Here is a 127,844-nt window from a genome sequence, read left to right as displayed (position 1 = left end):
TTGGATTAATGCTAGCCTTGCTGGAGTGAGATGGAATCTCATTGTAGTTTTGATTTGCATTTCTCTAATGGCTAATGATTGTGAGCGTTTCCTCACGTATCTGTTAGCTACCTGAATGTCATCGTTAGTGAATTCCCTGTTCATATCCTTTGCCCATTTTTTAATTGGGTTATTTATCTTTTTGTTCTTGAGTTTTTGCAGTAACATGTAGATTTTAGAGATCAGAAGCTGATCGGAAATGTTATAGCTAAAAACTTTTTTCCCAGTCTGTAGGTAATCTTTTTACTTTTTTGGTGAAGTCTTTGGATGAGCATAGGTGTTTGATTTTTAGGAGCTCACAGTTATCTAGCTTCTCTTCTGGTGTTTTTGTGTTGTTAGTAATGTTTTGTACACTGTTTATGCCATGTATTGGGGTTCCTAACATTGTCCCTATTTTTTCTTCCATGATCTTTATCGTTTTAGATTTTATATTTAGGCCTTTGATCCATTTTGTATTGGGTTTTGTGCAGATGGATATCCAGTTATGCCAGCACCATTTGTTAAAGAGACTGTCTTTTCCCCATTTAACTGACTTTGGACCTTTGTCAAATACCAGCTGCTCGTATGTGGATGCGTTTATGCCTGGATTCTCAATTCCGTTCCATTGGTCTATGTATCTGTTATTGTACCAGTATCAGGCTGTTTTGACTACTGTGGCAGTATAATAGTTTCTAAAATTGGGTAGTGTGAGGCCTCCCACTTTGTTCTTCTTTTTCAGCTGGGGCCTTTCCCTTCCATATGAAGTAGGTGATTATTTTCTCCATCTCATTAAAAAATGTTCTTGGATTTTGCATCGGAATGGCATTGTATCTATAGATCATTTTTGGCAGAATAGACATTTTTACAATGTTGAGTCTTCCTATCCATGAGCAAGGTATGTTTTCCACTTACGTAGGTCTCTTTTAGTTTCTTGCAGTAGTGTCTTGTAGCTTTCCTTATATAGGTTTTTTATGTCTCTGGTAAGATTTATTCCTAAGTATTTTATCTTCTTGGAAAAAAAAAAGTATTTTATCTTCTTGTGGGCTACTGTAAATGGTATTGATTTGGTGATTTCCTCTTCGATGTTCTTTTTGTCAGTGTAGAGGAACCTAACTGATTTTTGTATGTTTATCTTGTATCCTGATACTCTGCTGAACTCTTCTATTAGTTTCAGTAGTTTTCTGGAGGATTCCTTAGGGTTTTCTGTGTATAAGATCATGCCATCTGTAAATAGAGATACTCTGACTTCTTCCTTACCAGTCTGGATGCCCTTTATTTCTTCATCTAGCCTAATTGCTCTGGCTAGGACTTCCAGCACAATGTTGAATAAGAGTGGTGAGAAAGGGCATCCTTGTCTTGTTCCTGATCTCAGTGGGAATGCTTTCGGGCTCTCTCCATTTAGGGTGATGTTGGCTGTTGGCTTTATATAAATGCCCTTTATTATATTGAGAAATTTTCCTTCTATTCCTATTTTGCTGAGAGTTTTTATCATGAATGAGTGTTGAACTTTGTCAAATGCCTTTTCTTCATCAATTGATAAAATCATGTGATTCTTGTCTTTTGTTTTATTCATGTGGTGGATTACATTAATTGTTTTTCTAATGTTGAACCATCCGAGCGTACGTGGTATGAATCTTACTTGGTCATGGTGAATTATTTTTTTTGATAGGTTGTTGAATTCTATTGGCTAGAAGTTTGTTGAGGATTTTTGCATCTATGTTCATGAGGGATATAGGTCTGTAATTTTCTTTTTTTGTGGTGTCTTTACCTGGTTTTGGTATCAGGGATATGCTGGCTTCATAGAATGAGTTTGGGAGTATTCCATCCTTTTCTATGCTCTGAAATACCTTTAGTAGTAGTGGTGTTCTCTCTTCTCTGAAAGTTTGGTAGAACTCTCCAGTGAAGCCATCAGGGCCAAGGCTTTTTTTTTGTTGTTGTTGTTATTGGGAGTTTTTTGATTACCTTTTCAATGTGTTCTTTTGTTATGGGTTTGTTTAGTTGTTCTACCACTGTTTGTGTTAGTTTAGGTAGGTAGTGTGTTTCTAGAAATTCACCTATTTGTTCTAGGTTTTCAAATTTATTAACAGTACAGTTTTTCGTAGTAATCTGATATGATTCTTTTAATTTCAGCTGGGTCTGTTTTGATATCACCCATCTCATTTCTTTTTCGGATTATTTGCTTCCTCTCCTGTTTTCCTTTTGTCAGTTTGGCCAATGCTTTAACAATTTTGTTAATTTTTTCAAAGAACCAGCTTTTCGTCTTGTTACGTCTTTCAATTGTTTTTCTGTAGTCTATTTCATTTAATTCTGCTCTGATTTTTATTGCTTTCTTCTCATGCCTGAAGGTTTCTTTTGTTGCTCTCTTTCTATTTGTTCAAGTTGTAGGGATAATTCTTTGATTTTGGCCCTTTCTTCTTTTTGGATGTGTGCATTTATTGATATAAATTGACCCCTGAGCACTGCTTTTGCTGTGTCCCAAAGGTTCTGATAGGAAGTGTTTTCATTCTCATTGGATTCTATGAATTTCTTTATTCCATCCTTAATGTCTTCTATAACCCAGTCTTTTTTGAGCAGGTTTATTGTTCAGTTTCCAAGTGTTTGATTTCTTTTCCCTGCTTTTTCTGTTATTGATTTCTGCTTTTATGGCCTTATGGTCAGAGAAGATGCTTTGTAATATTTCAATGTTTTGGATTCTGCTAAGGCTTGCTTTATGACCTAATATGTGGTCTATTCTAGAGAATGTTCCATACATACTAGAAAAGAAAGTATACTTGGCTGCTGTTGTGTGGAGTGTTCTGTATATGTCTATGAGGTCAAGCTAGTTGATTGTGGCATTTAGATCTTCCGTGTCTTTATTGAGCTTCTTTCTGGATGTCCTGTCCTTCACCAGAAGTGGTGTGTTGAAGTTTCCTGTTATTGTGGAGCTATCTATCTCAGTTTTCAGTGCTCTTAGAGTTTGTTTTATGTATCTTGCAGCCCTGTCATTGGGTGCATAAATATTAAATATGGTTATATCCTCCTGGTATATTGTCCCTTCAATCATTACATAGTGTTGTTCCTTTTCCTTTTGTGGTAGATTTAACTTTAAAGTCTATTTTGTCAGAAATTAATATTGCCACTCCTGCTCTTTTTTGATTGTTGTTTGCTTGATATATTTTTTTCCATCCTTTGAGTTTTAGTTTGTTTGTGTCTCTAAGTCTAAGGTGTGTCTCTTGTAGGCAGCATATAGATGGATCTTTTTTTTTTTTTTTTTAATCTATTCTGCCACTCTCTGTCTCTTTGTTGGTGCATTTAATCCATTTACATTCAGCGTGGTTATGGATAGGTATGAGTTTAGTGCTGTCATTTAAATAAAATTTTTTTTATTGTGCTTTAAGTGGAGGTTTACAAATCAGGTCAGCCTCTCATACAAAAATTTATATACACCTTGCTATGTACTCAAAAAAAAAAAAAAATTTTTTTTTTTTATGTACTCCTAGTCACTCTCCCCCTAATGAGAAAGCACACTTCTTCTCTGCACTCTCTATTTTCATGTCCATTCAGCCAGTTTCTGACCCCTTCTCCCCTCTCATCTCCCCTCCTGACAGGAGCTGCCCACATAGTCTCATGTGTCCACTTGACCCAAGAAGCTCACTCCTCACCAGCATCATTTTCTATCCCATAGTGCAGTCCAATACCGCTGTCATTTTGGTACCTTTTTTGTGTGTGCTGTTGACAGTTTCTTTTTCCACCTAATTTTTTGTGCTGAGTAGTTTATGTTTATATATTGTCTTTTCCTCTTACTCATTGTTGATTTTGTTTCTGCTGAGTCTTTATTTTTTTCTTGTATTTTATTTTGATGACTAGGATTGTTAGTCTCCTTTGTGGTTACCTTAATATTTACTCCTATTTTTCTAAGCTTAAACCTAACTTTTATTTCTTTATATCACCTTGACTTCCTGTCTTTATGAAAGATCTATGAGTACATTTCTTAGTCCCTCTTTATTGTTTTAACCTTGTCTTTTTTTACATAATGACATTGCTGTTTCCGTGTTTTGAGCATTTTTTTTTTATCTTGATTTATTTTTGTGATTTCCCTTTCTGGGTTGACATCTGGTTCCTCTGTCCTGTGTTCTAGTCTTGTGTTGCTGTCTGATATTACTGATTTTGTAACCAGAGAACTTCCTTTAGTATTTCTTATAGCTTTGGTTTGGTTTTTACAAATTCCCTAAACTTCTGTTTTTCTGGAAATGTCCTAATTGTGCCTTCATATTTGAGAGAGAGTTTTGCTAGCTATATGATTCTTGGCTGGTAATTTTTTCATTCAATGCTTTGTATAAGTCCTCCCATTGCCTTCTTGCCCACATGGTTTCTGCCGAGCAGTCTGAGCTTATTCTTATTGACTCTCCTTTGTAGGTAATGTTTCATTTATACCTAGGTGCTCTTAAAATTCTCTCTTTATCTTTGGTTTTGGCAAGTTTGATTATAATACATCTTGGTGACTCTCTTTTGAGATCTACCTTATGTGGAGTTCAATGAGTGCCTTGGATAGACATCTTCTCATCTTTCACGATATCAGGGAAGTTTTCTGCCAACAAATCTTCAACAATTCTCTCTGTATTTTCTGTTATCCTTCCCTGTTCTGGCACTCCAATCACTTGTAAGTTATTTCTCTTGAGTCCTACATGATTCTTAGGGTTTCTTCATTTTTTTAAATTCTTTTATCTGATTTTTCTTTGAATATCTTGGTGCCAGGTGTTTTATCCTCAGTCTCACTAATTCTCACTTCCACTTCCGCAATTCTGCTTCTCTGACTCTCTGATGAGTTGTCTAATTCTGTAGTTTTATTGTTAATCTTCTGAATTTCTGATTGCTGTCTCTCTATGGGTTCTTGCAGCTTATTAAATTTTTCATTATGTTCTTGAGTAACCTTTTTAATTTCTTCAACTGCTTTATCTATGTGTTCCATGGCTTGTTCTATGTTTTGCCTGATCTCCTTCCTAATTTCATTCCTGATGTCTGGAAGAGTTCTGTATATTAATTTTTGTATTCTGCATCTGATAATCCCAGAAAGGCACCTTCATCCAGAAGATACTTTGATTCTTTGTTCTAAGAGCTTGTTGAAGCGATCATGGTCTGCTTCTTTATGTGACTTGATATTGACTGTTGTCTCCACACCATCTATAAGTTATTGTATTAGTTTATTTTGTGTTTGTTTATTTTTTTTTATCTTAGCTTCTTGCTTTGTTTTTTTTTGATATGCACAAATAGGCTGCTTGAGTGAGCTAGCTTGATTATTTTGACCTGTCCTCCGAGGGTAAAGTCCTTGGAGGAGGTCGAGCTTCGTATCCTGGAACCAGCTTAATTATTGGTCATTCAGTCAATCAGCAAACATTTACTAGGCCAACCAGTCACAAGGCAATGAGAACACAATGAATGAAACAGAGCGTCTGCCCCGGGGGCTTAGACTAGCTAGAGTTGGGAATAAGATTATTTGAGATAGTGACAAATGCAATGAAGAAATAAAGCAGAGGACTGATGGGGTGCGGGTAGATAAAGCTTCTTTCTCAGGCAAGGCCTCTCTGAGCAGCTGGCATTGGGCAGACACCTGGATGATTAATTTAAAGACCCTGTAACTGATTCCCAGACCATGGTGGTACCAGCTTTCTTTCCTCCTCCACTTCAGGGCCACCAATTGTTCTTAGGGCAAACGAACACACTTGTTGAGGACTGAAGGCTTGTACCTGGCGGGCAAGGACACTGTCTTCTCTCCAAGGACCAGAAGCAGCCATGCAGAGGTCAGTTAAAGGTGGAAGAGCTCTAGCCTCAGGAAGATTCTTGTGCCCCCAGGTTGAAAATAAAATGTTGGAGCCACTGAACTTTGAATGCTCACATTGGCTTGGGCAGTGGGGCTGTCAGGATAGCTGATGGCTTGTATACTTGATGGGCATCAGAAGTGTTTTATTCTGCCCAAGATTCCTTCGAAGTGCCCTGGATATGTGTGATCCTGAGAAACCCCGAAAGGCTGATTTTTCTACCAGCTTGCACTCCGACTACGTGTGCCATGAAGAGTGTAGTGGGACATATCTTGCTCCTCCAAGAGAGGTGAAGAAATGGATATTCATGGCCCTTCCCACACCAGGATCCTTGAACCTTAAGATGAGAAACCCCCGCCCCTGAGCTGGGTTCCTTGTGGTGACCATGCCCTGCTGCCGCCATCCCTGCTCGATGCTGACTTCCAGCCTCCCTGGCCAGCGCTGCAAGAAGAGATTAATGAGACAAGGGCAACAGCGGATCCCCAAACCCAGGCCTTAGCCCACCCAGGGTCCATCACAGCTGGGCCGGGAGTAACACGGCCTTACAGGTGAGATGCTCTGGGGCAGATTCAGCTTGAGATAGTGGGATGGAAACCCCAGAGTCAACCTCTGGAGGGATGGCAGATTGTCTTGGTCTTTACTTTCAAGTTGGCTCTTCAAATAACCCTCCAAAGTTCTGGTCTTCCCAATCCCAGGCCTTTGGGAGGGGGCTCTGGAGAAAGTCCTGGGCAAGTGCTCATAGTGTCTAGGGGACACAGCCCAGGGAGACACAGCTCAGGGACACACAGCCCAGGGGATCACACAGCCCAGGGTGACACAGAGCCCAGGAAGACACCCAGGTCAGAGGCCCACAACCTAGGGACACACACCCAGGGACACACAGCCCAGGGGGACATACAGCCCAGGGACACACAGCCCAGGCTACACAGCCCAGGGGGACACACAGCCTAGGGAGACACAGCTCAGGGACCCACAGTCTAGGGACACACAGCCCAGGGGGACACAGAACCCAGGGAGACACACAGCCCAGGAATGCACAGGCCATGGACACACAGGCCAGGGGCACACAGCCCAGGCTACACAGCCCAAGGACACACAGCCCAGGGGGACACAGTCCCAGCAGGCCAATGGGATCTTTACCATCTAGTGGAGATCTTTCTGGTGAAGAGACCTGGTGGCCTGGCCATGGAACACAGTCTGGAGCTGCAGTCTGAGGCCCAGAGGACACATTTACTGATTCTATGTGAATATGAGGAAAAGTGCAGCCTTCAGATAGAAAATGATACTGGTGGGGAGTGAGCTTCTTGGATCAAGTAGACACATGAGATTATATGGGCAGCTCCTGTCTGGAGGGGAGACGAGAGGGCAGAGGGGGTCAGAAGCTGGCTGAATGGACGTGAAAATAGAGAGTGGAGGGAAGGAAAGTGCGGTCTCATTAGGGGGAAAGCAACTAGGAGTATATAGCAAGGTGTATATAAATTTTTGGATGAGACTGACTTGATTTGTAAACTTTCACTTAAAGCACACACACACACACAAAAAGTGCAGCCCTCAGGAGGAACAAGCACAGGCGTCGCAGCAGCATGGCCTGAATGTGTGGCCTGGCACAGGCTATCTCTCTCCAAAAGGCTGAAGGAAGCCAGGGACACTAATGCCAACAAGTGCTCACGAGGCCATATGCACACAGGCACAGACAGACAGAGACACAGACACACACAGGCATACACAGAGACACACAGACACACACAGATAGAGACACACGGGCACACATAGATAGAGAGACATAGACCAGACATAGACATTCAGGCACACACAGACAGACACACAGGCACAGACGGAAACACACAGACACATATAGACAGACACAGATAGAGACACAAGGGCACAGACAGAGACACACAGGCACACACAGACAGAGAGGGACACACAGGCATACACGGACAGAGACATACAGACATACACCGATAGATAGAAACACACAGACACACACAGAGACACACAGACAGACAGACACACAAAGATACACAGGCACACACCGACAGACAGACAGAAACACACAGAGAGAGACACAGGTACACACAGAAGACACACAGAGACACACAGACACACAGAGAGTCACATAAGACACAGGGACACACAAACATGAGACACCCAGAGACAAGACACATATACATACCCAGAACACACACAGAAAAACACCTGCACCCGCACCTGCACCCAGAGACCGTTGCACACAGCCTTTAAGAGGCCCTGAAACATCAGCACTCAGGTGAGTGGCTCAGCCCAGGTGGAGTTCATATGGTGGTCAGCTCGGGTGCAGTCCCAGGGCTGATGGTGAAGGGCGCTGGGCCACCACCGTGGTTTCCACCATGGCCTCCAGGTCCTTCCCACAAGACAAGCCTAGGGTGGGTTCCTGGCTGTCCCCTGTGGGGAACCAGGGGACTACAGGTCCTCCTGGCTTACCCCTCCCAGAGTCCTGGTGGGAGCTGGGCCCCTGAGGGCAGGTGGGCATATGGGTGGTTGGGGAGGCAGTTCTGCAGCCATGAGCATGGCTGGTGTGCTCTGCTCCTCTCTCTCTGTACTAGGATGGCCACTGGTGGGCCCCTTGGCCCCCAAGGGGCCGCTGTGCCCTCTGGGCAAGTACTCATGTTCCACCCCAGTCCCCTGCCCAGGGATCCAATCTCAATGCCTTTTCCCTCCCTGGGGCCCTCTTCTCTGGGGTTTCCCAGCTTGGCCTTTTACTGTATTTTATTGTTGCTATTATTATTTTTGGCAAAATGCTGTTTGATGGGCCATTTCCGGACTTAAAATAAGCTGACACCGACATTACCAGGAACTGGGGCGCCCTGAACATTTCTTTGAGTCCTGGGTGTCTGCACGTTACATCTCAGACATTCTGAATATCAAGGTGGGTTTTTTTTGCTTTTTGTTTATTCTAACTCCCCATCCCCCTCCTCCCAGCACCTGACAACCACTAAACTGCTTTGTGTCCTATGATTTGTCTATATTGTGTTTCCTGTAAGTGAGATCGTACAATATCTGTCCTTTTGTGACTTATTTCAGTCAGCATCACGTTTTCAAGGTTTGTCAATGTTGTGGCACACGTGTGAACTTCATTTCTCTTTGTGGCTAAGTAATGTTCCACTGTATGAATGGACCACGCTGTGTTTGTCCATCATCTGATGATGGACACTTGAGCTGTCTCCACCTTTTTGCTGTTGTGAACAGCTTGTCCTTGCTGAACCTTAAACACTGAAGGTCTGGTTAAGCCCCACTTGCACCGACCATGGTGCTCCCACACTTGTCTTCCAGCCATGTCCAAGGGTAACATCTCCCAGACCACAGTCTCCTCTAAGGGGGCTTCTCGCCCACATAGACCCTGCGCATCATGAGGGCTCTCTTTCCCTTGCTTAGAGAGGCATGGGCTGCAGCTTCACTCAGCAGAACATGCACAGGCATTCACAGGGCAGGTCAGGGCTGTACGTGCCTCTCCTGCTCCTGGTGCCGCCTGGCCCCAAGGATGACAAAGCAGAGTCCCCTCTCCCACCCTCTGCTCCCAGAGCCTTGGACCTCATATCCTGGGAGGAGAGTCCAAGGCCCCCCCTCCTCCCAGGGCTCAGGCCCCAAGTGTGCCAGTGGGGAAGGCAGGGGAGAGGCATTGCCTCCTGATGTCTGCAGCGTGGCCCTCTCTGTCCACCTGGAGCCACCACACTCTGGGACTCCAGAGGCTGTGGGGAAGCTGCGTCTGCCAGGAGCCACATGTCACTAAATACCTTCAGGTCAGGGGTCCCTAGGGACTGGCCTTCCCCAGACTGAGTCCTTGGCCTCAGACAGAGAGGGAGGGAGAAATGAAAGAAAGGAGAAAGGGAAGAAAATAGGAAGGGAGGGAGGGAGAGAGAGAGGGAAAGATGGAGGGAAGAAGAAAAGTTTTGGGGAAGGAGAAAAGAAGGGGGAGAAAGGAAGGAGGGTGAGATAAAAGGCGAAGGAAGGAAGGAGGGAGGAAAAGAGGGAGGGAAGGTAGAAGGGAGGGAGAAAAGGAGGGAGGAGGGAAGACAGCAGGGCAGAAAGAGGAGGGACTGGGTGGAGGAAGCCTGGGACACAGGATGAACTGGCTAAGCTCCCAGAAACACCATCACAGGGGATGAGAGCCAGCAAGCCTCCCCACCCCAGATATGGTCACCTAGCCTAAAGACCCAGCACCCAGGGACCCACCAGGCAAGTCCACGCCCAGTCCTGAGGCTGCTTTTCCACAGTTTAATGGACACTAGGGGCAGAAGGCATGGGCTCCAAGCCACCGGTCCTCACACACCCCACCTCCAAGACCTGCCCGCAAAGCCCCTTCCTGCCTCTCCGCAAAGGAGCAGAGGAAATGGCCAGGCTGGAGCTTTGGAGGGTGAGGTGAAGGATGAAGAGGCACGTGGTCTCTCCAGGTCTCTGGGCCCCACTTTAGCCCCTTCTAGAGCCGGTGGGAGTGGGGGACATACTGGTGGATCCACGACACGTAGCTCATCACCCGGGCATAGACCCCTGGGAGGAAGCGGTGGCCACAGCTGTCGCCCCAGCTCACCAGCCCTACCTGGAGCCAGGTGTCATTCCAAATGCAGGCCAGGGGGCTCCCAGAGTCACCCTGGGGAGAGAGGTGGCACTTGGCAAGCTTGTCCCGGTGCCACCAAGCAGTGGGTGCTTCCTTCCCCTCCCGTGGGATGTGGCACCGAGGGACAGAGAGGTACAGGATACCTGGCAAGAGTCACGGCCCTCGCTCCCTGCACACAGCATGTCATCCTGGATGGCCTTGGCGGTTTTGTTTGAGGAGATGCCTTTCAGGTAACGGCGGTTACAGTCCTCATTCCCCACTATGGGGATCTCCACCTCCTGCAGGATGTAGGGCTTGGGCAGGGGTGCTGTGGGGAGAACCTGGGTGAGCTGGGAGCAGGTCCCAAGGGCAGTCCCCGGCAGTTTTCCCCTAGTGTCTGGATTTGCTCATCTTCAGAGGAGCAACAATGCCCACCTGGGTGGTGGGGGACCCAGAGAAGGACCTGTAGGAGCAGTGAGGAGGAGACATCCACTGCCTGGGTCTGTCTGTAAGCCTGTTCACAGAGGCCCTGATGTGGCTCCACAAAAGGGCCCCCAAGCAGTACAGAGAAGAAAGCCTCCTCAGGACCTTCTCCCTGCCTCCTTCCATGCCCACCAGGTGTCCCTGACCCTGACCTCACAGGCACCCCTGACCCTGACCTCCCAGCTTGACAGCGCCCCAGCCGGTCACCCAGCACGTCTTCCCCGAGGGCACCGTCAGGGAGGCGGGCGGGAGGGTGACTGGCTGCACGTAGTCCGACAGCATCACCAAGGTCTCCAGCTGCAGCAGGGCGATGTCTGCGCCCCCCTTGGCAGACAGGCTGAGGTTGAACTTGGGGTGGCGGATGATCTTGGTCACGTTCATCAGCTGGTCATGGTCATAGAGTTTCAGCTGCCCAACCTGGACCCGATAGGCACTCGGCCCCAACTCTATCCTGTTCAGAGGCAGCAGGCAGGGGCCCGGGCTCAGCATGGCTGCAGGAGTCAGTTCAGGGGCTCAGAGCCAAGGGATCCCCTCAACATGGGGTGTGTTGCTCCTATGGCCGTCCATGCAGAGCCCTGGACCACTGTCCCCCAGCCCCAAATGCCCCACACCCTTCACATTAACCCCTCTATGTGCTCCCCCAGGCCACAGGAGCGGAGGACGGTCACTCACGGGACAGGACAGTGGGCCGCAGTCAGCACCCACTGGGGGTGGATGAGGGAGCCCCCACACACATGCTGCCACAGCACCAGCTCCTTGTTGTACATGCGGAGGCTGACCTGCCAGGGCCACCTCCCGGGGGGGGCATCATGGCCCCCGACGATGCCCACAAACTCAGTCCCTGGACTGGGAGCTGGGGAGGCAGAGTGGGGAGCCATCATGGACCCAGGCGTCCCTGCCCTGGGCTCAGCTCAGATCTTCCCACTCATCCATCTCTCCCCCTCCCTGGATATCAGAAGCATCCAAATAATCACCCTGACTCTGGGGTGGTCCCTGGAAGGCTAGTGGAGGCCTGGGGGGCAGGGCTAGGGGCCAGGGACAGAGTGGGCTTTGGAAGGAGTCAGGTCTCACCTGGGGTCATGGGCACGGAGCCCTCCAGGCAGGGGAGGGTCAGCAATAGTAGCCACAGCATCTGCAGAGGAGAAGGGCCTGGACCCTGGGGCCTGGGGTCTGGGATGGAGAGGGTAGGGTGCGAGCAGGCACCACCTCACCTTAATGGGACACTCATCTCTCTCCTCTGTAGCCTCTCTGAGTGGCCCAAGGTCAGGGAGTCCATCAGCAGGCACTGGGGTGCTCTTGCTACACCCCAACCTCACCCTGCTCACTGCTAGCCCCTCACTAGACAACCCCCACGCCTCCTGCACACCATCTCAGCTGCAGCCACATGGCCAGCCTCTGAGGGTGCAAGTGGGAGAAAACAGGCTGGCAGGATGCTCCAGGAATCCCCAGGGCACTGGACCTAGGTTGGCAGGATGAGGGATCAGTGGCCACCAGGTGCTTCGCAACTCAAGCATAGAGTTGCCACAAGGATGAATCCACCACTGCTGAACCTTCATGGAGACAGCATGGAGCATTTCACCTTCTGACTAGATGAGGCACGCTGCCTCCATCTGACTGGACAGGACATACCGAGACCATGTGACTGGACAGGATACACAGCTTCCATCTGACTGGACAGAGGACGCTGCCACTATCTGACTGAATGGGGCATGCTGCCACCACCTAACTGGGTAGGTCATGCTGCCACCCTCACTGCTACCACTATCACTGCAACCGTCTGACTGGACAGAGGATGCTGCCACTATCTGACTGGACAGGGCATGGTGTTGCCATCTGACTGGACAGGGCATGCTGCCACCCTCACCACTGTCACTGCTACCATCTGACTGGACAGAGCACACTGCCACCATCTAGATGGATGGGGCATACTGCCACCATCTGACTGGACAAGGCATGCTGCTGCCATCTGACCAGACGGGAATGCTGCCACTTTTCTGCCTGCTGTCTCTTTTCTGGTTGGATTCTCCAGAGGCAGACGCTAAGGTGGAGATTGGCATAAAGCTATTAACCAGGGATCAACATCTGTGGAAGGCAGGTGGAGGAAGCAGAACTGGGCAGAGTGATAAGCTGGGCTGCGCTGCAGGGCTGACAACATCTTGACCAACCCACAGGGAGATCTAGAGTGCATATGGCCCTCAATGGGACAATGCATCCGGCCGTCCAGGAAGGGGTGTGGCTGGGTGCTGCGGCCAGAAGCTCTCAACTGACAACACTCCCTGCAGCTGGCACAAGTCCTTCCCTAAAGGGGGATCTGGGTGACCCACCTCTGCCCAACGCTGTGCACCCCTTGGGCTTCTTCATACAGCTTGGGGACCAACTGCTGCAGGGTTCCGGGGCCCCTCTTTCTGGGGGAATCTTACAACAGGAAGGTTCAGGGCCCCAGCTGAAACTCATCAGGCCCCTCCTCCACTGTCCATTCTAGACTCTCACCCTCTAGTCTCTGCGACTTACTTGGTGGCGTAATCCAGGCCTTCATCCCTGAGGGGTCTGAGCCCTGGTCACCGTAGACTTCTCAGGCTGGGGCGGCTGTACCTGTCCACTTACGACCACAATTGATAAGGGGTATCAACAGGCTTGCAGTGGCTCTTCTGGGTGCCACACATTCTCCCCTACCCCCCATTGTGACATAGCAACCTTCCCTACTCCTGATGGTCAGTGTCAGTTGTTCAGACCAAGATTGTAGCACTACTTATTACCTACTGCTCTCTAGACACAAGGAACTCAAACTGTGAGACATCAGTTATAACTTATATTTAAATAGTTCTCTCATTGTCTCCTAGCAAAAGTATGCCCCTTTGAGAAACCAGGGCCTCTAACCCTGCAGAGCTCAGAGTTGGGGACCACAAGTTCTTCCACTGGGTCTTCGGGAGTGATGGCAATGGGGCCGCTCTTGCTTCCTTCCCCTTGGTTCCCAAACCCATTGATTCTTCCTATTGGAGACACAGCACCATACAAAGGCTTTTGATTCAATGTCTATGCTGTGTCCTAGAGGATTCCTCCCTGTCCTCATAGGGTATCACTTCTCAGTCAGCTCTTTAGCAGGCCATCCAAATGCTCTATTATGAGCCAGCAACTTCTGTGATATGACCAGCGGATCTCATGGCCCTGCACTTCCTTAACCATAAAGTGGACTCCCCAGTCTGATGCAAAGTTCTGTGGCGTCCTATGCTGGTACATCCAACATTCCATAGCCCTTGGATCATGGTGTTGGCTGAGTTCCTGCAAACTCATACGTGGAATATATGTCCATTCCTGTCAGAACAAATCTCTGGCCCTTCTAGAATGGCAGGGACCAAAGGAGTCAACTTGACATTCAGGGGCCGATTACTGTCATTGAGGTATAGTACCATATTGTGGGCTCACCATTGGTCTCTGCTGCTGGCAAGTTGGACATTTGGTGGCAGTGAAAGCTAAATCAGTTTTGGTATTGGTTGGGCCCCGTCTTTCTATGGAGACTACTTCTCTAATGGGCCCATGTTGCCAGCACTGGGAAGCCAATGACCAACTGGGGTCATCTGGCCGGTAGCTCTATCTACTTGTTGTCTAGTGCCTCTTCCACGGCAGATGCTTTTCTGATTCTGTTGTTCACATACCTTTACACTTCATGCCCACTCCTGTATGTCCATAAACATACTTTTCCCCAGACCTCCATCTACCCAATCTTCTACTTCCAGCCAGCCAGGTCAGCCACACCTCCCATGACTCTGGCCACTTCTCCTTCTGCACAAAGTGCATGAGCAGGTGCACTGCCCAAAGCTCCACCTTTAAGGAAAATGTTCCCTTGCCACAGTCTTCTACGACTACTCCCATTACAGCCTCCATATCTCCCACAGTGGTAATTCAGGTATTTGGCTATCCAGGTCAACATGGGCCCTGTATCCAAAAGTCTGGTATTCCCCCTTCTCGGGTATGCAGTTATCTGAGTATGGCCATAGGCTGCTTTTGGGGGGAGTTAGGGAAGCCATGATGGGGCATCTCGATTAGACTTTGTGCGGTCCCCCCTCCTGAAGATAAATCCCTTCTTCAGTTACTGAGGTCCAGATCTGAAATACAGCTTGGGCACAGACACTAGGCATGGAATTGTGCCTTTTTATTGGGGCAAATTTCCTCCGCCTCCCAGCCACTTTCCTTCATTTCCTCTGTTGGTACAAGCTGAGCAGAAGCATCCTTAGCTGCTCATCTGTTCTGCCTTAGGGACTTCATGTCTCTCTGTCACCATCTCCCTGACTCTTTCCAGGAAAGACCACGCTGACTGGTCCTCTGACCCAGCCACTCATTTTGATCTAGCCCCCTTGCTTCTGGGGCTTAAGTGCCAACACATGATGTCTCTTGTTTCAGGTTCCCGTTTCCCTGTGGCCATCACTGGGCCTAGATCTGCGAGGACCTCTTCTGCCTCTGTCGGTTTGCAGGCAATGCGCCCCCTCCCACCAGCACATTCATGGCCTTCATAGTGGAGAGCCCTTTGGGTTCTCCCAAGGAACTTAAATCCTGAGGTGGGTCTTCCACCCTAAATAGGCCATCCACCCCAGTGGGCCACCTCCCAGGCCTTTCACCTGCTCCTCCTTCGTGGCAATTCTGGTACTTTGGTCTCACTCAGTGTGGCCTCCACTTTTCCAGGCCTCTAGGATCATCCTTATGGGTACCAGCACCATTTCTGGGGTCCCTGCCAGGCCACTGGGCCCTGATCTGGGAGAGGCCTCTGCAGTTGATACACCTCCTCCAGCACAGCCCTGGCCCAGTTCAGCTGTGATGAGGCTCTGGTTATAGGTCCAGGGGCCACACCCTGAGATAGAATGTGGTGTGCAGGGCATTGATCAGGGTTTGATAGCCGTGGAAGGAGGGTGAGGGAGCAGATGGCAGAGCGAGCTGTTGATGGGAAGGCCTGGACCCTCAGGTCACCATGGTTGCTGGAGCCCCTACACCCACCTGCGTCACTTTTGGTTGTGGTCGTGAAGCTGCCACTGAGGCTTCCCTGGTTCCGTAGCAGTTTCCACCTCCCTTGCAGCCAGCCAGGCTGAGGTTTCTAACTTCGGCTTGGCCTGACCGTGCCGTGGCACTAACTGCGGTTTGAATTTGGAGCTGGAATCCTGCACATGCGCAAACCAGGATCTTGGCTCATGCGCAGGATCTGAAGAGCCTTGAACTTGACCTGGGACTTGATGTTCTCCAGCACACAGCTGCATCTGAGCCCATTTGCAGAGCAAAATGTCCCTTCCTTTACAACATGACTCAGCACCTGGATCTCCAAATATGAATATGGGGGGGATTGGGGTGTTGGATTTTGGGTGCCAATCCCTGCCCCTTGGGCCTGGAAGGCATAAAAACTCCAAGCTCCTCTGGGGCAGGGAGCTAGTCATCTTTCGGCTGCTCCCTGTTTGCGCAAACCATGAATTTCCAATTTCTGTTTCCCTTGCAACTGGTGGTGTGGTGCCCGTCTTATTTCGATCGGCTAATAGGACAGGACAAGAATCTGCGTCCAGTTACAGTTGCAGCTCCTGCAGCTGAAGGGACAACGAGGGGCTGACAAGGAAGGCTTGTGCTGACTCCCCCCACCCCACACTCATCCACAGAGAGACCATCTATCTCATCACTCGGGGAGGGGGCTCTGGGGGATTTTAGGGAACAGACACCTGTGCGTGTGTAGGACCAGCATGCTGCCCTGGAGGTGGGGGAGCTGAACAGAGAGGAAGGCAGGTTTGCCCCTCGAGAGAGGGGTGTGGCCTCAGAACCTGGTCTCTATGTCATGGAGGATGAAAGAGTTTCTTGTTGAGCTGGGGGAAGGGGAATTAGCTGATCCTGGCCTTGAATGATCCCTTTTGGGAACAAAATTCTACTGCCTCACCTCACCCAGGGCTTCACTCTGCTGAGCCTGGGGCTCAATGTTGCAAAAGGAGATGGGGAAGAGACAACAGGGCCCTGCCTGCTGTCCAATCTCTATGTCTAAACCCAGGCATCCCAGTCAAGCCCAGGTTGCATCACAGCTGAGCCAGGAGCTGCATGGCTCTGGGGGGATTCCAGACAGGATAAGGGGCATGAACCCAGAGCCCAGCCCAGGAAGGATGGGGAACATGAGCCCAGGCCCCTCCTTCCCAGATGCTTTTGTGAATACAGCCCAAGAACACAGGGTAAGTGAGGAAGGAGGTGAGTTTGGGGAGAAGAAGAGGGTGAGGATGGGAATGTTGAGTCAATCCATCCACCCTGCATGATCCATCTTCACCCTCCAAGACTCTCCAACCTCCCCCACACCACACCCACTTTTTGGCCCCAGGTGTTTACCTAGGTCCCACCTACACCTTCCATCACCTAGGCTCCCAACCAGGAAAACCCCACCCACTGTTCCCCGTTGGCCATGCCCACAGGTGAGGACTCCTCACAGAGCTTGCTGTTCCTCACTTTACTGAGATACAGAGGGAGGAGGAGGCCATGGTCTGGGGAGGTTTCCCCACTCCTGCCCCACCTCCAGGAGGTCATCAGAGTGTGCAGGGCACCGTCCCAGCTGTCCCTTTCAGCTGTCAGGGAAAGGACAGGACTCTGAGGGAGTGGCAGGGGCAGGAGAGCCTAAAGGAGGGAATGGAGGAGGAGGTCAGGTTCAGTGAGGAGCTGGCATTGGGGAGGGGGCTATGAGGGTCTCCAAAGATCCCAGAGTGTCTTCTCGTGTGGGCAGCATCCTTGTCCCTGCTTGAGCCTCAAGGTGACAAAGGGACATAGTGGCAGATCCAGTTATATAGTAAGATGTCACCTCTGTGTAGGCTCTAGGATGTCCCACATGACACATTGTCTGCTCCAACTTACCACCCCTACCTGGAGCCAGGTGCACCCCCTTTTATAGACCTGGGGGCCCCCAGAGTCACCCTGTGGAAGGAAGAGACAGGCGGTGAGCCTTAAGATCCTTGAGGGCTTGGAGCAAAGGCTGTGGGAAAGGGACATGGATGCAGTTGGGACGTGGGGGTGTCACTTTGCAGAAGCCCTTGCCCACACTCCCAGCATGTTGTCCCTGATGACCTTGGTGCCATATTGTGGCCTGCTCTCCTCTGCCCCCACGATGGAGACCTCCACCTCCTGCAAGATGTAGGACCAGGGCAGCCGCACTGTGGGGAGAAGCTGAGTGAGCCCAGGAGGTGGTTTGGGGTGGGCTCCTGCCCCTCCCCTGCACCTGGTTGAGTCAGTGACCCCTGGCAGTGTCTCGCCTGACGTCCAAGTGCAGAGGCTGAGCCTGCAACTGGGTACCCCTGGTGCCAGGCTCCAGTGCCACAGGGTAAGCTTCAGTTTCCCCACACATACCTGGGGGTTATATGGTACCCACTCCTCATGTCTCCCTGTGCTGACAGGCTGATAACCTCCAGGCTAACACTGAGGGCACCAGGCTCAGGAGGGAAACTGAGGGGGAGCATTTCTAATTCCAAAGGAGTTGTTACTGGGAAAATCAGCAAGTACTTTCCCCTAGAAATACAGAGTCAGGGCTTTGGCATCAGCTTGGTCCCTTTACAGCAGAGACCATGAGTGCGTCACGTAGTCCATCTTGGCTCATCCTTACCCTCAAGACATCAGAGAGAACAGTGGATCCAGAAGGGCTGCACCGGGCCTGGCGCAGAGTAAGGGAGGGTCAGCAACAGCAGCCACAGCATCTGCAGGGGGAGGGGAGAGCTGGGTAAGGAGACAGACTGGACCCAGGGGTCTGGGAAGGAGAAGGCAGGGTGTGAGCAGACCCCAGGGTCTGGGGTGGAGAGGGTGGGTGTGAGTGGGCAGCATCCTCACCTCCACTGGGCTCTGAGCTCTCTGCTCTGGGCCCTTCTCTGAGCCCCTTTATCTTCCAGCCCAGGAAGTGGGCAGGGGACAGCTTCCTCCTAGCTGAGGCATGGGAGGAGGCGGGACTTCTCCTTCACTGGGACATTGGTGATAGATGGGAGATTTGTCCAACAAGAGTATGGAGAGTTTTCTCTGAGCTGAGCACAGGGCTGGATGCTGGCGGACCAGCAGGGAGATGGACAGCGCACACGTGGACAAATAAAAATAAGATGTGAAGACAACAAAACAAAGCGGGTATTAGGGCCAAGATCTGGGTTATGTGGGGGTGAGGCCGTGAGACCTCCTTCCCAGTCCCCCCTGGAGGCTCACCCCATCCTGGGAAAAGACAGAGTGCTGGGATGGGAGCCCAGGGCCTGGAGGAGCCAACCCTGTGCTCTCCTCAGAGACTGGAAATTCTCTACCTCTCCCCTCCAACACCAGATATTCCTGAGGCTGGAAAGAGGGGACCCAGTAGATAAGGTGGGCATCTTAGAAACCACAGTGGCTCCCCATCCCCACACAGGAGCAGCCCCCCACCAATGCTAGGAGTCGGCCCCCAGGGGCTGTGCTCAGACACTGGGCAGGGGCCTCCAGGCCCAGGGAGGGTGGGCAAGGTAGGCTTCCTCCCTCCCCTATCCCTGCTTCTCTGGATGAAGCCCCTGTCTTCCCTCTCAGACCATTCCCAGGCAGAGGCTGCTGCTGGGTAGACTGCCCACCCCAACAGAGTCAGTCGGTGTGGGTTTGGGTCAGGATTCCAGGGTCTGACTGATAGGAAACGAATCACAGGAGGATCAGCGAGGACCACAGCACCAACTTTGAGCCTGATCAAAATCAGTATGAACTGTATGCAAATCTGATCATTTTAATGAACATTTAACATGACTCCCCATTTCTCTGGAATAAAAGACAGTATGAATATTGAAAGAAACCAGAACAAAAGCAGAACAGAAAGTCAGGGCAAGTTATGCGCAGGGAGTAAAAAGGTATAAGTCATGTTACTGAATTATACACTTAGAAATGGTTATAATTCCTAAATTTTTGTTCTATATATTTTACCTTAGCTTAAAAAAGCTGTAAAAATGAAAGCTGGGTGGCTTTCTGATAAAGCATGGTGGATTGAACTACCTCTGTGCTTGTCTTCCTAAACCCTGTCCACAATGACAGTAAAGCTGTAAGTGAATAAAAGGCACAAACAAAAAAGGCAAAGAGGAGACATGACCACAATGGCCGAAGAAGGAACAAAACATGGAATGGCTACAACCTGAAGGGGCCCAAGTCGTTCCCACCCTGCAGGCAGGATACATATTTCCTTTCTTTATGAAGATTTTTGTCTGGTGTTGACATTGATGTTATCACGACCTCTTAGGATAGGAGGTATATCATTCCCTTTTTCCCCGTTTTCTGAAAGATTTTGTGTAAAACTGAGGTAAGCTGTTGCTTGAAATTTAGTAGAACTCATATTTAAATAAGCTGTACTTGGTGAATTTTTTTGTCACAAGTGTTTAAAAATTTTCTTTTAATTTTTTTCCTGTTTTCCATGATTATTTTCTGAAATTGTTGTTTCCATGACTTTTGTGTAGGGTCAAGTTTATTGAAGAATAATTTACACCTGGTAAAACTAACCTGTTTTAGTGCAGGGATCTATGAGTTTTGAAAAACGCATGTAGTCAGGGAACCACCCCCACAATCAAGATTTAGAACAATTATTTCACTCCAAATAATTCCCTCCTGTCCTTTTGTAGCCAACTCCTCCCCCACCCCAGTCCCTGGCACCAATGACAGAAATGTCCCTTAATTTGACTTCTTCCAGATGCCACTTACACGGAATCATCTACTATGTGGTATGGGGTCTGGGTTCTTCACTGAGCAAAACCCATTGTAGATGCATTCATGGTGTTGCCTGTCTCTACTGTTCATTTCTTTCCATTGGATGGATGCACTACTGCTTGCTTACTTGCTTTTTTTTTTCCTGTTTTACCTGAATTTTCTTGCTGAAGGAGCATCTGTGTAGACTTTTTTTTATATTCAGCCTCAATATTGTCTTTAAATTGGTGATTTTTTTTCCCTTTGCAATTATTGATGTACTTAGACTGGTTTCTAACATCTTATTATTTTATATACTTCAACTATTTATGTTTATTTTTTATATTTATTTTTATTCCTTTCTTGCATTCTAGAATTGATATTCATATTTAACTTTAATAGATAAAAACTCTATCAGCCTCTCAGATCTCCTGGCTCCTCCTTCACGCTGATATCATTGAGGCTGTTAATTCTAGGTTATTGTGGACATTTCTTCTCACTTTCTGGGGGATTATCTATTTTTAAAAATAGTGGCAACCTTGACTAAGATAACTGATCTCCTTTAATGAATCTCTCTCTCAAAACATCAAGAGGGCTCTGAACTGTACAAGAATGGACCGTTCCTGAAAAGAACTCTGGGAGAGAACCAGTGCACCTTGCTAAGCAGTGATCTGGCCCAGCAAAAAACACCAAACACCTGACTTCATGGTAATGTCAATTGGCACCCTTCACCTAGTACAAAAACAACCCCATACATCACACATAGATTATTGTTGTTGTGCGCCATTGAGTCAATTCTGACTCATAGTGACCCTATGTGACAGAGTAGAATTGCCTTATAGGGTTTCCTAGGCTGTAATATTTACAGGAACAGATCATCAAGTCTTTTCTCCTGTGGAGCTGCTTGTGTGTTTGAACCCTGACCTTTTGGTTTGCAGCTGAGTGCTTAACCATTGCACCACCAGAGTTCCCTCATCACAGATTAAAAACCCAGTGCCATCGAGTCAATTCCGACTCATAGCGACCCTGTAGGACAGAGTAGAACTGCCCCATAGAATTTCCAAGGAGTGCCTGGTGGATTCGAACTGCCAACCCTTTGTGCAGCTGTGGCACTTAACCACTACGCCACCAGGGTTTCCGTCACAGATTAGACGTGCTTTTTTCTGGATCCCCTGCATGTATTCTTGCATGTAAGCACCAGGTACATGAACATCCTGGTTGGCCCCAGGCTTCAACAGGGGGACCGGTGGCAACTCTGCTGGATGCTTTCATGCTGCCGAGGGAGTAGGGGAGAGCCCCAAACTCCTGCAGGGCTGGCAGAAGGTATAGAAAGATCACAGCTGACCAGCCTGAACAAGGATGGCTGCCACACTGCAGACAGTGTGGGGTGGCCATTACTCTGCGCGGTGCTCTTAGCGATGGAGGCCTGTTAGAAGCAGAAGCTAAGATTAGAAAACTTGAGGAAGAGCTAAGGCCAGAAAGGGCTATGAGAACAACCGCTTTCATGCTGGTTACTGACTTAGCTGGAAAAACAGAACAAAAGGAAAGAAAATGGGAACAGGGTAGCCTTCAGCTCCTCCCCTAGAAGAAGAGGGTGTCAGAGGAATCTGGCCAAGGTTCCCCTTATTGTAGGGCCATTCAGGGGGACCTGGCTTTAGTTGACACTGTAGCTGCATGTGCTTTGATTCATGATGATCCATATAAATTTGCAGGTTCTATGGCCTATATAGACAGATATGAAGGAGCACTGATTCCAGCAAATGGGAAAAAATTATAATGCAAATTGGGAAGGCTCTTCTTTCCACCTTTTTGCGTTTATATGTCTTCTGTTCCAGAAAGCATACTGGGCACTGACACCTTGCAGGAACCTCCCTAAAAAAACAGTGGGGAGCTCTGCTTGTGTTTCAGCCAGCAGTGTAAAACTGGTTCTTCGAGGTTGAGTTAAATGACAGCTGCTTTTGCTGCCTCAACTCTAGAGAACAGTAAACGTTAAACAATACCAGTTGCCCAAAAAAAATTTTCCAAAATAAAATGGAATTGGAAAAGATGTAAATTATTAGATAGGCCCATAGCCCTTACAACAGCCTGGTGTGGCCTATTTGTAGGTAGGATGGAACATGGAGAGTGAGAATGGATTACTGAGAATTAACTAAGGGAACTCCTCCCATACATGCAGCTGTACCCAGCAGTACCATTATTCTGGAATGGTTGACAACATGCTCAGGAGAATACCATACTGTTTTAGATTTGGCAAACACTTTTTTCAGTATTCCCCTCAGCCGAACTGCTCAGGACACATTTGCCTTCACGTGGGAAGAAAGGCAATGGACTGTCCAAGTGTTGCCCCAAGGATATTTGCATAGTCCTACAATTTGTCACAGAGCCCTGGTGCTGCAGTGGTTAGGAGCTCAGCTGCTAACCAAAAGGTTGGCAGTTCAAATCTACCAGCCACTCTTTGGAAACCTTATGGGGCAGTTCTACTCTGTTGTCTAGGGTTGCTGTGAGTCACAATCCACTTGATGGCAACAGGTTTGGTTGGGTTTTGGTTCACTATTTGTCACAGCTTGGTACCTCAAGATTTAGCTGCTGTTCCCACATCACGAAGGGTACATATGGAACATTATGTGAATGATATCATGCTAACCTCTAATGATGTGAGTCTTCTACAGATGGTAACCAATTTAGCAGTGGAACACCTCCAACAGCCAGAATGGGCTATAAACCCACAAAAAATACAGAGATTGAGGCCCATGATCAAATTTCTGGAAAGCTGTCTGATAGAGTAAGACCTGAGTCTGCCTGGAGTAGTTATCAATTTTATGTGCCTTTCCTTGTATGCAAACCGTTAAGGAAGTACAAACTTTTGTGGGGTTACTGGGATATTGGAGAGGCTTTATCTCACACTTGGTTCAATGCCTTCCACCACTCTACAGACTGATGAAAAAGGGGACTGGGAAACCTCATGAGAAAATGGTTTTACTCAAGCCAAGGCACTAGAGCCACAAGCCCAAGAGGCTATAGAGAAGGGGTGACTTTTTAATTAGACGTCACTGTTGCAGAGGATGGCATGGGTTGGGCCTTGTAGCAGAGGAAAAGGAAACAAAGGCAGCTCTAGGATTCTGGTCACAGCTATTCAAGGGTGTGGAGACACGCTACATTTTGATAGAAAAACTATTCTTGGTTGTGTACAATGTGGTGTTGCAAATGGAAGCCTTCAGTAGAGAAGCACAAGTGGAAGTAAGAACAGCATACCCTGTCATGGGGTAGGTAGGGGTCTCTTTGCCACATCGTAGTTGGCTGTGGCACAGAGCAGTCCCTTGGTGAGACGGCATGGCTATCTGCAATGACGTGGTAAATTTTCGCCTAGCCCTCTCTCCGAAGGTTACAGGAATATTTGAGACCTATCAAATTTACACAGGAAATGCCCGCTGGCCACCAACAGACACCTCTGGAATGCCCTAGGTGTATGGAAGAGTAAACAGACACATTCTAGGAGGATGCCTGGTACGGGGATGGTTCCAGCGTAGGCCAGCCCCCTGAGTGTTCAGCCATTGCTATCCATCCCACTACCGACACCATCTGACAGAAACAGGTCCTGGACGCAGACCAAGGGACCAAGGGCGCCTGCTAGTAATCACGCAGGAACCCCACCTGCTGACAATTTGCACCGACTCCTGGGCAATGATGAAAGGCCTTGCTTTATGGATATCCCAGTGAGAAAAGGATGGGTGAGAAATTAATGGGAGAACTTTGTGGGGGCAAGAGTTAGGATGAGATATCTGAGAACAGTGATCAGTATCATGCTCTCCCCCTTGGGTGTGAGGAGTGCCCTTCAGCCGTGGAAAGCCCCACAACCTGCGGAAGTAGCAGAAGGAGGAAATTACAATAGTTACATTTGAATAGAAAAGGATGATTGTCCTGTTTTTGTTCCTAATAAGTTTCTTCCTTTCCACTAAAAGACATTCACTCTTAATATTGGAAATGTTAATATTATGGCTAAAATTGAGATTTTTTTTTTAAAATAACTTTTATTGTGCTTTAAGTGAAAGTTTACAAATCAAGTCAGTCTCTCACACAAAAACCCATATACACCTTGCTACACACTCCCAGTTACTCTCCCCCTAATGAGACAGCCTGCTCTCTCCCTCCACTCTCTCTTTTCGTGTCCTTTTCACCAGCTTCTAACGCCCTCCACCCTCTCATCTCCCCTCCAGGCAGGAGATGCCAACATAGTCTCAAGCGTCCACCTGATCCAAGAAGCTCACTCCTCACCAGCATCCCTCTCCAACCCATTGTCCAGTCCAATCCACGTCTGAAGAGTTGGCTTCGGGAATGGTTCCTGTCCTGGGCCAACAGAAGGTCTGGGGGCCATGACCACCAGGGTCCTTCCAGTCTCAGTCAGACCATTAAGTCTGGTCTTATGAGAATTTGGGATCTGCATCCCACTGCTCTCCTGCTCCCTCAGGGGTTCTCTGTTGTGTTCCCTGTCAGGACAGTCATCGGTTGTAGCCGGGCACCATCTAGTTCTTCTGGTCTCAAGATGATGTAGTCTCTGGTTCATGAGGCCCTTTTGGTCTCTTGGGCTCGTAATCACCTTGTGTTCTTGGTGTTCTTCATTCTCCTTTGATCCAGGTGGGTTGAGACCAATTGATGCATCTTAGACAGCTGCTTGCTAGCATTTAAGACCCCAGACGCTGCTCTTCAATGTGAGATGCAGAATGTTTTGTTAATAGATTTTATTATGCCAATTGACTTAGATGTCCCCTGAAACCATGGTCCCCAGACCCCTGCCCCTGCTACGCTGGCCTTCAAAGCATTCAGTTTATTCAGGAAACTTCTTTGCTTTTGGTTTAGTCCAGTTGTGCTGACCTCCCCTGTATTGTGTACTGTCTTGCCCTTCACCCAAAGTAGTTCTTACCTACTATCTAATTAGTGAATACCCCTCTCCCACCTTCCCTCCCTCCCCGCTCTCGTAACCACAAAAGAATGTTTTCTTCTCAGTTTAAACTATTTCTCAAGTTCTTATAATAGTGGTCATATATAATATTTGTCCTTTTGCAACTGACTAATGTCACTCAGCATAATGCCTTCCAGGTTCCTCCATGTTACGAAATGTTTCACAGATTCCTGACTGTTCTTTATCGATGCATAGTATTCCATTGTGTGACTATACCATAATTTATTTATCCATTCATCCGTCGATGGGCACCTTGGTTGCTTCCACGTTTTTGCTATTGTAAACAGTGCTACAGTAAACATGGGTGTGCATATATCTGTCCATGTAAAGGCTCTTATTTCTCTAGGATATATTCCAAGGAGTGGGATTGCTGTATGGTAGTTCTATTTCTAACTTTTTAAGGAAGCACCAAATTGATTTCCAAAGTGGTTGTACCATTTGACATTCCCACCAGCAGTGTAGAAGTGTTCCAATCTCTCTGCAGCCTCTCCAACACTGATTATTTTGTGTTTTTTGGATTAATGCCAGCCTTGTTGGAGTGAGATGAAATCTCATTGTAGTTTTGCTCTGCATTTCTCTAATGGCTGATGATCGTGAACATTTCCTCATATATCTGTTAGCTACCTGAATGTCTTCTTTAGCGAAGTGTCTATTCATATCTTTTGCCCATTTTTTAATTGGGCTATTTGTCTTTTTGCACTAGCACGTAGATTTTAGAGATCAGGCGCTGATCAGAAATGTCACAGCTAAAAACTTTTTCCCAGTCTGTAGGTAGTCTTTTTACTCTCTTGGCGAAGTCTTTGGATGAGCATAAGTGTTCGATTTTTAGGAGCTCCCAGTCATCTAGTTTTTCTTCTACGTTCTTTATAATGTTTTCTATACGGCTTATGCCATGGATTAGGGCTCCTAACATTGTCCCTATTTTTTCTTCCATGGTCTTTATCGTTTTAGATTTTATATTGAGGTCTTTGATCCATTTTGAGTTAGTTTTTGTGCATGGAGTGAGGTATGGGTCTTGTTTCATTTTTTTGCAGATGGATATCCAGTTATGCCAGCACCATTTGTTAAAAAGACTGTCTTTTCCCCATTTATAACTGTTTTGGGGCCTTTGTCAAATATCAGCTGCTCATATGTGGGTGGATTTATGTCTGGATTCTCAATTCTGTTCCATTGGTCCATGTATCTGTTGTTGTACCAGTACCAGGCTGTTTTCACTACTGTGGTGGTATAATAGGTTCTAAAATCAGGTAAAGGAAGGCCTCCCACTTTGTTCTTTTTTTTCAGTAATGCCATATTTATCCGGGGCCTCTTTCCCTTCCATACGAAATTGGTGATCTGTTTCTCCATCTCATTAAAGAATGTCGTTGGGATTTGGATCGGAATTGCATTCAATATACAGATCGCTTTTGGTAGAATAGACATTTTTAGAATGTTAAGTCTTTCTATCCATGAGCAAGGTATGTTCTTCCACTTATGTAAGTCTCTTGGTTTCTTGCAGAAGTGTACTGTAGTTTTCTTTGTATAAGTCTCTTACATCTCTGGTAAGATTTATTCCTAAGTATTTTATCTTTCTGGGGGCTACTGTAAGTGGCATTGATTTGGTGATTTCCTCTTCGATGTTCTTTTTGTTGGTGCAGAGGAATCCAACTGATTTTTGTGTGTTTATCTTGTATCCCGATACTCTGCTGAACTCTTCTATTAGTTTCAGTAGTTTTCTGGAGGATTCCTTAGGGTTTTCTGTGTCTAAGATCATGTCATCTGCAAATAGAGATACTTTGACTTCTTCCTTGCCGATCTGGATGCCCTTTATTTCTTTTTCTAGCCTAATTGCTCTGGCTAGGACTTCCAGCACAATGTTGAATAAGAGTGGTGAGAAAGGGCATCCTTGTCTGGCTCCCGATCTCAATGGGAATGTTTTCAGGCTCTCTCCATTTAGGGTGATGTTGGCTGTTGGCTTTGTATAAACGCCCTTTATTATGTTGAGAAATTTTCCTTCTATCCCTATTTCGCTGAGAGTTTTTATCATGAATCAGTGTTGAACTTTGTCAAATGCCTTTTCTTCATCAATTGATAAAATCACGTGATTCTTATCTTTTGTTTCATTCATGTGGTGGATTACATTAATTGTTTTTCTAATGTTGAACCATCCCTGCATAGCTGGTATGAATCCCACTTGGTCATGGTGAATCATTTTTTTGACATGTTGGTGAATTCTACTGGCTAGAATTTTGTTGAGGATTTTTGCATCTACATTCATGAGGAATATTGGTCTACAATTTTCTTTTCTTGTGGTGTCTTTACCTGGTTTTGGTATCAGGGATATGGTGGCTTCATAGAATGAATTTGGTAGTATTCCATCCCTTTCTATGCTCTGAAATACCTTTAGTAGTACTGGTGTTAACTCTTCTCTGAAAGTTTGTAGAACTCTGCAGTGAAGCCATCCGGACCAGGGCTTTTTTTTTGTTGGGAGTTTTTTGATTACCTTTTCAATCTCTTCTTTTGTTACGAGTCTATTTAGTTGTTCTGCCTCTGCTTGTGTTAGTTTAGGTAGGTAGTGTGTTTCTAGGAATTCATCCATTTCTTCTAGGTTTTCAAATTTGTTTGAGTATAGTTTTTCATGGTAATCTGATATGATTCTTTAAATTTCAGTTGGGTCTATTGTAATATTGCCCATCTCATTTCTTATTTGGGTTATTTGCTTCCTCTCTTGTTTTTCTTTTGTCAGTTTGGCCAATGGTTTATCAATTTTGTTGAGTTTTTCAAAAAACCAGCTTTTGGTCTTGTTAATTCTTTCAATTGTTTTTCTGTTTTCTATTTCATTTAGTTCAGCTCTAATATTTATTATTTGTTTTCGTCTGGTGCCTGTGGGTTTCTTTTGTTGCTCTCTTTCTATTTGTTCAAGTCGTAGGGATAGTTCTTTGATTTTGGCCCTTTCTTCTTTTTGGACGTGTGTATTTATTGATATAAATTAGCCTCTGAGCACCGCTTTTGCTGTGTCCCAAATGTTCTGATAGGAAGTGTTTTCGTTCTCATTGGATTCTATGAATTTCTTTATTCCATCCTTAATCTCTTCGGGAGCCTCAGTTTTCTCACCTGAAACATGGGATTAAAACAGCACCCGCAGACACTGATTCCAGAGAAGTGGAGGTTTATGTTCACACAAGCACCTGTGCACACGTGTTCACAGTGGCTTGATTTGTAATAACCAAGACCTGGAGACAAGCCAGATGTCCTTCAAAGGGTGAAGCACTAAATAAAATGAGGAATCTCCATCCCGTGGAGCACTAACCAGTTGCTATGGAGTCAACCCTGACTCATGGCGGCCCCATGTGTGTCAGAGTAGAACTGCATTCCATAGGGTTTTCGATGCCTGATTTTTCAGAAGTAGCTCTCCAGGCCTTTCTTCCAAGGCACTTCTGGGTGGTCTTGAGCCTTCAGCCTTTTGATTAACAGCTGAGTATGTTAACTGTTTATGTCACTCAGGGACTCATAACCTACGTAACCAAAAAATACCAACCCGTTTGCAATTGAGTCAACTCCAATTCATAGCCAGCCCACATATGTCAGAGTAGAACTGTGCTCCATAGAGTTTTCAGTGGCTGATTTTTCAGAAGTAGATTGTGGGCCCTTCTTCCAAGGTGCATCTGGGTGGACTTGAGCCTCCAGTCTTTCTGTTAGCAGTCTACTGTATTAGTGGCACCACCAGGGACTCCCCTGGGGCACTACTCAGCAATAAAAGGAACAGGCTGTTGGCACACGTAAAAACTTGGATGAATCTCCAGGGAATTTTCCTGAGAGAAAGAAGCCAACCCCCAGAGGCCACATAGTCTATGAATCCAATGACATAACATTCTTGAGATGACAAAATGGCAGAAGTGGGGAGCATTATCAGTGGCTGCCAAGGGTGAGGGAAGGGATGGGGTGGGAGAGTAGGGGATGTGGCCATAGAAGGGCAGCATGGGGGCTCCTTAGGATAATGGGATGTTCTGCGTCTTCACTCTGGTGGTAGACACACAAACACACCAGTGCCGGTTGCCACGGAGTCCACCCCCACTCACGGAGATCCCACGTGTATCAGAGTAGAACTGTGCTCCCCAGGGTTTTCAATCGCTGATTTTTAGGAAGAATATCACCAGGCCTTTCTTCTAAGGCACCTCTGGATGGCCTCGAGCCTCCAACCTTTCAGTTAGCAGCCGTTGACTCTACTTCCCAGGGGCTCCACAGAAGCCACGAAGACCTACATGTGTGATAAAACTGTGAGCACGAGTACAGCTAGAACTGGAGAAATTTGCACAAGATGGGTGGGTTTTACCCATGCCAATATCGTGGTGTGGCCTTAGACTATAGTTTTACAAGGTATTATCCAGGGAAAGCAATTAAAGGGTAAATAACAGGATCTCTCTGTATTTTTTCTTTTTTGATTGTGGTACAGATGCACATAACAAAACTTTTACCAATTCAACAATTTATACGTGTCTAATTCAGTCACATTGATCACATTCTTCATGCTGTGCGACTATTCTCATTATCCTTTTCTAATTATTCCACCACCATTAACACAACCCTTTCTCGCTCTCTCCCACCTCTGATAACTACTAATAAGCTTTGGTTTCTATTTATTTGACTGTTTCATGTAAGTGGGATCATACAGTATTTGTCCTTTGGTGTCTGGCTTCTTTCACTCAGCATCATCTTTTCAAGGTCCATCCGTGCTGCAGCACACATCAGGACTTCATTTCTCTTTATGGCCTGTATGATTTCTTACAACTGCATGTGTAGCTTCAATTATCTCAATGCCAAAAGTTAAAAACCAGAAACAGCAACGTTGCTAGAACGCATCCCAGGCCGGCAGTAAGAATGTGTCGAGCCGTGGGCTTTGAGAAATTGAAACGAGAACAACAGTCAGACCCCAGCCCATCTCTCAGCCCCGCAGTCTACAGGATGGCCCTTAGGGATCTCTGTCTTGGAGAGGTCTCCATGGAACCCCATGCCTGTCTTCAAGGACCGTGACGAGTCAAAGGAATAATCCCTCGGCCCCACAGGCAGAACCAGCCCCAGAGTCAGAGCCGCACGGGCAAGGCGGTCTGGCTTCCCAGAACCAGAAGGGGCTTGCTCGTGGGGCTGTGAACGTTCGGCCCCAGAGGTACTCCAGCGGGGCTAAGGGATGCAGCACTGATTAGGGTTTGAAAACCCACCTTTAGCAGCTTAAACCACCAGTGCTTTGTTATTCCACACGCGGGCTCTGTGCTGCTCCTGCTGGGTCCCCAACTGAACAGGCCCTACTTGTAGTCGGAGCCACAGGACCGTCACTGGAGCCCAGGCCAGGGACACTGGGGGCTACTGTTTATATGCAGCTGCCCTGTAGGGTTGATATGGGTCAGAATCAACTCAACAGCAAGGGGATGTGCCAGGAGTTTTTTTTTTTGTTATGAGATTACTATTATTGTCGCTGGTATTGTTAGTTGCCAATGAGTTGGCTCCAACTCAGGGCAGCCTTATGTGCAATAGAAAGAAACATTGTCCATCCTGCGTCATCTCCATTATCTTTGATATGTGTGAGCCCATTGTTGAGGCTAACATGTCAAGCCATCTCATAACATCAAATTTACCATTGTAATTTTTTTTTTAATTCATTTAATTTTTTATTTTGAGATAATGGTAGATTCACATGCAGGGAATAAGAAGTGGTAGAGATCCCACCTACCCTTTGCCTAGTTTCCCCCAATGGAGGCATCTTGCAAAATTATACTCAAGATCACAAGGATATTGACGTGGAGGCAGTCAAGAATCAGAACATTCCATACGCCATCGTCTTACGTGTTGTCTTTTTTTTTTTTTTTTGACGTTTTTCTTTTTTTTAATTGTGATAAAATATGCATAACAAACTTTAGTGTTTTAAACATTTTCAAGAACGCAATTCAGTGGCGTTAACACATTGGCAATGTTGTGCAACCACCTCCACTATCTAGTTCCAGACTTCTCCACTACCCCAACAGAAACCCTGTGCCCATGAGCCGTCATTCCCCATTTCCTCTCCCCCAGCCAACAGGGACATTTTGATGCAGGCATTTTAATGAGGTCTCACCCCTTCCCATACTCTCCCATAGTCCAAAGTCACCTGATGCCTGGTGCTGGTTGGCATGGGATGGGTGGGCATGTGGACAGATAAGTATGTGGGTGGGTGTGTGGATGGGTGAATGTATTGATGGGTGGGTGAATGTCTATGTGGGTGAATATCTGTGTGGGTGAGTGGATGGACGGATGGACAGATGGACGGATGGGCGGATGGGTGGATGGGTGGATGGGTGGATGGGTGGTAGGTGGATAGGTGAATGGATGGCAAGATGGGTAAGTGGATGTCTGGGTGGGTGAGTGGGTGGGTGGATGGATGGATGGATGAATGGGTTGGTGGATGTCTGGATGGGTAAATGGGTGGATGGATGGATGAGTGGGTGGGTCGGTAAATAATCACGGGATGTGTATAAATTCTCTTTGGAGCCACCCACAGTATCCTATGATCAACTCTGGTGCATGAGAACAGGGTTAGGGGCTGTGGCCCAGAATTGGACTGACATGGAGACCCCACCCTGGGTCTCCACTTTCGTGCCCAGAAGAGCATCATCGCTGTTTCAGTCCTCTGCACACCAGGGCTTGGGGACACCCCTGAAGAAAGCCACAGTGCCACACCCAGGCCCATCCCATGAAGACACTGGTGACACTCTGTTACTGCTCAAGCTCTTTAATCACATAAAGGCTGCAGGGAGCATGCACTCTAGGGCTCTCCAGTCCCCAATCTCTTCCCTTCCTTGGCCCCTTCCTGCTTCTTCCTGGCTCAAGGCAGGGAAGGTGGGGCAGGGGCAGAGCCAGCAAGGGCTGAGGGAGCAGGACACCAACTCCTTCTTGGGACCCAGGAGAGGCAGGCAGGGCTGGGCTCAGGGATGCCTGAGAATCTGCTGTTGGATCCAGGGCAGATAGGTCCAGATGTGGGCGTAGGCTCCAGGGATTTTGCTTGGGGCACAGCCGTAGCTCCAGCTGGCCACTCCCATGAGATGCCAGGAGCCCACCGCCCTGCAGACCAGAGGGCCGCCGGAGTCATACTGAGAAGGGAAAGAGTCGCTGAGCACCAGCTCCATCCAGGCAGGGCAGTGGGAAGGGCAGGCCTCACCTGGCAGGAGTCTCGGCCCTGGTTAGAGCATGTAGCACACCGCATGTCGTCCTGGTTGATCTTTCTGTCCCAGCCACGCTGGGAGATATTGTGGTACTGCTGGTCACAGAGGGCATTCTCCACCACCTGGACCTACACCTGCTGCAGGCAGTAGGGCAGGGGAAGCTGTTCTGGAGGGCCGGGGCACAGGGCCCCAACAGCCGGGTCTTCCATGGGGCCCAGTGGGGGTGTTGGAAGCGAAGTCAGGGCCCCAGTCCCTCTCTTTGCTTTACAGAACCTTCCCATCTGGAGCTGGCCACAAGAGCTCCCGGGTGACGAGCTTTGGTTATGCCCCCGTAGACCCCCCCAGCTGCACCCCCAGTACTTACCATGTGTGCCGATGTTACCCCACCCAGTCACCCAGCCCTGGTCACTTGGAGAGGCATCAGGAGAGTTCAAAGGGGAGCCGACCAGCCTTGTGTTAACGGAGGCGGACAGCTGGATCAGGGCAAGGTTGGCACTCAGAACAGCCCGGACGTAGTTGGGATGGATGACGACCCTCCTGACATTCAGCAGCATCTTTTCCCCATAGAGGTACACGTCCCCAGAGTGGACCCTGAAGGCCAACAAGTTAGCATCTTTCCTAGATCAGAAAAAGACACAAAAGAGGCTCATTTTTAGAGGTAGGCTCCCAGCTCACAGCAGCCCCTTTGCATAGAGGCTGGACTTAAACCCAGGGTTCTGGCCCCCATGCCCAGGCTCTGTGCACCCTCGATTTCTCTCTTGCCTTCCCCCTGCCCTGGCGAGCCAGCTGAATGTGGGACTCACCGCTGGATGCAGTGGGTGGCTGTCAGTGCGCACCGGGGGTGGATGGGGCAGCCCCCACAGATGTGGACCCAGGAGGCAGAACAGCAGCTGTAGGCCTGCAGGCTGACCTGCCAGGGCCACCTCCCATGTGTGGCATTGTGGCTCCCGATGATGTTCACCAGGCCATCCTCAGGGTCGGGTGCTGGGATACAAGGTCGGGGAATCAGGGAATCAGCCCTGCCTCCCAGGGCTCCGGGCTCAAGTGAGTGGCCACCTGTTCACCCAAGGCTAGTGTGTAGGTTCCAGGAGGCTCTGGGGCAGGGCAGGGTGGGGTCAGGACTCACCTCGGGTCTGGGTGAGGGTGCCCCCCAAGCAGGAGAGAGTCAGCGCCAGAAATCCCAGCTTCTGCAGGAAGAGGGTGAGGTTGGGAGCAGAATGCGGGCCGGGAGGATGAGCAGAGAGAAGGTCAGAGGGGACACAACCTTACCATGCAGAACTCCCTAGTTCTGCTCCTGGGGTACTCTGGGGCCTTTATCCTTGGGCCACAGGATGTGGGAGGTGGAGGAGGCAGCCTGCGTGCAAGGAGGGTGCAGGAGGTAGGGCCAGCACTGGCTGACTGTGCACCATACGGTCCTAGGGCCGGAGCCCGTCTCCCACCCTGACCTCCTGGACTTTTTTGCCAACGTCAGCCCCGGGTAGATGTGCTGGGGTCCAGGGTCACCCAGCCCTAGCCAGGCTTCACGTCGCCAAGGACTTGGTGCCCAGGAACACTGGTGAGTGGCGTGGAAGGGAACAGAGAACGCATGCAGAGAATGTACAACGGTGCAGCCGCTGAGGAGGACAGTGTAGCGGCTCCTCAGAAACACAGTACTACCATGTGACCCAACAATTCCACTCCCAGGTATGTACCCAAGATAACTGATGGCAGGGACTCAAACAGACACAGGTACACCAATGTTCATTGCAGCATTGTTCACAACAGCCAAAAGGGAGAAACAGCCCAAGTGTCCATTGACAGATGATGGGAAAACACAATGTGGTCTGCCCACACAGTGGAATATTACTCAGCTATAAAGAGTAATGAAACCCTGATGTATGCCAACACAGATGAGCCTTGAAGACATGATGCTGCGTGAGAGAAGCCAGACACCAAAGGACAGATACCCTATCATCCACTTACATGCAGCGTCTGCAATAGACAAATTCGTAGAGACCAAAGTAGACTAGAGGTTACCAAGGGTGAAGGGTGGGGGGTGGGGGCTATTGCTCAAGGGGTGCAGGGCTTCGTTTTGGGGTGATACAAAAGTTCTAGAGCTAGATTGTGGTGACGGTTGCACAACATTGTGTATGTGCAAGTGCCGCTGAATTGTACACTTAAAAATGGTTAAAGTGGTAAATTTTAAGTTATGTGTATATATATATATATATGTATTTTATATTTTACCACAATAAAAAAGGGAACAACAAAAAATTAAAAATAGCCACCCTGGCCCAATGAGCCTTTTCATCTCTGCATTAGAGAGGGGTACGTGAACAGGTGTTTGAGCATTGCTGGCTCTAACAGAAGGCAGTGGGAACGGCCTCAGCACATGTGGACAGGGGCTGGCTGCTCGCCGTGTCCTCCACCCACAGCCTACCAGCCCACGGCCAAGGGCCCTGGTGGGCTGGATACCCCGACCCTGGTGTGGACACAGAGCACAGAGGGCAGGAGGTGTATACGCTATGTTTGTGCCATTTACATGGGAAGAAACACCGGCCATGGTCTTGTGGGCTCCCTCTGGGGCACACGTGTGACTGGCGGGAGGCAGACCCACGCTGATTTGGCTTCTGGGGTCCAGGAGGCAGGCCAAGGGGGCCGGGCCAGGGGCCTCATAGATACAATGGGGTACAGTGGTGGTGGCCGGGCCCAGAGTCAGTGCTGAACACGCTCCAGCTGCACCCCTGGGTCTCACGAGAGATTGGGGAGAGGGTATTGGAGCACAGCTTCTCCCAGGGACAACATGAGGACAGGTGGCGAGAAAGGAGCGTGGAAAGATGTAATCAGAGGAGGAGACAGAGACAGACAGAGACAGGGACAGGGAGACAAAGAGCAGCAGAGACAGAATAGATCAGGGGCAAGTCTGGAGCTGTGGCCATGCAGTAGCAGGAAGGCTCTAAGCGTCCCCGAGTCACACTGCCCAAGTTCAGCCGTCCTTGCTGATGGCTCATCAGTGGTGGCTGGAGTGCAGCCAGGCCTCAAGGAGAAACACTCCCCTCTGCCCACCTGTCTCAGGTAGACAGCAGGTGCCACATGAAAGCCTCTGAGCTCCAGCCCCTCTCACGTCCACCCAGCACCCTGAGCACATGCCCGCACCACAGCCAGCTCTGGCATCAGAAAACCTGTTGGGGCTCCATAGAGATGCAGGAGGCGTCCTTGGCCACCGCACGCTGATCTGTTCACAGACAAGTGACACCATCTAAGGCCACCGCCTTGCACCCACGCTGCTCCCCCTAATTCCTCCCAGCCTTGGGTCCACCATTGCTCCACCCCCTCCTGACTCTGTCTACTGACACCCCCCGCCACTGCATCCTTTTCTTCTCCAATCTCAAGGGACCTGCCCCAGAACTTCTGTGCCACGCCCCCCCCCCCCCCCCCCCCGCCAAATACCTCTTCCGATGTGCATGGCACATTGAGTTGGTGAGGAGGCAGTTGACACTAAAAGCAAAAGAGCTCTTGACAGATGGTGGACAAACAAAATGTGGAATATTATTCACCCATAAAGAGAAATGAAGTTCTGATACATGCTACAACATGGATGAATCTTGAAGACATGATGCTGAGTGGAAAAAAAAAAAAAAGGCACAAAAGAACAAATATTGTACGCTCCCACTTATATGAAATACCCAGAATTGGCAAATCCATGCAGACAAATGTAATTAGTGCTTACCAGGGGCTTGGGAGAGAGGGAGGTAGGAATGGGGGGTTATTGCTTGAGGGGCATGGGGTTTCTGTTTAGGGTGATAAAAAAGCTTTGGAAATGGATAGTGGTGGTGGTGGCACACCATGAATGTAATCATGCCACTGGATTGTACCATTACAGATGCATAAGTACACACATGGGCAGACAAACACACAGACATACATATACACTGTGCACAAGCACCATTTTGCAAGAAAATTGTAGGTAGTCCCTGTGTTTGGAGCTCAAGTTAAGCACTGCTATTTGGGGGGTGTCTATACCGGTTGTCAGACACGCCTTCTGTGGAAGTTCCTTCCAGGAGCTTGTCTGCCAGGAAGGATGGGACACCAGGCCACTCGTTAGGTCTTCCTGGGTCTTCATACCAAACCCTGACCCTGGGAGATTGTCCACATGCCCAAGGGGAGTGTTAGCACCTGGCTGCCCCCACTGGGGAAAGGCAGAAACTGCAAATCAGTCATGTGTTAGGCATCCACCAGGTGGAGTGTCTCTAGGTGTCATCCAGGGCAGCTCCTAGATCAGGCGGCTGGTGCCCAGTGGGATATGTTCACTTCCTTGGATGCTTTGCCTGAGCCGCCAAGGTAGTGGCTGCTCCCTCCATCTGCTGTTCCTGAACTGTTAGAGTTCTCTACCTTCCCTAGTAGTTAATCCCGTTTGTTATTGTCAGCTGCCAGTGAGTCGTCTCCAACTTCTGGAGACCTTATGTATAAAGGAACGAAACTTTGCCCAGTCTTCTGCCATCTTCATGATTGTTGCTGTTTCGAGCCCATTGTTGTAGACATTGTGTCAATCCACCTCGTGAAGAGTTTCCTTCATTTTCACTGGCCCTTTACCATTTTTTACATTTTATAAGTTTATTTTTTAAAGTGGAAGGACATTCGTTTGCCTAGCTGGTCTTCTAAATATCATTCCTAATTAGATCAGTTTCTTTACCGAGGCAATTAAGCCATACAATACCGACAAGTTTTGACTGTTTTTTACCTCCCATAATGTCAATTTCATATGGTTCAACCTTATAGCAAGCAACCTAAAGCTTTTGGTTTGGGGCTACTTAATGAGGATATTCACTAATTAGTCCTCTGGAAGGAGAACACAGATCGTTATAAAAAGGATAATAACTGAGCTCATTTTTGTGGCCATCATGTCAATCCATCTCATTGTATGCTGTGGGATCACATCTTTCATGCTATCGTCAGTGATTGGGATGCAGAGAGGAAGAGTAAAGTCACAGATAACAGCTATGACCTCGTGAGCAATTACACACATTTTTTATTTGCTTGTTGTATGTAGACATTCATTTGCATATGTTAACCACGCTTATCTTTTCTCTCCTCCTTCCCCTTACTATTTATAACAAGTTGTTGGAGGTTACATTTACTGCTTTAGATAGCAGATTATTTGGAAGGACTGTGACTAACGTTGAGAAGTAATTAACATCATAAGAGATGGATATACAGATATATTGACTGTTGGGACTGCGTTCCTTTTCATTTTGGGGAGATGGTGAGAACTGCTTCACTTATACAAAGACTAGCTGTGCCTTGATGGTGGAAACATAGTCATATGATCATATGGAAGTACAAATGATGGTAGAAGGGTGCATATGGAAGCTGAGTAGTCAAAAGAGTGGACTGGACCAGTATTGGCTTATAGTCTCTCAGCTCCAACCACCTTCTTTGCTCTGCTTTGTGATATTGGACCCCACCCTGTTAAACATTTCTATTTGCCCACTGGTGCAATATTAGGCTTTAGGTACATAGTTCTAGAGGAATGCCACTAGAGAAAGGGTGACCGCTTCCTATTTCTGGTGCTTTTATTCTTGTCTGAGGCAACGTGGCCAGCAGGCGACTTCCTAGCTTCGGATGTGGGGACTCCCTCAACCACCACCAGTGGGTGCTGACTGCCAACCACTGTTCTGAATCATGGGTGACCCCTCCTCCACCCTGGATACCTGGTTTGGTGACAGCAATGGGGCAGTGTGATGGGTGTTGTTGCAGCTCATGGGTAGGGTAGCCACTGTCCTGGGTCCAAGGGGATTCAGCCTTCTGGAGTCTCCCCTTTCCCCCTAGAAGGGAAGCGCTGGGTTCCCAGAGGCTGGCCCACCTCCTGTTGCTGTGCTGAGCCGGGTTCTGCCTCGGCCTCTGAGAAGGATCCTGGTCTTCTCTTCTCCTCACCCCTCTGGAACAGTCTGGAGCCTTGGCACATTCAGGTCCAAGTGGGACAGATGAAATCCATGAATAGTGATAATCTGCCGAATGTGACCAAGGCCATCCGCCAGCCTAAGTACAACATCACAGAGTATGCAGAAGGCGGGGAAAGAGTGGCACTCCTAAGACTGGTGCCCCCTGTGGCCCTCTCTAACCTAGTCAGCCTGATCACCCTCCCTCCACCAGAGCTCTGGATCCCCTCCAGCACAAAGTGCTGGGTGACTAGCTGGGGTAGCATCACATTCAATGGTAAGGGTCAGAATGACAGGGATCAGTGGGATGGTGAGGACTCCAGGGGGGAGGTAGCAGGCAGTCGGCACAGAGTTATCTCAAGGCCTCAACCCAGGCCTTCCTGGGATCCCTGGGGGTGGGGGTGATGGGGTTGGGAATTGGGTGGCTCAAGAGGACTCCATTAAAGTACAGAGACCAGATGCGGTGGGAGGTAAGCTCTGCCCCTCCTGTGCTCCAGGACCTGCATAGCCCCTTCTGGGTCCCCTGTTCTCCTGCATCTTGAAGGTGAGGATGGGAAACAAGGCCAAGAGAGACTAAAGGACATGCTCACGGTCTCCACTCATCAATGGACCAAGTCTACTCTGACACCAGGGTCCTGACCCTGCATTTCTGGGGGAAAGGATTTCTGGTACCCACACCATCAGCCTAGAGATTATCAGCCCATTGGCACAGGAAGAACATGCAGATTCAATCTTGTTTAACCCAAGGTATTTGCAGGGAAGCTGAGACTTAGCAGGAGGTTCCAGAACCCAGCCTTGGGCTCCCAGTTGCAGGCTTAGCCTCTGCCCTCAGACATCAAGTGAGATACTGCTAGAGGGAGAAGAGCACAAACCTCCCCCCGCCAGAACAGCCCCCTGGACTCACTTAGCTTCTCCCCACATTGCCACTGCCCTACCCAATGTCCTGCAGGAGGTGGACATGCCCATCGTGGACTTGGAGGTGTGCAGGCAGCAGTTCCTCAAAATCAAAAAGGTCATCAAGGGGGAGGTGCTGTGTGCTGGGAGTGTGGGCGCAAGGAGGCACCTGTGCTTCACTAGAACTTGAATGTTCTGTAAGTATTCCTGATAATGAAGCACTGGTAAATCACTCTCTGATACATTTACTAACAAACCTAGATAGAATTGAGCACCTGGGAGATGAGAGTTGGTGGGCTGAGATCAAGGGGTGGTTCTCTGGTTGGGGAACCTGGTGAAAAAAATTACTTTTTGGATTATTATGTATAATAATTGGAGGAATTTTTTGTTGTACTTGCCTTTATTGTTGGTGTGAGTTTTGCTTACGAAGTTTCACAAAATTAGGGCATAAGGTCCCGGTGACCTTACCCCTCCCATGCAAGCTCAGGGACAATTGCAGAAGAGGAAGGTGCCAGAGATTGTAGAGCTGGGCAGGAAGAGGTGAATTGAGAGGGCCATAAACAACACAGGATGGTTTCTACCCACAAAGGACTCTAGGAGAGAACCAGAGTACCCGACTAAGCATGACCTGGGCCAGGAATAAACACACCAAACACCTGACTTTATGGTAACGTCAGTGGGAAAGCATTAACTAGTACAAAAACAACCTCCTTCATCATAGATTAGATGTGTTTTTTCCAGGCTCCCCTGCATGTACCCTTGCAGGTAAGCAGTAGGTATATAAACCCACACCCCACACTATTGCGTGAGTGACTGGAGGCTTCCCCGCCCATCGCGAGAATCTTGGCGCCAACCTCTGGAAGTTCCCTAATAAAGCTAGATCAGACCAACCTGACTTCCTCTGCCTCTGTTTTTGGAATCAGACCCGTGCCCCTTGTCCAGTGGGGTGTAACAAACATCTGCTGTATTTGCCTTTCCTTTTTTTTATGAGCTTTACCTAACCTTTTTTTTTTTTTTAATTTTTATTGTGCTTTAGGTAAAAGTTTACAAATCAAGTCAGTCTCTCATACAAAAATTTATATACACCTTGCTATATACTCCTAATTGCTCTCCCCCAATGAAACAGCACACTCCTGCCCTCCACTCTTTCTTTTTGTGTCCGTTCCGCCAGCTTATGAACTCCTCTGCCATCTCATCTCCTATCCAGATAAGAGATGCCAACATAGTCTCATGTGTCTACTTGATCCAAGAAGCTCATTCTTCACCAGTATCATTTTCTACCCCATTGTCCAGTCCAATCCCTGTCTGAAGAGTTGGCTTTGGGAATGGATCCTGTCTTGGTCTAACAAGTTCTGAAGACCATGACCACTGGGGTCCTTCTCGTCTCAGTCAGACCATTAAGTCTGGTCTTTTTACAAGAATTTGGGATCTGAATCCCACTGCTCTTCTGCTCCCTCAGGGGTTCTCTGTTGTGTTCACTGCCAGGGCAGTCACCGATTGTAGCCGGGCACCATCTAGTTCTTCTGGTCTCAGGCTGATGTAGTCTCTGGTTTATGTGGCCCTTTCTTTCTCTTGGACTCATAATTTACCTTGTGTTTTTGGTGTTCTTCATTCTCCTTTTCTCCAGGTGCGTTGAGACCAATTGATGCGTCTTAGATGGCTGCTTGCTAGTGTTTAAGACCCCAGACGCCACTCTCCAAAGTGGAATGCAGAATGTTTTCTTAGTAGATTTTATACCAATTGACTTAGATGTCCCCTGAAACCATGTTCCCCAAACCCCTGCCCCTGGTACGCTGGCCTTTGAAGTGTTCTGTTTATTCAGGAAACTTCTTTGCTTTTGGTTAAGTTCAGTTGGACACGTAGTGACACCCACGACCAGAAACACAGTGACAAGAGCCACACCTGCTTTCCATTCACTTTAATGAGACACAGCAATGGGGAGAGGATGAGGGCCCTCCACCCCCTGCTACCTGGGCAGGTGAGGGTCAGAGGGGTTGGAGAGGGGGCTCAGGGTGCAGAGGGGATGAGTGGTTCTCCACCCCCTGCTATGTGGGCAGGTGAGGGTTGGAGGGGTTGGAGAGGGGGCTCAGGGTGGGGAGGGTCATCAGGATGGGAGGGGCTCTGGGTGAGGGAAATGTGGTGGGGCCAGGGGGAGGCCACCTGGGCAGGAAGCTGCAGTGTGGGGGACAGGAGGGGGTGGCAGCCTGGTAGTTCCGGCTCAGGGTTCCTTGGGGACATAGCAGTGGATCCAGGCCAAGTAGTGGCTGACACAGGTCTAAATGCCTGGCTGGTTGGGCTGAGCACAGCCATCACCCCAGCTGAGCATGCCTGCCTGCATCCAGGTGCCATTCACCTTGCAGACCAGAGGCCCTCTGGCATCCGCTGGGGGAGAGGAGGGTTAGCACTGGCTCAAGAGGCCAAGGGGCAGGCAGGGCTGCAGGAGGGTTCACGGGTCTCACCTAGTGGGAGTCGTGCCCCTCCTTCCCAGCACACAGCATGTCATCAAGGACGATGCGGATGTTGTTCCCTGTGTACATGCCACTGTGGCATTTGGTGTCACAAATGGTGTTTTCAATGATAGAGACCTCCACCTCCTTCAGGGGGAACAGTGGTGGCAGATGTACTGAGGGGGGAGAAAAAGGATGGAGAAGGTGGGGCTGGGATCCATGGCACCAGGATGGACTCGGCCAGCCTGCCATCTAGTGTGAGGGATGAAGGACTGGAAGAACCCAGAAAAGGACAGTTACAGCAGAGGTATCTGCTGAGTATCTCCACCATACCAGGGCCTCCAGCTCCAGCGACATGGGTGATGGGCACTGCAAACCCAGCCCCTCCCTCACAAGACTCATGCTGGGGTTTTGAGAAGGTCCCCGAGGTGTTGAGGTGCAGAGCTAAAGTCACCGTCTTCCTGTGGCTTGGCTGACTCCACCTCAGAGGGCACCATAGGCCCTGGGTTCAGCCCTGGTTCAACAAGCACAGCCCGGCCCTTGCCCAGGACAGTGTCCCCTCTGTGCATTGGGGTTGGGCAGGAAGCCAAGTCCCACTGGCCCTTCCAGTGACCACAAACTCCACGTGCCAGCACTTAGGGGATATCTTCAGGGCACATGTCACGCAAAGCATCCTGAAGCTTCACCCTTACTTGTGGAAGGAATGGGGACAGGACTTTACAAGAAGTGAGGATGGCATGCTGGGAGGCTCCAGCCCACCCCCAGCACCTCCCTGACCCCCATCCGTGGACGCAGGGGTACAATGTGTCAGCTGCCTGCAGGGGCCTGCCAGGTGCATCGATCTCGCCTTCCTGACTGATACTAAGACCCATGGCACATCTTGGCTCACCTTCTTCTCCTATCTGGTCCAGGAAATAGGAACTGCAAGGGGGCCAGTTCGTGCACAGGAAAGTGAGGCTCAGAGGCACACAAAGTGGGACACCTGGTGAAGCCCTGGGCTCTAGCCCTGCTCCCAGCACATGGGCCTTTCTGGGCCCCCCTCCCTTCCCAGGGTATCCCATTCCCTGAGTTCGCCTATCCAAAAGGGAAACCCTGGAGCTGGGGATGAGGGTGTAGCTGGGTCTGAGTCCTCTGCCACCCTTGACAGTCACTGATTTCCCCCACACCATTCCAGCCAGTCATCCAGTACGGCATCCCCAATGGGAAGGTCTCAGAGGCAGGAGGCAGGGTGACCAGGTGCACATGGCTGGAGACGTTCATGGGGTCCTCAAGCTCCAGCAGGCGATGTCGCTGCCCCCTTGCATGGAGTAGAAGTTGGGGAGCACAATGACCCTGTTGACGGGCAGCAGCAGCTGGACTCTTGGTAGTACAGGTGCTGCTTGCGCAGCTGCACCCTGAGTTTTCCGGGGTCTGCGACCTCCCTAGAGAGGGGAGGGACCTGCTCCAGGGTCTGGTCAGCGTGGGTGCAGCCCTTCACAGCCTGTCGCCGCCCAGCCCCCCAGGCACTCAGGATCCCAGGCAGTGTGCTGTGGGCAGCACCCACTGGGGGTGCATGAGGGAGCTGCCACAGAAGTGTATCCAGTACTCAATGTGTATCCACAGCCAACCTGCCATGGCCACTTGCTCCTGGGGGCCTCCTCACCCCCCACAATGCCCACTCATTCCAGGACTAGGGCTGGGGCAGGGGACAGGGTGGTGTCAGGGGTCAGGACCAGCTCCAGCCCTGGTGCAGCCCTCCCCTGGCCAAGACAGTCCTGGGTGTCACCAATCACCCCACTCCTCTGGGTGTCAGGGTGAGGGGCAGGGACAGGGAGAGCCAGGGTCAAAACTCACCAGGGGCCACGTGGGCCAGGCTCACCAGGAGGGACAGCACCAGCACCAGAAGGGTCGGCATTTGAAGGAGAAAGGAGAGGTGGGTGAATCTGACTGGGAGTCTGCAGAGGACAGGCTCAGAGTGGGAGCTGAGGCTTGGCTGCTGGGCTGTACAGTGGCACCCACCCAGTTGTTGGGGTCTCTGAGGCTGGGGGCCTACCATGACCAGTCTCTGCCACTCTTTGCCCAGCTGCTCTCCCCTCCCCATTTACCCTTCCAGGGGGGATGGAGGAGGGAAACCTCCTCCAATCCAGAAGGAGGCAGGATGAGTCAGACGAATGGGACTCCGTCCACTGGGCCAGGATGGGGGGGTCTGCTCCCCATTAGGCCCAGCAGCAGCCATGACTTGGGGTTATCTGTGAGCCGGGGGGTGAGGCCTGTTATCTGGAGATCAGAAGCCCCAACATCAGAGGAAGTGAAGGGAGAAGGCAGAAGAGGCTAGCTCCTACTCGGGACCCCACCTCCTCTCAGGCCCACAGGCTCCTCCTTGTCCCATGATGGCCAATGTCCCTTCCCTTCCCTCCATCCGTCCCCTGCCTCCCCCTTGGGCCTGCTGGTCACCAGGCCTCCGGCTCCCTCCCGGCCCTGCTCACCCCCTCCGAGTTGGCACATCAGCTGAAATTCCTCCGGGGAGCCTCCCCGGGGACTGGCAGGGGCCTTCCCTCAGGGGAAAACTGCCCCTCATGCATTCATGATGCAAACTCTCCCAGCTCCTGGGTCTGACCCGTAGCCAACAGATGGTCTGGGTACAGGCGCGGGACAGGCCAGTTACAGTCCCAGCACTCAGGCCCACAGGGTGTACCAACAGCCTGCAAGACTGTAAGTCAGGGGGCTTCCCGGACCCCTATCCTCCAAGGGACGCTCTGATTGGCTGAGGCCTGGGAGGCGATGGATAGGATTGGTTCATACTGGACCAATCAGGGCCCGGTTTTGAGGCTGTCCCTCCCCAACAACCTGCCTCTCACCTAGAGGGGATTAGGGGCTGGGTCCTTCTTCTTCACCTAAAGGGGTGGCAGAGGGGGCAGGGAAGAAAGATGTTTGAGGATAGGAAGGACCTGTATCCAAAGTGTGGATCCTGCTGGGAAGACCCTCTCAGACAAATACCCTCAACACCTAAGTACACTCTTAACTCTCCAAAATTCAATAACAGAAATTGAACTCCCTTCATGTAAAATTAGTAACAACCAAAAAGTAAAGATTTCATTGAAGAAATACAAATGGCCATAATAAAAAAGATATAAAGAAGATAAAACAAGGATAATAAACCCATTGCCATTGAGTCGATTCTGAATCATAGTGGCCCTATAGGACAGAGTAGAACTCCCCCACAGGGCTTCCAAGGAGTGGCTTGTGGATTCCACCTGCTGACCTTTTGATTAGCAGCCTGAGCTCTTAATCACTGCACCACCAGGGCTTCATAAGGATAATCATAAATGTATAATAAGGACAATGTAAAATGAACCAGGCAGTCTTTTTTTGCGTTCAAATATACAAAGGCTCTGAGACATAGTACACCTCTGCAAGGATCTGGGATCCCCTGGACTTGGGATGAGATGATATGGGGCAGGAGGTGTCCATCAGCCAGAAGGATCCATCCCATAAAACCATCTGGGTCTTGAATTTTCTTTGTTTAAAAGGTTTTTGACTACAGATTTAATTTTAAAAACAAGTGTAGGACTACTCAGTTTCTCTATTTCTTCTTGAGTGTTTTCTGGCAGTTTGTCTCTTTCAAGGGAGTTCAGTTCATCCAAGCAGTCAAATTTATGGCTTTGGAACTGTTCATAATATTCTTTATTATCCTTTTAATGTCCCTGGGGTCTGTATAATGTCTCCTCTTTGATTCCTGATATTGGTGATTTGTGCCTTCTCTCTGGCATTCTTCATCTGTCTGGCTAACAGTAATCGATTCTGTTGATCTTTACGAAGAACCAGCTTTTGGTGTCCTTGATTTTTCTGTAGTTGTTTGTCTGTAGTCAATGCCATTGATTTCTGCTCCTATCTTGATTTTTTCCCTTCTTCTGCATGCTTCACATTCAGTTCACTCTTCTTTTCCCTGTTTCTCCAAGCAATCAAGTGCTCACATCTTGTCTCTCCCCTGTGCCTCCTTAGATTTCAGGACAGTTGGCTGCCCTGTGACCTCAGGTCTCTGTGGGCTCAAGAAAAGTCACGAACCCGCAATTCGTCGTGTGCGTGTGAGTGTGCATGTGTGTGATGGTGGGAGTGAGGACCTTTCCAGGTCTCTGCTCCCCTGGGCAGCAATGATATCATGACTTCATTTTCTGTGTGCTCAGTGCCTCCAATTCTAGTCCTGAAAGGGGGACCCTCAGCATCTCAGGGGTCTGAGTCCAAATCCCCTCAATTTTCCACACTTGCTGACCTTGTAACCGAATGAGGCTTCTTGTTTTGTCCGATTAGCTGACTGAAATAAAACGAATGCCACACCACTAGTTGCAAGGGAAAGAGAAAGTGGAAATTTATTGTCTATGCAGACAAGGAGCAACACGGGGTCTAAGGACCATAAGGCCTCGTGCTCACTGTCTGAGGGGGTTGGGGAGCTTTGTATTTCTAGTGGTGCCTGGGGGTTGGGTTTGGTGCCCTGAATCCTCCACCCTTAGCCCTCCTATGTCCACATTTGGAGGTCCGGGATGTTGAATCATGTCTGTGATGTTCAGGTCCAAGGTCAGACTGAGGATACAGCTCTTCAGGCCTTGCGCATGCGCCAAAAATCTCGGTTCACAAATGCGCAGGATTCTGGCACCAAATTCAAAATGTGGTTATGGCCACAGCATGGTTGGGCCAAACCGCAGTTAGAAGCTGTGGCTTGGAGGGCTGTGAGTGGGGGGCAGAGAACCGCGGTGGAGCGGAGGGAAAGCCTCAGGGGAGGCTTCAAACCCCTGCAGTCCCCTCACATCTGGGGGTGTATCATACCCAGGACTATGTCCACTTAAGAGGACAGCTGTATGAGGCCTGGGAAAGCATGTGTGTGAGTACCTCAGCCTGTCCCCATCTGGTGTTATGGGCCTGCTGGTCCCTGGGGACACAGGTGGTGGTGCTGAGAAAAAGGCAAACAGCCTGGATCCAGCTCTGATGATGACCCAGGGGAATCAGGGCTGCAGTGGAGATGAGGAGAGGCAGAGGGGGAGGCCTAGGCCAGAAGGGCCAGTCTGCCCTCCTCAACTTTTCTCCCACCCTCTGCATGCTCAGCCCTGGGCATCACAGACCTCTGCCCCAACTAGCCATATGGTTTCCTGTATAAGGACCACCCCTCTGTGACACTGGCCTTGATGTCTCTGACCATGAGGACCCCTGCCCCAGATGAACAGAGAGGGGAGTGTGGCCTGGAAAACATGAGACCAAAAGGCTCAAGGGTCTGGGGAACGAGCCCCCCACCATCACAGGACCCTCTCTGAGAGATGGAGGTGAAAAGCCCTGTTAACGGAGCCCCTCAGGCTCAGCAGGCTCTCCCATGCCATCAGGGGCAGTGAGCTGCAGCAGGGTGGTTGGCGCCGAGTGTGCCAGAGATCCTGGAGCCTGAGTGTCCTCCTGGCTGGAAGGAGGTTGGTCATGCTTGCCCTGGGGGGTGGGGGTGTCTCAGGGTCTTTTAGGAGGCTGAAGTCCCAGCAGGAGGCAGGGCTGGGCAGCTTCTTGTTTAAGAGAGGAGAGGGGGGAGGCGTCTGAGCCAGGCCCCTCTCTTTCTGGATCCCCAGACCTGCCCCCACCCCCAGAGAGGGCAGAGGCCAGGTAAATGGAGGGAAGGTGGATGGCTGCAGGGAGGAAGCCGCCCACTGGCTGTAAGATTTGAGGCCAGTGACATCCCCTCTTTGTGGATGTCCCTTCATGGGGCTCGGTAGGGCTTTGGGGAGCCAGGCAGGGCAGGGGGTTAGTACCCAGGCTTTCCCCTTATCTGGCCCAGATCCCTGATAAATGGCGACGGCTTAGTCAATAAGAGCTGACAAATAACTGAGTGTTGGCTCTAATGGGGAGGGAGGGGCCAAGGCTGGACGTCCACAGGGTCAGGCCAAGCGGGATAAGCCAGACCGGGCTAGAGAGAGTCCAACCCCTCCCTCTGTTGCCAGCTGAAGGTGCGACGATCAGGGGGTCCTCCTGAGGGGGAGGGCCCCAGGTGGTCAGGCCGCTGCTCCAGGCCCTTGAGTTCCCAGGCAAGAGGAGATCCCATGTGGTGGAGGGGTGGTACAGCAAGACCAGGGTTGTGCTGTGCCCAGGCAGGAAGCCCCTCTGTGCCTGTTTTCAGTGTCATCATCTATTAAATGAGGAGGGATAGCACCTGTGTGGGGGCTCACACGAGATGGTGTTGGGCCCGCATCACAGCGCCACCCTTTGCTCAGAAGGGCCCTTGCTTGGCTGGTTTAATGCTTTGCTGTCGCCATTTTGAAATGTTGAACAAGAGGCCCTCGTTGCCGCTTTGGACAGGATCCCACAAATGCTGCCATGGCCCTGGGCGGAGTGTACAGAGCTTCCTTCTAGCAGCATGGCATCTAGGATGTGACAAGGGCTGTGTGGGAGCTCGTTGAACAGGTTTCCCCTGCTATCCAAAAGTAGATCGTTCCTATGAAAATTTTGTAAGCCGAAGCGGTGTAAAGTGGAGAAGTAATTACCATTAATTTATACTGGAAAAAAATTTGAGTGTTCCCAGAACCAAAATATAAGCTACCAATCGTACCAAATAACATAAAACCTGGGAGGGAGCTGTGGAGGATGTGGAGCATGACCAGGAGCCATTAGGCAAGGGGCCAGCAGACACCGCCACCTGCCCCACACTGTTGGAGGACAACGGGAAGGAGCCAGAGGAAGAGGAGGAGGAGGAGGCAGCAGTGGAGCAAGGAGAGATGGCATCAGGAGCGGAACTGCTGGGCTTTCTGACCAGGCTGCCCCCTCCTCCCCCCAGCCCCACTGGCCTGGACCAGCAGCCCCCTTTGGACACGTTGCACTTCGAGTTCCCAGACTACTGCACCCCTGAGGTTTCCGAGATGGCTGCGGGGGACTGGAGCCCATCTAGTATTGCCTCCCTGGTTTTCGCCTACTGAGCCCACTGTCAGTGGGGCGAGAAGGCCACCAAACCAACTGTTTACATATAGGAACATTATTTTCGCTTTCACCTTTTTTTCATAAAAGCGAAAGTCCTGTTTGGGTTTCTTTCAGTTAGCAAGAATAAGTACTAATGTAGGTCTTTCTTAAAAGCAAAGTGGTATAAGGCGGACTTTCAGAGAGCAGGGAAAATCTGCATTCGCTTCCTGTGGCTGCTATAAGAAATCCTCACGCACTTCATGGTTTAAACAACACAGATTTATCGTCGTGCAGTCCTTGAGTTCAGAGGTCAGAGGTCCAACGTGGTCTCCCTGGGCTAAACCAAGGCATCTCAGAGCTGCTTCCTTCTGGAGGCCCCAGGGGGAATCCTGTTTCCTTGCCTTGCCTTTTCTAGCTGCTAGACACCACCAGCCCACATTCCCTGCTCATGCCCCTCCTCATCCCTAAATCCAGCAGCACAGCTTTCTGGTCCCGCTTCTGCCGTCACTTCTCTCCCTGACCGCAGCCGTGAAGGTTCTCTCATTTTGAGGACCCTTGTGATTACATGGGGCCCACCCGCACAATCCAGGAGAACCCCACACCCATCTCAAACTTCCGTAATCTTAGTCATGTCAGCAAAGTTCCTTTCTCTGGGTAAACTCATATATTCACAGGTTCTGTAGATAAGGGCATGGATATATTTGAGGGGCTCTTATTCTGGGTTCCACACATGTGATGGGGTCCAAGTGGGGGACAGAATCCCCAATGCTGGAGGCAAATCAAGCTGGGGCAGATGGGGCCCCTGAAGTCCCCTCCTACAGGGCCAGGGATTGCACTGGGGGTGGGAAGACCGCTGATCAGGAGCCTAGACCCCCAACCCCTTCCATGGGCAATATCAGGGCAACCTGGGTCATGGGGTACCACCTGGGCTCACCTAGCTCCCACCTCCCAGGGGTGCCAGTAGGGAGGGCCAGCCCAGCATGCACAGAGGATGGAGCTAACATGGTGTGACCCACATCAGACAAGGCGGTCAAGACGCTCCTGAGCCAAAGCCACGGCCAGTGCTGGAGTGAAGGAGCCCAGGTTCCACCCTTGAAGCTGCATCCTGGTAACTTTGTGATTCAGTTTCCTCCCTGTCTAAGGGGATCGTTGGACTAGAGGGTCTCACAAGGCCCCTCTGACCTTGCCTGTGGCTTAGAGCTGCGAGGCAAGAATGTCCCGGCCCTACCCTGGCGCTTATCAGCTCAGTCATCCTCTTGGTGGACAGAAGGCATTAGAAAGATGCCCACCCAGGCTGGGCAGCTATGTGATAGTGCCCATCTGATCTGTGGTGGGGCCACGGGAACTGAGGACGGACATGGGGCAGGGACATGGGGGGGGTGGGGGGCACCAAGATGCTAGTCACAGGGGCCTGAGCTGTCTTATCCAGGCTGTCTGGGCCTAAGGCTGTATTTTTGTATTCCTTTTTTAAAAATACACTTTTCATTTTAGAACAGTTTTAATTGTGTAGAAAAATTGTAAAGATACTATGTTGTTATTTAAAAAAATTAAAAAAACATCCATTGGCATCCAGTCGATTCCAACACATAGTGACCTTTGTAGTGCAGAGTAGAACTGCCCCTAGGGTTTTCAAGGCTGTAATCTTGATGGAAGCTGGCTGTCACATCTTTCTCCCTCAGAGCAGTTATCAGCCGATCTCTTAGCCATTGCACCACCAGCTCCTTAAAGATACTACACAAAACCAAAAACCAAAAAAAAAAAAAAACCGTTGCCATTGAGTTGATTCCAACTCATAGTGACCCTATAGAACAGAGTAGAACTGCCCCGTAGGGTTTCCAAGAAGCGGCTAGTGAACTCAAACTGATGACCTTTTGGTTAACAGCCAGGCTCTTAACCACTGCACCACCAGGACTCCAAAGGTGTTATAGAGATACCCATATACCCAGCACCCAGTTTTCCCTGCTAGTAACATCTTACACTGGTATGGTATGACTGGTATAACAATCGTTACAACTAGTTAACCAATATGATACATCATATGAACTAAAGTCCATACTTTATTTAGATTTTCTTACATTTTACCTAATCGTTTTTCTGTCCTAGGATCCCATCTAGAATACCACATCACATTGAGTCCTCTGAGAAGTAGGACCCCTGCCTGCCCCCAGGGGAAGCTGCCCAGGGAACGTACTCCAGGGGTTCCAAAAGGGCAGGCAGGGAGCCAGGCAAGGGCAGCTTGAGGAGGGGCTGGAGGCCCTAGTGGCCAGCTGGCCCACAAGGGAGGCAAAGGTGGATGACGACCTGGCAGGAACAGTGGTCAGCCTGGGGGAGGCGGAGGACAGAGGAAGAGGGGCACCTGTGGGCAGGTGGGGTCCTGGGTAAGGGGCTGCCTTCTTCTGCTCTCTCCACTCATTTCCCCCGTTAATGGGGGCTCTAATCCCAGATAACAGCCCCCTATAGATGCACAGATAACCCCTGACATGGTCCTCATGGGGAGCTGGGGCCCACTCCTGGCCGAGGACATGGGCCTTATTTCCCTCCAGGGCTCAGTTTCCCTATCTGACCAGGAGGCCTTACGGGAGCCCTTCCCTCCCAGTTCGAAGGGAGGGCTGAGGAGGGCTACATGTGAATGTGGAGCACTAGGGGGAGGGGTCTCTGGTGAGTGTCACCCTCCGAGGGGCAACCCCTCCACTGAGGGCTGTGTACACAGGCTCAGGAAGCAGGTTGGGACGGGAGCATTTGTCACTCACAGGAAAAGTCCTGGATGCAGCTGTGCCTGAAGCCTCCCTTGGGGTTCAGCATCTGGGAGGGGGCCGCTCTAGTTCCCAAGATCCCCTACTGATGAAGGCAGGGGTGCCCAGAGGTCCAGTCCCCTCCCCTCACAGCAAGGCCACCTGGGTGTTCATTACACAGAAGGGGTCCAGCCCGTGCTGAAAGGAGACTCAAATCCCACACACCCCACCCAGACTGGTTTGGGGATCTCACATTGCCATGCCCTGAGAAGCCCAGGACCCCTGAGGTATGTTGTCCTCCATGCAGGCTTGTGGGCACCAAATGGGTGTCTGGGTGGCTGGAGCCCTTGCAACATGGGCCCTGCATCTGAGGTATCTTGCCCTCTGGATTGGAGGAGGTTGTACCCTCCTCTACCCTTACCCCTCTGAAGGATAAATGTGGGGGCGGGGGAGAGTGGCCAGGCAGAGAACAGAAGAGACTGGCTGGGGTAGGTCCTCACCCTCAGAGACCCCAACGTCTGGGTGTTGCTGTGGAGCTGAGTGGAGTGCTGAGAACTCAGACCCCCAAGGATGGATTGGGCCCTGATCCCCTTGATCCTGTCCTCTGTAGACTCCCAGCAGGGCTCATCTGCTCCTCCTTGCTCCTCCAGATGCTGACCCTGGTGGTACTGGCACTGCTCTTCCTGGCCCACGCAGCCCCTGGTGAGTCCTGGCCCCTGTAGGGCAGGGCAGTCAAAGACGCCCAGGACTGTCCCAGCAGGGGGCTGGTGGCAGGGCTGCACCAGTGCTGGAGCTGGTGCTGGCCCCTGACACCACCCTCTCCCCCCTCAGTCCCAGCCCTGGAGTGAACAGGCATCGTGTAGGGGCTGGAGGCCCCTGGGACCAAGTGGCCTTGGCAGGTCAGCCTGCGGTTACACATCGGGTACTGGATGTACTTCTGCAGGGGCTCTCTCGTGCACTCCCGGTGGGTGCTGATTGCAGGGCACTGTGTAAGTACCAGGGGGCTGGGCAGTGGTGAGCCGTACTGGGCTGCATCCATGCTGACCAGACCCTCCAACAGGCTCCTCCTCTCCCCAGGGAGGTTGAAGACCTTGGAAAACTCAGGGTGCAGCTGGGTGAGCAGCACCTGTACTACCATGACCAGCTGCTACCCCTCAACAGGGCCACCATGCACCCCAACTTCTACTCTGCCCAGGAGGGCGCTGACATTGCCCTGCTGGAGCTCAAGGATCCTGTGAACATCTCCAGCCACTTGCAGCTGGTTGCCCTGCCCCCTGCCTCTGAAACTTTCCCGTCAGGGACACCATGCTGGGTGACTGGCTGGGGTGATGTGGACAATGGAAGTGAGCCTCGGGGGTGGTAGAGAGTTGGGGGGCAGGGACAGTCACTTTGGGAGGACCCACTCAGGGAGTGGACACTGATCCCTTCTGTCCCCACATCCTCCATCCTTCCTCTCCTCTTGTCCCCCAGTTGCCCTGCTACCACCATACCCCTTGAAACAGGTGAAGGTCCCCATTGTGGAAAACAGCCTTTGTGACACCAAATACCACAGTGGTCTCTACATGGGGGACAACATCTACATCATCCGTGTTGACATGATGTGGGCTGGGAAGACCCAAAAAGACTCCTGCCAGGTGGGACCCTGCATGTGTCCCCTGCAGCCCTACCTGCCCCTCAGCCCCTTGAGCCAGTGGTAACCCTCCCCTCCCCCAGGGCAATTCCAGAGTTCCCCTGGTCTGCAAGGTGAAAGTCACCTGGATGCTGCCGGGCGTGGTCAGCTGGGGTGTTGGCTGCGCTCAGCTAAACTGGCCAGGCATGTATACACGTCACCCGCTACTTAGACTGGATCCACTGCTATGTCCCCAAGGAGCCCTGAGCCCAAGCCACCAGGCTGCCACCCCCTCCTGTCCCCCACACTGCAGCTTCCTGCCCAGGTGGCCTCCCCCTGGCCCCACCACATTTCCCTCACCCAGAGCCCCTCCCATCCTGATGACCCTCCCCACCCTGAGCCCCCTCTCCAACCCCTCCGACCCTCACCTGCCCACATAGCAGGGGGTGGAGAACCACTCATCCCCTCTGCACCCTGAGCCCCCTCTCCAACCCCTCTGACCCTCACCTGCCCAGGTAGCAGGGGGTGGAGGGCCCTCATCCTCTCCCCATTGCTGTGTCTCATTAAAGTGAATGGAAAGCAGGTGTGGCTCTTGTCACTGTGTTTCTGGTCGTGGGTGTCACTACGTGTCCAGGGCGTGGTGCTCAGCTGGACTGCAGAGTCTCCAAGGCACCGTGTGTCCCTGTGGGTGCCCCCTTCAACAGCCATCTCCCCAAGGCCAACCACGGGCCCCCTCTCCACACACAGTGGGTGTTTCTTCCTCCATGAGTGGCACCTCACACTTGGGATCACAAAACAACATGCACCATTGAAGATGGTCACAGAGGACACCCAGGGCCAGCAGTCAGGGCAAGAGACAGAACGTCATCAGATCACAAGCCCCTCCCCACATCCACATAACCATCCCCATGTTTCTCTCTGAGTATTCACTCCCATGCACACACCCGCGTGTAAGGGTTCCCTCTTGCCCCATTCTGACGTTTATGTAAGTGCCATCCCACTGTGATACTCTTTCTCACCTGGCTTTGTTCACTGAGCCCTGCCTTTGTGACATTCTTCCACAGCACATGCTGAAGCATGCATTTCTCATTGATGTGTAGCTCTCCCTTTTGTGAAATTATCCAGTCTGCTGGTGGTGGACACCTGGATTGTTTCCGATTTGATCTCTTATGAAGGGATGTCAAGAGGTTCTGTGTGGCACCTTGGCTCCTGTGTGGGTGTGCTGGGAGGGGGGAGGATCAGGGGGCTGCTGGGCTTTAGATCATTCTAGAAAATGCTAACCTTCCACCCCCAGCAATGTGGGGGAGTGAACATTGTACTTCCACCTCGTCAACATTTGATATTGTCAGATTTTTTTCCTTCTAGTGTGTGCGTGTATTGGCATGTGTGTGTGCATACATGTGTGTGTGTTTGCATGTTGTTGCTATTGTGGTTAGTTGCTGTCCAGTCAGCCCTGTTCTATAGGGCTTTCAAGGCTGTGACCTTTTGGAAGCAGATCACCAGACCTTTCTTTCAAGGCATCTCTGGGTAGGTTTTAACTGCCAACCTTTCGGCTAGCAGTTGAGTGCTTAACGGTTTGCGCCACCCAGGGACTCCCTCTGTGTGTGTGTGTGTGTGTGTGTGTGTGTGTGTGGTGCTATTTATTTACTGAATGCATCCCTTCATTATGATGGCTGAGGCTGAGCACCTGCTAAGGTGTAACACACCTGCTCAGGTGTAGCACACCCCTGGCATGGGAGAGCTGTTCCCTTCTGCTGTCATGAGACCTGGTTCCCCAAGGCCTTTCAGCTCAGGGAAGTGTCTGTGTCTGATTGTCTTTCATAAGAAATGCATGCTGTGTCCTGACTTTGCTTGTAGGAGGGATGCTGTGATTGACAGGTACTCTTTGGATCCTTTTACGATTTTCTTCCTTGGAGCAAATTCCCAGAGAGCTCTCCGTGGCAATGCTAAGATATTTCTAGAAAGGTTGTTCCCATTTTTTCTCCCACAAGTCTCAGAGGAGTCCTCTGACCCTGGCCTGTGGCTTGGAGCTAGGGCAGGAGCTGGGGGGCAGGAACATCCCAGCTCAGGCCGGGTCCCTATCAGCTTGGTCAGTGCCCTAGGCACACAGGGGGCATCAGAGAGATGCCGGCCCCAATTGGGCAGTTGTGTGACTGTGCCCATCTAATCTGTGGTGGGGCCACGGGACCTGGGGACGGATGTGGGACAGGGAAATGGTGGTAGCAGGGGGCACCAAGATGCTGGTCATGGGGGCCTCAGCTATCTTGTCCCAGCTCCATCTGCTGCTTGGGCTGGTACACCCTTCCCAGGAGCCCAGAGACCAGGTATTGGTGGACAGAAGAGTGGGATCAGTGTGCACGGGGTAACCAGGGAGGACTTCCTGGAGGGGCCAGCACTGGACCCTCCCACCCTGATGAGTAGTGTGCACCGAGGTGACCGGGGGGGCTTTCTGGAGGGGATGGCACTGACCCCCCACCCTGGTGAGGAACAGAGAGGAGGCTCAAGCCGGCTGTGGGGTGCCTGGGTTCCACCCTGCCTATTGTGCTCTCACTGTGTGACCCTGAGCCAGTCACTGCCCACCTGGGCTGCGACATCCACGCTGGGACAAACAAGGTGATAATCCTCTTTGGGATGTGCAGGAGGAGTGGTGGTCTGTCAGTGCTGGCCCAGAGGTGGCCTTCGGACCCTCCTCCTGCTCTGACAGCTGGCAGAAGGGGCCCCTCCCATGCTCCAGGGTCCAGGACTCAGGGCAGCCCCTCCCCTTCTTCCAGCACTTCGGAGGCACCATGGCCCTTGGACCCTGCAGCGTCCTGCTGCTCCTGACCCTGCGCAGTGGGTGACCTGGCCTGGGCTTGAGGGTGCAGTTGGGGATGAGTGGAGGGAGGGTGGGTGGGAAGTCTGCTCATGTCTGGGACTGGGTGGGACCCACCACTGTTCCCCCAACCTCTCCCAGAAGCTGAAGTCCTCCCCCCAGTTACCAAGGGAGTGTCCTAGCTGGACACTGGGATGCTGGCCCAGGGGAGCTGGGAGCCTGGCAGGAGGTGGCATACACTTAGGGGCCGGGCTGAGAGAGGGAGTATCAGCTCCCCTCATCTAGGAGCCTTTGCAGGGCAGGGGCAGCCTGGATACAGAGGGGAGACCGAGGCATGGGTGGGGTAACGCTGCCCCCCAGATGTGTTCCCACTGTGAGCTTCAGGGACCTGGGCCTGAGCTGCTTGGAGCCTCCAAGCTGCCCATTTATAGCCATCTGTGGTCCCACCTGGGGACAGAGCCTGGATGGCAGCTGTCAGGTCCTGGCCCCACCCACTGGCCCCACCCTCCTGCAGGATGCAGCTCCAGCCGCTCAGCAGGAGGTGACCCCAGGTGACCCCAGGCCCTGCCCCCTTCCCAGGGGCCTGGGGAGGGGGTCAAGTAGGTCCGTCCCTCCCACTTTCACCCTTAGGCCTACCCCTCTCCTCCCCTCAGGTGTCTTGGCAGAGGTTCTGCAGGCAGGTAAGTTTCACCAGGTGTGTTGGGAGGGGGCAGGGTGTCTGCTTCAGGAAGACACCAGGGGTGACTCCAAGCCCTCTCAGGTCTCCCATCAGGCTCCGTTTTCTCCTCGCAGTGGTCTTCCTGTAGCTCCCTGGGCAGCTGCAGCCTTCTCCCTGTGAAGCGACTGCATTGTCTTTGCAGCTACTGAGTGTTTAGTGGAAGACAGTGTTTAGAAACAAAAATCTGGGCCTGGGAGTGTGCATGGCTCCTGGGATGTCATTTCTGTTAGGTCCATGATACCCCTGGGTAAGGTCCAGCAGAAGGATGATAAAGGACATGGAGGAAACCCCAGAGGGTTGAGGGGATAGTCATGAAAGTCTTCCTGCAGGCCTCTCAGATCCCCCACCAAGGATCTCTCCTTCTTTGGATCAGGATGTGGCTGGCCCCAGGTTTCAGAGGCTGGGGAACGCATCGTAGGGGGCCACAAGGCCGGTGCTGGGGCATGGCCATGGCAGACCAGCCTGAGCCTGCAGAAGGTACACGTGTGTGGAGGGACCCTGCTCAGCCCTCAGTGGGTGCTAACTGCTACCCACTGCTTCTTAGGGTGAGTGTGTGCGGTTGAGGGGGCAGTAGCCTAGGCCTGGTGAGGGTGGAGGGGCAGTGTGGAGACTTTAGCTCTGCCTTTAATATGCTCCTACCCTGGAATCTCATCTTCCTCTCGGGGCCTCAGTTTCCCCTCCGGCAGAAAGGGTGGGACTATATCACCACCTGCCCAGCCGATGGCAGTGTGGAGCCCCAGGGCTTGGAGGGCCACACTGGCCTAGGGCGTTTCCTGAGCCAACCCTGTGGGAGGCTTCTTCTGGGTATCTTTGCATGCCTCTCTGAGTGGGCAGCTCACTCCCTCCCAGGGTTTTAGGTTGTTACAGCACACTTCCATTTCCTCCAAGTGGGAGGGACAGGAACCCATGATCTCATAGTCCATGGGCCATGGAGAGTGGGACTGCTGCCAGCTCCCAGGCCCCAGCCCCAGTGCCCAGAGTAGCTGTGGAGGGAAGAGTGGGGTACTGGATCCTCACAGGGCAGGGTGGGGTGGGCCGACTCTGACCTCTGGCCTCTCAGCTGGCTGCTCTGAAATCAGGGTCGCTCCTCAGCCCACACCCTTTCCTCCCAGGTCCCTGAACTTGTCTGACTGCCAGGCCCACCTGGGGGAGCTGAGGGTCACTCTGTCTCCCTGATTCTCCACCATGAGGCGGATCATTCTGTACGCAGGCCGCCCAGTGCTGCTGGGCATCAGTGGTGACATTGCCCTAGTGCAGCTGAGTGCCCCTGTGCACTTCTCCCACTGGGTCCTGCCCATCTGCCTACCGGAGGCCTCAGCCAACTTCTGACCTGGGGTGCGGTGCTGGGTGACTGGCTGGGGCTACACGAGGGAGGGAGGTGAGGAGCCCCCCACAGCCCCTTATATGGCTCTACAAGGATGTAGGCAGGCAAGGCCCACCCAGAGAGAGGCTGGTAAGAAAGATGAAGGGAAATGGGACCACCCTGCTCCCAACAGCCCAGAGACCCCAGCCAAGGCTGCTGGCAGCAGCTCTCCCATATCAGAGTCTAAAATGTCAATGTCTATCTACCACCAATATGTTCTTTATACATTAATTCATACTAAGTGTCAATAAGAAGCTCTGGTAGTACAGTGGTTACAGCTGTGATCGACTGCCAGCCAGAAGGTACGCAGTTCGAAACCACCAGCCACTCTGCTCTGTGGGTGAAAGATGTGGCAGTTTGCTTCCTTAGCGATTTACAGCCTTGGAAACCTTATGGGGTCGCTATGAGTCAGAATTGACTCAATGGCAGTGGATTTGGTTTTTGTTTTTTATAAGATGTCAGTGTCTATCTACCACCAGTGTATCTATTACACATTAGTTTACACTAAGGTGTCAACGTCTAACCATACACAGTATGTCAGTGACTTGCATTACCTGGTGAGAAATTTGTATCTTAACTGGGTTGGGGCACCCACTCCCCAACTCTCCACACTGCTGGGACCCAGACTCCCCTGCAGCCTATCTCCGCTCTCCCCCAGAGCCTCTGCCACCCCTGTACGGCCTGCAGGAGGTAGAAGACTCCATCGTGGACACAGAGACCTGCAGACAGGACTACAGCAACACAGGTGGCACCATCCGGTCAGACATGCTGTATGCCCAGGACCCCAGGGATGCCTGCCAAGCGAGCAGACTAGGTGTGGGGAGGGTGGGGAAACTAAAGCCCTGTGAGGGGCGCCCCAACACTCCCTGCTCTGCCCCAGGAGGACTCCGGGGGGCCTCTGGTCTGTCAGGTGGATGGCATTTGGCTGCAGGTAGGCGTGGTGAGCTGGGGCAAGGGCTGTGGCCGCCCTGACCGGCTTGGTATCTACACCCTTGTCCTTGCCTATGTGAACTGGATCTGCCTCCACGTCCCAGCAGCACAGGGCTTCGGGCCCAACCCACTGCCTCTCCTGGCTGGCTTCTTCCTCCCCAACTTCTCCACATCTCCTGTATCCTGGAGGCCAAGTGCTCTCTTTGCAGAGCCATCTCCCTCCCCCCAACCTCTGGCCCTTGACCACTGGTCAACAACCCCTCCCTGTCCCCTCTTCCACGCAAGGAATGGAGGGTGAGGGCCACCCACTGAACGGGGAACTACTGCCCAGGGCCTGCAGAAGTCCTGGCTCATTTTCCTACAGGGAAACTGAGAGGGTGTAATGACCCATCCAAGGCTATGTGGTAGGAGGCACCTACAGCCCAATGTGCCTGCTCCACCCCACAGGGCTCTGCGGGCCCTTGGGGGTTTCCAGCTCTGGGTGCCCTGCCATGACCTGCAGTCCTCTGTATCTCCACCGGAGAGAGCCCTCACAAGGCAAACCAGAGTCCCTTAGCAAGCTCTGGAGCAGGGCTGGCAGTTGCCAGGTGGGGAGTTTTATACTGGCTGTGCCCACCCCTTTCCGGTCCACAGGGTCTGGGTCAGGGAGCCAGGTCAGCCTCATTGTCCACCTGGATCAGGGCAAGCTGGACCTGCCCTAGAGCCTCTGGGAGGAGCATGGCCCTACCAATGCCCTGAATTTGGGCTTCTGGCCTCCAGACTTCAAGAAAATAAATGTCTGTCCTAAGTCACCTGCCTTGTGGTCCTTTGTCATGGCGGCCCCAGGATGCGTATACGACAATCTTGAGCTTTGATCCAAATGACCTACATAAGTGGGGCAGCTGTCACAGGCTGTGCCAGCCACCAAGCCACCCTGTGTGCAGAGTGAGGGGGACAGGAGAGGTGGACAGCTGCCCTCGCTGAGGCCTGGGAAACCTCCGGGCTGGACCCCAGGTGGGGGGCTGTATGCAGCCAGAGTCGATCTACCTGCAGCATGAGCCCCCCGAATCAGGTGGACTGTATGATCTTTGTACCCTTGAGCCTCCAGGACAGCAATGACGGGGGACAACGTGGGAAGGGAAGGAAGGAGTGCTGGTGCTGCCTGACACAGAGGAGGGAGGGTGGACGAGTGGGTGAGGGGGCACCCCTGCCTCCCCCAACAACACACACCGGCCAGTGGTCCCAGCTTTTACAGTCCAATATGCTCAAGACAAGGTACGAGGTACAAGGGCCTAGGCGGAGGGAGGGAGGCACAGCCTTTGGAGACTGTGGGCTAGTGGCCACCTTGTGGGGTACCACTGAGGCCCTGTGGGTGCAGCGGGCACCATGGGCTACTTTCTCCGTTACAGGAGAACTTACCAGCTCCCTGTGGCCAACAAAGAGGCTGGTGGGGTCAGTGCTCGGGAGGGGATGGGCCACAGCTTGGCGGAAATCCGGCAGCCCTGCTGAGGCCAGCCATCCCCCTACGGGTGGCTGGAGCTGGGCACGCAGCTGGGTAGGGGTGGTTTCACTCCAGGGTGCTCTCTCTACAGAGCAACTGGTTACATGCAGATGGATGGCAGGATTCTCCAGGACAGCATCTACCACCCACCTACACTTGGACTGAGGTCAGCACAACATGTTTCTTAAATAAGTTAACATTTATTCTGCTTTACCTGCTCCCCCGCCCTGACTTGAGAAGTGGAAAGTTTTCTGCATCAGATTATTGCAACATGTAACCTGAATTGATCAAATAGAGGGGCGTCATCTGAAACTCCGCAGCGCAAGCCCAGGTGAGTTGGCGGCCCCGGGGAGGCAGGCCCCTCATTGCACCATCACAGCTCAGTAGTGACCTAGCTGCATCCCGGGAGGGGGTGGTGTCTTTTAAAACACCTGACTGGAATGGGATGCGGGCGGGGAGATGGAGAGAGACCCAAAGCTTCCAGTGACGGTGGGGCGTGACGAGGGAGTGAGGACAGGCAGACATGGAGGGCTTGGATGGTGATGGAGTGAGCTGGGCCGTGGTGGCCACGGGGCCCGAGCGCATGTTCCCTAGAAAAATACGTGTTCTATGTGGACTGAGTCTGGGGGGTGGGTTCTGTCTGCCCTTTTTGGTCATTTTTGGCCATTGTCCGCCATCTCTCTTGGCTACGGGATGGCCCACGGAGTCGGGTGGGCAGGCTTGGCCATAGTGCGGAGCCCTGGGCATCTGGGCTCATTCCGGCTGGGAGGCTGCTTCCTGTTTCGCTGCCTCCCACTCCCATGGGGATGGGTCCTCCCAGGCTCCACAGCCACAGAAGGGGCCCCGAACCGGGGTCCAGCATGGCCCGACGCCAAGCTGCTGATCCCCTGGGCACACCCCAGATCCCAGAACAGAGCCCTTCACAGCATCAACCCTAGAGCTACACAGGATCCTCTATGCTGTCATCTGGGGCAGGGGTGGCTGGGAGGGACCCTAGTTTCTTTGGGGAGCTCTCGGGAGCTGTGAGGAGCACCCCCTGCCCCTTCTCTGGGGGGTCAATGGAGGGCACAGGAGGCTCTATATTGTGGGGTTCCAGAGGCATCATGGCCCCCAAGGAGGAAGCGTGAGGTTCTGGGGCTACATCCTGACCACTGTCCAAAACGGAGTCCCCACTGGGGGGCCCTACATCCAGTGGCTCAAAGGCAAAGTTCGGGACAGTCAGGTGCTCTGCCCAGGCTGGGGCCTGGCCCCACCGCTCTCCCTTACCGGAGGGGTCGACCCCAGCCCCCGGGCCCTCCATAGGCTCCAGTGGGTCCCTGTGGGGGGCGGCTGGGCCCAGGGGGGCCTCACAGGATGGGGTTCTCCGCCGCAGGGTAGTGCTGCCGCCCTCAGATGCAGGGGCTCGGCTGGCACCCTCATCCTCTGCAGGGGGGTCGATAGAGATGCAGGGGGGACTCATCTTCTTCTTGCGGCGCGTGCCCAGTGCTGGCTCAGCCTCGGGGGCCTCATCTCGACTGCTGTCCCCGCCTGGCTCCATGACCAGCTGCCTCTGGCCATCTGCCCAGCCAGGCCCTGCCCGGCAGTTCCAGCCATCAGCGCTGCAGAGGTGGTACAGGCCCCCTAGGACGGCTGGGGAGGCAGTGGGGGAGGCCTGGGGGCTGTGGGGCTCCGGCTCAGGCAGCCAGGGCTGCACCACGCTGGTGATGTACCGCACCTCTTCATCAGCCGGGTCTGCAGCCTCATCAGCGCCTGGTGCCCGGCTGGCCACGCAGCGCTGTCCGAACGTGTGCCTGAGGGTGAGCACACTGGAGGGCCTTGGGGAGCTGAAAGGCCTCGGGGAGCGGGGCGGGGTCCACAGAGGAGCCCCCAGTGGCACCGGCCGGCCTGCAGCCTTCTCCCCAAGCTCGCCCGGTCCCGAGGCGCTGTCCTGGGAGCCGTCCATCTGCCCTTCCAGGGAGTCCATGAGAACGGGCTCCTGCACGAGGTGCGGAATCAGGTTGAGGGGGGAGCCCCAGGGTGCAGGGACCCCATCCCTCACCCCAGCCACAGTGGACAGGTCTCTGGTTGTTGGGAGTCTCCAAAGTGGGGCTTGTGAGTGGAGCCTGTATGGGGTCCACCAAGTTGCAGGTCATGGCTGGGGAAGGGGCTATGAGGAGGAGAGGGCAGGGCTCTGAGCACCCTCCCTAGTGCTGACCCCCTACCAGCTCAGCTTGGCGCCCTAAGGGTGAGGTTCTCCCAGCAGCACCCCAGGGTACAGATGGGGTTCTCATCACAGGCTGGGCTAGCGAGGAGGCGGTGGGGGCTGCAGTGGGGAACTGAGCCTTGCTGGCTCCAGAGTGGGGGGCTCGGTTCCCATATGGGAGCCCCAGTCATCATAGACTGCAGAGACCCCCATGATGTGGCCACACTGGGCTCCATGCCTAGGACTTCCTTTGACCTGCAGGCACAGAAAAGCCCAGAGCCCAGGGACACGGCCCCTCCTCTGTTACCCTCCAAATGGTAGAGAAGTTCCCCAAAGGCCCAGGCACCCCCATACCTGTCTGCAGAGCAGTCGGCTAAGGCCAGGGGAGCAGGGTGCAGCCTGCGGGGAGGAGGCCTGCAGGGTGTTGCTGGACCTCACCGGGGAAGGAGTGGATGGGGTTGGTATACGCATCGTCTCAGGTGGGACCTGGAGAGTGGCACGGGACGCCCCGGGCGAGCTGGCAGGGGGAACAGCGCCTGGAGGAGGACAGCGTTCACATGGCACGCCCGTCCCACTCTCCTGGCCTTCCTGGCCCCTACACCAGAGGCTGCTATACTTGAGGACCCCGGTACCCGAGGCCCCCACACCCAAGGCCCCCGTACCCAAGGCCCCCACACCCGAGGCCCCCACACCCGAGGCCCCCACACCCATGGGTCCCATACCTGAGGCCCCCACACCCGAGGCCCCCACACCCAAGGCCCCCGTACCCAAGGCCCCGTACCTGAGGCTTCCACAATTGAGGCTTCCACACCCGAGGCCGCCACGCCCGTGTATGTCTCCATCTCCATCTCCTGCAGCATCTGCGGGGCCGCGGGCGCCACAGGCCGGAACATGTAGCTGTCATTGGGCAGCGAGAGCATGCGGGACACAGACACCTTGCGCACCACCAGCAAGCTTGGGGCCTCCTGGGTCAGAGGAGCTGTGTCAATGCACCACCTCTCCAAGGGGACCCTGCCTGCCGCATCAGCCCACTGCCCCTCCTGGGCACCCCATGCCCACAGGTCCCCAGCATAGTACTGGCGTGGTGGTGGCAGCGGCAGGTGGGACTCGGGCCATCTCCAGCTCCAGCTCGGTGTCCAGCTCGGCGTCCTCACGTGCCTCCTTGTTGCTTTCCTCCAGATGCTTCATGAGCACGGCCACCACCACATTGACCAGCACGAACTGGGCAACGAGCACGAAGGTGACAAAGTAGATGGGCGAGATGACCGGCAGGTAGCTGAGACAGTGCTTGTCCTCACGCACACACTCACGGAGCGTGTCCTGTGGGTGGGTGGCAGGGCCCCTTTGTCTGCAACCCTATCTCTTGGTGGCCTAGCACCAACCCTGGAGACCGCTAAGCCCCCCACCCTCTGGGGGACCCCTCAAGTAGCCCCCAAGCACTCACTTGACCCTGAGCAGCCCCTTAAGGCCCCTGCCCTCTGGGGGACTCCCCCCAAATGACCCGAGTCCCTGCCTGACCCTGGGGAGCCCCTCAAGCCCTCCATCTTCCAGAGGACCCTCTGAGTGGCCCACAAGCCCCCACTTGACCCTGGGCAGCCTCTCAAGCCCCTCTACCCTGTGGAGGACCCCAGTGGCCCCCAAGCCCCGCCTGGCAGTACCTTCATGATCCCATTCCAGTTGTCACCGGTGGACACGCGGAATAGCGTGAGGAAGGCCATGCCGAAGTTGGTGAAGGTTGCATGTCTGCTCAGACCCTCGCAGGGGTTGTCCTCGCTGCAGTCTGTGAGGGGACAGAGACCCCACCTATCAGCCTGGGACAGCTGGGCAGGGACACACAGGAGGCCCCATGTAACCTGCCGTGGGTCCTGTCCCTCCACAAGGGAGATGCCCGCACCCTCTTGGTGACCTGTCTCTGTGGCTCTTGCAGATAAGGGCCTGCAGGTGGAAGCCACTTCCCTTCAAAGCAGTGAGTGGAGGCCCTTCCCATAGGCAGAGCCAGGTCCCCCTCCGACCGCCTCCACCCAGCACAGGCCATGGAGAGAAGTATGGTGGCTGGCTTGGAGGGTAGAGGGTTTCAGATATGGACATATAGGCAAGCCCTCTACTTATGAACCTGGCTATGACTCATCCTTAATGAACAGCGCTGTCTGCTCTCCAGCTTCCTGTTCCCCAGGACCAGTCTGGCCTCAGGCCTCTTCAGAGTGAAGGGGTCTCCTTAACATGTGGGAATCACTAGATTTGGCCTGGCCAGGCGGGGTCCCAAGAGATCAGGCTGGGTGGGGGGGGACTCTGGGCTTCCTGGAAAGGTGGCACAAGCTTCCTTGGCTGTGAGCTCATTCATGGGGTATCTGGTTAACAGCTAATGCCCGTGAGCACTCTCGCTACCTATAGGCACTTCACAAAGGTCCTGTGGGTGGCCTTGGAAGCCATCATAGGGTCAGTGACTTGCCCCAGGAAACACTGTGGTACAGGGGACCCAATGGAGACTGTGCTGCCCCAGAGAGGGATGGGGGCACCCAGGAGAAAGGCAGAGGCCCCTACCCCCACCCCCCGAGCCCACAGTGGGTAGACCCACAGGCCTGTGGGAAGGGGCTTAGGAATCCTTGGTGACAATGAATAAGGACACAGCACCAGCATTTGTCCCTGGGACTGTGGTGGTGTGACTTTTGGCATGTGCATGTTGACAGGTGCACACTCACACGTGCATGTTAGCACATGCGTGTTGGTGTGTGCGTGTTGGCATTTGTGTTGGCATGTGCACACTCATTCATCCTTGCCTGTGGCACAGGCCTGTGGCACAGGCCTGTTTGCTGGTCCACAGGTCCGAGTCATAGTCCTGGAGCCACCTCTCTGTGTGCCCATTCATGTGTGTGCATGCCAGTTTGTCAGGATGGGTGTCTGTGTGTACACCTGCTGGGATTGTTGGTAGGTGGGCCTGGGCAAGGACACACCGACAGCTGCACCCTTGCACTGTATATGTCACACCCTCCCAGGTCCCCGGTCCCCGGTCCCCGCTCCCGTTCACGAGGGGCTCCAGCTGCTGTACTCACCTAGCCTCCCAAACAGCTCCACTCCCAGGGCAGCATAGATAAAAAACAGGAGCATGAAAAGTAGGCCAAGGTTCCCTACCTACACGGAGAGAAGTACAAGAGTGTCACGCGTGCTTCCGCCTCACGGCACCTGCACGCCTCCACTGGCCACCGTCAGAGCCGGGACCCCTACTGCTTTCCCATCACCACTGTTCCCAATAGGCCTGGGCCAGGCAGGGGTTCCAGAGATGGGCTTGAACCTGGGATCATACCTCCCATGGCTCCCTGGGCCTCCCTCCCAACCTGCCCACCCCTTGCCCAGCCCGTTGCCCCCCCACCACAGGACTACCACTCTCCTGCCACTGCCCATGGCCACCCCATATCTCCTCTGCCCTAGCTGTCCAGGAAGGCCTCTGCCGGCTCCAGCCCACCCTGTGCAGGGACCACCCCATGTCAGGGACAGGGCTTATGCTCAGCAGACTGGGGGCGCCATCAGGTAGGTCCCTGAGCCACACAGCTGCCCACACCCTCGCCCATGCTTTCCTGCTGAGCCTGCCCCGTCCACATGCCAAGCACTGGCTTGGGCTATGCTCTGGGCCCAGGCACCCCATCTTCCTTTATGCCCCCACCCCTGGTGCAGCTGCTCCCCCACTCCAGCACCTGCCCCTCGAATCCTCCACTGTGGCAGCCCCTGGCCCCACGGCCTATCACTCCCAACAGCCAAGCAGTGACCCTTGTGTCATTCTGACAGGAAACTGAAGGGACACTGCTGAGGGGACATGTGGGGGTGGTTGCAGGTGGAGGGCACAATGGTGGGCTAGGTGGATGCATGGACAGACACGTGAACAAGCAGATGAGTAGCTGCTGGGTGGACAGATAGCTGTGAGGGTGAAGGGTGATTGGAAGGTGGTCAGTAGCTGAGTGTTTGGGGAGGTAGCTGGGTGAACAGAAACATGGCTGTGCTAGATGCATGGGCAGATGGATCTATGGGTGGCTGGCTGGACGGATGGCTGGTTGGGCACCTGGAAAGTGGCTGGACAGAGGGACTAAGTGCTGCCCAGGTGGGGGAACAAGTGTCTCTTTCAGCTCAAGAGGCCACAGAGGATGAGGTAGGCACAGGAAGTGAGGACTCTGGGTCTGAGCTGGCTCCAAGGAGGATGTAAGGGTAGTCCTCCACCTGTGGACAAGCCCACCTCCGCCACATCATGCTGGGAAATCTTTGCTGCCTGAACTCAATCCCTCAGCTATCTGTGTCCTGCCTGTGTCTGAACTGGACCATATGAAGTGGATGAGATCATGGGTCTCCCCTGAGTACTGAAGCCCCAAAGGCAGGCAGCTCGTTTCTATCACCCCCACATGGCCAGGCCATTTGCTGTGCACCAAGGGAGCGGTGAACACTAGCAGCCGCATAACAAACGAATGAACAAACAAACGAATGAACAAACGAACAAACGAATGAATGATGGCGGTGAGGCTAGCCCTGCAGCCTTCTCCTCTTGGAGGCATCTGGGATGCCCACTCTTGCTTGGAGCTGGCCACCAACCTACCTGGGGCAGGGCTTGAACCACTGTGTCCAGCAGTGCCCGCATGCCCACGGCCATCTTGAGCAGCTTCAACACTAGGGTGAGGGGTGGGTGTTAGTGGGTGGGCAGGGGGTAGGGGCCCTCTCCTGGCAGTCCCTGGGCGGCCCCAGTGCCCCCCATTTTCCCACCTGGAATCGGGAACAACCACCCTTGGCCTGCAGACTTCTGGGTGGGGGGGCGGGTGACAGCAAGGACCAGATGCAAACCCAGGAACGATGCTGGGGATGGGGCTGAGTTCTTGGAACCCGTTGGCAACTGCCTGTTCCTGCTCACCCAGCCCACAGGGGCACCCAGGGCTCCTCTGACTGCCCCGGGGGCCCACCAGCTGGGGAGGAACCAGGAGTGCCTACCCCGGGCGATGCGGAGCACGCGCATGATGCGAATGATGGTGGGGTTGATGGGCAGTGCCGCGTTCATCTCGATCTCCTCCAGCGTGATGCCCATGATGGACAGCAGCACAATGGCCAGGTCCAGCTGATTCCACCTGGCAGGTGGCGGGCAGGTGGGCTCAGCATCGACTGTGCCTCCCAGCACCCAGCAGGAAGCTCCTCCCAGCACATCCCCCAGGGGCATGTCCCGTCACCTGAGGCCACCCACCTGTCCTTGAAAAACCGCCGAAACCCAAATGCCACCAGCTTCAGCATGGCCTCGACTATGAAGACGATGGTGAACACGTAGTTGCAGTACTTGAGGGCCTCGTCCAGTGACTGGGAGAGAGGGCTGAGCTGTCAAGGAGGCCGCCCTGGCAGGGGCTTCCCCCACTCTCACCTGCTGTCCAGTGGGGCCCACGTAGTCTCCCCGTGTCTTCTGAGCACCCCTGATGGCCCTCCTTTTCAGCCTCAGAGCTGGCCAGCATGGTACACAGGCGGTGCCCAGTAAGCGTGTCCTGACGGAGTCATGAGTGAAAGGTGCCCTCCCAGCACTGGCTGGACCCTCCCCAGCCACCTGGCCCAGCTGAACGCCACCATATCCAGGAAGTCACCCTGACTGCTTCCCCAGTGCACCTCACTCTGGCCCCTCTCCTCCCCTTACCTGGTACCTCTGAAACACAACTATTGAGCACTTACTGTATGGAAAGGCCTATACCAGGTCAGGGGTGCATTGTCTCCATGAACCCTCTACAGCCCTCTGGGGACAGCCCTCAGGTGGGGAGAAACCTGGAACCCTGGGACATCAAAGTGGAGCAGGGTGCGGGCCCCACCCACCTGCTTATCAGTGCTCCCCACACACAGCCTGGGAAGGGGCAGGCCCATGCCAGATGGCCTCAGCTTTGCGCAGTGATGCTTTTCACAAAGTGAAATGTGGTCGGGAGTCCCTGGGTACTATGAACAGTTAAGGTCCTTGACTGCTAACTAAAAGGTTGGCAGTTCGAATCTACCCACAGGTACCTCAGAAGAAAGGCCTAGTCATCTACTTCCAAAAAACCAGCCACTGAAAACCCTATGGAGAACAGTTCTACTCTGACATACATGGGGTCACCATGAGTCGGGGTCGACTTGACGGCAGCTAGTGTGTTTGGATATAGGACCCATTTAAACATCCACCTTGTCAGTCCGTCATCGTGGTAGCTTGAGTGTTGCTGTGATGCTGGAAGCTATGCAACCAGTATTTCAAACACCAGCAGGGTCACTTGGGGTGAAAAGGTTTCAGTGGCACTTCCAGACTAAGACAAACCAGCAAGTCACACCTGGTGACTGACTTTAGAATATTAGCTATTGAAACCCTATGGAGCACAGTTCTACTCTGACACAAAAGGTCACTGGTTGGTCAGTGTCCTCAGATGAAACTGCTCCCCATTATTGATATCATACCCTTCCTGCGAGGAGGCTTTCTTTAATGAGATGATGAAATGCAGATGTAATTGGAAGTCAACCCCCTTTATCTCTCATGTCTTTTTGCTGCCTGTGAGACTCTCTAGAGTCTGGAAAGCTGGCCTCATCGGTGAACGTTCAAGGAGCCACAGACCATGGCAAGCATTTCGAGGGTTAGCTCCTCACGGGCTGGGGGGGTTCTCATGGGCAGAGCAGTGGCCCTGGCAGCTGCCACTGTATTAAGAAGAGGAGAACTTTGGCTCATATAAGATTTCCCATGCACCCCATGAAGGCTCGGCACTGTTCCGGGGTGCATCCCCTGTTCCAAGCCCTGACAGGTGAGCATGGCCCAGGGAGGGGGGTGTTGGGGGGTGGGTTCCTGTTCCAGGCCCTTCCAGGTAAGCATGGCCCAGGGAGGAGTGCTGGGGGGCGGGTCCCTGGCTAGCCCACCTTGGGCTGGTCGTAGTGCTCCATGGACATGGTGATGACGTTGACCCCGATGATGAAGGTGATGAACAGGTCGAGGTAGTGGCTGGTGCAGAGCGAATGGATGGCTTGGCGGGTGGGTGAATACTCGGCGTAGTAGGGCCGGCGCTGGGCCTCTGCGGGGACAGGTGCTGTGAACCCTGGGATGCCCCTGACTCAGGCTCCAGGGGGCTGGAGATACCATGTCTGGGGGCAAACTAGGGAGGTCCTGGACTCCAGGCTGAGCCGCCCTGCCCTCAGTTGTGAAGATGGGGCCGAAGCGCCTCCAGCTCCAGGGTCTGGCCTCTCTGGGGGCTTGCATGAGGCTGGAGAAAGGGTTCTTTTGGGCAAGAGACCCCATCCTAGGTAAGGACGGGGCTCCCTGTAAGTTTGTCTGGAAAAAGTGGGCAGAGAGGGGGTGTGCCAGGGAGGCTGGGGAAAGAGTGGCTTTAGGGCCAGGCTGGCCTACAGCCCTGTCTTCCTTCATGGGGTCCCACCCCAGGGCAGGCCCAGGAGGGGGCCTGGAAGCTGAAATGGCCTGTCTACACTCCACTGGGACTCCCTGCCCTAAGGTAGGCTTTCTCATGCCCGGCATCTGGGGTTTGAGGACACCTCACTGACGGAGGGCAGGCAGATAAGAGCTTCCTCATCCCAGATCAGGGCCGTGTGACCCGCTCCCCTCACCTCCTGGTCTGTGCCTTGCAGGCCCTTCTGAGCAGTCAGGGGACACCAACTCCCCCTCTGGCCAAACAGCCAGAGTCCTTGCTTTCCTCGTAGAGGACAGTGGGGCTGCCTGTCGTTTGGGGTCTGGTGGAATCTAGCCTGCCTGAGGTTGCGTTCTGTGACAAGGAGAAATGACCCTACCTGGGGTGGCCCTGACCTGCATGCACCCCATGGGGTGGGCATGTCTGCACTAGGCTCTGCCTGGAGTGTCCCCATTAGCGCACACTAATGCCTGCCAACGTGTTCCCGCTGGGTAAGGCTGGCTGCCATCACGCGCTTGTGGTGGGAGGTGGTAGTGTGGGGGCTGAGAGCCCCTGGCCAACTCACGGTTTGGGAGAGCAGGGGATGATGGGAAATGACCCTCCCCCCCCCCGTAGCCCACCCCAGTGCAGCCTGAGGGCCTAGAACACGCGCCTTGGCCCGCATGCATTTCTAGGAGCAGATCTTGCAGCCAGTGGGTCGGGGGACACGCAGTGGCAGTGGGTGGCCAGCAGGGAAGTGTGGGGGGCAAGCTGGGCAGGGGGAGGCTTCGTGGGGGCAGGCGGGCAGCAGCATGACCCCGGTGAAGCCACAGAGAGGCCAGGCTAGTGAGCCGGCAGCCCGTGTAGCTGCAGCCAGTGGAAGCAGGCTAAGGCATGCAGGCCGGTACCTGGGCTGGGAAATGTGCCTGGAAAACAAGGACATGTCTGAGGCCCGTAGGCAGGACCCTGCCCGAAGGAAGCCCCCTGCCCTCTCTGGAGGCCCCCGTCTCAAGAGAGGCCTGCTGGTTCCCGGGGGGGAGACCACATGGGGTGAAGCTGCCCCTGTGGGCTTGGTGATGGGCTCAGCATCTGGGAGCCATGACTGACTACAGTGGGGGTACCTGCCCCAAGCTTCGTAGACCTGCTCTCTCTGGAGCCCATCTCTGTCTCACAAGGGGCCTGCTGGCTGCTGTGGGGGAGACCCTATGGGGGTGACTCTGGCCCTGGGGTCTGGAGGCTGGGGCACACATTTCAGGATCGCCACTCGGAGGGTACCTTCCTCCGGCCGCAGTGCCAGCCTCCCCTGCCAGGCCCTGCCTTCGCTGTCCCCATGCAGCCCCCGGGGTGGCCAGCAGCGTGCAAAGCCATTCAAGGGGCTGGGCGGGTAGACTGCAGGCCGGTGGGCAGGTGCATAGGTACCGACCCGCCACCGGGAGCGCCTTACTCCGTCGCCTCCGCTCCAGGTGCCGCAGCCGCTTCGCCTCGCGCCGCCGTGCCTCCTCAGCCTCCTGGTGCTGCCGGCACTTGTGGAAGTTCTCCACCACGACGCCCACGAACATGTTGAGCACGAAGAAGCTGACGATGAGCAGGAAGGAGATGAAGTACAGCAACATCCAGGGATTGTGGTTCTGCACGGGCTGTGGGCATAGAGCTTATTCGCTGGTGTCCAGCCCATGGTGCCTGCCCAGCACAGGCTCCATGGCCAAAGCTGGACACTATGGCACCAGAATGGGGGACTCTTTGGAGGTGCCTGAGACACCAGAGGTCCCCGAGACAACCCACTGCAACCCTGAGACACATGGGGCTGGGCTGGGGTCATACAAAGAAAGGTCCTTGTGGATCGCCAGGCCAGGCTGCCCACTGCCTGCCCTCACTCCTGCTGACGCACCTGTTGGTCAATGCCCACGGCGTCCAGCCCATCATACATGATGTTCACCCAGCCGTCCTTGGACGAGAGCACAAACAGGGCCATCAGGGCCTGGAGACCAGAACAAAGGGTGCTGACTGCGAGCTGGGGCTGGGCCCAGCTCCCTACCACTGCTAAGCTCCCACCCCAGGGCTCTGAGACCCCAGCCGGAGCCATGAACCCTCCCCAGGGTGGGGAAAGGCCCTGACATGCCTCCTGAACACTGGCCCCTGAGCCCTCTGCTCTGGGCACTGGGACATACCTGTCCCCATTTCATAGATGGGTAAAGTGAGCCTCAGAGAAAGGCCTGTGGTCCAGGTTTTGGGCAGACAATGTCAGACCCCCATCAGCCCATAGGCCCTGCTGCCACCCCAGGCAGCCAGGCTGTTACAGCCCCCAGCCCCTGCGCCCACCTGGCCCAGGTTGTCGAAGTTGTACTTGCGCCGCACCCAGCGGTAGTGTGCAGCATGGCACTCGGCCTTGGTGGAGATGTTCCTGGTATCGGCACCCTCGCAGTAGTGGAACTTGCCCTTGAAGAGCTGACCAGGGAGGGGAAGGTCACCCCCACGGGCCTCCCAGCCTCACCACTCTGTGGGGACCACACACCCACTTGGGAGGGACCAGAGCTCCCTCCCACCATGGGAGGAGATGACGGCCCCCACCTGCACGCCCAGGATGCCAAAGATGATGAAGAAGGCACAGCAGATGAGAACAATGTTTCCTATAGGCCTGAGCGAGGAGATGAGCGTCTCCACCACCAGCTTGAGGCCTGGCGCACGGCTGATGACCCTGAGAAGGGCAGAGGGAATGCTGCTGGGCCCACCAGCAGGGCAGGGGGAGAGGAGAATGCCTGTGGAGGTCCCAAATCCCCCCACCCGCCCACCTGAGGGGTCGCAGTGTCCTCAGCAGCCGCAGCACCCGAAGCACACCCAGGATCTTGGCACCGCCAGCTGAGGCTACGGCCACCACGATGTCAACCAGGGACACCAGGACCAGCAGCCCGTCCAGCACATTCCAGCTGCTTTGCAGGTAGGCATGCTCACCTGAGACCAGGCCCAGGGCCACCACCTGTGGGACCGGCCCGGTGGGTGTCATAGGAGAGCCCTAGGTGGGCAGACAGGCCCCCCGGGGCTGCTCCCCGCCGACCTGGAGCCACCATTACCTTCACCATCATCTCCGCCACGAAGATCGCTGTGAAGATGTAGTTGGAGACGCTGAGGAAGACACGCTCCTGCGGGGAGAGAGCAGAGGTTGGGTTGGAGCCAGGGTGGCCTGGGCACCATTGGGCTTGGGGTGGCGGGAGGGGCTGGGTGGGACCCTGCGGTGGGTGCGGGCCAGGGAGTGGGCGGGGCCGGGGTAGGGCACTGCTGAGGGGGTGGGAGGGGAGCAGTGGGTGGGGCACGGCTGAGCAGGGATGGGGGTGGGGCCGGGGCAGTGGGTGGGGCACCACAGGGGGGCCATTGGGCAGGGCTGGGGGGCAGTGAGCGGACCCGGATGGGGCATGGCTGAGCCTGGGTCAGGTGGGGCTGGGCAGTGGGCCGGCCGGACTGGCACTCACAGTGCTGCCTGGATCGATGTCGGGCCGCTCAAGCGCGATGGTGATGCAGTTGAGGAAGATGAAGACCAGCACCACATGGTCAAACATCTTGTGGGCGATGACTTTCTGGCAGACAACTCGGAACCTGGGGGAGGCGGGCCGGCCAGACAGGGGAAGTTGAGTGGGGAGACTCACGCTGTGGAGTGAGGGATCCCGGGAGTTCACCCCACCAAGCGCCTGGGATGGGGACAGACTCCATCCAGGCCTTCCCTCCGGACGCTGGCCTGTGCTCACCAGTTCTGTGGCGAGAAGACATAAAGTGCCCAGGGCTCGTGGTGGCGGCACCACTGGGGCTTGTAGCGGCCCAGCACTGCGCAGAGGCGGAAGCAGCAACTCTGGGGGAGGGGAGCACCAGTCACTCACCTCTGACCCTGGCCCTGCCACCCAGCACTTCTAGGCCCTTCTCCCAGTGGCTTCTTACAGGAAGTGCATCCAGACTCTCCTGCCTCTCCCGCCCTTATGGCCTGCAACGTCCTTCTGGCCCCAAGGTCCGAGCTGCCCAGCCTCACCTTTCCCACTAAAGCGATGTACCAGTAACCCTTGCACAGCATTGTTGGTGTCAGGTGGGTGGACACTGGGGGGCACCATCTAAGCCCTTTACCAGGTGAGTGCCTGCCCTAGATGCTGGAGGATGGGCTGCTCCAGGCGGCTCACATTCTAGAGCTCTCTGTGGGGTCAGGCTGAGCCCACATCCACCCCAGCTTGTCCTGCTTCCACTCCCCTTCTCTGAGTCTCCCCTAAAGACAGGAGATGAGGCAGTGGCCGAGGGCCAGGGCATGGGGGTCAGGGGCTCCCCCACTCACGTCTTCCATGTCGTCTTCCAGGTCGGCCAGGTCCTCCTTGTGGCTGTCGATACGCAGGAAGAACTCGCTGGGCAGGGCCACTGTCTGCCCATTCCAGTCTTGGAACTTGGCAGGCAGAAGGGTGATCGGCTGCGGGGGCCTCAGGTCCAGTGTGCTGTGGTGGTCCAGAGACTCAGTGTGCCGCAGTGGGGTGGCGCGCACCCCTGGGGCAGCCCCTGTGCTGGGCCTGCCATCCTCGGCCTCGTCGTCTGTGCTGCCCCTACCCTCGCCCGACAGCAGCGACTCGCGCTCTCCACACTGACTCCGACGCTTGAGGCTGGGCGCACGGCCCAGGCTGTTCCAACTTGAGCGCCGGCTGCTCCAGGTGCTGTTGGGGCCCCAGGGGGCGCAGGGCGAGCTGCGGGGGCTGGACTGAGGGGGTGGGGGTGTGGTGAGCTGGGGCCTGGAGCAGTCTTGGGGCATCTGCCTAGATGGGCTCCCCAAACCGCCCAGGCTCCCAGGACTGAAAGGGCTTTTCCTGACTGGTGCCATCACTAGTAACACCAAAAGCTGGCATTTATGGAACCCCTGGTGGCGTAGTGGTTAGGAGATACGACTGCTAACCAAAAGGTTGGCAGTTTGAATTCACCAGGCGCTCCTTGGAAACGCTATGGGGCAGTTCTACTCTGTCCTATAGGGTCGCTATGAGTTGGAATTGACTCGATGGCAAGGGGACTGCATGTACATAGACCAAGAGGCAGTCATTCAAACAGAACAAGGGGATACTGCATGGTTTAAAGTCAGAAAAGATGTGTGTCAGGGTTGTATCCTTTCACCATTCTTATTTAATGTGCATGCTGAGCAAATAATCTGAGAAGGTGGACTATATGAAGAAGAACACAGCATCAGGATTGGAGGAAGGCTCATTAACAACCTACGATATGTAGATGACACAACCTTGCTTGCTAAAATGAAGAGTACTTGAAGTACTTACTGATGAAGATCAAAGACTACAACCTTCAGTATGGATTACTGACAAATATTGAAGTAGTCAAGAATTTCATTTTACTTGCATCCACAATCAACAACCATGAAAACAGTAGTCAAGAAACCAAATGACATATTGCATTGGGCAAATCTGCTGCAAAAGACCTCTTGAAAGTGTTAAAAAGCAAAGATGTCATAGAGAGATGAGAGCCATCACAATAGCAAAAAGATGGGGACAACCTAGATGCCCATCGACAGATGAATGGATAAACAAACTATGGTACATACACACAATGGAATATCACACAATGGAATATCACGCAATGAAAAAGATGTCACTTTAAGGACTAAGGCGCACCTGACCCAAACCATGGTTGCCTCATATGCACGCAAAAGCTGGACAACAGATAAGGAAGACCGAAGAAAAATTGACAACTTCGAATTATGGTGTTGGTGAAGAATATTGAATATACCGTGGACTGCCAAAAGAAAGAACAAATTTGTCTTGGGAGAAGTACTGCCAGAACGCTCATTAGAAGCAAGGATGGCAAGACTTGGTCTCACGTACTTTGAACATGTTATCAGGAGGGACCAGTCCCTGGAGAAGGACATTGTGCTTGGTAAAGTAGAAGGTCGGTAAGAAAGAGGAAGACCCTCGAGGAGATGGATTGACAGAGCAACGACTGTGAGGGTGGCGCAGGATGGGGCAATGTTTTGTTCTGTTGTATAGGGTTGCTATAGGTTGGAACCAACTCAGTGGTACCTACCACCACCAGCACTTCGTGTCTAAGGAGCCCTAGTAGTGGGCTAGTGCTCAGCTGCTATCCAAAAGGTTGGTGGAATCCACCAGCTGCCACTCTGTGGGAGAAAAGACCTGGCAATCTGCTTCCGTAAAGATTACAGCCTAGGAAACCCTATGGGGCAGTTCTACTCTGTCCTATGTGGTCACTATGAGGCAAAATTGACTCCACGGCACCTGACAACAACACTGCATACCCAGGCACATGAGAATCATCTCTCCTGTTGGGGAGATGCTACCAACATCAAGGGGGCAGTGGTGGTTCAGAGATAGAATTTTTGCCTTCCGTAGGGGAGACCTGGGTTCCATTCCCAGCCAACACACCTTATGTGCAACCACCACCTGTTTGTCACTGGAGGATTGTGTGGTGTTGTGATGCTGAACAGGTTTCAGGAAGAAAGCCCACTGAATGATTTCCAAAAAATCAGCCAATGAAAACCCTGTGGAGCATAAGGGTTTGATCAGAAACTGATCCAGGGATGGCACAGGACCAGGTGGCGTTTTGTCCCGTTGTGCAGGGGTTTGCCATGAGTCAGGGGCCGATTTGACAGGGGCTAACAACCACTAAATCACCAATTGAATTGTGTCCCCCCAAATGTGTCTCAACTTGGCTAAGGCCATGATTCCAAGTATCGTGTGGTTGTCCTCCATTTTGTGATCTGATGCGATTTTTCTGTGTTGTAAACCCTAACCTCTATGATGTTAACAAGGCAGGATTAGAGGCAGGTATGTTAACGAGGCAGGGCACAATCTGCAGGATTAGGTTGTATCTCGAGTCAATCTCAAGATATAAAAGGGAAGTGAGCAGAGAGGAGAGGGACCTCCTACCACCACGAAAGAAGAGCTGGGAGCACAGCACATCCCTTGTCCTTTGGACCTGGGGTCCCTGCGCTGAGAAACTTCTAGACCCAGGGGAAGATTGATGACAAGGACCATCCCCCAGAACCAACAGAGAGAGAAAGCCTTCCCCTGGAGCTGGCACCCTGAAATCAGGCTTCTAGCCTCCTAATCTGTGAGAGAATAAATTTGTTTGTTAAAGCCATCCACTTGTGGTATGTGTTAGAGGAGTACTATAGGATCACTATGAGTCCGAATTGACTTGATGGCACTGGTTAGATAACTAAGACAGAATTTGGTACCGAGAGTGGGGTGCTGCTCAAACGGATACCTACAATGTGGAAGCAGTATTGGAATTGAGTGAAAGGCAGAGGCTGGAGGAGTTTTAAAGTGCCTAATAGTAAAAGAAGGAGCCCTGGTGGCATAGTGGTTAAGAGTTTGGCTGCTAACCAAACTCAGTTTGAACCCACCAGGTGCTCCTTGGAAACCCTATAGGGCAGTTCTGCTCCGCCTTATAGGGTCAATATGAGTCAGAATCAAATCGACGGCACACAACAACAACAACCGCAAAAGTGTAGATTGCCCTGAAGAGACTGTTGGTGGAACTATGGACATAAAAGACAATTATGGTGAGGGCTCAGAAGGGAGTGAGGAAAGCTGTAACATCAGAGATGGTGCTGATGGTGAGAAGCAGCAGCAGAGAAATGGCAGCAGCAGAACCAAGAGATTGGTGCAAGATGGTATGGGAGCTGACCCACGAAGTGAGAGAGCTGAGTGCCTTTGCACGGGAGGCTTCCTGGCAGAGCAGGGTGCCTCAAGGCACTTATAGGTGGAGCTAGGCTTGCCGACTCACGGAGGAAGAGAGCCGAGTGCCTTCTGGCTGAGATTTACTGGCAGAATAGGGTGCCTCTGGGCACTCACTGGTGGAGCTAAAGGGCTTTGTAGCACTTGCCTTAGCAGGGCAGAGGCCAGGCTGGCCCACGAGGCCTCAGGGGCCAAGATGCCGAAAGGCCAAGGAACCAGGAAATGGACGCTGAAGAGACAAGGAGCACAGGAAACAGAGCTGCCTTGGTTTCAAAGGGTGAAGCCACAGCCTCTGAGGTTTGAAAGAGTCAGATCTTCACCAACTCAGTTCCTGAGTGTGGGGCTGCTGTTCAAGAGTGCCAGTGGGATGGGGTTGGATCTGCTGCCCAAAGCTGAGGGGTCGGCTGCCATGCCCAAGGGGCAGAAGAATAGTGTGGGGATGTCACTCAAATGTACTAAGAGAATGGGGCTGCCCAAACCTCAGGAAGCAGTGTTGCCATCCCAGTGGGACTGGAAGGTAGAACTGAAGCCCAGGGCTGAAGTATCACCACCCAGAATCCAGACAGCATGGCCAACACCCAGAGTTTGGAGGACAAGGCCACTGCCTAGATGGTCTCAGAAAACAGAGGATTATTTTCAAGTCTTGAGAGCTAATGTAAATTGTTCTATTGGGCTTTTGACTTACTTAGTTCCGGTTATTCCTTTTTTACCCTTCAATTTCTCCCATTTGTAATTTAAATGTCTACTTTGTGCCTATTTCACCATTGTACTTTGGAAGCAAGTAACTTGTGGTGTAGATTTCACAGATTAAGAGGAATTTTGCAGAAGATGAGATTTTGAACTTGGAGTTGATTCAAGGGATATAATGGGGTGAATGTGTTCTACATGTGGCAAGGACATGAATTTTGGGGGGCGAAAGGGTGGAATGTTATGGATTGAATTGTGTCCCCCAAAATGTGTGTCAACTTGACTAGGCTATGATTCCCAGTATTGTGTGGTTGTCCACCATTTTGTGATCTAATGTTATTATCCTATGTGTTGTAAATCCTAACCTCTATGGTGTTAATGAGGCAGGGTTCAAGGCCGTTATGTTAATGAGGCAGAACACAATCTATGGGATTAGGTTTGTCATGGATTGAATTCTGTCCTCCCAAAAAAATGTGTGTATCAATTTGCTGGGCCATGATTCCCGTGTTGTGTGGTTTTCCGACTTGTTGTAAATCCTGCCTCTATGATGTTAACAAGGGAGGATGGGTGGCAGTTGTGTTAGTGAGGCAGGACTCAGTCTACAAGATTGGATTGTGTCTTGAGGCAATCTCTTGAGATATAAAAGAACGAAGAAAGTAGAGAGACAGTGGGACCTCATACCACCAAGACAGCAGTGCTGGAAGCAGAGTCTTCCTTTGGACGCAGGGTCCCTGTGTAGATAAACTCCTAATTCAGGGAAAGATTGATGAGGAGGCTGACAGAGAGAGAAAGCCTTCCCTCAGAGCTGACACTCTGAATTTGGACTTTTAGCCTACTATACTGTGAGAAAATAAGCTTCTCTTTGTTAAAGCCATCTACTAGTGGTACTTCTGCTAGATGACTAAAACAAGGCTGTATTTCGAGTTAATCTCTTTTGAAATATAAAAGAGAGAAGTGAGCAGAGAGGAGAGGGACCTCCTACTACCAAGAAAGCAAGCCAGGAATGGAGTGTGTCCTTTGGACCCAGGGTCCCTAAACTGAGAAGCTTCTAGACCCAGGAGAAGATTGGTGACAAGGGCCTCCCCCAGCGCCGACAGAGACTGCAAGCATTCCCTGGGAGCTGGTACCCTGAAGTTGACTTCTAGCCTTCTAAACTGTGAGACGATAAATTTCTGTTTGTTAAAGCCACCCATCTGTAGTATTTATTATAGCAGCACTAGATAACTAAGACAATCCCTGAGACTCAGAGACCACCCAGCTCAAGACCCAGCTATTAAGTACTGCAGTGGCTGACAGCCATTGCTGGGCTGGGGTCCTGCTCTGCCTATCCCTCACCTCGACCCTACGGAGAAGCCAGTTTTGACTGTGTCTGCCGGGGGTGGCGTTGCATGGAGGTTTGTTTGTTTTTAATATTCTATTGCATGGATATGCCACATTTTGTTTATTCATTCATCTGTTGATGGACACTTGGGTTGTTTCCACCTTTTAGCTATTGTGATCAGTGCTACAGTGAACATTGGTGTGCAAGTATGTGAGTCCCTGCTGTCAATTCTTTGGAGTTGATACCTAGGAGTGGAATTGCTGGATCATATAGTAATTCTGTACTTAATGTTTTGAGGAACCCCCGAACTGTTTTCCATAGCGACTGCACCATTTTAAATTTCCACCAGACATGGCTGAGGTTCAGTTTCTCCACATCCTTACCAATACTTATTTTTCCTTATCTTTGATAACAGCTGTCCTAGCTAGTTGCCACGAGTCAACTCAGACTCATGGTGATCCCACATGTGTCAGAGTAGAACTGTGCTCCACAGGGTTTTCAATGGCTGATTGTTCAGAAGGAGATTGCCAGGCCTTTCTTCTGAGTTACCGCTGGGTGGACTCCACCTTCCAACCTTTATGTTAGCAGCCGAGTATGTTAACTGTGTGCACCACCCGTGGACTCCAAATAACCACCTTAAAGGATGTGGGGTGGTGCTTCGTTGTGGTTTGGACCTCCATTTTCCTCATGACTAATGGGGTTTGTTTTGAAATCCCACGTGAGCCAATCTGGCTGTAACTGGAACAAGCTGTTTTTTGTTTCTGGAGACCACCGGAAGCCCCGCCTGACCTGTCATCCTTTCCATGCACTGTTATGCATCTTTGCTGTCACTGTTCTGTGTCTCTCTCTGATACACGCTGTAAGCTCGGCCAGCTTTTACCTTTCATTGTGATTTGGAAGATAAACTTCCTGTGTTACATCCTACTGGAAATTCTAAAGGACCTGCTTCCAATATGGAAAACAAGGCCCTCACTTAATGGGTCTTCGCAAGGCTGGGGTGGGGATGGGGTTCCACAGGTGTGAGGAGGTGGAGGGCTCTGGCTCTTCCGGGGGAGGGGCTATACAGAGCCGGCTGGTGGGGACGGTGTGCTGGGCGGGGGGGGTGTCCCTACCAGAGACTTCTGGTCTCCCAGCTGGGGATCCATGGAGCCGCTGCTGCCACGCCGAGATTCCAGCAGCCCAGGGGCTGAGTCCAGGTGGGGGGACCCCTTGGGGGTGGGCATGGGAGTGGCCGCTGTGTGCATGATGAGGGGAGGGGGCAGGCTGCCCCGGCCCTCCAGGTGCCCGTTGGGGGTCATTGCCAGGGAGCATATCTTCATCTCTGAGGGGAGGAGGAGGAGGGGGAAGGCGTGGGCTGTGCCTCCAGTGCTGCGGGAACTGCCCGAGGTACTTGCCCAGGAGCCCCCACCCCCACTCGTACCTGTGGCCGGCAGGTTCCTGAGCTTGTCCAAGTCCTCCTCCAAGTGTGCTGATGTCTTGTCTTCATCCGTGTCAGACCTGCTGGCATCACCCTGGCCCAGAGCAGGAGGGTGTCTGCTAAGCTCCCCAGCGACAGAATGCCCGTCGGGGGTGGGAGAGGGGAGGAAACGGGAGGGCCATCTAGGCCACAGTCCAGGGCAGGGGCAGGGTCACTGAGAAATCTAGCCTCTCTAACTGCCCAGGCTCCCACCCCCTCACCAACCCCCACAACCTCCCACCCTGGCACCTCCACCTGAAGGTCACAGTGTCTAGGCTCCCACTCCTCACATCTCCACCCCATCCACCCCCCCATGTCCACCTGCCCCTCCCCTTCACTGGAGGACCTCCTCTCCTCTCCCTGCCTCACCTCCATCTGGAAGCTCTCATCCCTCCTCTCACCTCCACCTGAAAGCCCTCCCCTCCCCTCCCCCCAAGTCCTTCCCCTCCACCAGGAAGCTCTTCCCTCACGCCCCCTCACCTCTGCCTGGAAGCCCTCCACCAGGATGGCCACCAGCAGGTTGAAGAGCACGTAGTTGCCAAAGGTCATCAGAGCCACAAAGTAGAGGGCAGCCCAGGAGGAGGTGGAGGCCATGCCATTGTAGAGGACGATGTTCCAGTCCTCTTGAGTGAGGATCTGGGGGGAGCAGGGAGGCAGCGGTGCCCAGCGGGGGTGGGGTCACGTCCCGCACTGCCGGACCATGCAAATCCCTCAGCACAGGAAGGGCTCTGAGTGCATGGCTGCCATGCTCCCTTCCTGGCAGCATGGCTGACTCACCCCCTGCATCCATGCCAGAGACTGCACCTGCCCCAGGCCTTACCTGGAACACGGTGACGATGGCCCACAGCAGGGAGTCGAAATTCTTTCTGTCGGGGACGGTGTCTCCTGTGTCTGTTTTCAGACTGAACTTACAGCCAAAAAGATGCATGCCCAGGATGCTGGGGGGAGGGGCGGGGGGCCATGAGCAGGATGGGCGCCAAGGGGTCATGAGCAGGTCAGGGGTGGGAGCAGGGGCCATGAGCGGGATGGGGGGGCAGCAGGGGGCCGTGAGCAGGATATGGGGGGCAGTGGGGTCAGAGAAGGAGTCTAGGCCTGGAGCTGCCTCGGCCCCGCCCACCTGCCCTGGGTGTGGCCCATCCCACCTGTTCTGGGTGTGGCCCTGCCCCCCTGCCCCGGCTGTAGCCCGCCCACCTGAAGATGAAGATGAAGAGCATGAGCAGCATGCAGAAGGTGGCCACATTGTCCATGGTCTTCATGAGCACCACCAGCTGGCGCCGTAGTGCGGGCATGAAGCGCACCAGCTTCAGTACCCGCAGCAGCCGGAAGGTCCGCAGCACTGACAGGCCACCGTCTGCCTGCCCAATGATTTCCCAGACGCTGTGAGTAGGGGTGTGGGAGACACAGTCAGAAAGGCCTCGTTCTCACACCCTGGGGTCCCGTGTCCACCCAAACCCCAGGAGCAGAAACTCTGAGAGCCACATGCGTGGTCTCTGTTCAATCCCGTGACAGAAAGCAGGTCCAGCTGCATCAAGGTGCCAAGGGGCAGAGGGGCTTTGGCAGCACCTTGGAAGCTTTGGCAGCACCTTGGAAGCAGCCTAATCAGCCCCCACCCAGAAGCTCTGGTGAAGCTTCTTGATTGAGGGCTTTCCCCTGTCCCATGCGTTTCACAGCCTCTCTGGCTCTTATGTTCCTGCTCAGACCCCCTCCCGACTAGGGCAGGAAACTCCATGATTCCTGAGGTCCTGCCTCCTTCTGGAGGAAGATTTGGGGAAGTTCTCCAAATTCTCCTGTTCCTTTCTATATTGACTTTGATGCAGAAGTTCACTCCTGAAACAAATATAACTCGGCACTTTAGCCAGATTTCCTCGTGGGGCTAAATCTAAGTTGGGAACAGCTCCACCAAGATTCCAGAAGCTTCCATTTGAGAGGCAGCAGACCTAACTGTGTATGTCTAATGGCATCTGCAGGGAGGAGCTAAGGGCCCAGGCAGGGGACTGCCCAGGACAGTGCTCTGGCCACCAGGGCCCCAGGGCGGCTCCCATTTGAACCATCACTCTTCACAGCCCTTCACAAAATGCTGCCATGAGCACTCCTCCTCTGCTTGTGGGCGTGCTCTGCGGGTGGGTCACCCAAAGTGCAACCTGGCAGGGACCGCCAACCTGATGACCACAATGACACCATCGAAGATGTTGTATGGGTTGCGGATGTAGCACAGCAGCCCGCAGGCCAGCAGCTTCAGCAGCATCTCCAAAGCAAAGAGGCTGGTGAAGACGACGTTGCTGATCTCCAGGGCACTGGTCAGCTCGTCAGGCTGTGGAGGGTGGTAGGCATGGTCAGGGTCCCACTATGGCTCCACCCCCATGCTTGGTGGAGGAGATCTAGACAGTGCCTCCCCCCACTTCCTGTCCCCTCACTTCCTGCCTTACTGAGGGGTCCATGACTCAGGGGGCCAAATGCTACCCCCATGAGTCCTTCTCTGGGGCCCAGAAGGGGTCCTTCTCTTGGGACCTCTCCCTGCCGCCCAGGAGCACTGCAGTGGGCACAGCCGGGGCAGGGGTGAGGTCTGTGTCACTTGTGGGGGCGGTGTTCTCTCTGCAGAAGCTAGGCCAGGCAAGCCCCACACCTGAGGGGTGCTTGCCCACAGGCTGGGGTGGCCTGCTGAACACCCTCACTGCTATACCCTCACAGCGGTCCCCACCTTCTGACTGGGAGAACTTTTGTCTCCCTAGTTGCCACTCAGTAGTGTCTCCAACCCAGGGAGACACCTGGGTGTTTGTCGGGTGACTGATTAAAATCCCATATCTGATACCATGCTGTCCCCAATGCCATTCCTGCACCCAGCCCCCACGAACCCCCTCTCTGGGGTTCCCCAAGAGGCTGAAGTCTACAGAAGGACACAGAGGGACTTGACCCTGGGGCTCATGATGGTGGCCCCTGGGCCACCCACACTGCCCACCTGCTCGTGGTACTCGACACCCATGCTCAGTGTGTTGACCAGGATGGCCACCATGATGCCACGGTTGAAATACTTGCTGTCCACAATGCGCTGCAGCTTGCCGTTGAAGGCGGCCCAGATGCGGCCTGGCCCACCCGGCTCACCCGCCGCCTGCTCATGTGCCCACTGCCGAGGTCTACCACCTTGGCTGGGTGTCTCAGCAGCAGGTGGCTGCAGGGGGTCACGGCGGTCACCGCACTGCACATCCTGCGTGAACTCATAGATGCCGTTGCTGTCTGAGTCACTGCTCTCGGAGCCACTGACCTCGAGCTCAGGGTCGTCCAGGGCACTGGCACAGTAGGGGCAGCTCTTAAGCTCACAGGCTAGCGTGCCTGCCTGGGGGCTGGGCAGCAGGCAGGGCACACTCAGGCCCGACAGGCGGCTGGGGGTTCGGCCCAGTCCTGCAGGGAGGGACACACTCAGGGGTGCTGCATCTGGGCACCCCGGAAACCCACGCCCGCTCCCCCCATGCTGTGGGTTGAACTGTGTCCCCAAAATAGTCACATCAAAGTCTTAACGCCTAATAACTCAATGTGGCTTCGTATGGAAATACGGGCCTTTGCAGATGTAGTTAGTTAACATGAGGTCACCCTGATGTGGGGTGGGGCCTAATCCAATGAGTGGTGTTGTCATTAGAAGAGAAGAGACAGAGAAACGCGGGGCTTGGGCAATGGGCCCCAGCCTAGCGGGTTTGGGGGATTTCCTTTGCCAGATTCGGAATCCCCAGATCGACAGAGCAAACTCTGCGCTCCCCTAGCTGCCAGCTGCTTGGGGCTAGGCTATGAACAGAGTGGGGCCCGTGGGGTAGAGAAGTGGGTCTTCTCTCCTCCCCTGCCCTGTCAGAGCCCTGGGGTACACAAGCCCCTTCCCAACCCACTCCCTCCTTACAGGACAAGAAGATGTGACCATACCCATTTCACAGAAGAGGAAACTGGGGGCTTGTGAGGGTGCCCCCACCTGGTGGGCACAGAGGCAAGGGCCAGGACAATACCCAGGAACCCCACCCCCAACTACCAGTCACCTCCCCCAGTGCCTGGGCAGGTGGGGACCTCACCATGCTCCCCAACCAAGTGCTGGATCTTCTCGTAGGGGTCGGGGCTGCTCAGGCCCGTGGGGCTGTGCACCCCAGTGCCTGGCGGCCCCTCAGACCCAGGGCTGGCGCTGCCCTTGCCATGCGTTCCTGAGGGCAGGATGGTGGGGTAGTTCATGATGCCCAGACCTGAGGCCAGCTTGAGGCCAGTGGCGGTGGTGTGGACTGCCCGGACACGCTCCTGTGGCCCCTCCACACGGCAGTTGGCATGATAGACACTGTGCACGGCATCGGGGGGTGCAGGGCCAGGGGCGGGGGTCGAGGCTGGGGCGCTGGTACGCACCAGCTTACAGTTTCGGTCGCCTGGCCGGCGCGGGCTGCCGTGGCTGAAGTGGTAGTGGTGGTGGTGATGGTGGTGGTGGTAGACCAGGTGGTGGATGGAGGCCATGCGCCGGCCTGCCCGGCTCTGCCGCCGCCCAGGTCCCTGGCCGGGGAGCGTGGCATCTGAGCCCACCCGCTTGCGCCAGCGGCTCTGCCAGCGGGCGTAGAGGCGCAGGCCGCGCCGCTGTACCTTGCGTACCACATGGCCCACGTACTTGAGCAACTCTTCGTAGCAGCTGCCTGGTTCAGAGAAGCTGGCCAGGGTGCTGTCATTGGACAGGTAGCGGGCTCGCTGCTCACGCATAAGCTGGTTTTCCCGCTGCTTGGTCTCCGAAAACTGTGTGGCGATCACCACCAGACATAGGTTGATCATGAAAAAGGAGCCCACCTGCAACAGGCAGGAAGGCGTGGACAGGTGAGCTGGCCCTGGGTGCCGCTGCCTCGCTGAGCCCGTGTGCTGCCCCCTCCTGGGGGGCTGGGATTCAGCAGTGAGTATGCTGGGGGTGGGAGGGATGGGCTACAGGAATTTGGGTCTCTGCTTTGCTCAGTGCCTCTGGGGGACAGACACCTACGATGTAGAGGGTGGTTCCTGGGCCTCCCCTGCTTGCCTGCTGGGGCATCCCAAGTGCAGACCCAGGTCTCTGCTGCCCCTGTATCCCCACCCCGTGACCTGGCCATGTACAAGGGGCCACAATGAGGGCACTGAGGCTGGAATGGAGCTGGAACTCAGCTGGTGCTGGAGGGGCACAGGAGGGACCCCAGGGGACAGGGAGGAACATCCTGCTGACAAAGCAGCTGAGGATATGGGACAAAAGTCTTGATGCACAGAGGTCTCGACCCTGCACCCATGGAGCCCCTGCACCTGCTGAGCCCCTGTGCCTGAGCCTCTGCCCCTAAGCCCTGGCCTGCTGAGCCCCTGTACCCAAGTCCCTGCCTGTGAAGCCCCTGTCCCCGAGCCCCTGCCTGCCAGGCCCCCACCTATAGAGCCCATCTGCCTGAGCCCCTGCCCACCAAACCCCTGCGCCTGAGCCTCCACCTGCTGAGCCCCTATGCCTGCGCCCCTGCCTGAGGAGCCCCTGCCCACTAAGCTCCCCCCCCCAGCCAAGCCCCCACATGCCCCACACTCACGATGATGAGCAGGATGAAGTAGATGAAGTTGTAGAAAGAGTGGGCGTCCATGACGTAGTACATGATGTCTACCCAGCCCTCCAGCGTGATTACCTGGGGCGTGGTGACGGACCCCTGAGCACCTGGGCTGCATGGCATGTCCCCCCCACCTTGCCCCAGTGGGGCCAGCCTCCCCCGCCAGCAATGAGGGTGATGCCACAGAAACCCCATTTGCCAGCATGCTCCTCTCCTGAGGGTCTGCACCATGGCGCCATTTATAGGTGGGAAGCTGAGGCCCTGGCTCTGCTCACCTGGAAGATGGCGATCCAGGCATAGCCGATGTTGTCAAAGTTGATGGCACCGTTGTGGGGGTTAGTGCCCCCTGAGCGGCACACATTGTAGTACTGGTTCCAGTTGATGCAGCCGTTATGGCTGGTGCCCCCTGCCTCCTCGGCAGGTGGCTGTGTGAAGGCTTCCCAGCCCAGCGTACACTCACGGCGCAGCTCACGGCGGCTAGGGATATGTGAGCACTTCTGCATGCCGTTGTCGCGGTGCGAGGAACAGATGAAGGGGTTCTCCTCGCCCTCCTCCGGCTGGTAGTACGGTCTCAGGAAGCTCAGGTTGTCATTCCTGCGGGCAGCCAAAGTCAAGGTGGCAGGGGTGGGCGCCTTGTAGGGCACACGTGTGTGTGTACAGGGGAGCTCTGGTCCCTCAGATCGTACAGGGACCTCGCACACACCTCCCCCACCATGTCCCTGGCCATTCAATCTGTCTCTTAGGAGCAGGGCAGTTCCTACTGCGAGTGGGTGGGACATGAAACCAAGGCCCCTCTGGACCTGAATCCTCCCACCCATAGACCCCACTCCCTCACCTGTGAAATGGGCCCACCTGGGTACTGGGATCTGGTCCGTGCAGTGAGAGACAATTAGGTGGAGTGCCCAAGGGCATACACAAATTTTGCAAAACAGACCCCTCCCCTGGAACTCCCTCCACGTGCCCTGCCTTCTTCGATTTACAGCGCTCCCCTGCCAAGCCAGCGGCCAGTGACGTGGTGGCCAGTGACATGGCAGCCAGAGACATGGGCAGCCCATGACATGCCGGTCAGTGATATGGGCAGGGCATCACAACCCCTGCCTGGGTGCCTAGGATAGGAGGGCAGCCTGGACAGCTGGAGGAGGGCTCTGAGACCCATCGTGCTCCATGCATTACTGGGGTCTTTTTGTAGGGTCCTAGGCCCTCCCCCACCTGCCCTGAGAAGATGTGTGAGTGAGTGGGCCCTTACCCTGCCTTGACCTCCTCATTCCCCTTAGTACCAGTCCTGGCTGGGGCAGTCCCAGATACTGGGTGCCCAGAGAGAGACACAGAGAGACATAAAGAGACAGAGAAAGAGACACAGACAGAAACAGAAAGACAACGGAGACAGAAACAGATTAACATAATAGAGACAGAGGGAAAAGCAAAATGGAAAATGGAGAAAAATAAATACATATATGTACAGAAAGAAAAAGACAGGCACACACCAACATCACTCCACAAACTGTAGAAACTGTTAAACTGGAAACCGATTTACTGTGTAAACTTTCATCAAAAACACGATAAAACATTGCGTAATAAAAGAGAGACAGACACATTAGCAGAAAAATTAAGAAGAAAAAGAAATTGAGAGAAACATGCGTAAATGGGATGAGGCGGGGACCCAGAACCTAGAACCTTCCCCCAACTCAGCGCTGAACATTCCAGGTAGAGCCACGCTTGCTGGGGGTAGGGCCTGCCCGCCGGGGGCGGGGCCTGCTGGGTGGGTGCGTCCTTAAGGTGGGTGGGGCCTTTCAGTGAGCTTGGCTTTCTGGTTGGGTGGGGCCTGCAGGGTGCGCTCTCTGACTGGACGTGAGTGGGGCGTGGCCTGCCGGGAGCGGGGGTTGGGGCCTGCGCACCTGGCGAAGGCACTGTCCAGGAAGCAGCGGTTGCGCAGCAGGCCGGCCCAGAGCTGCACGCCGATGATGCCGAAGATGAAAAAGACGAAGAAACAGAGCAGGAGGACATTCCCGAGCATGGGCAGCGTGTCCAGCAGCAACGTGACCAGGATGCGCATGCCTGGGAGGGCAGGGGTCAGGACGGCGAACCTCCCCACGCTCCTGGATGCCCCGTCCCCACTCAACACATGGATCTTGACTACCTGCTGAGGGCCGGGCCTGGGACTCCCGCTGCGCCCCGGTGTGGACCGGAGCCCCCCACCCAAGCAGGCTCCCCGTGGCCAGCAGCGGGGCAGGGTGGAGAGATCACTCACTGGGCACGCGGTTGATGGCACGTAAGGGCCGCAGCACGCGCACGGTTCGGATGGCCGAGAGGCTCACGTTGTGTCCATCCAGGGAGTACTCCAACATGCTGGGGGAGTGCGAGGATGAGGGAGGACTCTGATCCACCCGACCTCAGCCCGACCCCCCTCTGCTGTGGCCGCAGCTCCCAGGACAGCTGGGCAGCCCCCTGTCCCCAGGCCCCCTCTGATCCTGCCCCAGCCCCGGATGCTCCTTCTAGCAGGCTGCTTTCCAGTCAAGTGCATAGGACTGTGGGGCACGTGGCCATACCCGCAGGAAGACCTGGTACCCCGAGGGGCTGGGTGCCGGGCGATGCTGGGGAGCCCTCACACTGCACTGGTTGCCCCATGTCTGTTCAGCTGCGGCGCCCCCCACCCCAGAGGGACCCCTATCCACGCACGCCCCTCCCTCCATTCCTCCCAGGACCGTACGCCCCCCTCCTGGGGGTGTACCCCGCCATGACGATGAAGAAGTCCAGCCTGTTCCAGGTGTCGCCCAGGTAACACTTCTGCCCGAACAGCCCCAGGGCGATCATCTTGATGACCATCTCCACCGCGAAGAAGGCGAAGATGAAGTCGTCGAAGGCCTGGGGGGAGGCGGAGGGAGCCCCAGAGGCGTGAACTGCATCCCCCACGCCCCAAGGGGCCGTCTCTCTGAGACAGGACAGCCACATCACTTAAGGGAAGAGCGACCCAGCCCTCTGCCCCATGTGCTTACCCTCCCTGACCATCTCCTGGTCTCAGGGCCCTGCCCCTCTCACCTCCAGGCCCCTCCCCTCCCGTGACTGCACCCCCTCACTCCGCCACACCACGCCCCACCTCCAGAATGTTGCAGCGCTCCGAACGGCACTCGACGTCCTCGCAGGGCCGGAACATGCCCAAGGTAACGCAATTGAGCAGGATGACCAGCATGCTGACCTGCTCGAACCACGTGCGGGCGGGCACGCGAGTTAAGGATCCACGGGAAGAGAAGGGTGGGAGAGACCTGCCCTCAGGGCTCCGCAACTTCCACAGGCTGGGTCCCGCTCCAGGCAGGGACCCTCCTTTGCCGGGTGTCAACCCTGAAAGTCCAGCGTGCCACCGAAGCACGCAGCACCAACGGACTGAGGCCCCGACCTGCTTGTGGCACAGTGAGGAGACCCAGGCCAGGCCCCTCATGACACTCCCTCCCCAAACTCTCGCCCAGGTGGGCACCCCTAACCACAGGCTCCTTGACACCCTGGACACCCACCGCCAATGCCTGTATACAGAGGTGTAAACCAAGGCACCATGGGAGCAAAGACCAGCCGCTACCCCTTCCCAGGCTCTCGGTACACCCCCTCCCTCCCGGGCTTCGTCTCCCACACACATCCATCCCTTAATGTACCCCATCCCCTAATGCACCCCATCCCCTAATGCACCCCCATCCCCTAATGCACCCCTATCCCCTAATGCGCCCCATCCTCCAATGTACCCCCATTCCTTAATGCACCCCATCATCTAATGCACCCCATCCCCTAATGCACCCTCATTCCCTAATGCACCTCATCCACTTATGCACCCTATCCTCTAATGCACCCCCATCCTCTCATGCACCCCCATCCTCCAATCCCCAACCCCAAATAGGGTCGGAAACGTGGTGAACCGGCAGTGGCAGGGTGCTTGCTTCCTTGCGCTCTTCACAGCTCTGAGGTTATCTGCTCCCCACCCCATCCTGCCCAAGGTGGACCCCAAAAGGACAGCTCTAGCAACAGACGCCTAGCCAGGGCTGGGGTCTTCAGGGTCCCAGCGAGGGGAGGAAGGTTAGGCCAGGTCAGCCATAGGCAGAGCCGGTACTGCAGAAAGGGGCTGGGGAAGGGTCTCATACTTTTAAACTGACACCCATTGGAAAAGCGGACATATGGGCGTGCATGTGCCTGCGTGTCTCTTCACGGATCCACACCCACATCTTCATGAGCGCCCACCTGCAGATGCTGCGTGTGCGCCCCGCAAAGCTCCCCCAATGCAGGGAACCCACCAACCCCCACTCTGCGCCGCTGGGGGTAAAAACACCGCCCATTCTTGGAATGGCCACCAGGTGGCGCCATGGCTCCACACACGGCCCCTGACAGCAGGCTGGTTCCCATGCCCACTGCCAAGCTGGGCAACCTGCCCCAGGTGGTTCACCAGGAAAACGGGGTGCCGGTAGGGCAGAAGCAAGGCCCCAGGTCTCCCAGATGGGGGCCAGGCTGCATGGGGGTCCTGAGCTGGGGGTTCCCACCTGTGAGGAAAATGCAGACACCCACCAGCGCAGCTGCAGGCATGGTGTCCCCCACAGGTGGGGAGCATTCCCCCCAGCCAGGACCCACCCAGACACATCCCACCCCAGAGATCCCACACACACAGAGGAGGCATCCGACTCTGTGGGGCACCTTCTTCCAGTGGGACGGAGGCCCCAGTCCCCCCAGAGGCCTGGCCCTTGCTGAGAGGAGAAAAGCCTTCCGCGACTCAGCTCCCCAGCCATCTGAGGGTGTACCATGGGGACAGGTGCAGGCAGGTTGGGCCAGCCGGCAGGACGTGTACCTCAGCCTGGCCACTGAGGACTTTGTAATTACACTTAATGGGTTCAGCAGTAACAAGTGCCTCTGTGGTAACTGGGCTGTGGAAAAACAGAGCCCAGCCTCACCGCTGAGCCCTGGGCCAGACACACGCACTTGAGGGTAGGGGGTGACAGAGGCCAGGAGAGGGGCTGCAGGTCTCCAGGTCAAGGTCCTCCCCAGTGGGTGGGGCAGAGGGAGCGTGTAAAGGCCCTCAGCTAAGAGCAGCCACAAATCTGGGCCCAACTCCACACCCATCCACACACCTGGGAACCTACTCAGCTGTTACCACCCTGCTTGATCAATAAGGAAGCCCAGGAGTGTGGTGACTTGCCTGAGGTCACATGAGTGGGTGCAGCAGCGCCGGGCTTAGACCGGACATCGGGCGCCACGACTGCCGGGCTGTGCTCACCAGGAGACCCTGGAAGCTGAGCCCTGCACCCCGCACTCAGCTTCTTTGGCCCCCTGACCGCACCACCCCCCCCCCCCCCGGCTACAGCTCCAAGAGGTTGGCCCTCCCTGCAGGGTATCTTTGTCCCTTAACTGGGGCAACGAGCACATTTCTGGGGAGGGCCTGTCTCTGTTTGTCTCCAGAGCCGTAATTTTCCCAGGGGTGGTGGTGGTGGTGTTTCACTTGGGCAGGAGCAGCACAAAGGCTTCGAGAGACCAAAGGGGTGGCCGTATGGGGGAGGGGGGAGTGGGGACATGGCAGCTCTGGGCCTGGACCTGGCTGGAGCTGGCCCTTGCAGGTGGTTCAGCCGCCCCCACCCGGCCTCAATCTGCCTATCCACCCAATGGGGTGTGGGAGCATCCATCCCATTGGCAGCTGGGCTGCTCCTCCTCTGCATGCCCTCCCCCCACCCCATGCCCCTCCAGCAGGCAGCCTCCATCCCTCCATCCCCTGAAAGCACCCCTGCCCGAGAGGCCCCCATGTCAGCCCCCAGCTCCCCTGTCCTCCACCAACCCAGGGGTGGGCCCGCCTCCTGATGTCTCTGGCCCATTGCCTGATTTCTCTGGGTCAGCTCTGTGTCCACTCTGAGGCCATCCCCAAGATCCTCTTGGAGGCCGCAGGGGACACAGGGCCCTTCTCATGAGGCGACAAATATTCATGCCTGCCCTGCACTTGGCTTTTTGCCAAGAGTCCTTGGTGGCGCCCAGAGCCAGCCTGCTGCCTGCCCCCCTCCCCGCCACCCCCCAAGATTCTCACTAAGGTAAGGCTAAACAGGGCCTCCCTGGGTGCCAAGTGAGGGCTGGATCCTGAAGCCAAGGGCTGGGAAAGGCAGGGAGGCATAGAGTCTCCTGGGCTGAATGGGGTGGATGCTGGGGGGCGGGCAAGCCTGACCAGGGTCCTGGAACCAGCGTCTGGCAAGCTGACCACCAGGGGAAGTGTTACCTTATGTCTACTCTTCAGCCCTCCTGCTGCAGAGTGTGCTCCCTACCCTCCTTCCCATTCCAGCTCCCCTGCCGCCCAGGGACTCACAGGAGAGGACAGTGCCTGGAGCCTCAAAGGTTCTGCACAGAGACCTGAGTGCTGCTCAGACCCCTGCCTGACCCTCCGAGAGTGCAGACAGGAAGTGGGCTGGGGGGGTCAAGCCCACTCCCCATATCTCCACAGTCTGACCAGATAGCTGAGCACCTGGTTCTAGGTCAGACCCCTGGCCACCCAGCCTGTACCACCCCAGGGAGGGGCTGCCAGACCACAAGGCCCACCAGCCACATGCCCAACCAGCTCCCTCAACACACTAAGGGGTGGGGCTCTCCTTCCACATCACAGCCTGGCTCTGTGGTCATGTTCTGTGGACAGCTGAGGACATGGGCCCTGGCCACCCGCAAGCCCTGGGACTTCTGGAGCCTTAATTACACAGGTGGGTTTGTCAAGTTCTAATTAAAAATCTTCTAGGTTTTGAACCAAGCTCTGCTAATCAGAGCTGATTTCCACTCAGGGACCAAGGAAGCTGGGCTGACTTGAGGCCAGAGGAGGCGGCTGTGCTGGCACTGGGAGGGGACATGCATGCTGCCCAGACCTGGTGGCAGGTCAAGCAGCCAGGGACATCCCAGTTCCAGGGACCAGGGGAGGGCGCGGGGGCTGCAGCTCGGAGATGGCCTGTCCCATGGGGTCCCTGGAGCCAGGCCGAGGCCCAGCGAGCCGCCCTGTGCTCACTGCCCGTCCCCCCCACTCCTTGGTGCCCCTGGCCTCACCTCAGGAACCTCGCTGATGCTCCCCATTCTGCAGACATACAGGCAGGGACCCCAGGCACTACCCCCCACCATTCAGAGACCCTCTGTTCAGCCTGGGTGGAGAGTTCCTGGAGGGCCCCGGCTGGGCACAGGCTGGGAGACCCCATCAGCAGCAGGGGACATAGACTCTGTCTCAGAACCCCCCCAATGCTGCGCCCACCCCGCCGGTCCTATGCGCCACACTCAGAGTCCCCCAGGTGTGCTGCCTCCTCGGCACAGTGCCAATCACCTCCCCCATCCCCCAGGCCTGTGCACTTCCAAATGCAAAGCCAACTTCCCACACCAAGGTTGCCCACCGGTGGGCCCAGGCCTCCACCAGCAGGGAACCATCCCACTCCATGATCTCTCCAGGGGAAGTGCTACCTTATGTCTACTCTTCAGCCCTCCTGCTGCAGAGTGTGCTCCCTACCCTCCTTCCCATTCCAGCTCCCCTGCCGCCCAGGGACTCAGCCACTGTGGTGCCGGCCAAAGCCCACAGCATTCTCAGGCCGCTGGGCCGTGGCTGGGGTGCTCTCCAAGGGGCATGTTCCCCTGCACCCTAAATAAACCCCTCAAGCAGGAGGGGAGAGGGGAGGAGAGCCAGGCAGCTGTCCGTGGTGCTGAATCAGCAGCCATCAGTGTCTGTCCTGGGGTGCTGGAGTGGGGGGAGCCTGGGGGAGGTAGGGCTGGGGACATAGCCAAAGTGGGGGCTCACGCAAACAGCCCCACCCAGGATTAACATGGTGCTGGCTGCTCTCACAGCTTTATGGGAAACCACATCATCGATCAACCTTTCTCATGGCAGGGAGTGGGGAGCAAATGACCCACACCAGGTTCCTCTCCCAGACCTGGGCCAGCTGGTTAAGAGCGCTGTGTCCCTCTCTTGATTGCGTGGGTCCAAGGAGTCTCCTGGAGTGAACGCCCTGCCCTTCCTCGAGGCCTGTAGCCCCTATGAAGGTGGGGGAGATGCCTTGCCTGTGGGATTGGCCTGGGAGGGGGTGGCCAGGGCAGCACCACCTTCTCTGCACTGAAGATGTCCACCAGCGGGAACCTCAGGGCTGTGCTGCCATGAGTACTTGTGGAAGCCTGGGCAGGGGTGTCAGAACCACTCCGCAGACATGAGGGGTTGCTGGCCCCCCATGGGGTACCCGAGTCCCATGAAATCACCTCTCACTAGAGGTGGTGGCCCTAGGGTCCACGGACGGGATGAGGGTCTCAGAGGAGCCTGTGCAGGGTGGGACAGTGTGGCCTAGAGGGTGGTCGCAGACCCCCTGAGCCCAAAGCCTCATTGTTAACAGGCAGGTCTCCAGGGCAGCTTGGGCCCCCACCCCAGTGATGCTGAGCCTGGGCTGAGTGAGCAGACGATGGCCTGAACCCCGATTCTACCACCAACTGCCCCTCTGCATCTCCAGCTTGTTTCCCCATCTGTACAACGGGGGTGATGATACTGCCCAGGGGGCTGTGTGGACCCTTCCTGTGACACATCTTCACCCACCTGCTCGCTTCATCCAACGGCACACCTGCACTGGGCCCTCAATGCGCTCTGCTCCTCCCCTGCTGGCCCAGGTCACTCAAAGGGAGGGAATGCATGTTTGCAGGAAGAAGGTCAGGAGAGACAGTGCTGTTCCAGGGAGACACAGACAGAGGAGCCCCCAGCCCCAGGTGAGGGGAGGGATCTCTAGGTCTGGCTGCTGCCCTGCTCTCCTGGGTCTATGGACCGAGTGGCCCCCATCCCATACTGGGCAGGAGGGGATGAGGCCCTGACCCTACAGGCAAGGTGTCCTTCAGGGCTGCGTCACAAACCACGCAGAAGTCACTGAGCTACGGTGTCAGGGAGGATTAGGGGCTCCAAGAGGCCCCACGCCCCCTGCCTGCCCTCCAGAACAATCTGCTTAGCTGGCTAAGCTCCATCAGGCAAATCCAGAACAGCCAGGTGGAAGGCAGTGAGGGGGCAGAGGCCACAGCACAAAGCGGGGGTCCAAGCCCTCCACTTGGGCCATCCCCACCCCCCCACCTTGTGAGGCACTGCCCAAGCACCCACCCCAGACCTGTCCCCTGGTCATCTTCTGGGCCATGAGTTCGCTGACCCTACTTCCTCCCGTCAGACCCCTCCTCACCCAGGCCACAGCTGCCGCCCGGGGCAGCCACGCCATCTTGTACTGGGACCACTGCAGAAGCCCCCCCAGTCTCCTGCTGTCTGTCCTATACCCAGGGGAGCCCCCCGGCCCCCTGCCACCACCAGGACCTCCTGACCTGGAGACACACAGACCAAAGAGGTGGTTCTGCTCAGCCAGCCCCTCCCAGACAGGGGCCCCAGGCGAAGCCCTCGGGGATTGGCACTAAGGACGGTGGGCTCTGCCCAGACCCCTGCCAACCTCAACCCCAATCAGCCTCAGCAGCACCCGCTTCCCTGGTGGACAGGGTGACATAAGGCCACACTCACATGGGGTCACCAGGCCCAACCAGGGCCTCAATCACAGGTATACCTGGCAGCAGATGTGGCTCCACCTGCCCACCAACCAGCAGCTGCTTCCACAGACCATCCCCCACCCCACTAGCATCAGCAGGACCCTCAGGCCATGCCCTGGCCAGGTGTGGCCCCAGGTGCAGCCAGCTTGCCCAAAGCCCCTGCAAGCCACGCAGGTTGAACACACCTTGCCCTTAGGCTGAGGGCAATTATCCCATAAGCACCCTGATTACTAAGGTAATTAATCAATTAAGGCTCCCACTGTGGTGACCCAGGCCCAGCCTGGAGTGCGGTGTTCTGTCTGTAGCTCTTCCCCCTCTGCCCCAGCACCCGGATGGGAGAGGGGCCCCTCAAGGGGCCAGGACTCGCATACACATGCTCCTGCACACGCTTGCACATGCTCACAGGCTGCCCTGACACATGGGGGCTGGGCCCTCCCGGGGATGACTCCCTGACCTCCCCTCAGCCCTGCACTCACCCCCTCCTGCTCTCAGCAAGGTTGCCAGGAGCCCCAACCTCAGCGGTGCATGCACCAGGACACCCTGCAGCCCAGAGTCATGCGGTGGCTCAGACACTGACCAGCTCCAAGAGCTCCCCCGCTCCGGGACCCGGTGCCCAGGTTTCTCTGCCTGAGATTTGTCCATCCTCACAGCCTCAAATGCCTGCTCCTCGAGGACACCAAGCTCCTGTTCCAGCTCCAAATGTGCAAGGCCCAAAGGTTCCACCACAGACCGTGGGGTCACCGCATGTAATGGGATGTCCCCGTCCCCCCAGTGCTGCCAGGCCACATGCACCATCACCCCTCCCCTGGCCTTGGGCTCGGCGTGTCCCCTCCAGGCCCCCCTAGCTTGGCCCCTGCTCCAGCCCCTCCGTGGCCTTACACCTGAGGTACCTAATTCCATATCCCAGAGTTGACCCCCACCTTCCTGTGCCAGCTATACCCCCATACCCAGGTGGTCATCACAGCTAGGGGTCTCCAAAGGGGCCCCATAGGGAGAGAGGGAGGTGGCTACCCCAGCCCCCAGGATGTGCTGATAGCAGGAGGTTCCTCTTCCTCCCCCAGGCTGTTGCCATGGCAACGAGTGCTGCTCACAAGGTGAGGTGGAACCTTGGTGCAGACAGTGATGCTCAGAAGCTGGGGGGCTGTGGGAGGGGGGTCCCCAGCCCCTCCATCCCTCGGAACCCAGGGAGCTTGCTGGGCCCAGGATCCCCACAGCCCAGCTCCCCACACACCCCAAGTCTCCAGCTTCCTTCACTGAGGAAGCCACTGGAGAAGGTTTAAATGGGGAGAGCAATGGGGTGTCCTGGAAAGAGGGGAGGGTTGGGGTGGGGCTGGAGGCAGGTCACTTTGAAGGGAGGAGACCTGAAGTGGCCCTGTAGAGTCATTAGGAGGAGTCCCTGGTGGCAGAAACGGTTAAGCACTTGGCTGCTAACTGAAAGGTTGGCAGTTCAAACCCACCCAGCAGCTCCTCAGGAGAAAAGACCTGGAGATCTGCTCCTGTAAAGATTTACAGCCTAGAAAACCGTATGGGGCAGTTCTACTCTGTCATACAAGGTCAGTCGGAGTTGGAATTGACTCAACGGTGCCCAGAAATAACAAGAGGGTCATTAGGAGAACGCTCCCCCTCCTCTCACGGAAGGACAACCCCCACAGGAACTGGTAGTCCAGAACAGCTCGACCTCTCCATCCATCTGCACCTGTGGCTGCTCCCCTCCCACAGCCCACCTTGCCACAAGGTGAGCCGGGCCCGTTCTACAACTTCACCACCCGGCCAATACAGGTGCAGAAGTGTCCCCACCCTTCCCTGCCGCTTACAGGCTGAAGTCACAGGCAGGGGCAGCTGATCCAGAGCCCACTGCCCAAGGACCTTCAGGGCTGCAGCCCCCTCTGATGGCCTGTCATCCACAGGGACCAGCATCTCCGAATGACCTTCACATCTGTCCAGGACAGATAAGGGGTAAAGGCTGCCCAGGAGAGCATCAAGGGAGGGCCAGGCGAGGGGCCCAGGTCACGAGGAGGTGGCATGGACCCCCAGCAGGGTCGGGAGCAGGCCAAGAGAACTGAGGTGTGATGTGGGGTCACAGACCAACAGTGGGGCACCTGGTGGCCCCTGACCCTGTCTGAGCTACTCTGGCTCCTATGGCCCCCACCTGTGGGACCCCCACCTGCAGGACTCCTCCTGGCCTCTGTACCTGGCCACCTTCCCTCTCTGCTGTGATCCCCAGCTTTCTCCAAAAGATCCTGCTGCAGGAAGCTCTCTTCCCCTACCCCTCAGTGCCCCAGCCGCCCCCAGCCTGGCCCAGGGAACATGGCTGAGAACCTCCCCACCCTCGGCCTGAATGACTCACGCTGGGCGCAGACTCAGGCAGGGGTGGGGAGGCCGGGGGAGCTGGCCAAACATGGAGCTATTTGTTCCTGCCGCCGGCTAGGGGTGAGGGGTCACAGCGGGGGTGCTGGGCTGTCCCTGGGAGTATCTCGAGGGGGCCTCCTCCTGGGAGGCCCGAGGTGCAGCTCACCACTGGACAACAGGAATCCATCACTCCACTGGTGGGTGGCTCCCACTTCCAGAATGTTCTTCCTCATCCCAGGCCCAAGGGCGTGTTCTGAGAGCTTCTCCTTGTGCTGGTGGCTGCCAGAAGGCCTTCACAGACAACCTTCCCCTCCTCTGGCGATGCCCATCCGTCGCCTCTGCTCAAATCCCACCTGTCTGTGGAGACTCACTAGAGCTGGCTCTGACCCCCAATCCCCAGCCTGCACCAAACCCACCCTCCACACTCCAGTACTGGGGGCTCTGGGGCTTGTAGGATAGGGTGGGCGACTGACGAACCCCTTCTGGGTGGTTAGGGCCTGAGTCTCCCATCTCCTGTGGTGGCCATGGGCTGTACAAGCCATGTTGGTCTGTGGGAGCAGCTCACCGCATAGATGCCCCACCTCCGCTATAATCACTGAGCTAATCTGGCCAACACATTGTTCTTACCCTGGAAGTGGGATCTGTGCCCATCTGTCATGGGGGGGAGGTGGTGAAGAGGGAAGGCAGCTTCTCTCAGCCACAGCCAGATAGGTCCTCAGCTAAATCCCAGGATAGGGTCGGCACACACAGCACCAGGCCCAACACCAGAGCCAGCCTGTACCTTTGTGCACACATGTGTGAACCAGTATCCATGGCAGGGGTGCCAGCCTGGCACATGCCCTGGGCAGGGGTGTGGGTGTGTGTGTCTGTGCTGACCGCCTGCCCATGTACATACACGCTCACACACACGTCCATGCACACACACTCACACACACATGCACACTTGGACCTCCCTTCTTCTTGGGGAGGAAAATCCTCTCCTGCCGGACTAGAGGATGCATTCACTCACACAGACACCACGGAGCTGAGCACGTGCCTGCAGCTCCCTGTGATTGTGTGGTGCAATTTTTTTAAAAAAACATGCTAATTTGGAAAACTGCTAATGCCTCTGCTTAGCTCTTAATAAAGAGCCCAGTTCAGGATTTTTGAAGGCATAATTGAGTGGGGGGGGGGGGAAGGCACTTGCTCCCACCCCTCCAGTCACTGTGCCTGCAGGAAGCTGGCTGTGCAGACTCAGAAGCCTCATGGAGACCCTGACAGCCACTTGGTGGTGGCATGCACCAAGGCCAGCAAGTGCTCCCAGGAATGGCCCGCCTGAAAGTAGAGCCAGCCCCCAGCCCTATTTCTACCCAGCACTTCCAGACTTCCCTGACAGATCTCCGCGCTGCTAGGACGGGGCCTCCCCCTCAGGCTGGCTTTGTTCTGGGAGTGCAAGGAGGGGGAAGAGGGAGCTTGTCAGGTGAGGCCTCCTTCCCAGCCACACCCCTGTTCATCTGGGTCCCCAAATGAGGGCCCTGCACCCACCCCAGACCCTAGAAGGGAAAGGCGTGGGCAGAGGGAAAGCAGCCAGGAGGGTACCCTGGGGAGGTGGCCCCTGGAGATAGGCCTGTGGGGCCCACTCGGCTGGAATTCTCCAGGCCAGAAATAACTGCAGCACCAAGCACAGCTGCCCAAGGCCAGAATTAGCGACCCCACAGGGGCTGAATGCTCCCTCCCTGGGAACTCAGCCTGGAGCTGGCCCTGCCTCTGCTCCCCCTCCCTTCCTATAGGCAGCCCAGCCTCTGCTTCCTTCCTTCGATGCTTCCTCAGAGGGATGGGTGAGGGGCAGGGCAGTCCCGCGGGGCTCTCCCGCAGGGCCACGACGCTGGGGCACCCAGGGCTATCCCTGTCTGGTGAGGAAGGAGGTACCCCTACCCCAGGTCCCAAACGGACGCCCCTGGAGGCCTGAGGGGGCAAGAGTGCTGGCCCCACCTGGTCCCTCACTGCCCCCCACCCCAATAGCTTTCCATCCCTGCACTGGGACCCTCCCTGCCCAGCCCACCCCGTCCAGCCCAGCAGTCTCTGTCCGGCCTCTATTTCCCTCCTTCCTACCCTGTCTGTGTCTACCCAGCAGCTGGAGGGGGGCCTCACACCCCAGTAAGGCCAAGGCCAAGAGGGTGCCCCTCACCAGACAGTATTCCTGGGGGCAGTTCCGGCTGCTTCCGTGGTCCCCTCCGCACTCCGCCAGCCCTGCCCAGGGCAGCTTCTGGCTGTTCCCACGAGCATGACTGGGGGTGCCTGGCCTCCCTCCCGTACTGGCACTGGCCCAGCCAGCTGAGTGGGACCCTCCCACATCTCAGGGCTGCGTTTGGCTAACAGAGTCAGGTCAGTCTGCCTGCCTTACACCATCATGGGTTCCTGCTCTGAAGGGTGGAGAGCGGGCAGGGGCCCGGAGCACCTGCCTGGTGCCTGCCCTGCCTGTGCCTCCAGCCTCACCATTAGCGAAACTCCCTTTGGCTGAGATGCTGTGCCCTGTGAGTCTAGAGTTCACGCACTAGGGCTCCTGTCCTTGATGTTCCCAGCTCAGGCTTCCCCTGTTCTGATCCTCTACAGATGGGGGACCCCTCTCCCCAGCCCAAGAGGGGTCTGAGCCCTTCTGCCTTTCCACGACGTGGCTGGGCTGCACAGGGACCCCAGGGACAGGCAACATCATGGGGTGCAGCCATACAACACGTGTGGACATACATGTCTGTGCACATGTGGGCCCTGACTTGCCAATATGCACACATATGGCTTACATGTTGGGCACCTGTGTGGGTGCTACCCATGCGGTTCCCGAGCCACAGGGTGTGGGGTACAGGCTACAGGGGGCTGTCTGTCCACCATAGCTTGGCCAGTGCACATCTGCAGGACGACAGCCGCCATGGCTTGGCCAGCGCACATCCGCAGGACAATGGCCATGGACGGCACCCTCGAGCCTCATCGCACACTCCCTGTTCCTGCAAAGCACCCCTCCCCCACCGGCGTTGCCTAACAACCAGGTATTTATTAAAAAAGAAGGTGCCAGAGAGGAACAGAGGCTGCCTGCTCTTCCCATAGCCCTGCGGGTTTGAAGCCCCGACCTGTGCCCTACCCCAGAAGAGTGCCCTGCCTGGCCCAGCCCTTGAGAACAACCCAGGCCTCAAGGCTGAAAGGCAGGCCTGACATATCAGCCATGACACCCCTCCCTGCAGCCCCACAGTGCCTTCCCAAACCTCTGGTGTTCAAGAACATTCCAGGAGCTGGTAAAATATGAACCGGGCCACCCTCGTGGGAGGCCCCAGGCAGCAGTCTGGGCGCTGGGCATTTAGCACCTCCTGTTTCAGGAGAAGAGGCCAAGCACCCTGGACCCACTCACACACCCAATCACCATTCCCAGCATTGTCACCAGGTGGGCCGTTGGGCTGCAGGAAGCCCTTTATTAGGGCCCCAAACAAACCAGACATGCGGGCAGGTGCCCCAGGGAGGCGGTTCATAGGCCCCAAGGTAAGTGGGAGGCACCTGCCCCATGGGTAGCGTCCAGAACCTTCTGACAAGTCCAGGCACTGGGCGTTAACCCCATCCTTGTCTACTGGAGCAGCCCCTGGTGGGCTGCTGAGGTCAAGGGTGATGTGCCTAGATGGACATCACTGTACATGGGCTGTACTACCAAGCCACCTGTGACTTGCATGGCTGCCCTGCTCACTATACACCAGAAGCAACCAGAAAGCACAACCCTTGGTCATGGGGGCGGGGAGGCACGGAGTCAGGGGCTGAGGATGAGATGAGTCCAACAGGGCCAACAAGTGGGGGACAAGGTCAGGAGTCCCAGTAGTGCAGGCCACGCCTCCCCAAACAAGGAGAGGCGCAATGGGACCCCAGTCCTTTGCCCTGGGCAGAGGTGGCCAACCCCACCCCGCAGGGACCCAGACCCAACCCCAGCCCACCCAGGCCTTGCAGGGCAGCACAGCCCCCGGTGCAGGCAGCACAGGGAGGGTGGGAGTAGATAGATGCCCCTCCATCCCTCAGAGCAGGGCCTGGCAGACACAGGTCTCTGACACACTAGCAGCCGAGAACTCAGTGCCCTGCGACAAGATGGCAGACTCCCTGCCGGGTGACAGCAGTGCCCCATCAAGTGCTAATTAGAGCTCTGGGCAGCGGCACAAGCTACAGGCAGTCAGGGCGCACTCACCCGAATATTCCAAGTGACACATTATTTGCATCTAATGGATTGGATTTCTCGAAGCCCAGAACCCAGCTGGGCTATTAGGCCAGCCAATTTGCAGAGAAGTCAGAAGTACTGCATTTAAAAAGAAAAAAAAAAAAAATTTTTTTTTTTTTTTTTTACTGCATTTAGATCCGGTTAAATGCAGCAGGCCCGTGTGACGCAGGGAATCTGAAACCACATGGCAAGGTGGTTGCCACACAGGGGCAGAGGCAGGGGTCCTGGCAGAGCTGTGACCTAACTGGGGACCCCAGGCTGGGCATAGGACTCCCCTTCTGTCCACCGAGGGCAATGGCCCCTGCACAGTTGTCAGGAAGACTATGTGTGGGCAATGGGGACAGGAGCTGTACGGGATAGCCACACCAGAAAGGTCTGACAGGAGGAAGGGGGTCACCTCAGGGCACCACAACGTGTGCCTGGCCCAGATCCAGCTCTAGGGTGCCTGCCCCACAGTGCCTGCCACCTACGATGCTTGTCTACCTTCCTGCCTTTGGCAGGATTCCTCTTCACCCCTCAAAGCCCACCTCAAGGGCTCCTCCTCCAGGAAGGCCTCTGGATTAGCCCACAGCTCCTCTCCCTCCCTCCCTCAGCAGCATCCCCTACTACCCAGGGACTATTCCAGGTGCCTGGACATAAAGGGAGCCCTGGCGGCACAGTGCTTAAGAGCTTGGCTATTAATCGAAATGTCAGCAGTTTGAATCTACCAGCCGCTCCTTGGGAACCCTTCAGGGCAGTTCTACTCTGTCCTATAGGGCTGCTATGAGTCGGAATTGACTCCATGGCAATGCTTTTGGTTTTTTGGTTTTGGACACAAAAGTGGGCAGATGAAGGCCTGGTCTCCACCAAGCCAGAGGGAGGGGACACGGAGGTGCATCAATGAGAAGTGCAAAGGAAGAAATCCATGCAGGGCGAGGGGATGGGGTGAAGGGCTACATTAGGCCTGAAAGAGGAAAGGAGCCTTGGGGGATCAGGGAGCACCAAGGCAGAGGGAACTAACCCACAGTGGGATCGTGGTGGAAGCGTGACAGGGTATCAGGGAGCTTGGGGTGGATGGGCTGAGTGGAGTGGGGGTAAGGGGGCAGTGACCCAGTGTTGGGGGCCCCAGTCATTACCTCCTGAGTTAAGGAGGCAGCCTCCTCCCCACCCAGGCTCCTTGGACCACCAGCCCATCCCCTATGTCTCGACCAGCCCCAAGACATCTGACAGGCAGACCCAGCCAGGTATCCGTAAGCAGCGATGGCTCCAGGGCACCAGGCCAGGCTGACAGGTGGGTCTACATTGTTCTCTTGTACAGCAGAGGTGACAGGAGGCCCTGCTCACAGTAGGGCCTTGCTCGGTAGTCCAGCCACCTGGGATGCATGCACATGGTAGGTCACTCTCTTAGTGCTTAAACTCAGCAGGGTTGAGTTTAAATGAAGGGCTGTGGGTTCAGGGCTGAGCGCACAGTAGGGCTTCACATTGTGGGTGGCCCTGGACTTAGGAGGGTCTTGCCCCAAGGGGACACACACATGCACACACACACACAGAGGGCTGTGCAAGCAGCAGGCCTAAACACAGCAGGGCCAGTCTCCTGGCAGCTTCTTCATACCGAGTGCCCTCCTGCACTGACTACAGACCCAGGCCCTGGGGAGTCTTGAGGCTGTGCAGTGAGTTGATTCACCCAGCCTGGCGCCCCGCCAGCCACCCGCACCCTAATCGATCCCCTAACAGCTTGATCCATTATGTTGGTCAGAGCGGAATTCCTGGAAACCGGCAGGAAGAGGAGACTTCTGTGAATTGCCTGAGCTGATTTTTCCAACAGCGGGACCTTCCACTGCCTGGCGTGGCAGCCTTGCTCCACATCCCAGGAGGCCCGGGCACAGCCCACCTGGACAGTCCCTGAGCCGAGCATGACTGGCCCATCCCTCCCTCCTCCCACATCATGGCTTTCCCCTTGAGTCCAGCCTGGCCAGCAGGCTGGGGGCTGCCAACGGCTGGTGGCATCTCATGCCAGCACCCCCTCTGCAGGGAGGCAGTGGAGCGCCGCATGGAGCCCCCCACATCTGCGGGAGGAACTATATTTATGCTTGGCGGCTGGAGTGTGTTACTCGTTTTCCCTGGACTCTCGAGGGTGGACTCCAGAAGGGTCTGTGGTGGCCTGCCAGAGGTGACTCAGCCTGACCCTGCAGCCTGACTGCATGCACACTGCAGGGGCAAGTCCAGGTCCTGGGGCAGCGGTCAGGCCTACGGGCCCGGCGTCCGCCCAGGTACTGTCCAGCCATGCTCACCCATGGTTAAATGGGCACCCCAGACACTCAAACAGGTGCACGGTGGGGTTTCCAGAAACTTCTGGACAGCCATGGGACACAGCAAACCAAACGGGGAAACAGGTAAGAGAGCCCAGTTGCCTTCCGGGTTCTTCCCTGAGGCCAGGCAGCCGAGAGCCTTACAAAATTGTAACACGTTGCTACTATGCTTGCTAAATCTTTGTGATTGGGGGAAATACAGTCATTCTTCATTAAAAAAAAAAGTATTATTTATGTTACCATGTAATGGGCTCGCTGTGGTTATTTTTAAATGAATTTGTAAATTACAGTTTTCAAAATTCCGTTTTAAATCCTGATCAGGTACATGTTGAGAGAGAGCCACATCACAAAACCCTCTGGGGCCTTGGTGTCATCTGTGTGAGGGTGAGGGGTCCCAGGACCCACGAGTTTGAGAACCACTGTTTTAGGGGGTAATCAAGAGGGCAGTGGGCCAGCAGGAAACACCCCCTACAGGGTTTGGGTGAGTTACTGTCCTTAGGGAGGTCTTCCATTCTTGGGAAGGGTGTCCACAAGCACCCAGGACTCCCCTACCCACCACCCTGAGGCTCTGGCTGAAGGTCCCCAGGACCCTGGGGCTCAGACCCAACCTCCCACCCACACCAGTGGGGCTCCCATCTTGCTCTCCAGCACCGCAGCCACTGCTTCTGGGGCAGCCCCAGCCGCATCACGCCCCGGCCTCTTTTCAGCTGCCCCTGTGCCCTCCTCAACATCCCGTGGCCTCGGACTTGCACCAGGTAACAGCCTCCACACACACGACACCCATGAGGCGGAAGTTCTTCTCCTAGGCCCCTAACCAGATGCTGTTCTTGCCTGAAGTCTGGAAGGTTTTCCAGGCCACGTGTCCCCTCCCAGACACCCACTGCAATCCCTGGCAGGCTGTCTGCCATCCTTCCCTTGGGCAGCCCCTGTGCCCCGTCCAGCCCACCGACAGTCTGGAGGTGGTGGCACTCCAAACACAGATGTGGGTAAATGTCCCCAGCTGCAGCCCCCGCCCCACCCCAAGGGTGTCCAGTGGCTGCAGGCCCACAGCCAGGTATTCACCATCTAACTAGGGAATCGCCAGCCCTCAGGAGCATGGAGTAGGTGTACTGTGTTATCTGCTGCGCCCGCGCTGGGGATCCCCTGATGAGCCGGCACCACGCACCTCCATGCACACACTCCCACACATGCATGTGCACATACTCCCACACTCACGTGCACACACACATGCCTGACCAGGACACCACGGCCACCCTGGATGGAGGGTGGACCAGGCTGGCGTGACCCAGGGGTCAGTGGGCAGCCTTGTCCCTCAACCACGAGGTGGAAAAGCAGGGGGCCCAGGGCAGAGCCAACAGGGTCCTCAGAACACACCCGGGGAAGGTGTGTGGGAAAGCACCCAGCGTGGGTGAGGGGCAAAAGGAGGGGGAGGACCAGTGGGGACAGAGGCCTGGCTGGGGACAATGGGGGGCTAGGGAGAGGGGTGCGTGTGGGGAGAGGGGAACAGGGAGACAGGGCTGGGGCCACAGGTGGGCGATGGGGCTGGTGGAGGCTTTGGGCAGGGCAGGGAGCAGAACTGGACTTGGGGCCATCTTCCTCTGCGGGGAGCCCTAGGCAGCTCCTCCTGTCCTCAGAGCAAGGAGCCCACCACCTTGTGGTTCCCTTCCCACTTGTCCTGGGCACCTGGGCCCACCTGAGCTCACTTGCCCCCCCAGGCAGCAAAGTCCCAAGCAAGGGCCCCACAGCTGTCTCCCCAGGTTGGTGCAGGCAGGTCAGGTGCTGGCCAACCTACAGGACACCCCAGCAGCCCCAGGGGGCTCTGTTGAACATCTCCCGCCCCTGAGACTCAGCTGCCCTGGTGTGTAAGGGTGTGGCTGTGAGGGGCTGAGCTCAGGATGTCAGCTATGAGTGTGACCTCAAGCATGAAGCACGAAAAGCCAAGGAGACACACGGATGGTCACGCACGACATGTGCCAGCTCCACCGCGAGGACATCCAATATGGATGAACACATATGATGCCTGTCCCTAAGGCAGACCAGCTGTGGAGCCCAGGTGGCTGCTGCCCTGCCCACAGAGCCCCTCTGCAGAGGACGCTCGAGCCCAGAGGCAACCAAGGGGCATACCAGCTCAATTGGCATGGCAACCAGAAAGCCAGCATGGCCTCAGCCACCTCAATAAGTGGAAGACAAAGAAATATATTGTCCAATTAAAATTGAGAAGACAGTATTGATCCTGAAGTAGTAAGCGCAAGGAGGGGCCACAGCGTCACTGTGTGCATGGTGGAGCTGCTTCTGCTGACCTGGTTTCCTTTCCACTTCCGCTTGCACCCCCCGCCCCACCCCATGCCTCCCTCTGTCTCCCTTGGTCTGTTTGTCTCTCTTTTAGGGTAAAACTCAGATTCCAAGTGGAGTGGGGCTGGCCCAGTGCGCTGCCGCCCTTCTCAGAATCCCAACCCGTCAGCTCTGCTCCTCCGGATTGAGTAGCAGTGGGTGGCCCAGCCAAGCCTGTCCTCGGTCCGTCCCAGAGACAGGCTGAGGGTCTGGGGGGCTGTGGGGGGCTGTCGGGCCAAACGCTACGCACTGACCTGAGGGGTGGGCCCACAGGGCCCTGGAAAGATGTCCTGCAGGCTGGTGGCAGGGGTCGAGAGGTGAGGCCCCCTGCCCAGGACTCGGCAGGGTGGACCCTGCCCCCACCAGCAGTGGGAGGCCCGTTGGAGGAGGGAGGCTGCCTGGGGGGTGGAGGGATCTCAGACTCGGCAGATAAACAGTCTAAATTAGGAAGCAAAATATCCCTGCCCAGCACGGAGGTTGTGACTTAGGCGTGCGGAATATACCCGCCGCCACCGAGGCCAGCTTCCTAACGTGACTTGGTGGTGCAGTCACACGGAATTGAGCAGACCCTCCAGCACACACCCAGCCCCACACACTGCAGGGCCCGCCAGCCTGAAAAGGGACAATGGAAATGCCACGGGGACGAAGATAGGGCAGAGGAGCCAGCCCCCTACACCAGCCCCCAAGAAGCAGGCAGGGCTGGGCCTCCATTCCCCCACCAGGGAGTACCAGAGCCCAGGGACACTGATGGGCAGAGTGAGAAGGGCCCCCTCCCTGGCCTGGAGAGGGGGGAACCAAGCAGCCCCCAAGCTGGGTACTCCAGCTGCCACCTGGTGGGGGGTTCTGGGGGCAGGTGGGCTGTGGTTGTGGGTAGCTCAGAGGCCGTCAGTGGTGGGGTGTGGCTCTCAGGACAGAGGCAGCTCTCCTGTCTGCTCAGGCCCCTGACAAGGCGAGGCCCTGGTGGGCACCGAGGCCTGGTCACAAATGGGTTCAGCCCCACCTTTGTTCCACCTCCCCCGCCCCAGCCTCACACAGCTACTCTCCCAATGTGCTACCTGGCATCGCGAGGTCCTAGGAGATGGTCGGAGCCAGCTGTGTGCTGGGCCCCCATCAGGCACTCTGCGGCCCTGCTTCATCTAGACCTTTTCATCACCATCATCCCTGCTGCCCAACTACATGGTCTCCCGGCCATGCCCTGGTCACCAGACCCCCAGGTCCTGGAGCATTCAGGAGGTGCTCAAAAAGCAGGAGTAGAAAGCACCCATCACTTGGAGTCCCAAGACCCCAGCCTGCCCCTCACTGCCCGAGGCCACAGGATCCTAAAAGGGGCACCCTCTGCAGTCCCCCCTCAGGAAGCCCCCAGACAGTGCCATGAGAGCGGGGAACCAGGTGCTGGTTGTTGAGCAGCAGAGGGCTCTGTGTTTACATTTACGTGTGTGTTTGAGCGTGAGTGGCTGCAGGGGCACATGGGCCTCAGTGGCACCCTATTTTTGGCTTGAAGCTGGACTCTCACCTGCTGGAGCATTTCAGAGTGGGGACACCAGGGGGCTGACCCATGGGGTGTATGTGGGGGTCAAGGGCCAAAGATAAGATGTGTCAGAAGGCCTGAACAGCACTCCTCCTGTGTGGCCCCAGTTCCAAGTGAGGGCCACCTGGGGGGGTCTCAGAAGTCGAGACACCTGGGACTGAAGGAAGGGCTCCACCTGAGCCTGCGGGTCTTTGAGGGAAAAGGCCAGGAGAAGACAAAGTGCCCACAGGGAGCACCCCTCAGAGGCAGGGGGTCGGGGAGGCCATGGCACAAGAGGCCAAGGGGGCTGGCTGTAGGAGGCATCACAGGATTAGAGAAAAGTCTGAGGAGGCTGGGGCTGGGTGAGGAAAACATCAGACCCCTGACTAGATCAGAGACAGAGCTGCAGGCTGAGTGAGGGGCTTCATGTGGAACAGGGGTTCACAGGACCCCCCCATCCTGAGCCCATCTGGAATCTCAGCAGGCTGTGGGATGCCTCCTCCAGGAAGTCCCCCCAGCCTCCAACACTGAATCTCCCCAGCTCTTGGCCGGGGGGGAGGGGGCGGTATCCTGGCATGGGGCAGGTGGAACATGGGAGCTAAAATCCCACTTCCAGAATGTAGATCCCGCCAGGCTCAGGGGTGGCCAGGCACATGGCATGACCTCAAAAACACATGTTAGAGGAACAAAGGGAGGGGTCCTTGACACTGTCGAGGCATGGGGTTCTCCAGTGAGCTGGGCATAAAGACAATCATTGAAGGTCATCTACCTCCCTCCCACCTGCAGGGTGAGCTGGGGAAAGCCATCAGACTTTACCCTCATCTCCCACGCCCCCTACCACGTCTAGGAGATTCTTGCCCACTCCTTGGGGTGCACCCCTGCTCCAAAAATCCCACAGCTGCAGCTCTCCTTGATCATTCTGCAAAGGCAGACAGGTGTGGACTGGTACCAGTGAGGAGACCCCGCTTCAGTGGCTCTCCCAAGGTCACAGACGACATCAGGACCTAGAACTTTCCAGATACTCATTTAATATGAGCTTTCTGAGGAGTACCAGAGGGGCGAAAACAATGAGCGTGCTCAGCTGCTAGTCGAAAGGTTGGAGGTTCAAGTCCACCCAGAGGCATCCTGGTGGTCTGCTTGGGAAATCAGTCATTGAACACCCCACAGGACACAAGTCTGCTTGGACACGCACGGGGTCACAGGAGTCAGAGTCGACGTGACAGCAACTGGTCACGATGAGCTGGTGCTTCTGGGCGCAGAGGGTAGTGGGCCAAACAAAGACCCCCCATGCAGAACCTCGCACCAACAAAATGCCCAAGGCTCCTGCTCCCGGCTCCTCCTGTTTCCCGTCTCAGGGACCCCAGGGTGGCCTTGGGGGGTTTCCTCCGGGCACAGCACAGACCCTGGCCCACATGGAGGGCAGGTGGCGTGGGGCGGGGGCAGAGGTTTCTAAACCTGAGCTGCCTCCAACACACTAAATGGCTTTATGTAACGTGGGCTTCTTAGGGCCGGGTCGATAAACCAGAAGCTCGGCCGGGGATTAGTGACAGGGGTTACCATGGCAACCTAGTGGAAATGTCGTTGTGTGGTAGCTTGGAGCAGAGCCCCGGCCTCTCCCCAGCTCTGAAAGGGTGGAAGGAAACTCCAGAGATTCATTACCAAGAAGTTCCCATAGCAACCGCGCACCAAGCTCATTAATAAATTTTTTCCCTTATTCCAAGTGTGGGTGTTGAAATTCTCCAGGGGACATACGGAGGGAGGGAGGGAGCGATGCTGGGAAAACACACACAGGTACAGAGTCTCCCTCCTCAGGCTAGGTGCCACCCACGCACCCACCTGGCCCAGCCCCAGCCTGCTGGGTGCCATGCCTGCCCCCTGCCCACCTGTCGGTCAGGACAAGGCCCCGAGGACAGGGCAGCCAGCTAGGCCCTGCTCTGCTGGAGGGTGTATCTAAGACGCCCATCAGAAGCCCCCTTAAACCCAGGAGCCGCCATCAAGGCCCCCACTTCCAGTGAGGGGACCCACCGGAGGGGCTCTCTCAGGCGACAGCTGCTGCTGGGGATAAGTCAGGGCCCAGAACTTCCCAATTACTTACTTAATACTAGCTTTTTGAGGAGTTCTTGTGTGGTGCCCGGGGAGGGGCCATGTCCTGCACACACAGGTGGCCCCGAGCTCTGGCCAGGCTGCCGAACATCACCCACTGTCACCTCCTTGAGACCAAGTCTATAGTAGACCCAATATCCCCAGAACCCTGAGTCAGGTGGGGTAGGTGACTAAGAGGTGGGTGCTGCCAAAGAAAACACTTTGGTAGCTCCTCAAACAATTCAACACAGAGTTACCACACAACCCAGCAATTCCGCTCATGGGTGTACACCTCGAAGAACCAAAAGCAGGGGCCCATGCAAACACTCGTACACCAAAGCTCAAAGCAGCACTATTCACAATACCGAGAGACAGAAACAGTGTCCACCAGCAGTGAAGGATAAACACAGTGCTATTTTATCCATCCATACGATGATATATTACTCTGCCGTAAAGACGAATGAAGCCCTGACACAGGCTACAACATGAATGCTGAGAAAAAGAAGTCAGACACAAAGGGTGCGTACGTATAATTCCCTTCATTTGAGATGACCACAAGGGGCAAACCCATAGAGACAGAAAGCAGATTAGAGGCTGCTAGGACCTGGAGGGGGAGGGGGATGGGGAGTGACTGCTTTGAGGTATGGGGCTTCTTCGTGGGGTGATGTTGTTGTTGTTGTGTGCCATCTAGTAGATTCCAACTCATAGTGACCCCATGTGACAGAGTTGAGCTGCCCCATAGGGTTTCCAAGGCTGTAATCTTTACAGGAGCAGATTGCCAAGTCTTTCTCCCTCAGAGCTACTGGTGGATTTGATCTGAAGCTGAGCGCTTAACTATTGTACCACCAGGGCTTGTATGGGGGATGAGAATGTTCTAAAATTGTGGTGATGTCTGTGTAACTCCTGAATATACCAAAAGATGTATGTTTTATACATGTGGTCTATTTGGTGTGTGAGTTATAGCTCAACAAAGCTGTTAAAAAAGAAGTGGGTGCTGGAGGAGACCTGCCTGGCTCTGAATCCTGGGTGCCTTGGCCAACTGCCCTGCCTCAGATTCCCCAGATGCAAAATGCAGTGCTAAAGTGTTCACTGATGGGGCTGGGACAGGCAGGGGCTCAGTTCCGTGAGCCCAAAACGGACAGCTGTCACTGTGATTTTACATGGGAACCACAGAGGTGACTCACAGCCCCAACCCCAGGGCTGTCTTTCCAGGAGGACGAAGCCACCGAGGGCGCCCCACCTGGCAGATGTTAAGGAACCCTCGCTAGGTACCCCGTCTCCTGGGCTGCTCCTTGGGGCCATGAGGTCACTTCCACCTACCTTGTGGGGCAAGAGGCTCTAGCACAAAGCACCCCCAGCACCCCTTCTGGCCTCTTGTCCTGTGACAAACATGACTGATCCTCCCAAATGACACCTGAATAACCCAATGCCATCGAGTCAATTCTGACTCATAGCGACCCTATAGGACCGAGTAGAACTGCCCCACAGAGTTTCCAAGGAGCGCCTGGCAGATTCGAACTGCCGACCCTTTGATTAGCAGCCAGCATTTAACCACTACGCCACCAGGGTTTCTGACACCTGAATAAGTAACAGGAAATCCTGCTGCTCGGTCATGGAAACTACAGCATTCATCTGTCTGCCAAACAGGGGAAGGGGGTACGGTCGGAGCAGCTCTGCCTCACACAATAACACCCCAGTGCAGATTCAGCCCATTACCCGATTAGGGGCAACAGGCTCTCGTTCACCAACACAGAGGGGCTGCCCCTTGGTGCTCATCAGAGTGGCCTGTCCACAGCCTGTGAGGGTGGGTGAGTGGGCCGGGAGGGAGCCAGTGACATGGCTGTCCTGGGGAGATGTTCTGGGCATTGGAGGTGTGCCCCGCTGCACTGTCTGCCTGGTGACGCCCCCCCAAAATGAAGGCACAGATGAGGGAGATGCCTGGGGCTAATGTGGCCATATCCTCAGGGGGAAGGGGGAGGCAGGGGGCGGGGCGGGGGCCTTCAGTGACAGTCCAACTCTCCAGAACCTTCCTTCTAGCTCCCCAAGCCTCCAAGGCTGGGACATCCTCTTTCCTTCTGATTCTTTGAACTGCCAAGACTGAGACATCCCTTTTCTTTCCAGCTCCCTGAACCCCTGACGTCTTACCTGACCACCACTGTGCCCTTCCTGCCTCAGTGCCCCAGAAGCTCCACTGGCCAACCCCCTCCCCATGTCTCTGCCCCTGGCTTGCGCTGGCTCAGAGGAGGCCCTCCTGAACGCCCCTTCCACTTACCGCTGCACCCAAATAACTGTAAATTCAGCTGCTCCAAAAGATGGCTTCCTGGCTATGCCAGGAAGTTCCAGAGTGCTAGCCTGGCTCACCAAGGCCCATTGTGAGTCACCACCAAGCAAACAAGTGGATGTACAGTGACGCTCATTGAAAACTTGCACACCCAAAGCATCGCCAATCTGGTGTCCCTCTATGGGGAGCCCTGAAGGCTCACCATACCCTCTCCCCAATAGAGTACAGGTCCACCAAGAAGCCTCTGAGACGCGAGGTCCCAATCTCACAGGGGGGCTAGGGAGGGGCATCTTTGATAACAGACGTGAGGGAGTCGGCCAAGAACCCAGAATACATCTCCAGTCAGGGTGGGAGTCGGGGTGCACGGAGGCGGGGAGAGGAGCATATCACCAAGCACTTGGTTCTGGCTCATTTGATGTTTCATCCCCAAAACTCCTGCAGAGAGTGGGGAGGGGGGCGTAGAGTGGAGGGGAAGTGAAGTTGCGGGGGGCGTGGAGTTGGAAGGGGGTATGGAGTTGAAGGGGGGCAGTGGAGTCAGAGGTGGGGTGGGCCCAGTTAAAATTAAGCCATATAACACTGGGGATATACCTATGCTCTGACATTTACTCATAACTTACCTAAAGCTCAAACTTAGCCAGCTGCCCCTTGTTACCTGGACAGCCCAGCCCCAAAGCTCTGCTCATCCCCCTAAGAATGCCCCGGCTCTCCAGGGAAGCACCTGCACACCCACTTCCTTAGTGCTGCCCAGGCAGGGGCCCCGCACCAGCACTGCCCCTTGGCCGCCAGGCAACCTGCTACAGACCTGGCAGATAGCCTCACGGTCTCAGGCCCAGCTGCCCTGATGAATGTGTCCTGAAGTGGGCACAGAGGCCCCTCCTGGGCCTGAAACCAGGAGAAGACGCCACACAGCAGTGTTCCACGGGGTGGGAGGAGCCTGAAGACCCTGCATGGGTGAGGTCTCAGGAGCCCCCACCCCAATGCTGCTGTGACAAGGTGGGCTCAGCGGGGACCCTCTCTGCGCTGGGCCCCGAGGGACAAGGCTGGCCCCGAGCCCGGATGTAGGGACATGTCCTCCTCCAGATCAGGCTAACTCATTGTCTGCAGCCAGGAAGGCACTCAGTTCAAAGACAAAGGGTTCCCGGGAAGGGCTCACTGGGCCCACGTCTTCCTGGAGGGCAAGGATGCCTGGTCTCTGTTATGGGCTCAGGCCGGCTACATGGGACTAGGCGGAAGCTCAGGGAAGAGTGGGACGCACACTGACCATTCTGCAATGCCCATACACCCCTTCTCAGGAAGCAGGGAAGCCCAGGAAGCCGCCTCCCAGCCAGCTCTCCGTCAATCCCTCAGTGCTGGCCTCCCCTGCCCAACAGGCAGCCCTGATCCCCACCAGGCCACCCCTGCCACCCTTCAGATGAGGCTAGCAGGCAGGCAGGGCCATGTCCAGAGCCTCGAAATAGGTGGCAGAGCTGTGGCTGGGACCCAGGGCACTTGGGCAGAGGCTAGGCCAGGTCAGTCCTCAGGGGCCACCTTGCTCCCCCCAAGGAGGCCACCTTGCCCACGCCTGGCCCAGCACAGGAGCAGAGCAGACCCTACAGAGCAGAGAGGTCAGGACACAAGGCAAGCACACACTGGGGGTCAGGTGCACCTGGAGGGCACAGACAGGGCGAGAGGACCCACCCCCACCCCCCCAGCCTCTAGAGGTGGGACCCAGGGCACACGGGGTGCTGCAGGGAGGACGCTCTATGGGGGGCCTCAGGCCATCAACCCCCAGCCCTGCCCCCTGGCCACAGCTGCCCCCAGCCCAGGAGCAAGGGTAGGCAGACTCAGCCTTAGCAGACCCTTGTCTCATCTGTCCTTGTGTCCCCCACCACACAGCCAAACACAGCCCCCGAGTCCTGACCAGGAGCCCCAGGAATCCTGGTGTTGCTCCAAAGGCACCTCATGGCCATGACACACCCCGCAAAGTGGCCTGGGATACGTAGGGGTATACCGCCTGAGGTGGCGGAAGGCTAGGCTCCATGGAGCTGCCAGGGTGGGCGGCTCGGGGTCACCAGGCCCAGCTCTGTGCAGGGGCCCGTGTGTCCTCTGAAATGGCAGCCCTTCACCCTGTGATGGTGCAAGAGGTTGCTTCTTCTCCTTGGGGCCCAAAGCAGCAGCTTCAGCCCAGATACCCCTAAAGCCTGTCATGCTGGGGTGAGGGTCCTGGTGGGAACCAGATCTCCCACCCACATGCACTCCATACAATGCCCCACACCTGGGGCCAAAGGCTCTGAGCTAGAAGCAGGCACGGGGGCGGGGGGGGCAACCAAGGTGGAGCCCTCCATGGTGCAGGAAAGTATGCGTGTGCACACTTCAGTGCGTACATATGCATGCATACAGCCACATTTACATATGTATACACACTCATGTGCATCCCCTACATGCACAGCACACATGTAGACGCACACCTGCACACACACACGCACAGGCCTGCAAGCACCCTGTACACGTGTACACCTGCACACCCATGCACACGTCTTTGAACACATACAGATCTGTAAGCCCACACAAGCACAGATATGGGCCCAAATGTGCACACACATGCACACGCACTCATATGTGGGCAGCATGTTCCCTTCTGTTGAAAGCCCCAAAGCAGGGCCAGGGAGCTCAGAGGGCGGGGATGGGGGGTGCCCATGACTGTGGCCACCTGCTTGTCACTCGCCCGCTGGCCTCACATCCTCCTGGGTCCCCATCCTGACCTCATGTGGATTGGTGGGCGGGGCCTCTGACCTGGCACCAGGACACTCTGTAGTGTCTGAGAAGACGCCTCCTCCCCATGGGGAGCTGAAAATTACCAATTTCATGGTTGCTGCATCTCCTGGGGGCTCCAGGGCTGCAGTGTAACTCACGGTTCGTCCTGGAAGGGCCAGGTTCCCACCACACGTGAGCCTGCCCATTCCTTGGGCCCTTGACTCCCTCTGGGGACAGCCGCTGCACGGGGTGGGGGGTGGGGGTGGGGGTGGTGGTGGTACGTGAGGTAGGGTGGCGCAGCTTGCATGCCGGGAGAGTACAAGGGAAAGGTGCCAGTTGAGGGTCGATACTGCGTGGTGGGTGTGTCCACGGGAGCGTGTGAGGGCAATGAATGCATGCGGGAGGGAGCAGGAACAAACATACGTCCCTCACGCGCACACACACCTGGCAGCCACACACAGTGCATCCTGGACACTGTCACCGCCCCATCCCCCGTAAACACCCCACCCCCAATAAACATTGCCACCCCCACCACCCCAGCCCCCATAAACACACCATCCCCCATAAACGTCACCACCCCTGCCACTCCGTCCCCCATAAACATCACCACCCCACTGCCCCATAAATGCCACTGCCCCCCGCCACCCTGCCCCCATTAACACCTGCATACTGACCTGCAACAGCTCTTGACAACACCCTGTCCCCTGCCTGGGTACTCTGACCAGAGGGCCCCTGCTTTACAATGACGCCCTGGGAGTAGCCACATCTCTTCTAAGCCCAGCAAGTTTCTCTCCTCCTCTTTGTCACCTCAGCAGGGCCAGGGAGGGTCCCAGCCACAGTCAGTCCCCAGGGCAGAGTGGGATGGATAACTGACTTCCAGAACAGGCAGAACAGATCCCAGACCCCCTGCTGCCTAGAAGACCAGGAAGGGCAAGCCTGAAGCTGGTGGGTCCCAGACCAAGCCTTGGTCCTCATCCAATGAGGGGCAGAGAGAGGACCACCTCCAGCCAGCGGCTCCACCCAGGTGCAGGGGGAGGGAGACAATTACATGGTTCTTACTACATGCCAGCACTTTCTGAGGGCTTTACATATATTTGGAAACCCTGGTGGCGTAGTGGTTAAGTGCTACAGCTGTTAACCAAGAGGTTGGCAGTTCAAATCCACCAGGCGCTCCGTGGAAACTCTATGGGGCAGTTCTACTTTGTCCTACAGGGTTGCTATGAGTCGGAATCGACTCGACGGCAGTGGGTTTTACATATATTACCTAACTTAATATTCACAGTTACTCAGTGAGCTTTACTGTCATCTCCTTTCTAAAGGTGAGGCGATCAAGGCACAGAGAGACCAAGTAACTTACTCAAAGTCACTCAGCTGGTAAAGCGGTGGAGTTGGAATTGCCTGACTCCAGCTGTTATGTCGTTATCCATTACAGTATATTGTTGTTGTGTGCTGTGGAGTCGATAGCGACTCATAGTGCCCCTACATGACCCTACATGGAAGGGGAAAGCGGAGATGAGGGCAGAAGACCCCCTGCGCAGCCTAGCACCCTGACCTCACCTGGAGCCCAGTTGGGGGAAGAAGATGCTGGCTGAGCCCGGAATAGATGAGGACAGTGTGACCAAGCCAGCAGACTTTGGCACTGGTGCCAGGGGCTGAGCCTGGCCCTCGCCCAGCTCCCAGCAGGCCTGGAGCCCCTGTGGTTCTGGGGTCTGGTGAGCAGGGACCCCGCTTTCTTACTTGGCCTCCCTGTCAGCATCAGCTCGTTTGTCACCGACTGTCAGCACAAGGAGAAGCAGCCTTGCTCCCCCTCGATCACAGACTCAAGGACACGGCAGACAAAGGAGGCCATGGCCTACAGCTGGGCCATGAGCAGGGCCGAGACCAGGCCAGCAGAGTGGGTAAAGGGCCCCTACATCAAATGAGACCCAGGGAATCAGAGGGATGACTGACTTCACCTCAGGGAGCATGGGGATCCAAGAAATGGGGGGTCTCCTGGGGCCCCTCTCAGCCAGCCCAGCTCCCTCCTTTGGCAAAAACGCCCAGGTCCAAGGCAGAGGCCAGGTGCTCCAGGACCCCTGCTCCCTCCTCATTCCTGAAGGACAGGGTGCTCCTGGGAGCTGAGGGAACCCTCCCGCACACAGGAGGGAGACTACTGTGCATGAAGGGCACAACCATGGACATGTGAGGACTTCCCTGCCGCTCTGGAGCACAGAGCTGGTGGTGGCGTGACTCCCCAGGTGGTTCAGCCTCCCAGCTGCACGTCCTAATTCAGCACATTCATCAATTGTCACTATTTGTCAAACCCCAGGGTCCGCCGGCTGCAGCAGTGTCCCTGCTTCTACCTGGCAGCTCCCACCCTGGAGTCACAGCATCCGTGACGCAGTGCAGCCACTGCGGGGACCTCGTGGCTCCCCCCAGACATGTCTGCTCCATGGCTGTCCCCAGAAGGGCCACACACTCTGAGCAGACACCGCAGCTCAGGGGTCCCATCTGTTGTCCACACAGCTCCAAGGCCATGCTGGAGCCCGATGCCAACTTGTTCACTCAGACAAGCGGCCGGCTTCTCCCCAGAACCCGGTCCCTGAGATGGACAATATCCAGGCTGGGCAGTGACTGCTGACACCGGCATAAATAAAGGAGGGGCTCCTCCCCGACCCTGACTGCCAGCACATGGTTTAGACTTGCAAGCCAGCTCAGGGCTGCTTGGATTCGTCCCCACAAAGTTTGACAGGCTGGCCAGCCCCACATTCCTTCCTCCCCATCTGACCTGGAACTCTCAAGTGTCTTGCCAGTGGCTCTGGGGAGCCACCCACCCGATGGACAAGGGCAGAGTGGGGGTGCCCTGGACCACCACTGTGCACTCTGCATGCCAGGGGGCATCCCTGGCCAGACAGGGTGTGGGGTGGCTGGACAGAGGGCAGTCAGGGTCAGTGGCTTCCTTTGCAGGCCAGCACCAGCTACATCAACACTCGGGCCACATAGTGGTCCACCCCTGGCCTTGCCCTTGCAGCGCCTTCCACCTTCCCTGATTCCCCTGGCTTCTCCGCAGGCCTGGTCCCAGTGCCATCCCTCCCTCTGGGAATAGTCCCCAACCCTAGCTGGAGGTAGACCCGCTCCAGAGCCCCCAGGCCAGCCCCATCACCTCTTCCCAGGGCCCCCAACTCCTCATCTCACCTCCTAGCCCCCAGAAGCTCACCTTTCCGGCCCCTCCCCAAGGCCCACTGTGTTCCTCCTCAGCTTCCCTGGCAGCCCTCCCACCCACCTACTCTATTCAGCCACATGGACATGCCACACTCACCCCAGGGCCTGTGCATGTGCTGTCCCTGCTGCCTGGGGTCCTCTGCTTTGCCTCCCCCATTCCCAGCTTCCCCTGGCCTCCAACTTGGCCCATGCCAACCTCTGTAGCACCCCTGGCCACCAGGAGCACAGGGACCAGGCTGGCCTCTACTGCCTCTGGGCAGCAACTCGGGCACGCCAGCACACAGGGCATTCACTTGTCAGGTGGAACGCAGTGGGCCAGTGCAGAGCCCACACAGCTTAGGAAATGTCATCAAATGAAGGGGCCACACACCCTGTGTGCCATCGCTCCTCCCAGTGTTCTTCCCCCCCAGACAGTGTGGTACCCATGAGCCCATGTGTGACCCGTGCCCTGCCAGTGCTTGCAGCAGGGCAACTAGCAGTGGATGTTTGGGTTCCATATACCCCATCACCTCCCCAAGGTGGAAAAGCCCCATCTCCCTCGGCAGAATGGTGGGAGACACCCCCCAGGCCTTCCCCAGAGCCCCCCAGGAGGGGTGAGCTGCCCCCACCTCTGTACAGTCCCCTAGCCCAAGCTGGGTCCCCCAGCTCTCAGAGGAAATGCCTCCTCTGCACAAAGCCTCCCTAGCTGGATGCTTCCATCCCATCTGTGTGTCTGACCCATCCAACATCATCCATGTTACTGTCCCAAGAGGAGCCCAGGAGGTGACAGCGCATTGACCCCGCCCGGCTTCAGCAGATACCCCAGGTGAACCAGCATGTGCTGGAAAGCACACAGCCCTTGGAGCACAGGAAGGACAGTGCCAGCTTAGAGACGAGTGGATGCATCATCCCCATAAGTCACATTCTTTTTCCATCATGGAATCAAGGCAGCAGGTAACTGCATGGGCCCCTGCACAGACAACTGCCTAGCGAGGCCTCCCCATGTGCTGCCGAGAGAGCAAGGCCCCTAGTCCAGGCTGCACCCCCATCCCGGCCATCCAACCCCACAATTCCAGCCGATGCGTGGATGGACTTCAGACAGATACAAGCTGGTGGTGGAGAATGAACCAGGGCTCTGAACTGTCAGCCCAGGCACATGCCTACCATGGGGACCCCAGGACACTTGAGTCCAGGGAAATACATGCTGGATGCCTGGGATGGGGCCCAGGACAGCTGACAGGCTTGGGGGAGGAGCACCCGCTGGGGCCTGGGGCCTGAGGCCCGTGTGGATACCCCAAGGATGGGAGAGGCTCCAAGGAGCTGAGGAAAACGAGCCCAGGCCGGGCCCAGCATAGGCAAGGCAGGTAGGCCGGGGGTTTTAGGCAGCTCCTGGGAGCTGCCTCCATGCCTAGCTCTGGCACTCCCAGACGAGGCAGCCTCTCTGAGCGCCCACTCTCCAGTTCAACCAAGGCACAAGATCGGTGACATTACGATGGCTGTTTTCCCATCTTATACTGGGTTTGTGAAGGGAGGAGGGCTGGCATAGCCCAGGAGGGCAGACAGATGGAGGCCTTGAATGTCGGAAAAGGAGAGGGGCCCAGGACACGTCCTCACTGGGGACACTGGCTGTGTGCTCCATCTCCCGGCTGACGAAGAGCAGCGTGGCAGCCAGCAGCAGGCTGGAGAGCATCAATTTTTATATGACGCGGAGGCCATTAAGGACTCAGATGGGGGGCGGGGCCACACCAAACGCCTTCCCCTCGGAGTCAGGCACCCCACCCCCTGCCCTTGGGCAGCTAGATGACCTTGGCAGGGCTCTACGACAAGAGGTGACACTGGCCAGCCCTGCTGGGCACCTCTATTATGCTCCTGCCCTCCCTGAGACCCCCAGCGCTGCCCTCATCATCTTCTAGTCCCTCAACACCCCAAGTGGGCCCACAGTCTGCCTCCCTTGATCATCCAGGAACACAAGGCCCCTTCCCTCCAGCTCTGCGTGCAGCCGACTGCACATCCCGGGGAGGCCTGGGAACTGGACACGGCAGCCGTGCCACCATGCCATCAGCAAGCCTGGAGTCAGAAACCCCGGGGGAATCAGGAACCCTGGGGGAGCCGGGGCAGAACAGAGCCCAGCTGGGCGGGCAACAACACACAGATACCACCCACCTCCCTCTATAAATAAGCCTGTGTAGGAGAAACAGCATTCACCCAAAAACTTCTGACACAATTATATTTTTAAAAAGCAGTAGGGACAAGGCCACCCTTGGGGGCACCTTTGCTCCAGGTAGAAGTGAATCTTCAGGTGATACCAAAGCACGCGTGGCCTCTGGAAAGGTCCAGGGCTAGAAGAAGCCCCTTCTTCCTGCACTCCTACGGCCGATCAGACCCCAGCTTGGGATGGGTGCAGCAGATGTCAGCAGGGCACAAGCCAGCTTCTGGGAGTGAAGACCCACATCTCGAGTGTGGGTTCTCAGAGACCTAGCCACCTTCTGTCTCTGAGGAGTGGCACACACGCCACAGCGCCGGCGCAGGACCCATGTCCTCTGCCGTCCCTGGAATCACACTCCAGCTAAAGGACACGGTGGGTCCCAGAGAAACCCTAGCCTCACTGACTGTCTGCTGCCCTGCCCCAGATTACTCCCTCCCAACTCCCAGGAATGGAAAGAGCACAGGAAGCATCCACAGCCCCAATGGGCTTCCCCAAATAAGCCGACCCTCTACACCTGTCCAGACACGCCAGCCTATTTTAGACTCTCCCCACAGCCCCAACTGCCACCCCACTCCAGGGCTGGGCATCCGCCAGAGGTCAGCAACCCATCCCACTGTGGCGGGGCCTCCTGGGGCAGATACGGGATTTCCACACCTGTGCCGAAGAGTAAAAGGATCTGGGGTCTGAGTTCATGTTACAAAGTCTCCCCCTGCACAAAACCATCTGGGGGGTGGGGGACACCTGAGGGATGCTCCCGGATAACTGATTCTTTCCCAGGGAGTCAGGCTGTGCTTGTGAGGTGCCAGGGGCAAGGAAGAAGTGGTGTATGGGAGGGCTTCTGGATGGAGAAGCTCAAAGCTGGACGATGCAGGATGACAGGAAGCAGGAGCTCTGGGGCCCCCAAACCAGCCCCCTCCTCTCCCTCCCAGGGCACCCCAGGAACATCAGGGGTGACCTCACCAGGAAGGACAGGCCTAGGAGCCAAGAGGGACCACTACTCCCCCTGGTTGAGAGCCTCCTCCTGCTCTCTGCCGGCATCTTCTGCCTCTCCATGGGGGCCAAGCCACACCCACATTCATCGTCAAGAAGTGGCTGGGGGCAGAGGTGGCCACTCTAACCCTACCTGTGGGTGGCGCACCATAGCCACACTTCTCCTGTACAGAGCTGTGCAAATAACCTTGCTAAAAGTTCAAGGGACCGGCCAGCCTGGAATGCCAGGGCCAGGTTCAAAGATACCCCAAGCTGTGACCTGGGTCTGTCAGGGAGAGAAAATCCAGGCCTGCTCCCCCCCTCTCCTATCTGGTCCCCCATGCGCAGAGAGAACAAACGGGGCAGCAGCCTCCCTTCCTGCCCCACCCCCAGGGCCTGACACCTTGCTGTGGCTCACAGCAGTGCTCCTGTCCATCACACCACCCCTTCCCCCTAAACAAGGTGGCTTGGCCTCTCCATGTCTCGCTTCTGGGAAAACAAGCCTGCCACCAAGTTCCAAGGTCAGCCTGGCTCCCGCTTGGAAGGCTGAGCCCTCAGTGCCCACTTGAGGACTCCCACCCCACCCAGACATCCACCCATCTCAGACGTCCACCCATGGGTTGCAGAAACCCAGGGCAGACGTGGAGCTGCCATGCTTGGGGGCAGGCCCTTGGCACCGCCACCCCCCCCATGCTCCAGACCACCACCTCTCTCCCAGGCAGGCGGCGACTCTGACTCACCCGGTGTTTGGATTTGAAAAAAGAGAAACATGGCTTTTATTACTTTTTTTGGTACAGATTCCACTTTTGTATCTAATATTTACACAGTTAAACACACAAGGCAGGGAAGATATATACACCCATTGTTCATCCCCCATTTTCTGTCTCCCCAACAGACCAGAAAGTTTGTGCTGATCTCCACTCCTGCAGCCCCTGACCCAGGAAGCTAAACCCCCCAGGTCAGAGAAGCAGCAAGGAGCAGCACTCGTGGGCTGGCCGCCAGGCCACCAACTCAAAGGCCACCAGTGGACTGGATGCCAGCTAGGACCACCACAGTCCCTGCTTGGGGTGGGGGGCTGCTGCCCTCTGCCTGCCCCTGGCCCAGGGCTGTGCAATCTCTGAAAGTCTGTTTGCCACTCTCACAGGGGGTGAGGGGATGTCCTGACCTGTCCAGCTAGGAAAGGGGGCTCCAGAGATGGGAAGACTGAGAGATGCCGGCAGCCTTCCTTCCCCCCACCTTCCTAGGACTTAAATCAGTCAGGCACCGAGTTCACCCTGGAAAAGCACGTTCAAAACCAACGTCACTGCATGGCTCCATGGGAAGGTGCCCAGACTTTGGCACCAGTATATGCCCTGTAGGTCTCCCCGTGCACTCAGAAGCACAGGCAGCGTTGAAACTTTGCTCCCCTACTCCTGTCCTCTCGGGCTCGCCTCTCTCCAAAGGGGTCAGACGTTCAGTCAACCCGGGGGGAGAATGCCGCCCCCCCTCCGGCCACAGGCGCGGGAGTTCCGGCCTCCCCCTCCGGCTCACGCTGGCCTTGCCGCTTCTCTTCTACCCTCTCTGGTCCCGAGCTGGCTTTGCCACCGGGACACCCCATCCGGTCGGGAAAGGCGCCGCCGCAACCCCAGTGGCCAGAATGGGACCCCCTCCCTGGGAGGGTCACTGATACCCCGCCCCCGTGCGGCGCCCCAGCGCGTCCGGCCCGCGCCGAGTACAATGAGCCCGGGAGCGCGGCGGCGGATGCGGAGAGGGTCCCGCGCCCCCACCCCGGCCCAGGAAGGATATGGGTTACAGACGAGCCGGAGGCACCAGCTGCGCGGCCGCGTGGTCTGCCCCAGGCAGAAGAAGACGGTGGCTGCCAATGCCGGGTACGGGACGGGCTGCTCCTCGTCGGCGCCCAGATCCGCGGCGCACCCGGGCGCCGGGCTCTCAGGGGGCGACGCGTCGGGCACCGACCCCAGCTCCGCCGCGCGCCCGGGCGCCCGGGGTCTCCCCGGGGACGCCGCAGCCGCCGCTGCAGGGCCTGGGGGCGGCGCGCCCAGGGGCACCCGGACCTCGTCGGCCGCCAGCGCGCCCTCGGTCATGGTCGCGGAGGGCAGCACCTGCGGGGACACATGCACTGACCCTGGTCCCCGTAACAACTCCCCCACCCCCGGCTCGGGCACAGCGGAGCTGCGGAAACAGCCGCGGCCGCCGGGATGCCTTTGTCTTTTCTTGTTGGAACAAATGCGTCCCCCGCCCCCAACCCGCCCCTGCCCTCACCCCGCCACCGGCAGCGGCTGGGCGACCCCTCCCCGCCACCGACGCATGGGGCTCCGGGGGCTCGAGGGATTCCCCCAACGGCCCGGCTCGAGTTGAAGAGGGGTTCCGGGCGTGCAGCAAGCGCGTGTCCCCAACGCGTCTCACCTCGCTCCAGCGGCCGGCGGCGTCCCCGCGGGCATCGCCCAGGCGGCGCGGTCACAGAGGACCGGGACGGCCACCTGGGCCCAGATGCGATCGCCACCGCCGCCCCCGGCCAGCGTCCCCCACCCGACGGCCCCAGCCCCGGCTCGGGCTCAGGCTCTGGCTGGCCCGGCGACGGTGGCGGCCCGGGCGCGGAGGGGGACAGCTTGGTGGCGGGCGGGGCACGGGCAGGGGCGCGGGCCGGGGCGCCCCGAGGCTGCGGGGACCGGAGCCGAACGACGCGCAGGGCAGGAAACTTCGGAGTGAGCAGCGGGAGGGGGAGGGAGAGGAGGCGGTGCTGGGGGCGGGGCCAGTGCGCCGGGGGCGGGCCGGCGGCGGCACCACAACTGACCAGGAGCGCCCCCCGCGGGGACAGACTGGAGCGGGGGGCAAGGGGGCCAGGGAGCCGCCCTCCCTGGGGCGCGGCCTGGGCCGCCCCTCCCCCTTGCGCCCCTCACGGCCCCGCCCAGGCCGAGAAGGTGGGGTCCGCTCCGTCCGCGCCCCGCCCCCTCTCGCGCGCGAGGGCGCCAGGGGGCGCTCGCGGTGAGGCTCTGGTGGGGGGCGGGGGGCAGCGTGACATCCTTCCCCGCCCCCAAATGCGAGGGCAGCACCCCTCCCCCTCCGGCTCCTAGCGCCGCGGGCCAGGGTCGGGGGCGGGCGGGGACCTGACAGCGTGGGCGGTGCGCGCAGCCGTGACCGCCGGGCGGCGCGCCCCTCCCTCGCGTGTGTGTGGGCTCAGGGTGGGGAGTGTGCTCGTGCTGTCCCTGGGTAGGCATCCTGCGTCCACATCCCGCCGCACGCACGCACGCACGCACGCACGCACGCACGCACGCATGCGAGGCAGTTTTTGTGAACTTGACCCTGGGGCCCAGCCCCCTTCTGGGTGGGGACCATGGGAAAGATGGCTAGGGCCCTCAGCACTCACCCTCTGCCGCCCCTACTGGCCCACTCTCTTACACAGACTTAGAAGGGTTCAGATCACTGACATTCCCACCCTCCTGGGCTCCAGGGGTCCCTTGATGAAGGACAGACCCCTCCTCCTGCCAGGCCCTGGGGACAGGGCGGGGACACTACCCTAGCAGAGGCCCCCCAAACCCAGGGTGTGGAAGGGAGCCCGTTCAGACCCTGGGAGAGCAGGGCCCAAGAGGTCTGGGAGATGCAGGCTCTTGGTCCCCGCTTCCGCCCTGATGCTGAGGCTTGGCAGGAGTTTTGCCTCCCCAGGACCACCTCCATCCTATTGCCCCTACCCACCGCGGTTCCCAATGTTGTGTGTCCCCCAAATCCCAGACCACGAGGGGCTCGGAGGGTAGAGGAGCCAGGAGGGACCTCCTCCCTTGGCTCCTTCCACAGCCCACCCCTCCTCTGGACAGAGACCTGGGTGCCCACTCCAGTGGCCCCAGGCCTTGCCAGCCGTTGGTGGGTGCAAAGCTCCTCCCTGGAGACCCCCAGACCTTAAGAGACTGAGGGGAACTGTGAGCCTCAGCACCCCCCATCCACCCACCCACCTTCACGGAGAGCTGTAGAGAAGCTCAGGCCTTCTGAATGTAGGAACTCCCTGGATGGTGCAACCGTTGAACGCAATCCACTGCTAATGGAAAGATTGGAGGTTCAAGTCCACCCATCGGTGCCTCAGAAGAAAGGCCTGGTGATCTCCCTCTGAAAAATCAGCCATTGAAAACCCTGTGGAGCAGGGTTTTACTCTGACATGCATGAGGTCACCATGAGTCGGAGTCGACTCCCTGGCAGCTGGGTTTTGTTTTTTCTGATGGGAAGGGATGAAATAGGGCCCCGTATGAGGATGCTTCGCCCACTTCCAGCCTGGGAGGGGCACATGGGCCCTGAGGAGAGGGGGTGCTGGAAGGTGGGAGCCCCTGTGCAGGACCCAGGCATGCGCCCGCTGCTCAGCAGCACCTCCCATTGTGTATGTGAACTTTTCAAGAGAAGGAAAATATTTATTCTGTTTTAATGCTGCTAGGTGGTAGAGGATATTGGTCAGTAATTAAGGTCCTCAAAGAGCAATTAGAGCCTCAGCCACTGAGTAGGTGGACCTGGGAGACATCAGGGCCTAGGCCATAGCTCTTGAGAGATGCTTCAGCAGGTGGAGCAGAAGTAAAACTGCAGCCAGGTCCTGTCCTGGGCAGGGGTTTCCTGGGACTTCTGATCCTTCTCTTACCCCTCCTCATTGAGGTCTTTAGCTGGGGACTGTCAGTAATTTGCAGGACACATATTAGCTGGGGGTCAACAGTGTGCCAGGCCCTGAGTGAAGCTCGGGATGTAAGGCAACCAGGCCGGACCCTGTCCTTCATTCTAGCAGGGAGCAGGCCGTAGGCAAATCCAGGGACAGATGGAGGAAACACTGACGAGTGGTGTTAGGTGCCATCAAGGTGTCCACAGACAAAAGGTGAGAAAGCAGCTTGGAGAGGAGCAGATGAGAAGAGCCGGTGCAAAGGCCCTGTGGACAGCAGAAGAGAGCTGGGGCGTGGGAGGAACTGGAGAGAACCTGGTGCCCTGTAGTGGGCCGGCCTCCATCTGGGGCTGTGAGGGAGGGGAGGGCAGGATCGGGGTTCAAGCAGGGGCCCTGTGGCCCAGGGAGGAAGCTGCCTGGTGCTCTAACCGCAATAGACTGTCACCTTTCTCTGGCACACTCTGTCTTCCGGACATTTGCAGAAGGAAAAGGTCTGTGGGTTTTTTAAAGAGCCCTCATTTTTTAAAGAATGGATCCATAAGCTGACAAAGCCTGTAAACTTCGGATAGCTCTTGGTTCATTTACAGGGTGGTGAGACCAAGTGGATACCTGGAGAGGCTTTTCTGCCTTAAGGTTTCAGGAGAAGACCTCCTCCCCCATCTCCAGCTCTCTCTGGCAGATCTGAGAACCTGCCGGAATTGTCCCGCAGGCTCCCTGACCCCTGGGCTCATGCTCGCTGACCTCTGGGCTGCTCTTGCCGCATCACGAATCCAGCACGTTCCACTGGAGAGAGGGGACCACCTTGACTTGGTGTAGGCAGATTCACAGGAGAGGAAAGAAATGAAGAGCAGATA

At 55.5% G+C, this 127,844-nt stretch overlaps 3 protein-coding genes and 2 pseudogenes across 5 annotated transcripts; 2 read left to right on the top strand and 3 right to left on the bottom strand.

Moving 5' to 3' along the window:
* Positions 1-10,269: 10,269 nt before the first annotated feature.
* Positions 10,270-12,001, bottom strand: LOC126087457 (mastin-like). The gene is made up of 5 exons (XM_049904999.1): positions 11,941-12,001; positions 11,542-11,722; positions 11,046-11,320; positions 10,551-10,714; positions 10,270-10,440 (listed from the first exon to the last, which is right to left on the bottom strand). The coding sequence occupies exons 1-5, from the start codon at positions 11,999-12,001 to the stop codon at positions 10,270-10,272; spliced, it is 852 nt and encodes a 283-aa protein (XP_049760956.1).
* Positions 12,002-41,673: 29,672 nt separating this feature from the next.
* LOC126086780 (tryptase beta-2-like) lies at positions 41,674-43,796 on the bottom strand (annotated as a pseudogene).
* An 8,379-nt stretch (positions 43,797-52,175) lies between these two features.
* Positions 52,176-53,407, top strand: LOC126086752 (tryptase beta-2-like; annotated as a pseudogene).
* A 1,931-nt stretch (positions 53,408-55,338) lies between these two features.
* TPSG1 (tryptase gamma 1) lies at positions 55,339-59,206 on the top strand. The gene is given in 9 exon segments (XM_049904998.1): positions 55,339-55,464; positions 55,780-55,972; positions 56,384-56,503; positions 56,606-56,632; positions 57,044-57,215; positions 57,783-58,048; positions 58,692-58,834; positions 58,914-59,121; positions 59,124-59,206. Coding segments are annotated over 9 exon segments (1,338 nt in total).
* Positions 59,207-60,545: 1,339 nt separating this feature from the next.
* CACNA1H (calcium voltage-gated channel subunit alpha1 H) lies at positions 60,546-125,064 on the bottom strand. Of its 3 annotated transcripts, XM_049903130.1 has the most exons (36): positions 124,770-125,064; positions 124,150-124,465; positions 89,797-89,909; positions 89,431-89,564; positions 88,951-89,048; positions 88,598-88,757; positions 86,978-87,296; positions 86,688-86,780; positions 85,203-85,947; positions 84,110-84,549; positions 83,313-83,464; positions 82,345-82,530; positions 81,974-82,091; positions 81,634-81,789; positions 81,118-81,208; positions 80,810-81,018; positions 74,284-74,694; positions 73,715-73,815; positions 73,442-73,565; positions 73,046-73,114; positions 72,767-72,951; positions 72,546-72,672; positions 72,297-72,422; positions 71,866-71,955; positions 71,401-71,614; positions 70,886-70,903; positions 69,499-69,650; positions 67,835-67,944; positions 67,588-67,721; positions 67,202-67,272; positions 65,676-65,754; positions 64,284-64,405; positions 63,703-63,945; positions 63,407-63,590; positions 62,980-63,161; positions 60,546-62,418 (listed from the first exon to the last, which is right to left on the bottom strand). In XM_049903130.1, the coding sequence occupies exons 2-36, from the start codon at positions 124,445-124,447 to the stop codon at positions 61,384-61,386; spliced, it is 7,089 nt and encodes a 2,362-aa protein (XP_049759087.1). In that variant the 5' UTR covers positions 124,448-124,465; positions 124,770-125,064; the 3' UTR covers positions 60,546-61,383. The 3 variants fall into 3 exon arrangements, with proteins under 3 accessions (XP_049759087.1, XP_049759088.1, XP_049759089.1); XM_049903131.1 differs by lacking the exon at positions 70,886-70,903; XM_049903132.1 differs by lacking the exon at positions 70,886-70,903 and having other exon boundaries at positions 71,422-71,614.
* Between the last annotated feature and the right edge of the window lie 2,780 nt (positions 125,065-127,844).

Source organism: Elephas maximus, chromosome 12, assembly GCF_024166365.1.
Source record: "Elephas maximus indicus isolate mEleMax1 chromosome 12, mEleMax1 primary haplotype, whole genome shotgun sequence".
NCBI lineage: Eukaryota > Metazoa > Chordata > Mammalia > Proboscidea > Elephantidae > Elephas > Elephas maximus.
Note: the sequence above shows the minus strand (reverse complement) of the source record. Positions and strands in the feature narration are given on the sequence as shown.

Bases quoted from the DNA above. Each gene is read 5' to 3' on its own strand.
- LOC126087457 (XM_049904999.1), bottom strand. From the start codon at position 12,001: ATGCTGTGGCTACTATTGCTGACCCTCCCCTGCCTGGAGGGCTCCGTG. The intron at 11,723-11,940 runs GTGAGACCTGAC...CTGCCTCCCCAG, and splicing joins CTCCGTGCCCATGACCCCAG to CTCCCAGTCCAGGGACTGAG. The intron at 11,321-11,541 runs GTGAGTGACCGT...GCCTCTGAACAG, and splicing joins GCGGCCCACTGTCCTGTCCC to GATAGAGTTGGGGCCGAGTG.
- CACNA1H (XM_049903130.1), bottom strand. From the start codon at position 124,447: ATGACCGAGGGCGCGCTGGCGGCCGACGAGGTCCGGGTGCCCCTGGGC. The intron at 72,673-72,766 runs GTGGGCGGGTGG...TGCCCTTCTCAG, and splicing joins AGGACACTGCGACCCCTCAG to GGTCATCAGCCGTGCGCCAG. The intron at 67,722-67,834 runs GTGGGTGGCCTC...GCCACCTGCCAG, and splicing joins CGGCGGTTTTTCAAGGACAG to GTGGAATCAGCTGGACCTGG.